The sequence below is a fragment of the Podarcis erhardii genome, assembly GCF_964252035.2.
Source record: "Podarcis erhardii genome assembly, chromosome: 9".
NCBI lineage: Eukaryota > Metazoa > Chordata > Lepidosauria > Squamata > Lacertidae > Podarcis > Podarcis erhardii.
In genome coordinates this window covers 49,689,506-49,833,684 of record NC_138512.1, presented here as the reverse complement: position 1 = coordinate 49,833,684, position 144,179 = coordinate 49,689,506, and the positions used below count along the sequence as shown (strand labels likewise).

General features: G+C 41.3%; 1 long non-coding RNA gene across 1 annotated transcript; it reads right to left on the bottom strand.

The window, feature by feature from the left end:
* Window positions 1-36,457: 36,457 nt before the first annotated feature.
* Window positions 36,458-129,642, bottom strand: LOC309350503. The gene is made up of 3 exons (XR_014160444.1): window positions 129,505-129,642; window positions 120,330-120,425; window positions 36,458-36,535 (listed from the first exon to the last, which is right to left on the bottom strand). It is a non-coding gene; the product is annotated as an uncharacterized lncRNA (long non-coding RNA).
* Between the last annotated feature and the right edge of the window lie 14,537 nt (window positions 129,643-144,179).

Sequence of the window (144,179 nt, the reverse complement as noted above, 5' to 3'; positions counted from 1 at the left end):
TGGTTGTGAGGAAGGTGCAGGGGAGGTTGTATTTCCTGAGAATGCTCAGAGGATTGAATCTATCTCAGCACCTACTTCTGTCCTATTATCATAGTACCATTGAGAGTGTCTTAACCTATAGTATATTATCGTGGTATGGGAGCAGCTCTGGAATGGATAAAAAAGCTTTACAGAGAATAATTAAAATTGCCCAGAATGTTATTGGGCTCCAACTACCAACCCTGGATGAGATCTTCATGTCTCGCAGCTTGAAGAAGTCACACAATATCCTGAGAGATCCCACCCATCCTGCTCACAACCTCTTTGAACTGTTTCCTTCGGGCAGAAGATACAGGACAATGAAAACACGAATCACACGCCTTCTGAATAGTTTCTATCCAAGAGCTCTGATTGCACTAAATAATGATCTCAGGGCCAGTTGTAAGAAATAGCAAGCAGTGAGTAGTAAGGAATGAGATAGGTTTTAGGTTATGCTATGCTTCTAATAGGTTGTGTTATATTCTGGATTATGTATGTTTTAATAGATTATGTCTGAATAGGATGAGAGTGTTGGAGATACGTGCAAATGTGTATGTGAATCCGGTCTTGGGTGTTTGATTTTCGTTGTTGTGTATACTGTGTATATACGGACAATGACAATAAATTTATCTAATCTAATAGACAAACAAGTGTGCTTGTCATGTGGAATGTCATTAAGGAAAAGTGCTCCTCCTGCATGCTCCTCCCTGCCCCTTTTTATGTTCAGTCTATTCCCATGTTCCATGTTCAGAGAGATTATATGTCTTAGACTAAGAGGTACCCTTCTTCTCTCATGATTAAGTTCGTGAGATTTTCTGAACTTCTTTTAACAGGCTCAGAATCAAGACTCACAATGGCATTGCTGCTTCAAGAAACTGAAGCACCTTCTTTAAGTATGAAATCAGAAACAGATTAGGAAAATAAGAAGCTACCTTTTACCAAGGCAGACCACATTTAGCACAGTATTGTCTACACTGACTGGCAGTAGTTCTTCATGATTTACAACAGGAGTCATTCCCAACCCTACCTGGAAAGGCCAGGAATTGAACCTGGAAGCTTCTGCTTGCAAGGCAAATGCTCTACTACTGAGCTATAGCCCTTCTCAAATGCCCTTCCTTTGATCATTTGATCAAAGTGATAAAATGACACCCCATTCTTTAAAAATGGGAGCTGGTCTTTGATGGCTGCTGTTCTTGTTGTTGTTGATCCCATGGCCAAACTAGAATGTACACTATAGCTTGTCTCACAAGAGAGCTGAAACCATGGTAATGGCTCCCCCAATGTATGGGCAAAGTGTTAGCTGCATCATCAGTATGTCTGTTAAGGTTGGTTCCAGACTGCCACGATTTTGGGGTAGGATTCAATCAAATATCAGAAAATTCAGGTTGTGCAATCCAAGATGATTTAGTGCTCCTGCACACCAATTCTGCTTCCCCTCCCCGCAAAACCCCCCTGGACCTTTTGTGATAAGGAAGTGATTGGGAAATGCACCGTAAAGTGTTGGATAACAATTGCTGGATGTAACATTGTACAATCTCCCTTCAAACAAAATCAGAATCAACGCTCAGTTAAATAGCCAACATCATCTAACCTCCCTGCAAACTTTGTGCAAGGAAATTCAACAAGAAGGCTCAATGAAAGATGAGATTCAACAAGATGGCTCAACAAAAAAGCCATCTGTAAGTGACCTATGAAACAAATATGAAAGGTGAAATGTAAAAGTAACCTTAATTGTGGCATTTCTAGCATTTTAGGTAAAGGTTTCCATTGTAAATCTCTAAAGTGCATAAAGCACAACTTTATGTTTCCTCCAACCAACTACATTGGATGAGCCATGTCTTGAAATCAATGGAAGTACTACCTTGGAGTTCCTTGATGTCTATCAGTTTTATGACAGTTTTACTCCCAACACAGTGTTCCAGACAAAAACCTGGAAGTGCACATAGAGCAGCTTTCCCCCTTAAAAGAGAAATCTGTTTTGTTTTAATTTTTTTACCTTCAGGTCTTGCTAGCTTCCCACTCTATGATGGGAGGCTGCTCAGATTTCAGTGTCCATCAAACTGAACTTTGTGCACTGTACCTCTATGAACAATTCAGGTCTGCAAATCGTTTTCCTTTGGAGAGGTTATGAGAAATGTACCTACTGTAGAATTTGCAGCCCTTGTTACATTCTTGGAGTTTTGACCCCCATACTCCGCCTTCCTCCTCCCTTCTCCACACACTTACTCCCTAGCCACAGATAGATATCTAAACACAGGGAAGGCTGGCTGTTTTCACAGCTGCTGTTACAGTGTTGTACCTATGTTCTGCAGGCCACACAAGGGGAATGCAGTTGTGGAGCTATTAAAATAATGAGATGCCATTTGAGTCAGTAGTATTTAATTGTATGCTTCTTTACATTCAGTTTGGTACGTAGAAAAAAGCAGCCATGAAATAAAAGTATCTCTAGATATCACTGGGGATTAGCAAGAGAGCAGAAATGATTGCAGTTTTATGAAACCACCAACACTGTGCTGCTCTGTGTGATCAAATGACTGCATATATGTGATGAATAACCTGTTCGGAGCTTCAGAAAATGTTCCTGCTGCTATAAATCTAAATTTATAGTAATCCAAAATGAAACCTTATAAACTCAAGAGCAATACTTTCCCCTCAAATGATCATATTATTTACCAGTTTGAAGCCAAAAGTTAAGGGAATACAGAAGGGTTTGAATACAATCTCTAGCGTAGAATTTTAAGGCTTCCCATAAAGGGAGGGGAAAGGCCAGTACAAGATGGATTGGGCTAGATCCAAAGAACCATGATAGCCACACAGGGCTAGCCCTACCATTAGGCAAAGTGTGGAGATTGCCTTGGGCGACACTCGCTGGAGAACAGCAACAACAGGCCCTTGGGCTGACTCATGTGTGCTAAGCAACCTGTCTTGCCCTCCCCTGCCCCAAGCGACTTAGCTGGCAGTCAAATCAGCTTCTGTATATGGAATGGAACAGGAGGGCATCTTGTCCTTTATCCTTGGCAACAAAACATATTGGATCATCCCTGTAACCAGTACTGTGGAAGCACAAGTAAAATGATGTGTGCATTGCTATAGTAGCTCAATTTTATAGCCAGTTTCATGCTTCTGGAAGAACATGTGCAAGCAGAAGAACATCTGCAGGTTTATTTTTCTTGTATAATACTCTAGCATGAGGTGTAAAACAGCCCTTCTGAGAGTGTAACAGTCCATCGACATGCAGCAACCCCACTGTCTTCATTGGAAGTTTGCCCAATTTAGGTTTCATTACAAAGCAACATTTCCTATGACTGTGGGTTTTGGCAGCAATCAACATTCAAAGCATGGCAGTTCCATAAGATTTGATTCCCCCCAAATCTAAGACAGAGGAAAAGTTTTCTGCTCCTGGCATTCATCCATTCATGGGAAATAAACAGAGATACACAGCAGTTTGGAATGGGACCATGTTTTCCCATTTTACAATCCCATGGTTCTAAATTAAACCATAGGCTGAAGAAAAATTAAGGTTCAATCAAATTCTGAATTAGACTAGATTATTTTTCGAGTGATGTAGAGTACATTGGTAATAGATCTACCATGCTGCACAGAAAACCCATGGCCCAGTTGTATGGGAAATTTGGATTACTGACATTCTGATTAGTGTATATAATAATTTTGAGCCGTTCATGTACTTATTCCTCTTGGATGGCACTAATCCATTTGCAAATAATGAGTGCTAAACTTGAACTATATTGCACTATAGTTTCACTACAGTCCTGGAAGTAGCTTTTACATTAGCTGCATCCACATGACAGTTTACTCCATTTTCATGATGTTTCCCTAACTGTTAATTTCCACCTTATATTTAAGCTTTCACACAATGTAAAAGCTGCTTCTGGAACACCTGTTTCCATATTATTGCCTTTTTTCTGGAAGCAAATAACAGGAGATTCAGCACTAATCTACACTATATTCTACAAATTGGCTTTTACATAATTTGAAAGCCTTATATTTCAGCTTTCAAATGACATAAGAGCCACTTTTTGGAAATTAATAGTTAGGAAAACATCATAAAAATAGAATAAACTCCCATGTGAATGCAGCCTAGGTGAGGATGTTATTTTGGGTTAAAGATTTCGCTATGCCTTTCCGTAGCCCAATTTTAAAGGATCTGGTCCAGAGTAATTCATAACTGTGCTTGGTCACCTTTTTTACTGTTTTGGACTTGTTTTTTTCCTTGTCTCCCAACTGGCTTCAACAATGCAAGCCCACAGCTTAAATAAGTCTGCCAGTTGTTATTCCAGAAGAGGTGGTTTATTAGAAAAACAGGCAAAACCATGTCTCAGATTCAGAGACGGCACATTTTTTTCCAAGAGTCAACAAAAAAAAGAAGATAAATTCTCATACTTGGCACTTCAAAAATATCATGGTTGTTAGACCAAAGTCTCATTATAAAAGGATACAGCAGCAGTTTCAATAAATCCAGAGCTGCCATCTATTTGACTTTGAATTGCAGTTGTCACAGGTCTTATTTCACTGACTGCCTTCCTCCATTCCCATGGAAAGCATGCAGTCGTGGCATTAAGGAGGTGAGTCACAGCACAGAATGCTTCTGCTTTTTGCAGACACATTGGCTCTTCACTAGTTTGAGGGGCAGACTCTGCATTTTGATGTGGTAAAATAGCAGCACTGACATTTGGGGAACATTTCTTCTCACTCAAGTAGCAACATATGCATATGGTCTGACATGCCACTCCCCCACTATGGAAGCGTGAATATATCAGTTATGGATCCTCTGTGCTCGTTTTTTCAGTCCTCTACATCAGTTTATGAATGGTCTCTTTTTTTAATCATCAAAAGCATGAATTTATCCTAATATACAATGCTTGTCCTCTTCGTGGATCACTGCCTTGTCGTGGCAAAGGCTTGAATAACTCCAAGAAGCTTTGAGCTATGCCATGCAAGGCCACCCAAGACAGACAGGTCATAGCCGAGAGTTTAGACTAAATGTGATCCACCTGGAGAAGGAACTGGCAAACCACTCCAGTATTTTGCCAAGAAAACTCCATGGACATAAAAAAAAAGGTTTGAGAAGAAAGTGAGAGTTTCCAAGGCATGCTCTGGTTCATGGGGTCACGGAGAGTCGAACACGACTAAGACGACTAAACAACAACAGTTGTATGCAATTTTGCCTAATGTTCACTTTTTTGCAAAGCAGTTTTCCCTAATGCAACACATTTTTCAATGCTGTTTTCACTAATACAGGACTTTGTGGTGCACTGAAAAATTCAGAGACGTGTCAATTTCAAAGCATAGTCTTTTCAGTTCACGTATTGTTTCAGAAAGTGCAAATTATGTAGGTTCTTCTGTAAATGAATTGATTTTCTTCAAATGGATTAAAGTTTCGTCACATCTCTATGCCCACTTAGGGTGAGATGTGTGTTAAGGCATAAATCTTATGACAAGTACATTTTAGGTGATATGCAGATGTGAGAAGCCCTATAAGTCTCTGAAATATGATAAAATAGTGTCTGAAATTCTAACCCTTTAAAAAGACTTTCACTCATTTTGAACAGCATATGCATATTAATAAGGAAAGGCTTTGCTGCCTGTTTAAATAGCTTTAAATATTACAGTGTACTCTTAAACCAATCTGTGCACCATTAATGTAAATCAAACAGCGCTTAATTGCAATCTGTGTCTGCATTAGTGATGCAATAGTGACCAAAGACAAATACTCTTTATATCATGTTGTCTCTACAAATTAACACAGCATGAAAGCAATAAAACAACAGACCTCTTAATTAGCATTGTTCTGCGGGGCACACATTATTGTGTCCACAAAGTTGGAAACACTGAGAGTTTCTTTTGTCTGCTATAGCTTTAAGGCAATTTCCCCTCTTCTTTCCATTCATGGTCCAGTTCCTCTTTCTTCTAGATTCATTGCATGTGCAAAGCTCCCACTGATGTCAGTGGGGCTCCAGGTGTGGAACAGGTGCAGTTAACATAACGCAACAGTGCACATCCCTACAGTACAGGGGGCAGGGTACGTTCTGGAGCAGTTTTAGCATTTGGTTGGAAATTGCTTTGACATCTGTTCTTCTACATTCTTAACCACTAATGTCTGCTATACAATGGATGCATCAGAAAGCAAAGAGTATTTGAAAGAGCAAAAAGAGGCTATAGATGCTTTTACTTGAGAAACAAACATGTTGTGTGAAAGTGGGTGAATTATTATAATCTCATGAAGCAGAGAGTGACATTATCATGTTAAACTCGCTTATTGGTTTAATACGAGGGATCCCATAGCTACTGCTTACTGAATCTTATTTGTTTCTGTGGTTTAAATGATGCTTTCCTGACATATGGTTGTGCTTTACTATTGTGCTATTTGCTGAATTGCATGCCACACTGGAGAAAGGGCGCGATATTAAAACGTTAAAAGAAATACTAGAAACAAAGAATGTTGCCAGCATCTGTTTTCGGATCATTGACACTCGCAGGTGAGTTTTGCTGTTCATTCTCTGCAGCTGAGTCCTATGTATGCCTACTCAGAAGTAAGTTCCACTGTGTTTAATCAGACTTACTATCCTCTATGTTGGACTGCAGTCTTAAGCTACAAATTACAACTTATTACTATACTGAAAACTATGGAGAGACCTGGTCTGAATATAGATATTGGATTCTTGTCTCATCTCATTACATATGCTAAAGCAATTTTTGGTCATCTGCATACTATCCCTTGCTTTTTCCTGAAGGACTAATTGCAGTCGTTAAAAGTCGTCAACAGGTTTATCTTACCCATTGAGTCAATCACCCATCTCCCACTACCCTTCTGAGAAAAACCCCACTCCACCCTCCCACTATATATATGGGTCTGGTGACTTCTGCTTCAGTGTATCTGAAGAAGTGTGCATGCACACAAAAGCTTATACCAGAACAAACTTAGTTGGTCTATAAGGTGCTACTGGAAGGGACGTGGGGGGCACTGTGGTCTAAACCACTGAGCCTCTTGGACTTGCCAATCAGAAGGTCGGTGGTTCGAATCCCTGCAACGGCGTGAGTTCCCGTTGTTCGGTCCCTGCTCCTGCCAACCTAGTAGTTCGAAAGCACGTCAAAGTGCAAGTAGATATATAGGTACCGCTCCGGCAGGAAGGTAAACGGCATTTCCGTGCGCTGCTCTGGTTGGCCAGAAGCGGCTTAGTCATGCTGGCCACATGACCCGGAAGCTGTACGTCGGCTCACTCGGCCAATAAAGCGAGATGAGCACCGCAACCCCAGAGTCGTCTACGACTGGACCAAACTGTCAAGGGTCCCTTTAACTTTACCTTTAAGGTGCTACTGGCTACTGGACAACCTGAATCTACCTACCTGAATCTTATGCACACTTAGCTATAACTAAGTCCCTTTGGGTACCAAGACAAAAGTTTGGATGAGTATTTATTTATTAAATTTGTGGACTGCCAAAGTTCTCAGGACAGTTCACAACATAAAAATACAAAATAAAGCCACAAAGTGCATAATAAAAACAAGAACAGAACAGAACCAATAATCCCAATTTCAGAATAATAGATAGTTTACGTGATCCATCATCTTTGCTATTGTTCCATATTTTGAAGTAGTTCTTGAAGGTAGATACATTATGGTGCATAAAATAAAGCAGGAGCTATAAGACACAAAAGGGATAAGCAACTTGGAAAAACAACAACAGAACAGCAACAACAATGCACCCATAAATTCTGGTAAGAAAACACAAGCAGAAAAGATGTTCAGTGTTGCTGTGTCTCCATAGTTTACTGTATTTCAAATGCAAAAGAACAAAAACAAAAAACAGAAGAACTGTCTTCTTTCTAATGGCATGATCATAAAGTTTTAATTAGCTAAGTTTCGAAAACATGACAATCACATTGACGAAAATCAACCACAGTTTTGATTAACAAGCCTGCAAAAGATTACTTGGTAGCAATCAAGAAGAATCTCAGTGCTTATGCCCAGAGCTTTCTCATGTCATATAAACACAAACAAATGGTGTGGTTATTGTCCTTGATTGCAAGAGCACTTTTATACAGACAACCCAAAGGAGCTGACATTTATCAGCAACACTGTTATATAAGAAGCAAGAAGCCATTGCTAAATTCCTGTTTTCCTTGCATTTTACTACTTTGACAATGAAGAAGAAGAAAAAGAAGAGTGTCATTTATGTGCAGGATACCTTACAGAGTACAAGAGTCCCTACCCCAAGGATCTTACAATCTGAAATTCAGCATGGGGAAACAACAGAGGAAGGGGAAGCAAGGGTGAAGAAAGGAAGAATGAGCTATTATTTTCATTACAATTACTTGGCTTAGTTTCCATGTTTTAAACATGTTTGCTATGATACTCTGAGGATGGATCGAGGACACAATTTGCTAGAGGGCTGGCTTTCACACAAACCAAATTATCAATACAAGACTTCAACATCAAGTGTTTTGTTGTTGTCATTGTTGGAAGTGCCATAGCGGGGATCATTTTGTTTGCAACTTAAGGGTTACAATGCCCTTTTTAAATATGTTGGGGAGTGAGGTTATCAGGTTGTCTTTCTTTTTATTCTTTCTGGGCTTCTGTGGCCCCATCTTAAATTATCATACCACTTTAAACAAACTAGCTAAGGGTTCAGAAAGTTGCTTGGAACCCCCTTTCCCACTCACAGAGCTACAGTTCCCAGAGTTCCCTGAAAAGAGAGATTGGCTTAACAATCAATCAATCTCTCAAAGGAATTATGGAAACTGGAGCTCTGTGAGGGGAAAGGAGGTTCCTAACAACTCTCAGCCTCCTTAAGAAACTACTTCCCAAGATTCTTTGGAGGAAAAACCATGACTGCTTAAAGTGGTATGATACTGCTTTATTTTTTATTTTGTTTTGATTTGATTTACAGTAGACTCTCGGGTTGCGAACGTGATCCATGCGGGAGGCACGTTTGCAACCTGCAGCATTCGCAATCCGCAGCGCCTCGTCTGTGCACGCGTGGGTTGCGATTCAGCACTTCTATGCATGCGCAAAGCGCAATTTAGTGGTTCTGCGCATGCTCCAAAACCCAGAAGTAACCCGTTCCGGTACTTCCAGGTTTGGCGCGGTATGCAACCCAAAAATGCGCATGAAGCATCTGTAACCCAAGGTATGACTGTATAACTTTTTTATTTTTCAAGATTGTAAAGAAATTAAAACAAAAATAAACTTTTTTAAAAAATTAAAATATCTATGTATACTCTTGATATTAATTCCATATTTTGGGATTTCTCTAATCGCCTGACTTCCCTTCCCTCCCTCCCCTGGTTCTTTTGTATTATTTGCATTTAGGCATGTCAACAACAACAAAACTTTATCTCTGATTACTTCCATATTTAAACATTACCCATAACAAATGTTGTTGTTGTTGTTTTTAAAAAAATCCTGCTAATGTATTGACTTCCTTACATTGCTTTTGTATATATATAATAAACATTTCCCATTCTTTTTTATATTTGTTGTCATCTTGATTTATGGGTTTTCTAGTTAATTTAGCCATCTCCACATATTCCATTAACTTTGTTTGCCATTCTTCTTTAGTTGGGACTTCTTTCCAATGATGGGCAAGCAGTATTTGCACGGCCTTTGTTGAGTCCACAATGTGGCTGCTTCCCATGCTAATGTTTCCCAAAGTTGAAGATGCAGTTTATTTAACACTGATCAAAGTGATTCTTCATGAGAAAGGAGAGGCATGGTTATTAATGGTGATGAATGATGTGGCGTACATATTAAGAGGCAATGCTTCATTTGCACATACTGTATATGCATTATAGCACTTAGCAGATAGATGTCTGTGAACATATGATTTGTGTAAATAAATGCGTAATTCTCCCACATTCCTCTCAATGTACATAGACACAGTCCTTTCAGTTATCCGTTGCATATATACTAATAGCAAGCTCATTATCCAAGCATGGATCCTTATTAAGCCAAAACAGCGCCATCAAAGCCCAAGAGGGAAGTATCAACTTGGAAGTATCCTAAAGTGTGCTAAATGAGTGGATGAGCCCAATCAATACTGAACATGTTCAGAGGATGTGGAAAGTTGCCCGAGTCTTGTGGGGCTGGAAGCAGAAGGCTAGGAGGAGAGGGAGCATGGAAAGTCAGATGAATAAGAAGAAGACATGGATGAAACCCTGAATAGATGCTCTCATCATCTCTGCAACATTTTGTTGCAGGTCCCACTTGTGTAAATGAATAAATAACTTCCTGGAGGCAAGTAAGTTCCATGTATGAATTTGAGCTCTTGCACCAGTAAGAATATTGGGCAATAAATTATTTTGGGCAATAAATTATTGGGCAATAAATTATTTTCTCTGTGAACGAATCATTTGGTTTTTATAATATTTCCCCCAGACAAAAGTAGAAAAGGACCAGGGTCTTTCTATAAATGATGGCTTCATATATGGATGCCATAGAAACATGGGCTATATTACTTCTTAACGATATGTATACTATTTATGGACACTTCTTCCATTATTTGCTCAGTGCAAGGAATGTCATTTAACATGTCCATCTGAGCCTCGGCTGCGCACCAAATGAAAAAGGGAAAATGAGAGAGGATGCACGTCTTTAAAACTCCTCTTGTGTTCTTCCAGTGTAATTTAGAACAGTCACATCTGTCAAAGCAAAGACACAAGTTTGCAGAGAGCTCATTTCCCCTGCGGCAAAGCATTCCTGTATATAATTAAGCACATTCATTACAGTTTTAAATGACTTGAAGTACTAATATGAAAACATAATAAAACTAATATATTTTATACGTGATATTTAAGGGTAGGATTATGTGGATTTTTACATAGCATGGGGTGTTGCTGAGAAAAAACACATAAATGAGACTTTTAGTGCAATGACTCCAGTCTATTTTACATTGCAGTATTAGCTCAGGAATTATTGCTAAGGGGACCGTGGTGGATTAGCTGATTCACAAAGCCTTGATCATTAGGAGTTGTTTCAGATTACTTCATTTCTAATACTAAAATGAAGCACTGAATATATTCAGAGGTTTTGTTTTTCAGCCATAATCTAAGAGTCTATAATCAGATATGACTGAATAAGTACACCAATCAAGGACAAAGTAGAACCTAAAAAATTGGAATGTGGATATTTTCCTTCCTTCTCATTGATAATCAATGCCCACTGATGCCACGTTCTGGACTCAGAGGAATGGTGGGAGCTGGGGAGCAACCAAGGGGAGCAGGCTCAGAGCCCAGGAAATGGGCATGGGTTAATGAGTGGTGAGAGGGGGAAGAGGGGGAAGACTGGGAAGAGGAGGTATTGGAAGCCGAAGAGATAACAGGGCTTAGTGAGCTGGGAGATTGTTGGTAGAAAGAAGTCCAGAATCAGAGGCAGAGGCTGAAGCAGGAGAGTGGGGTGAGCAAAGTCAAGAGGTAGATATGAGTTTGGCTGGTGAAGAGTCATAGGTGTCTCCCCCTCCTGCTGCAAGTTCCCCTCCCCGCTTTCCTCCCAGAACCAGCAACGTCATGAAAAGGACAGATGAGAGGTTGGCTTCACATAGGCACAGTCTCCAATTGCTGGGGGAAAGCCCTGGAGAGGAGGGGACTTAAACAGCTGAGAGGAAGCAGGGACTTTCAGTCTTGGCAACTGATTTGCATGGAGGAAGACCACTGGGAATGAGCTGCTGTGCTCATTAGGCCTGACAATCAACCAAGTCTGAGGAGATCATGTTTTAGCTAATGAATAGTTTACTCCAACTTTGAACTGTGTGATCACTGACCAGCACGCTCCTGTGATAACCATCAAGTGGTGGCTGGTGCCCCTTAGTAACAGTAAGACACAAGGCAAGACCAACAATAGGTGGAGCCAGAGTGATGACAGGCAGAGCCAACTAATTCTACTTATCTCGCCTTTCTCTTCCTTGCTTTGTTTAGCTAGGGCAAGACTGTTTGTTTATCTTCCTTTGTATACGTGGATCAGGGTCCATTGAGGATCTTGTACACTGTATTTTATATTGCCCATTGTATGATTCACCCAGAGCTAAATTTATATCCCATTTTCAGATCACCTTAGGTCAGCAAGATGATTTGAAAATTAAATGGTTGTTGGCAGAAGTTGATAAGTGCATCAACTACAGTGGTACCTCGGGTTAAGTACTTAATTCGTTCCGGAGGTCCATTCTTAACCTGAAACTATTCTTAACCTGAAGCACCACTTTAGCTAATGGGGCCTCCCGCTGCTGCCGCACCGTCGGAGCACGATTTCTGTTCTCATCCTGAAGCAAAGTTCTTAACGCGAGGTACTATTTCTGGGTTAGCAGAGTCTGTAACCTGAAGTGTATGTAACCCGAGGTACCACTGTATAGAGTGGCACTATTTTCACTAGCAGCAAGATAGATAAGTACAACCTTTCTGGATGGTGCAAGCACCAAACCATAGAGATGCTGACTAGAAGGAAAGTTCCTAAATTTTGGACAGTGTAGATTTGTCCTGGTCTGGTGCATGAAATGTCTTTTGTTTTGTAGCTGTGTGATTTGTGTTCATACTGTATTGTCATGGCCATGGACTATAAACAATAACATTTATTGATAACTTGTAGGAAACTTTGTTGAAAAATATGCACAACAGAAGTTTTATTATCCATGCTCCTCTGTGTGCATGTTAGTCTTCTATCACAAAAGTTGTAAGGTTCTAACATATTTCCAGCCATTTTCTTTCTGGGCCATTATCCAACAACCCCTTCAATAAATGGTTAAAGGGCTTCAGGAACTGACCCATGGCTTTAAATCTTCTCTTCCTTTGATTCTGTTAATCCAGCAATCTTTTTCTTTGGGGAAAACAACATTTGTACTGCATTTTAACAGTGTTGAATGCCATTCAAGACAGGGAGCTGCAGACAATCACTTTCCCCCCCACATTGAAGAAGTCTAGCTTTGTTTGTCTTGCGGTTCTGAAGAATTCGCTTAGAAACTGGCTAACCATTTGGGAAGGGCTACTCAATGGAAACACTCAACATCTCGACACATGTTTGCTTTCAAATTTGTCTCTCTTAGGACTAACACAACTGCAAATGATAGAAAAGGAATAGCTTAATTATAACCTAGCCAAAATAAATAAATAATTGCATCCCCCCTCCTTAAACACTATCATTATATTTACTTTCTTCCTTATTCTTTTTTATTTTAAGCCATTTGCAGATGTTCATGGGGGTAGAATGAACAACAGAAGGAGCAACAACAATGTGGTTCCATGTTCTGCCTCTAACCTATAGACAGCTACAAAATTATCTATAGAGAGTAGGGATAAGGAATAAATTCACAGCTTTACCTATAGACAGCTACATTCGGAACCAAACTGCGTACCAAAACACAACCACGCTTTGAAATTCACAGGGTAAAATGTGCATATATTAGTGAAAACAACAGAACAATGCATTTTAGGATTTGGCAAACTTCCTGTTTCCCCATACCCAGTTCATAATCTGAGGTCTTTCCAAGAGAGACTATGAAAGTTATGTGTGAGTGAGTCATAGAACTGTAGCATTGGAAGGATCCACCTGGGTCATCTAGTTCAACCCCCTGCAATGCAGGAATCATTTGTCCAACGTGGGGCTCAAACCCATGACCCAGTATACAGTCTCATGCTGTACCAACTGAGCTATCCATGAGCTATCCATGGTTGTTTCAGTTATGGTACCCCTTTATGGAATGTTCTCCCTAAGCAGACTTACTTGGTGCCCAATTGAAATACATTTTGATGCCAGGCAAAACCCAGTTTCTTTATCCAGCTTTCCAAAACATGACACTACTACCCCACTGTTTTCAACAGCTGCTTTTATTATGTACCTGCCCTGCTGTTTCAGTACTGACCTTGTACTTTTCCACTGTTTTGCTATTTTGAACTCCTGCCTTGGATGTTTTTTTTTAAAAAAAGAAAGAATAAATGTATTTGGAATAAATGATAATGAAATCAATACTGTACATATTGTCTCTACAGCAAAGCTCCACATCTGTTGGACCCATGCTCCCTTCCTCCTGTTCTTATTGAGGCAGGGCTGCAAAGATGCCCTTTCATCAATTCCTTCCTATACCTTCATCATCACTTTTTAAGCCCCCTTCTGCCTTGTCAAAAGGAAAGTCTGTCTCATTCATTTCCTTTTGCAGGAGCATATTATAACCAAAATAGCCACTAAAAATAAACAAGTGGGCCTTAACTCCCTAGCATAACAATCACCAATTAAAGTTTGCCCTCACCAATTAAATTGCCACCAACTAATTACTCAACTAAAGCTTTCACTGATTCGTCTACAGATTAATCTGATTAGAAGTTGCAGTCTTCCTAATACACATATTGCCTGCTAGGGTTCAATGAAATGAAAATAAGACCTGTTCATTTCCTATTTTCTCTCTTTCATCAAGTAACAAAAGTATATTTAGGATCATCCATCGAATGCCCTTTTGTTTATGGTTCAGTTCTGCTTGTATAAAATTTTAGGAGAGATCTAATTGATGTAATGAATATCATTTCCAGCTGCAGCAGGCCACATTTCTATGACTTTGCATTTTCTGTGTCATGAAGCATATCTAGCTGAAAAAATAATGGGTTGTTTCAAGGAATGATTAGTTAGTAAGGGTAAAGAGACAGAAGTTAAAGACCATCAGATCCAGCAAAAACACAAGGGAAATTTAGGGTGGGTGTGTTTGTGTTAAAGTGGTTCACTGCTGGAAAGGGGCCGTTCATTTTGCAATAGGAACAGCTCTCAGTTTGTGAGACTTTGTGACTTTGTGTTTCACATGCATATGAATGGAAGAGAGTGCCAGTGTGTCGGTGGTGATTAGAGTTAGACTAGGACCATAGAGGGCAGGGCTAAAATCACCACCTCCCTGCCTAACCTACCTCACAGGACTGTTGTGAAGATAAAATGGGAAGTGGAGAGAGCCATGTAGACCTTCTGGGAGAAAAGGGGAGTGAATGTATATAATAATAAATAAATTATAATGGCACTCCCAGATTGTGAAAAAACAAAGTACATGAAAACATGCTGCTTGCATATTCATTATTTGGAAAAATGCATAGATAAATCAATTTATCTATGCAAACACCCCTTTGCCATTCTGTGCAGATTAGAATTTCTAACGCTTGATTTACAAGTGTGCAAGTCGAGCACAGATGAAGGCTGATTCAACACAGCAGGTAGTTTAGGATCTGATGCTGCTTGTGTAAGGAAGTTTTCCCAACCTATGTGATGTCATCTTCACGCCAAGCCATATTATTTTACTATTAAATCCAGATTTGCGCTTTCCATTGACAATCCAGTCAAAGAATATGGTGGAGCAGTAAATCGGGATTAAATGTGTGTGGAATATGGGATGGATTTTTCACAAGGTTGTCGTATGAGAGCTGTGATAAATTTGCATGCATAAAGAGCACTAAACCCACAGTAAACTGCTCTGAGGAAGCCCCTGGAGGAATGCTGTTTACTCACTCTTACCAGGCTGGCTGGTCTACATTCTCACCTCAAAACTTTAGAGGGAGGCACACTGCATCCCTCTAAACTCCTAGCAATCTTTTACCCGCCCCCCCCCCGCCTTTCTGTCTATTCCAGTACTACAGCCCCCCCCCCCCGCATAAACAGTTAATCCAAGAAACTTTTCTCAGTAAAAATGTTCAAGGCAAACACCGAGTTGTTTCCTATTTGCTCTCAATCAGAAAACATCAACCATCCATCTCATGCATCAGCCAGCAATCTCCTCATTATATTGTTATGGCTCCATAGCAATAACAATATAATAATAAACCACTAGTAGCCAACATGGTAGCTTTTGATGTTGCTGTAGCCCCCATCATCCCTGATCATCAGCCATAGTGGCCGGGGCTGATAGGAGGTCTAGTCCAACAATACCTGGAGGGCCACAGGTTCTCCCTCCCTACCAATTATTTAATAAAAATAATACAATAAAACAAATAACAAATTCTAAAGAAAACAAAATCTCTTTTCCCAGCACTGGTGACAACTGATGGTTGGCCTCTGAAGATGATCTCAGGCTCTAAAGATATATGGATACGCTCATGTGAAGAAAACTGAATGTACAGGCGCCCTAGTGCAAAACCCTAAACATCTTTAAAAGAAAGCATTGGTACTTTGAACTGGGCTCAGACATGCCTGAACAGAAACTCTGGAGCACCTGATGCTCTGCTAACTGAAATATGCCACTCTGTCCAATTTCCTGTAACCTGTTGCTTCAAATTACAGACAAATACCTGTCCTGCTCTAACTCTTAAGGTCGTGAGCCTGACATCTGATTGGTCAATTTATAAATCATGATATCAATCTTGTTTTGCATGTTGATTTCTGATTATATCCATAGATTATAGTCTTGACTTTCAACATTGCTTTTCTCTGTGACTCTAATAGGGCTGTAAGTGGGTGGTAGAACAGCTGCTTTGCAGTAGTTCCCAGGTTCAAACCTTGGCATCTCCAGGTAGGGCTGGGAGCAAACTCTGTCTGACATCCTGGAGAGCCCCTGCCAGTCAATATCAACCATACTGAGCAATAGTCTGACTCCGTGTAAGACAGAGTCCCATGTTCCTTCTTTTCTAGTGTTGGTTCTAACATGGATTCCTGGGGATGAGCACTTTGCCACCCCTGCGGAGGTTTCTCTACCCATTGATCTGTTGTGGATTTCATGGGGATAAATGCCACCTTCCATCTTCAACCACTGACATATTTCAGCGTGTTGTTTCCATTTCCATCCTCATGGCAACCCAGAAACAGTAATAAAAATGAGGCAATTTAAAGGAACGCCATGCCTAATTGCTCTGCATCTCTTGATGTAATGGCCTTGCCTAAAGAAGTGGGTGGAGAAGGAGAAGAAGGATGAGAGCAGGACACCGGTTTTCATTGCTGTTTTATGCGGCTGGGAAGTATTTGCCTGGAAGGTTTATATGCATCTGCAACTATAGGTACATCACTTCCTTCTATTCCCCCCAAGACTCAAATATGTCTGCCTCAAAATAGCTTTAATCAAGTCCTTGGCTCCAATTAAAGCTAACATGCAAAGGACTATTTTATTCCTTTCACAGTAAGTGTTACGTCTGCACAGAAAAAAACCAGGATTAACAGCTGCTGTTATTTCTTAACTGTGGAAATGCTACATAAATCCTCCGAGTTTGTAAAGTTCCTGTGAAGACCTCCAAATTTAAGGAATAAAGATCTGGATTTGACGTCTTGTGTTTAAGCCCAGTCATTCTTTATTATAATGAGAATAGCAGTATTCTCATACCTTCCTGTGACTTATCCTAATTTTATTGGTGGTCTGGTTTACTGTCTATGCAGTAGGGTCACATCTGGTCAAATGTGTAGTTGGTCGGGCCAGGCCTTCTGCTCCCAAGTATGTATTGAAAAATTCAGTTACTTTTTGTCTAATCAATAGATGCTGGAAAGAAATGTAAAATTAAACAGCATATATTCATATCCTTGTAGCTGGTTCTTTGTCTTGGGTTTTCGGGCTACATCATGACACATAAAACCATGATATCTTGAAAGGAAAAAACTATTTCCATTTAGTATCCCTCATCAACTACTGTCAGAGTTAAACAGTTCACAATCAGCTGTGTTTAGTTTATTGTACAGACTGTATTAATGGATTCAATAGACATGGAGAATTAAAAAAAAATGTTTATCTTCAAATCATGGTTAAAAATATATTAAAATATGCATTTATAGTCTATTGTTTCACAAGAATTTTCCTTGATTTTGTTTGTACCAAATGTTGCTGAAGGGTGGCTCCTAATGTTTATCGCAAAATGTCACACGTATTAACATTCTTATGTGAATATTGTAGATCTCAGATACATTTCTGACATACACAAGTGAATCCTAGCAATCGCTTTTATGTGACTATTGATGTTCAATTGTATTACCCAGGTGCCAGTGTGGATTCGTAGTTTAGCATCTCAACTTAGCCATGAAGGAAGTGGGTTTGGTGAATGGTTCAGGCATTATATATAGTAGATTGCTACAGGTTCACTTTCTCAGAAACCATCCAGTAATATCTCTAGTGATTCCAAAACACTTGGGGGGGGGGGAATCTGATGAAAGGGAAACACATAACAGTAGATAGCGGTGGAAAAGCAGTGGGCCTCAAGGCTGAAGTTTTGGCTATACTTGTTTAAAGCCAGCGGCTAAGGTTATATAATATGCCTGAAGCATTATGTTTTCTCTATTAAGTTATGTGTTTTAAAAGAATCCAAAAAACATGAAATGTCATTGACTGCCATTTGCAGGCCTAATATTAATGCTGCCTTATAACTCCTTCCAAAATCTTGCATCCAAGATAATCAGGTTTTATTAACAATGAAAGCTGATTTCATGATCAAAGATAATTTAGTCACTGAGAGTAGCTTTTGGTGCAACGGTTCAAAAGTAAAAATATTGTCCCTGCTTAGAAAAAAACTACAGTACTGAGACCAGTAGGGGGTTAATTTAAAATCTGCCTTTTTGGTATGAGCTCATTTCTATATAGCCATTAGCTATTAGAAAATATATTGCATAATAAAGTAATCATACCTAGTTTTTATTAAAAGGCACCCATTCCATAGACTCCAGCCACTACAATTTACCAGGGGCAGGCCCTATATTATTACACTTGCTCATTGTAAATATCCATTCCTCTTTTATCCCTATACTGTATTGCCTTATTAGAACTTGCTTAGCAAAATGTACTGGAGTTGTTACGTATTTTAGGATTTAGCCCAAGGCTGCTCACTGTGTGAGGAGACTTTGCAATGGGTCTGCCCTAATACGAAGAAACAGCAGAAGTCAGAAATACTTCAATAGCTGCATTTATTTGCAAACAACAGATCAACAACTCAGCATAGGCGCAAAGTCTTGTTACATATGGTAGTGAAGACTAAAGTTCCAACTAGTTCCCACAGAACTATGGAGGGAAGCTGTTGCGTTTGCCTCCTAGGTGGGTCATAAGGAAAGGGTTAAATGAGTGTGATGTGATTGGCCAGTGGGAATGCAAGGGAGGAGTAAAAGTTAAAGTGGGAGGTTTTGAAAGTGAGTTGAGGTTTGGGAGTTGAAGAAGGAAGAGGGAGGATTACATGTGGGTTGGTAGAGTTGTACTGTGAGAGAGTGAGAGGACTTGTTAGGTGGAGTCAGGTAGATAGTTGGGGATAATCAGTTTGAAGTTGTTAGGAACTAAGATTAAGAAACTGTCAAAAAAACCTAACTGTAACCATAAGCTTGTTCCTGCATTTAAAAATAAACTTAATTATTTGTTAATGTTAACAACCATGAGATACGGGGTGGTGGCAGCGGAAAAAGCAATCGCAGTGGTGGCACAGGGTCAATAGACCGTCAAACATCCGGGGGCCCTGTGTGATCGCCACAGAAGCACACCCAGGGAGGAGAGAATCTATCACAGACCAAGCATGTCTCCTAAAGAGACAGTCCACAGTCACTACAAAGGCTAGGCTTAGCCCTCTATCCTGCAATTAGCTGTTACATCTCTGAGGAAGCAATACATTAGGACATGCCCAGTTGCTCTCTTCCTTTCCAGCCCACACTCAGCCATTCACTTGCTCTCTTGCCAGACAGCCAAGCCCCCAAAAGTCAATTTCAGTTCAAAGAACTTCTTTCCAAAAATGAAAAAAAGGGAAATGCGGGGGGGGGGGATACATTAAAATAGATAAATCCATTTAGTATCAAATATATATGAACTATTGATGGAATATTATAAAATAGAACAAATGAAAAAGAAAACCCATCAGGATCACTTAGGCACAAGACTTAGGTCATCCTATAAAGTTTATAATTATAAACCCTGGTGTCTGGGAAAACATCTGGAAATACAGTATTAATTTCTCATATTGAATTAATTTAACAAAGGGTTGTTATAAAATTATGATGGTACATAACTCCTTAAAGATTACATAGAACTACAGACAGCTATAATAGTCAGTGCTGGAAATGCAAAAGAGAAACAGGAACCTGACTCCATTTATGGTTGGATTGGCCCCATGCTAAGATTTTTGTGTGTGTCAAATATTAACAAGACTTTCAAAGGAGTTACTGGAACAGAAATACCTCTTGACCTTCTAATACTTTACTGACATATAAAAGCAATAAATAACAGTCATTGAAAATTGTTGTGCTTTGTGATAACTACAACTAGAATACGCCAAAGTTCTGAGGGATCAGGAGACTCCTACAATTGCAGAAAGAGAATCCAGGGCAGGAAGAATCATAATCTTTTAAACGGCAAGACACACCTTCAATTAGGGTTGCCATATTTGGAAGATCAAAAAAGAGGACAGGTGGGGTGCGGGCGGGCAATCAGTGGCGGTAGTAGGCAGTGGTGAAGGAAGGGGGTGCGGTGGAGGCAGCCTGGGACGCTCACTGTGGGTGGCCCTCCTGGGATACTCACCACTTGCCATGGGCAGCACCCCCCGGGATGCTCGCTGTAGGCGGTCAGCCCCACCCCCAGGTGTACAGCATGTGCCAGAGCAGCTAGCTCCGTCTTTGGCGGCAGGGCAAGCAGGCAATCAACAGTGGCTGGGGATTGGTAGCCAGGGGCAGGTGGTGAGCAGGCCAGTGGCGATCTTGGAGAGGGGGGTTGGGTTAGGCTTTGCCCCTGGGGGCCACCATTTTGCACCCGGACTACTTCTCCACTCTCTCAGCCTTGGCCTTGCCTGCCTCCCTGGGAGCCTCCTGCTCCTCTTCCGGCGAGTGGCTCCATGGCAGCGGTGGGGCCTGCAGGGGCTCCAGCCAGGCCTGGACCCGGAGGCCACTAAGGGGAGGAGTAGGAGGAGGGAGGCCTGGCGCGGCTCTTAACTGAGCAAGGGGGAGAGGTGGGACCCGCTCAGCCGGCCAGCCAGCCAGCAGCCCACCTGCCTGGCTGACAGACAGACTGCTCACCCGCTTCCTCAGCATGCACAAAAGAAAGAAAACCTGGATATTCTTCAAAATTTTAAAAATCTGCCCCAATGGTGATTTCACCTTTAGAATCTCAGGGAAATCCAGACGTATGGCAACCCTACCTTCAGTGTGTAGCTTTTTGTCATATGCCAAAGATATAACTCTTCACTGTATCCTTTCACGTATGTTTTTCAGACCCACTCTATTCTTCTGCTTGTAAATTATATATTATTATTATTACTATTATTATTATTATTATTATTATTATTATTATTATTATTATTTCTACCCCACCCATCTGCCTGGGTTTCCCCAGCCACTCTGGGCGGCTTTCAACAGAACATTAAAAACAGAATAAAACTTCAAACATTAAAAACTTCCCTAAATAAATAAATAAAATATTGCTGGGGGAAAACCCTGTTATCTTATAATTAAGGGTGCATAAGACATATGATTAATAATAAAAATCATCATCATCATCTGTTCTGGAACTACCTATGCCCAGGGAAGTTGAGATTATGAAATGCTGACATGCAATTTTTGCTAAATATCTCAGTATCATTTCAACTTTTTTTTTAATTGGTTATAGTTTACACAAAATAAAAAAATTCCTTCCAGTAGCACCTTAAAGACCAACTGAGTTAGTTCTAGGTATGAGCTTTCGTGTGCATGCACACTTCTTCGAAAGCTCATACCTAGAACTAACTCAGTTGGTCTTTAAGGTGCTACTGGAAGGAATTTTTTTATTATAGTTTACACAGAAGAAGAAGAAGCCAACCTAGAAGACTAGTAGTGGGATGTACTTGCTGATTTCCATTTCTAAGTATGATAGAGATACTGTGTGAATACTATGATCCAATATTCACTTGCATGAGAGTAAGCCCCTTTGAACTCGGGGAAGCTTATTAAAAAACCTGAATAATAAACAGATGTTTCCTTGACCCTAACATACCATAAATCAAGTTTGAACATTGACACCAAATATGAATGGCTTTAATCACAAAATAATTCAATTATTAGTAACACTCTCAGGCTGCATAGTGAATCCTTAGATGGGAAATACTTAAAGAAATGCTTTGTGGTGAGGATACTTAGGGGCTGTCACTCTTCTCTATTTTTATCTGCAAAAGTTATTATTGGTACACGTGTTGTAATGTCTCAAATACCCACTGGGTCCTATAGTAAATTCGTATTTCACTTGTTGAAAAATTTAGATAGTAGTACTGTCTAGCTAGCAGTTATAGAAGAACAAAGATATTTTTTTTAAAAAAAAAACACAAATCAGTTCAAGCAGAAAGAAATGAACAGCTGTGAGTGAATGTAAATAAAATCTTGGTTTTCTAATGACTCCGTCCCTGGAATCCCACATAGACTCCTTCTCATGCTGAAATTAGGCTCGAAAGAAGCATTCTGTAGTAGCCCAGAGAATAGGTTGTGGTGTGTGTTTTGCCTACAGCACTTTCCCAGGTTTGCAAATGTGCCCGCAGGTCTGAAAAAGTGAGTGGTCTCTTCTTTATAAGCTACTTCTGAATAGATGGTTTGATAGATTCATATAGCTACTGCCCATGATTTTCCCTATCCAAATATAGATTCGCCAGCTATGATATGTTTCTCTATTCAAACTGGTTCTCATCAGTTCCCCATTTAAGGCACAGTCTAGCTACTGTAAAATTATTCTACAACCGTTACCAGCATCACCACTTTCAACCCTAGTTTCTATTTTCATTTGGCAGGAGCACATTGCCATGGGGGGGGGGGGGACTTAATGAAAACTCAAATTAGTAGATAAATCTGAAGCTTTGCAGTTATGCAGTTTCTTTAAAAAGAAAAGGTATGTCTGTATTGGGTTTTTATCAACCCCCAGCCTTGCGTTACACAGTACGTTTTACTGCTGAGTCTGAAGCCTTGGAATGTAATGATATCATCAACTAGGGACTCTGGAGAATTCTGTGGTCTGTCAATCTCTCCAGTTAAACATTTCTCTTCATGCTAGCATTTCTTTATAGCAATATCATTTTCTCCCTCATGCAGGGTATGACAGTTCCCAATTGTTCAGACACATAAATAAAACACCAGATTAGAACAATATAATCACCAGCCCCTTCCATTACACAGACATGGTCTAGGGAAAAAGAGGCCACCATGCTGGGATAAACAAAAGTACATAAATGTCTTTATCCCTTAGCCTGGCCTGCATTTTGGGGTGTAGATGTCTGTAGAAATGAAAATATGGACCAGATTCCTCCCCCACACCCAAATCCTCACTTTTTGTGGTGGTAGACCTCAAGGCAAACTGGATTCCACTTTGCATCAAAGAAGGCATACAGAAGTTCAAATTTAATGTCACACGGAAGCTGCAGTGTCAAGGTGTGTGTGTGTTAGGTTTGAACTGACAGGACAGAAGACTTACTATTTGCAAGTTTTCTTAGGAAATTATTAGGGCATCTGCAGCCTTTCAATATAGGGCGGAAGGGATTGAAGCGCATGATGGGAAATTTAGGGTTACGCAATTAAAGTCTATTTAAATACTTTGTTGTGCTACTGAAAGTGATGGGGAAATGCATTCAAAAACACGGGATGGAGGAAAAAAGATTAGTGAAAAGAGGCATAAACTGCCTGCAAGCAAATAAAGATGAATGATCAGTGTCATATAACATCACTGCAAACAAATCAGAATGGACTCTCAATGAAGACAATCTAACCTTTGTGTAAGCTTTATGCAAGCAAATCAGGTTGAATGATTTCCTTGCACAAAGCTTACACAGAGGTTAGATTGTCTTCATTGAGCATGGATTTTGATTTGTTTGGTCCATATTTTGCTTTCTACAGACATCTCCACCCTAGCTTGAGGTGTCGGTGTTTTAGCTAAGCAGGAATCACAACATTTATGTATTTTTCTTTATCCCCAATTTCTACTTTCATTTGGAAGAAGCACATTACCCCAAAAAGAAAGAAAAAACATGGGACAATTCAATGATCATTGGTAAATTTCTACTCCTGTTTCCATTTCTAATAGAATTCTACATTATCACTATTTGCCATTTATTTGTGTGCTGTTTTGCAGATCCATGATAGCTGTTTGCAAACCTGCTGCAAGATTCAGAACATTTAGGAAGACATAGTAAAGGGGTAGTCTCTACAATATATAAAATACTGCTCCAAGACACTACAAACCCCCTTACCATGATTAAAAACAAATGGGAGCATGACATAGGATACAAATTAAACCCTACCCAATAGTCTACACTAGGGGTAGTCAACCTTTTTACACCTGCCGCCTACTAATGCATCTTTCTTGATGGTAAAATTTCCTTAACACCCACCAGTGCTCGACAGAAGGAGGATTCAGCTTGTGCCGTAGAATCCCCTACCACCCACCTAGAATCCTGAAACAGCCACTTGTGGGCAGTAGGGACCAGGTTGACAACCCCTGGTCTAGACTGTGGTCTAAACCACCATTTAAATTCATCTCAGCCAAAAGAAGAGAACTCGCCCTAAAACTTATATATCTGTCAGGGAACTGCCATCAGAGCCAGAGGAACCCCTAGAACCATTACAATATTGATGGTACCTAACTCCATGGAAGCTGTCATTGACATACCCAGGAGCTTCATCTAAATGCTAGGGGGCGCTGCACATCCATAGGCACATAGCTCCACAAGTGATGGGAATGCCCATACTACAATCCTTCTGAGTATCAGTGCTGCAGGAAATTTCCAAAATAACAAAACAGGTGATAGAAGCAACTCCAGAACTAGCCCTCTTAAATCTCTTCCAGGACAACAACACACACACATATGGCAAAGATTTACCACAGATTTCAGTAATTTCCCAGCCCAATAACCTTCACCCCTAGATCTGCTCTGGAGGGTCCTCTCTAAAGCAGATTTGGGGGTGCAGACTACATGGAGCAGGGTGAACAAATGAAAATTACTTCCTTCCCTGTTTCACAGAAGTTCAGATGATAATCACCACTGGATACAACCCAATCTTTTCAGTCCGTATTCTCTCCTGACCCATGCAGGCACACTGGGAAGAAATAAGGTTTGCCTTCCTCCCACACCTTCACTTCCAAATCTCTTCCAACTCATAATTTTCCAATCTTTCAGCTCCAGCTGATTTCTCCATAACTAAGAACATAGCATATTGTTTCACTGAACACAATTTACCATTCCTTCAATGCTAATGCCAATGATACTTTAGATAATGAAACAGAGTTCAGCTTTACAGGAGCCTATGGCTCCTTTCAAGATGTTTTGCTGTTTCTCGATACCTGTGGTTAAAAATAAATCTTTGCCTGTAGAACAATACCAGCTACCAATCAAATCTTCATATGAAGGGTACTCTCTTTTTAAAAAACGTTCATTAGAAACAGCAGTGCTGGGCCAGCTGGTGTTCAGTTCTTCAATAAATATTTCTTTTAAAGCCATATCATGTTACCTTCTGGGTTTGCTAATTATGACCTTTTGAGCTAATTACTCTGAGTAGTACATCTGGTGATCACATGATTTTAATTCCCCTTTATTCAAATAAAGCTAAAAGTATGCCGTGAATTGTACCAAGTTTGTTGTAACATAGAAAACAGGATGTTACCTGATTTCACATGAGGCAGCCATTACTTCCTTTTGTCCTAAGTAGACAAACATTCTTCTCCAACTTCCTACACTTTCTGTTGACTCTATAACATTGAACAATAGTTTAGGCCCTGGTTTTGTACTGTGGAATATAGACCTTCATTGAATTTGTAACATAGCATGGGTTGTCAGGTAGTTCATCCATTGGTCATGCTGACTTGGGCTGATGGAAATTTATACCCAACAAGTTCTGGGAAGCACGTCGGCTACCTTTGTTCTGTCCATCACCCTGTTTCACGACAGTGTCCAGGCAGATGCTGCTGGGAAGCCCATAAATAGGGTACGGAGACGATAGCCTTTCCCCATTGTTGTCATGATTGCTGATATTGCCTATGAACCATGGAAGCTCCACTTAGCCATCCATAACATTTAGGGATTTATAAACTATGCCATGATCCCTTGGCCATATAGTTTTGTTTTGTTTTGTTTTGTTTTGTTTTTAACCAAAAAGACCTAGATGCTTAATTTATGCCTCATAAGGACAACACACTTGGTTGTGTTGCTCTTTTATGTATTCTGTTAGAGATATCCAAAGTGTTTCCCTCCAACATCAGGAGTTCAACAACATCTAGCTCATTTATTCTGCCAGTACTAGATTGTTCAGTACAATTAAAATCCTGTAGAGATTGCATTACCTTTCTCAAAGAACAATTTTGCATTCTTAATTATTCTGCTGTTGTGTAACTGGTCACAAAGCTCACTTTTTCTCCCATTACTATTAATTTGAATATAACTTTAACTGGTTTTAGTTAAATAATTAAACAGCCACTTTGATGGCATCTGTTCTGAAGGCACTGACTTGCAATTTCTCAAAATTTAGAAGAAATTTAGTCTTGTCTTGTTACTTTGGTCTTTTGTTCCCCACCCCCTCCAAGTGGCCGAACAAAAGAAGCAGCAGTATTTTCATGACCTGCAGTAAAAGAATAAAGCTTATGAGCTGGCAATGACTTTCCCCCATAGGAATATCTGCCATTCGTTCTTAACCAGAAACATCTCTTTAGAAAGGAATGAAAGAATTAAGAGGTCATAGCCCATTGGGTTATGTATAGAAAAAGAGCCTTTAGACATCGGATTAAGTCATTTTCCAGTAACAATTTGCAGACCTGGGACAACTTCTCTTGTGTTTTTCCATTGTAAAAACATTGCTCTGTGTCAGTGTTTTGAATATATTATGAACCATTGTAAACAACAGTTGTAACAATAGCCCACTCTTAATGAACACATGGATTCCTTGGCTCTGAAGGTACAAACTGAGATCTGCCAACAACATTTTTCTTAAAGTGAAATTCAAAAATAAAATTGGAGGTTTTTATCTGAGCAAAATAACTGAGGAGCTTTGAGGGAATTTGGCAGTGAAATAACAAAATGGTCTGTCCCAAACATGCTTACAAGAGCATTCCAGAGATGAGGTGCCACAACACAGAAGGTCCTTTCTCTCATTACCACACAACAGGTGGTCAATACTGGCATGCTAAGAGGAGTCTCCAATAAAAGTTTTGAGTACAGGCAAGATGATAGAGCAAGAGATAGCCCTTCAGGTATTTGGGTGTCAATCTAAGGGTGCAATCCTAATCCTGGCTGCTGCTCAATGGGATTAACAAAGTGCTTATGCAGTCCTTATGTGGACCATGTTGCAGGTAGGGCAGGCAAATTTCTGTACCAGTTTGGAGCCAGGGCAGCAATCAGACCCAAATTGGGTCCAATATCATCATGTGACAGCAATGGGATTGGCTCAAATCTTCCTTCCCACCCCTGGAATGCCTGGCTTGGGGGCTTTCCATGATTGCCACCAGCAGAGAGCTTTCTAGTGGCACTTCTACTTGCCACACTGAGTGGGTGAAATGTGGAGCTCTCCACCAGTAGAATGATAGTGGTGTCATCTTGCAAGTAGAGGCTGGCAATGAGGTAAAGCGGGGTTGGATTGCACCCTAAATAAAATAAAGTTTTAATGCGGTTAACTAATTTTTTTCTAAGGAGTTCCTCACATCCATGTTCCCAAATTCCATCTAATAAAACATTCAAGGTGACTTGGGAGGTTATTGCTCAAGCACGACATTTGAGGAATTTTGAGAAAAGCTGTAAAAAGTGTTGCTAAGAGCAGCTGGGTTTCTCAAAGGAGGTTTGCATATCCCTGTTTAAAATTATATCATTTACTGGGCCAGCTTTGGTTGGTAAACTATACAAACATTCATATTTTATGCCTTCTCTCCTAATAAAGCAATAGACTGAATTGTTCTGACACTTTTTGACATCATTCTTTGGTCTCTCTGCACCAAACCCCTCACACATTTTCTGTGGATCAGAGTGCTGTTGCACTCAGACCTCCTTGTTGGCTTGTCACAGGAATCTGGTTCGGCCACTGTAAGAACAGGATGCTGGATGAGATGGGCATTTGAGAATTCATCCAGGATGCATTGTCATGCATTTTAAAATCTTAGTAGTTTTCACTATTGATCAAAATGCATGATACTATTCCTCCAAAGGCCGGTATGCTACGTAATATTAGCAATAGGTCAGTACATTTCAGAGTGTGCATCTTGTTTGCAATATAATATAAATGCAAGTGTTCGTATTATATTAGAAACAGATGCAATTTCATGTAATCCATACTGATCAGGCCTTTCAATTACTTTTTGCTTTAGCCTTCCCAGAATTACTTCTGACATTTTATTCACTGGCATAGTAATCACAGGTCATTTTAAGTGACCCATAACTAGCCCTTTGCCAAAGAGGCTTAGAATATATTTTCTTTCTTTCTTTCTTCGTCTGTGGAACTGGAAGTTTTGGAGTAAAGGTTATCCAGGAAAGGGTGAGTTAAAATTCCACAGAGCAAATTGCATGGACAGATTTCCATACAATCATATGCACAATAGAAGACAAAATAAAAAACGTGATTGAGAGCAATGAATAGCAGGCTCCCCAGCAGAATGTTGCCCTTTTTTTGAAACTTCTTGTTCCTTTATTTTTGAATTGGAAGTGGCAAACTTTTAGAGAGGGACCATAACACCCACTGCTGAGAGCCCAGTGCCAGTCCAGTACTTACTGCTGCCTGAAGCAGAGCCCAGATGGTATCCTCAAACCTGCAGCTGAGCAGATCAAATCCAACCACCTGCCTTTTGCTTCAGGCAAATTTACTGCACAAAGAGCTAAAACTGCTCTATACAAACAGGTGTAAACCACCGATCTGGGCCCACATTCTGTATCCAAGTCATTAAGCACATTTGGAAAAGGTGAGACACACAGGCTATTCACTGGAACATTATTGCCCTCTCATAAAAACCTACAATGCTTCGGTGACTTTAACAGAAGAAGCGACTGTGCATTGCTACCTGGAAAAAGTAACGGTTCCAAGTCTGTATCGGTTGCTTTTTCTCAAAAATTAGGACACAGTATTGTTCCTAATATTGGTTAACTTTCTATCGTCGTGGCATAGAACTTACTTAAAATTTTATGTTGGTTTATAGTTCAGGCCTGATCCTGAATCTGAGCAATTATGCCTGCTGAAGAGTTGCACGTCTACTTTAAAGGAATGTTAATGTCTATACACAGTGACTTCAAATTCACCTTGATGCAGCTAGGTTTAGGATCAAGTATTATAAGCAGGCACAATATGATAAGGAATGGTAAGGGGATATTGTTAAACTGTATTCAAGGGGAGAACTTTTAGGAAGCACATATTTGTCCATAGCTGCTCTCCTCCTGCCCAATCAATGCATGCCCCCTCTTTATGAATCTTTGACAGATAAACTTTTTTACCAACTTTTTTACAGTGCCTAGTATGATTCGCTAACATTACACAACATGTTGTAGCTCCATGATAAAGAGCATATGCTTTGCACACAAAAGCACCATGCATCTCTGGGTATTAGATATCTACCTATCATTTGCAATAAAAAATAAAAAATTATAAACCCCAAAATTCGAAAAATACTGTATCATGGTGGTGAACAACAAAACTGAAAAAAAAAAATACAGAATGCATCCTAAAACAACAGATGAGTTTACTGCATAAGCAAAGCTAGATCACCCTGCAGGAAAAACCCCTGGGTGAAAAACAGGGTTGGGAAAAATTCATTTCCTGTTTAAAATAGCCATTGGCAGCTGCATATGGCTGCTTGACCACTGTGCTACAGTCTTTTCCCTACCTGCTACACCAGTGGTGGCTTAATCTATGACTCTCCAGATGTTGACAACATGGACATACTGGCCAAACCAATCCAGTGAGGCTGCCTGTGGCCAACCCAGCCCCACTACCAGTGGCAGATCTTGGGGTCTCAAATTTCAACAGTGCCCAGTGTAATGCCAGAATTTGGTGCACACCCCTAGCTCTTGTCTTCTAATCTACATAATAGTTATGGTGCCCCTGAAACCCCATGCACAGTGTGACCAAACTGGTTGCACTTCCCCATATCTGCCTCTGCCACTACCCTGCTCTGCCCCAGCTCTGCCCAGGTAGGCTGCATCAACGCCAGAGATGGGAGGGTAGCTCCACAGCCCTGCCCCACCACACTGGCCGCTACTGTTTGGATACTACAGCTCCCATCATCTCTGACCATTGGCCATACTGGCTGAGGGCAGCCCTGAGGGCACAAGTGAGCCACCCTTGTTCAGAACTATCTGATAGTATAGAAAATAGGCTAACTTGGCAGATGAATCACAGAAGCTAGATACTTTCTGAAGTACAGCTTTTCATCAAATGCACCAAGAGATAGCATTGCAATGGCAAACTCTCACCTGTTCCAAGCCTACTCCAGCTGAGGAATCACAACCTCCTCCCAGAGCTAGTGAGCCCCACCTGGCCAGCTAGGGAGCTGGGCTGCGGGCCCCTTCAGCCTCCTGTAGCGCCCCTCCTGCTGTTTTCTATGCCTCAGAACCCGCTGTAGACAGGGGCCCCTCTGGCTCTTGTGGTGGGTCCTGCAGTTCTGGTTCCTGTGCACTGACCCCCATCCCCTTGCCATCCTCCATCACCCTTTGAATACTCCCTTCTCCATTTCCTGCTTGCCACAATATTTCCAAGACCCAGATACACCCCTCACCAGGATCATCATCTTCTTCTTCCTCTTCCTCCTCCCTGTCATCCTGCCAGTTCACTACACAGACTTTCTCCTCCACACTATGTGGCTTTCAGTGTGAGCTTGTAATGTACTGTACGCACATAGGCACATTGCATAAGCACACTGCAGATGTGGGGGGGGGAATTGGGCAAAGTGAGTCATAGCTATCATAGCTGGGGCTTGACATTTGCAGGAATAAGTGGATAGTACCACAACCTAATGGCAAGCAACATGTGACTAATAATGAATAATAATAATAATAATAATAATAATAATAATAATAATACATTACTGCTTCTAACAATAAGCCTCACCAGCAGTGTAGGTAGGCACAGTCAAAATTTCTGCACATTTGAGTGCTGAACCCATATTTGTCTTGGGCATCTGGCAATGTCATTTATTATGTTCACATGGCCTTGCATGCAGTTAAGCATGCACTGTGTATTATTTTATGATGTTTGAATTGGAATCACACTTTCTGGGTTCAAGTATTCATGCTTTTGCAGATTCTTATGTAAAGCCGAAGAGGGCCTGTTTCCAATTTCATTACCGTTTATCGCTAATCCAAAATGACTGCAGCGTTACCTACAGTCAGGAAGCTGGATAGGGGCTTGTGTGTTTTGGAGATGTCAGGCTCTTCCCAGGAAGTACTATGAAACTAGTGATTTGGTTACATGAAGGGAAGGCATAAGTCAATTCGTGGACATGACAGCTGCCTAATCTGCATTTACTTTGCAAACATTTAAGGGGTATCATAGATACTAGTTGCGTAACGATTCCTCGTCCATTTAAGGTCAGCTCTTCCATTCACATCTTTATAAAATGTTGCTCAAATTTCAACAAAGCTAAGAACATATGATTTCTCTCTCTCTTTCCCCATCCCTGTTACATTTTGCTATGACTGAGTGGGATTAGACTTCAAAATATTATATGAGCCAGTTATTGTCATGCAAACAAATTAGAATGACTCCGGAGCTCTTGGTGTAAGACTCCTAGAATGTGAAGCAACAGATCTTCTGTGACTGAGGGATCTACTTTGATAATGGCATAGAAGTATGGGGTGTTAGGGGAGGGGTAGGATCTCTGATGGGGAACACCTGGCAAATGGCCATCTAATCTCTGTTTAAAAAAATCCAGTGAAGGCAAGTCCACCACCTTCTGAAGAAGAGAAGAAGAAGAAGAGTTTGGATTTGATATCCCACCTTTCACTCCCTTTAAGGAGTCTCAAAGCGGCTAACATTCTCCTTTCCCTTCCTCCCCCACAACAAACACTCTGTGAGGTGAGTGGGGCTGAGAGACTTCAAAGAAGTGTGACTGGCCCAAGGTCACCCAGCAGCTGCATGTGGAGGAGTGGAGACACGAACCCGGTTCCCCAGATTACGAGACTACCGCTCTTAACCACTACACCACACCGGCTCTCTGAAGGAGTCCATTCCACTGTCAAACAGCTATTACCAACAGAAAGCTTATGCTTTCTATCAGAATCTCCTCTTGCTATGAATGTTTTTTTCTTCTTATTTATCTACAACAAGGTGTTTTTTTACAAAGCATTTGGACAGAACACATTATGAGCTGCAGTTTATTGCTGAGATTTGTTAGGACCTCCCAGACCTATAATTCTCAGAAGGATTATTGTTAAATAACTTTAGTTCAGTGAGGGGAATAGAGGTGTCCTAACAACTCTCAGCTTCTAGTGTTTATTTTTTAGGGGGCATGACTGTTAAAAGTGGTATCATAGTGCTCTAAATGTATGAATGTGGCCTGTGTGTTGCTGATATTACGGTAATTGCTTTTATAGTTTTAATAATGTTTTTGATATGCTGTACTTTATTGATTACATCTGTATACTCACCCACCTCTGGGTTGAAGAGTGGTTTAAAAATAATTAGTGAAATATAACATTAGTTATATTCAGAATAGACTCATTTAAATCAATAGGCTTAAGTAAGTCCATTAATTTCAATAGGCCTACTCGCAGTCCCTAACCTAAAATTGTATTATGAAGCCGCCTGCCTATGTTGGGTTAAGGATTGGATAACATTGGAAGATTCTGACCTATTGGACTTGGAAGGGGCAGACAATAGGTTTGGCTGGCATGCCTACCTATGGTCAAACAAGGAGAAAGCCCACAAGGGGTTCTCAAATCATATTATCAGGGGTCCACTATATGAAGCCTGGGAAAAAAACAAAAAGTTGCTGGAATGGAGAACACCTTGGTGGTTGTCCCCAACAAACATCCTAATAATTAAAAAAATTAACATGGAAGAGCTAAAACTAACATATGAAGATTTATTGGTAAGATCGGAAGACAGTTGGAAACTAAGACCATATGAGGAGCTGAAGGGGAAGTTGACAAGCTGGCTACAGTATCATCAAATCAACGCAATATGGACAGAAGACAAAAAAATTGGAATGAATGATAAGAAATCGAAATTTCAGACAGAAATAATAGAAAGTAAATCTAAGTTACTATCCAAAATGTATAATATATTATTAGATTGGGATACAAAAGACGAAGAAATTAAGGAAGTTATGGTGAAGTGGGCGATAGACCTGGGGCACAACATAGAATATGAGAAATGGTCAAAGCTGTGGAATGAGGGAATAAAATTTACGGCGAGTGTTGCAATCAGAGAAAACTTAGAGAAGATGATATACAGATGGTATATAACACCAGAGAAACTAAATAGGATGTACAAGACTGGTAATAAGGCCTGCTGGAAATGCAAAATAAAAGAAGGTAATTTTATACACATGTGGTGGACATGTGGGGAAATAAAAAAATTTTGGGACATGATATATAATGAGTTAAAAAAAATATTTAGATACACGTTCCCTAAAAAACCAGAGGCCTTTTTATTAGGTATGATTGGGGAGGAAATTAGGAAAGAAGATAAAACTTTATTCCAATATTCTACAGCAGCGGCCAGAATGTTAATCGCTCAAAATTGGAAAACTACGCATATACCAACCGTAAGGGAGTGGCAAACAAAACTATATGATTTCGTCGAATTGGCAAAAATGACGCAGAGAATTAGAGAACAAAAGAATACAAAGTTGAATAACGATTGGTTTAAATTCATGGCATATATAGAAACTAACTTTAAAAACCTACCAACTATAGCAGGTCTAATATAAAACTTCCGATGTGCAAACTAATAATCAATATCAGCGGTAAAAGTGACATTTTAAAAAAATTAGAAATCCGAAATCAATAGGGAAGGAAGTCAGATAGTGTGTGATTTGTATTGGTCTAATGTTTATTTTTTATTTTATTTTTATTTTTTTCTTCTTTTTTTCTTTTTGTATTTTTTCCTTTTTTGACCTGTCCCCCCCTTTTTTTTTTTCCTTTTTGTGATGGTGCCCTTATATCTTTTATTTAATGTTTTGTGTTTTACTTTTTTGTGAGAACGTGAAGAATGAAACCTAATAAAGAGAATTAAAAAAAAAATAATAATAATAATTTCAATAGGCCTACTCTGAGTATTTCTAATGTTGGATGATGATATAAGAAGAAAAATAATAACAATGTATATATCCTGAACGCAAGTCAGCTTTGAAACATTTTATAATATTATGCATCAAGAGATATTTTAAATGTATACAATATTTTTAAGCAAGTGTCTAAAAACACAGAAATCCATATAGGATTTCCATATGGGAATGAATTGCCCCCTTTGTACCCATTTTATTGTTCGCTGCAGATAGTTAAATGACACAGATTGCATTCATTTTATTTTTCTCCTAAAAACTTAGAGGCATTTTTACAGATCCCAAGCATACAGTTCACCCAATAACTGAACCCTGTCACAGATGTACTGTAACCACAGCAGAAATGTTTCTCCAGAGTATTTCTGACTACTCCATGTTTTAACACAAGGTCTATGAAAGCTAAAGAAAAATTATCCCCAGCTTTTCATGACCTTGATCTTCAGGAATCAATGTCTCTTTATACTTCATTCTGACATCTTTCAGAAGGCTTAGCACAATGATATCACACATTTTAGCTTACTCAAAAAACCTCAAAGGCTAAAATCATATGCACACTTACGTTGTTTCAAAACTGTCACTATTTTGTGGATGGGGTTCAGTCAGTAAGTTGAACAATTAAAGTGGATTTGCTGCTTTTGTACAACAAACTAGGTAACTTCCTCTCTTATTCTGGGCCTTCTGAACACATTTCAAAGGCAGACTCATATACAGTGCGTGTCAGGTGTTTCTTCGTGTATAGAAAATTGTGGCCAGATCATTTCTCCTGGAAGATGCATCAACTGAAGTTGATGAAAAGTACTATGAGGTTTGGGTGTCACTTGAGCCAATCAACAATGTGGAATCTTATTTTTAAGTGAAAACATTCCCATAAATGACAGAACTTCCATTTTTTGATAAACCACCATAATCCAACAGTACTTCTGTTTGTTCTACTCAGTTTCAGTTTATCACCAAAGATATTTTATTTCTTGAAGCCAGACTAAAACAGAATTAAAAAAACATATATCCAGGAATGCCAGGAAGTCAACCACCATCTTGTGTTTTTTATAGAGAGATTTCTCACTGAACATTACAAAAATCAGAAGAACCCAAGGGATGTTTTTTAAGAGCCTTGCTTTCATTCTCAGCTGTGACAGCACTAATGTCTACAAACAGAAATTGTGTCTGTAGTAGGTAAATAAGAGGCAAGACAAAAGTAAGTGGGCATGAATTAGGGCCACATATTATTCAGTTATGATGTCAGTGGAAGGTAAATGCTATGGAAGTAACCCAATTCAATTTGAGCAAGCCACCTTGCTCAGGATAAGGGAGTGACAAGATCATAAACGCTTACCTGAGCCCCACTCTTAAGATGAGTCCCAGCCCTGGAACATACAACTCCTGGTGGGTAAGACTGGTTAGTCCCAAAGGCATTCCATATTCAGCCCCACAGATCACACAGTCCAGAGGGGCTTCCATCTAAATACACTTCTAACCTCCCAAGGTCTACAGATAATGATGTCATGACTCCCATTCTACTACAGGAAAGCCCCATCTGTCCATTCCAATTGCTAATCACAGCTAACGGACACAGAGAATGCTAAACAGGCTAAATGTTATGTAAGAATTGGTGTAGTACTCTTTTGTAATGTGCTACTGAGTTTTTAAATAATATTTTACGGAGAAGCTACAACCCTGCTGAGGAGTCTAAGGAATAGTCTCATCATGCATAGCTTTGCAGATCATATTCTACATGGATGAAAAGTGAGTAAGAGACTTTGGACACACACAATCAGAATCCAACACTGTTAGAGCTCCATTAGAAAGACATGTACCTCACAGCTTATAACACTAGTATTTGTAGCATATGTGCTATTTTAAATATTTCAGTAGCAGCCAATTCCTGTTATTTCCAAGATCTGGGAAATGATGAACACTGGTAGGGCTGACAAGTAGATGTATTGTCCTGCATCTAAGCAACCCACTGCAAAGTCTTTACAAAAATGGTGGAAAGCTCTCCATTATTTGAATGCACCTACCATCTTAAGGAAAATGAAGAGGCAGCACAAGCCCCCAAAATGTCCTTAACATGCAGCAAATTCACAGCTGGCTGTACAGCAAAGCTGTTTTTGGTTTGGTTTGGTTTTTACATTTTGCAGCCAGAACCATTTCCCCCCTTTTTATGTTTGAGCAATTATCATCGTTTTCAAAGTAATGGAAATTGATTTGGCCATGGAATGTAGTTGTTATGTCATGTGATTGTCAGCTATGAGAAGATCCACAGTACCAATTTGACTGAAGACTCTTAAGAGACAACAGAGAAAGCATTTCAGTTTACCTTAATAGATGATCCGGTATGGCCCTTGGGATGCATTGGTAGCACATGTGACTCCAGATGGAAGTCTTTGTGTTGAAATCACACCAGGGTCATGCATCTGCCTTTGGGGAGAGAGCGTAGATCAGGAGTAAAGTACACATTTAGGCTATGGAGGAAACACCTCTGTGTAAAAACCTGGAAAATTGTTGCCTGTCAAAGTAGACAATATTGGACTAGATGGATCTGATAGACAGCAACTTCCTATGTTCCCAATCATCTGGATTAGGTCTGAATAAAGGTCAAGAACAGCATATTACTTTTTAGGATTATCTTCTACAGGCTCTAAGTTATAGAAGTACACAAATCATTCTGGAAACAATTTCATTTTAAAAGTTACATTGAAACTGGCTGTGCAAAGTGCATATATAGGAATGAAATTTTATTTGTATGCAAATAGCAGTATTGGCACATGAATCTATGTATTGCATTTCTAAAATGAATACATATGTTCCAAATGCAAGTGTATAGGCAGCCATTTTAGGCACAGACATGACCTAGCACAGAAATGGCTTCAGAAAAATTGATCGTAAAGTCTGCTAAAGTGCAAATAATTTTGGTTTATGGCTTCCTCTGCTCATCTCTGAGGAAGAAGAACTCTGAAAATCTGGTGTCCAGGTATGTAAAAGAGAACAGGAAATGATTATTTATATTCTTTCCTAGGCCTCCTTCTTTCCTTTTTTTTTCCCCATTTTCACCCTCATCCCTTGGATATTTTATTCACCATTCATCCTCAGGCATTCTCCTTTAATGCAGAGTATCTAATCAAGAAATGGAAAGCCATGAATACACTTTACACTTCAACTCAAAACACATTTGCTCAGATGTATGCTCTTTCAATTTTGAATTAGTTCTATTATGCTCACAGTCTGTACCACCTTAAATCCAAGAATTACACTTGACTTGCACATTATTATTATTATTATTATCATCATCATCATCATCATCATCATCATCATCATCATCATCATTAGCATTTATATACCGCCCTACACCGGAGGTCTCAGAGAGAACAAAATCTGTTACTAGCTGTTTCCCTCACCTCCCTGCATTCCTGCTGCAAAGTTTAATTTTCTCTTGGTGTTTGTGGGGGGGATGACTTCTCATTGGGTCCCAGTTCAATATAGGGAAAAGGTCCAACAGTTCTCAAAGAGATGGCAGTGTATGGCAACCCCACCTGCAGGGAAAACAGCAGCCACCAGGACAAGTGCTGGTGGTGTGGATCAATGAGGAGCCTGAGTTCTAGCTGTGGCTAAAATAAAACAGATATAGGGTGGAATAGTAAAACCTTAAATGCAACCTTAAATCAAACTCAACAAATTGACAACAGTGATCTTAACAATTGATGCTAACACAGAGAGAGTGGTGACACCACCAAGCAAACACGGCACAAGGCTCTCCTCCCAATCTGTTGGAATTAATCTAAAGAAAGCCCGTAAAACCATCAAAAAGATCACTGAAAATTAAATACGTTCATCTGGTGTGAAACAAGAGCACACAGGGAGTGAAATAGGTTACGTTCTCAACTACCTTGCCTTCACTATGAGCTATGGAATTTTGACAGCAGGCAATGACACCTGTAAAAATAATATTTTACAAAATGGGTCAGATGCTAGTTGATAAAGAAAGTCTCTCTCTCTCATATATATATGTGTGTTTACAAAAATATGGGCATTGTCTCTTTTTTCAAGTTGCGTTTTCTATGAATCAGTTTCATTTGTTGTGAGACGTTAGTGTTATGTACAGTGTTAGGTTAGGGAGGAAAGAGGGGGGAATGGTAAGTGGGGTGAGGTTGGGTGGCAATGCTTCTATTCTTCTACTAAGTGTATGTGTGGGATTTTGTGGCAGCGTCACTTGTGTGGGTTCTCTTACTATTCACTTGTTGTATTTCCTTGGTGGTGAGAGAGGTTGGGGGTAGCCTAGGGTGTGGTTGGTTGCCTTTGGTTGGCTGTAGTGAGGTTTGTTTTTGTGGGTGAGTGGGGTATGTCTGAGTGTTTTTGGATCAGGTTAGCCAGACTGATTTGTATGCTGCTGGAAGATGGAAGTATGTAGGAGACAACATGCTCTCTGATTTAAGGGCAATCATTAAAAAAAAGGGGGGGGAATTATAATTCTCAAGGAGGGTAAGATAATGCCAGAATCATAAAAATTCTACTTTGATAATAATGAAGAAATTTGGCAAAGCCTTCTCATGTAAGAAGCACACATGTGGCATAAGACCAAGCTGTGCTGGCAGAACACTGTGACTATGTTCCCTGGAAAATTCTCTTAACACGTTTTCACCAAGACTGCCGATTAAGCAGATAATTCTTGAAGCCACAAAACTCTGATTCCCAGAACACTCACAGATTCTCCTCTGCTAACAGTGGAAGACATGCTGGAGAGTGTTGGCTATTTGCAGTATGGTAGCGCTGCAGAGAGCTTGCTGGGGAGACCATGCATTAAAAAGAAAGGGACTCAAAAATAACTTAAACAAGGTTTTAATTACAAAAAACAAAAACTCCTAATACACTAAATACATTAACAACAAACCAGACCCAACCACCAACCCAACCCCCAGGGTAATGGGAGAGCTAGGTGCTGCTCCTTATATACTACATGCAAATGCTGACACACCTTTAATCAATGCAACTCAGCAGCACCTGCTATGTTTCACAGCTGTAAAGCTGGGTCTCGTTATCTTGCTCTGGCCCTTGCTCTGGCCCCTTAAAGACATACACATTAGGTGGAACAATGATGAACCTTTACATTTAAAGAAACCATTCAACAGAGAGAAGTCAACAACAGAAAGTTGCTAGGTGTTTGATATTTTAAAAATAAAACAAAACATGTTTATTCTTTTCTATACAGAATTGTTGTAGGTCTATCTCAGGGGTAGGCAACCTAAGGCCCGGGGGCCAGATGCGGCCCAATCACCTTCTCAATCTGGCCCGCAGACGGTCTGGGAATCAGCATGTTTTTACAAGAGTAGAATGTGTGCTTTTATTTAAAATGCATCTCTGGGTTATTTGTGGAGCATATGAATTCATTCATTTCCCCCCCCCCCAATATAGTCCAGCCCACCACATGGTCTGAGGGACGGTGGACCAGCCCACAGCTGAAAAAGGTTGCTGAGTCCTAGTCTATCTCGAGAGACAATGGAGTGCACCTCTGGGGATGAAGTCGAACTGCTGCATTAGCAGCACCGAAGTGACTTACCCAGGGCACAAGCCTGGACAGTTTGTCTGGAGGTCCTAGGCTGCCCAGACGAGAAGACCCTATTCTCAGCCTCACTAATGTGGTTCAAAGGAAAGCAGAGCAATATGTTTGGCACAAGCTTAGCAACAGGAGTTGTCAGAAGGAGATGTACAGCTTGCCAACCATCCATCTTAGGAATTCCACTCTATATTTGTGTAGCCTTTTCTTCTCCCAAATATATCCCACAAGGCAGCAGAGGTTTAGCCTCAGAGTTTTCCTTCTCTTATGTGGGCTACCTTCCCAGGTAGACTAGACCCATCTGCCCCTCACTTCTCTCTAAAGCACATACAGAAGCTACCGAAGTGACTGTTGGACCCAGGGGCGCCAACTTTAATAAAATATGGGGGGGCTAGGCATAACCGATCACATGACATAGTGCACACACACCACTTGAATAGCAAATGCCTATCAACTTTGGGGGGCTTTGCCCCCTCAAATATTTTATTGGGGGGCACAGACCCCTTGGGCTCTAGGAGCTGGCTCCTATGCTTGGACCCACTATTGGTCTCACCCACTCAATCCACTGGAGCCTGTCTTTGCATGCAGAGAAAATCCCTAGCTCTTTGAGGGTTTGAGACCCATCAGCTACCCTGACCTGGTTTAGCAGGCCAGTTGTTATTGTTCCCAGGTGTGGCCACTGTTGCATGCTGACAGCTTCTAGGAGCCACAGGAGAGAGCTGAGTGCAGGGTGGGGACCAAAGGTGGACAAACTATTCCAGAAGGAACATGATGTGTCCCACACCAGAGGTACTACTCTTCCCCTAACACCAAGTACACCCAGTACTAAATATCACAAGAATATTCCACTGGATGGTGTTGTTGTTGTTGTTTAGTCATGTAGTCATGTCCGACTCTTCATGACCCCATGGACCAGAGCATGCCAGGCACTCCTGTCTTCCACTGCCTCCCGCAGTTTGGTCAGACTCATGTTTGTAGCTTCAAGAACACTGTCCAACCATCTCGTCCTCTGTCGTCCCCTTCTCCTTGTGCCCTCCATCTTTCCCAACATCAGGGTCTTTTCCAGGGAGTCTTCTCGTCTCATGAGGTGGCCAAAGTATTGGAGCCTCAGCTTCAGGATCTGTCCTTCCAGTGAGCACTCAGGGCTGATTTCCTTCAGAATGGATAGGTTTGATCTTCTTGCAGTCCATGGGACTCTCAAGAGTCTCCTCCAGCACCAGCCTTCTTTATGGTCCAGCTCTCACTTCCATACATCACTACTGGGAAAACCATAGCTTTTACTATACGGACCTTTGTCGGCAAGGTGATGTCTCTACTTTTTAAGATGCTGTTCTACCACTGGATGGTAGAACATTGAAATATACTTGGAGTGATTTCATGCTCTTTATTGCAGCTTGTAAAACAGTAATTGAATTTCCCCCAAAACCTCAGGTTTTTATATACATTATTTACACAATGAGTCCTGCCTGATTGGCTGATTCTGCTTCCCTCCTGGAGCATGATTGGTCTTTTCCTGCAGGCCAATCAGTTGTTGCATTCTATGATCCTACCAGCCTAATAGGCTGATTAACTTCCTCTTGGAGCCTGATTGGTCTTCTCCTGCAAGCCAATCAGTTGTTGCATTCTAGGATCTTACCTGCCTATTGTTCTAGGATCCAAGCTTAATATATAACAAACATACACTCCACTAAACGAAGATACAAAATGGAAGGCCAAGTTCTACCACTATGTAGTTGCTGTAACACCTGGTAGTGCCGGATTTAGGGCGGTGGAGTTGGTTCCCCTGTACAGTGGTACCTCGGGTTAAGTACTTCATTCGTTCCGGAGGTCCGTACTTAACCTGAAACTGTTCTTAACCTGAAGCACCACTTTAGCTAATGGCGCCTCCTGCTGCTGCCGCACTACCGTAGCATGATTTCTGTTTTCATCCTGAAGCAAAGTTCTTAACCTGAGGTACTATTTCTGGGTTAGCGGAGTCTGTAACCTGAAGTGTAAGTAACCTGAAGCGTATGTAACCCGAGGTACCACTGTACAAGATGCCAAGCCACAGGACTGCAAATCATCATCATCATTCCTATATTTATATGGGTACCTATTGAAAGTACCAAAACATGAAATATTTGGGGGGCACCGAATTTTGTACTTGCTCAAGGTGCCATATTACCAAAGTCCACCCCTCCATCTGGTAAAAGGCGCTTCTAGCCACTGAGCCTATCTGGGACTCCAGTGACAAAGTGAGATGCAAAAACAGCCCCAGACTGCATACCTGTTGCCTCACAGGGAGCACAACCCCACCCAAGGCAGGCAACTGACCAATTTCTTGGACACAGGAAACACTTTCAGTGCCTCCACTGATGTGCAGCTTAGTTTCCCTCACCCGTCCCACCACTGTTCCAGTGCCTGTACATCCTTTCCTGATTTAGATGTTATGGAGAAATAAAAGCTGAGTGCCATCTGCATACTGTTGGCATCTTGACCCCAAACCCCTAGTGACCATTCCCAGAGGCTTCAAATAGATGTTAAATAGCATTGGGTATAAAATAGTGCCTTCAGCAGCCCATAACATAACATGTCTACTCAGAAGCATCCCATAACATAACTGCTACGCCCAAAAGTATTCTCCCAATGCCACTCTCTGAACTCAGTCCATTAGGTAGGACCAGAATCACTGTAAATAGTGCCCATAGTAAAATGATAGAACCATCTCACACAGGAAGCAGTGATAGCTACCAATTTGGATGGGTTTAAAAGAGAATTAGCCATTATTGCTATGTTCTACCGCCTTTTTCAGATGTGCCATGGAATTGCAAGTGGGCAGAGTGCTATTGCATTCATGTTCAAATTGGAGGCCACTGTGAGAACAGGATACTGGACTAGATGGGCCATTGGCCTGATCCTGCAGGCTCATCTTATGTTTGGAGGGTTGCTCTGCAGACCCTGTTCCATCCAAGAACAAATGTAAAGCCTGGGACTCCTTCTCCCCCCCCCCCCCGTATTCAATACAATTCTGTTCTTTTCCATCTCTAAATCAAAGAACATTTTCATAATTTATATAATCTGATTCATTTGGCCTGTTCAGGGTTAAGTCTGCAGAATGTAGCCTTACCAGATTCCTAATAGTGACTTGCAGTAAATTAAGCTATTTTGGCACTTCCACTTTTTGTGATCTCTTTATTGCAATCAGCTGCTCCTTTGCTCAGGATGGTGTCACTTAGGAGGATTCCAAAACTGAAATTAATTCATCATTTGCAATGATTCTGGGTATGAATGTCATTCACGGTTTGGCTGCTAATAAGACATTATACGTGATGGGGTCAATATAAAGAACTCATTCCTTCTGTTGATTACGTTTTCCTTCTTCAGATTTGCCTCGATGCTGCTCACGCTCTCACAACCACCAATTTACATGATGTGCTGTCTGTGGAATGTTGTGGTCATTTCATTTCATTTTCTATCCTTTCTTTCTTTGTAATATTCTCTAATTGGTGATTCACTTGTCTGTCATTTCAACATCTTGAATTGTATTATTCTCATTTTTTCGCTTGTGCACATTATTTTTTTTGCATTTAATTATGTCTTCTTTCTGATGCAAAGTTAAAATGGGGTGTATTATTTGGTCTGGTTTTATTTTTCTGACAGTATTCACTCTGCAGCAGTTTAAGGGGTTTCTATCAGGGCATTACAGAACTGGATCTACCTTAGGTTTTATGTCTCGGATTTCATTATTTGCCCAGATGCTCACTAGTGCAAAAAAATAAAATAAACTTCTTTTAAAAGTTGTGCTAATTTTTACCAGCTAAGAATTCTGTCTTCTGAGTATCGACTTCCATCCCTCATCAACCTTTTCTTTCAGTTACCTATTCCCAAATTCCAACATATCTTATTTCATTGGTCTCAGGACAGGCAGAACTACAGAAAGGATTATTTGTTATCCACATTTATTCAGAAGCGACTATGTGGGCCAATAATTTCTCCTCTAATGGTAAACACCACCAACACTTATTCACAGACAAATATCTGAAAAAGAATGGTGGGTTAACTCAGGAAATAACATGATTCTAAACTAAACTAGACAAATAGAGATATAAACTAGACAAAATCACTATAAACTGCTTGGTCAATAGTATGTGACTGCATAATGACTGAGTAAAATTTACACTACTTGTGATGGAACGCGTTTGGAGATGTGGGCATTCAAAGGCTGATATGAAAGATATTTGGTGGACTCATTCAATAATTAAAATCTTTTGTGGAGATGTGATGAGGACAGTATCTTTAATGACACCTTATACTTTGTCATTAGACCCCCTGATAATTTCATTAGGATATTTAGATCAACAAATATACCATAAGGAGTTAATATAGAATCTAACAGTAGCTGCTCATCTGGATTTTGCACAGAAATGGAAAACTGGGTCCCCATCATAAGTGAAAGAATAGTCAGCAATTTAAGTCAGCAATATAAACTTACGGAATTGATTAGTGTGACAGATGGTAGACAAGAGGAGAACATCTTAACGATAAATGGATTCCACCAATTGAAGAGTAAATAAAATATATATGTTCATGAATGTAATCACTTTTCTGTATGGTAAAATACTAATTATTTGTTGTAATTAATGTATGTTCTTGAGATTTAATAAAGTTTGATAAGAAAGACATTGTACCTTTTTGATTTTTTTTAATGTTGTCTCAATTATTCTGCTAAGAGATCAAGTTCCATAGCTTAACTATGTGTTGTGTGAAGTACTTCCTTTTATCTGTTCTTCCAACATTCCACATCATTGGATGTCTGCACATTCAAGTGTTATGAAAGAAACTCTGTAAAAAAACTCTTTTAAAAAGAGATCACTTTAATAATGCCCAGATGATGAGTTCTGTCCTCAGAAACAAGTCTGCCATTAAATAAATAGTGGGGTTTGTTTGTTTTTTGCTCAACAGTTTTGAAATGTACTTATTTTGATATGGGCATTGTGATGGTTCTAGGGGTTGCTCGTGCATAAACCGGCGCCACACCTGGCTGGGTTGCCTGAGTGAACCTTTTCTGTCCGGACAGCCACTCGCCCGTGGCTGTCTCAATCACTGGCAGAATCCGTCAGCGGGCGTTTCTTGAACTTCTTCCAGCAAAGAAGCTCTTTGACGCCTAGTCTCCGCCTACTCTCCCTGCGCGGAAGCCTTCTGCACAAGGAGGGTGTGGGCAGCGGTGGACCCGTGCTCTCCCCGCTGGTCCCCGGCGAGGAGTCATGGGACCGCCTCGCCGATTCCCCCATCTGCCCCCCTTCTCCACTGGTGCTACACTGATTTCCTTCCCCAGAAGATGGGCTGCTTCTCCTCATCCCGGGACACTCTCCGGAATCCCTCTGGAGCCCTCTCTCTTCTTCTGGCTCCAATGGCAGTTCCCGGACAGGCATGTTCCTTTTTTTATTAACATGTTGAGATTTTCCAATGTAAAACAGAATACAGTTCTTTCCTAAAAGGTTAGGCTGCAAGCCTAATGTTTCAATATTGATGGCAGATGGAGAGGCACTAGAAGGCAACACAATTGCCTCTCTACCCAATCCTGTCCTTGGAAATGATCGCCGCTGATGGAGAGGGAGAGGCAGGAAGTTACAGCCTGCAGATATTCTTCTGGCAGAAGCCAATGTTGCTGATATCACGTGATCCACTTTCAATACTTTTTGTGCCTGAAAAAGACTTTGGGTGGAGGAAGACATATTGCTTTGTTCCAATTGGTGCATATCCCAGAACTTCCTGCTGTAATCCTGTAACTTTTTATACTACGAATGTTCCATTATTATTTTTTGTCCAACTTTTGTAGCATTATAACACAGGAGTGCTCCTCCAGCTGGCAATAATGAATAAATGCTGAGGTAGCACTGGAGAACAAAATGGAAGGGTGGGTGAGAAGTTCAGCATAACTGCTAACACAGTATTATTGCATCAGTAATATATTGCAGAATACACTTGCAAAAACAAACAAAGCCCAAACCCACCAGTTTGGAGGGATCCTAAGTCAAGTGTGAAAATGTGAAAGTGAGTCCCATGTTGCAGGCTGGGAGTCTGAGCACTGGATGAAAGCAGCACTCTTCCATCTTCATTTTGCTTGTTGTTGTTGTTTAGTCGTTTAGTCGTGTCTGACTCTTCGTGACCCCATGGACCAGAGCACGCCAGACACTTCTGTCTCCCACTGCCTCCCGTAGTTTGGTCAAACTCATGCTGGTAGCTTCGAGAACACTGTCCAACCATCTCATCCTCTGTCGTCCCCTTCTCCTTGTGCCCTCCATCTTTCCCAACATCAGGTTCTTTTCCAGGGAGTCTTCTCTTCTCATGAGGTGGCCAAAGTATTGGAGTCTCAGCTTCAGGATCTGTCCTTCCAGTAAGCACTCAGGGCTGTTTTCCTTAAGAATGGATAGGTTTGATCGTCTTGCAGTCCATGGGACTCTCAAGAGTCTTCTCCAGCACCATAATTCAAAAGCGTCAATTCTTCGGCGATCAGCCTTCTTTATGGTCCAGCTCTCACTTCCATACACCACTACTGGGAAAACCATAAATTTAACTATACGGACCTTTGTTGGCAAGGATAGCAATCTGGAGTGACCCTGTGTCTTTGCTCCTTGCCCCCCCCCCTTCTCTCTCTCTCTCTCTGTGTGTGTGTGATTTGCAGACTGGTACACCCACATCAAGAAACTTACTGTCAAACAAATCTTTATTTTCCAAACATCAGCACCGCTATGTTACTACTAGCAGCTGCTTTTCAACTAAGAGAAGGAGACTTCAGGATCCACAGTCTCTTAAAACCTGTGGGTTGCTATGCTATTTTCATTCTTCTTTTATGAGCATAAAAGGAGTGGGGTGGGGGATACAGCTGGTAAGTTGGGATGAATTCTTTTTTCATTAACTTCCCTGTATTTGAGGCAAGGCATCCCATTTCAGGCTAACTCAGCAAAGGGAACTCTGCTGGTTACAGGAATGTATCAGTCATCATAACCGGCATCACTGCATTTTCCATTGCAAGGCAGATAAGTTCATGCCAAACAACGGTTATATAAAGCCAAAATAATGTTCTTGTAAACAAGTCTACGTAAACACAGGGTTAGCAGTCAGGCACATTTCTCCAAAATTACATATCTAAGAATATAAGAATTGACTTCTTGTATTTGACCAATATTTATTTAGTCCAGTAGGCTCTTCCCAGCAGTGACCAGCTAGTTGCCTATGGAAGCTTACAGGAAGGTCAACAGGTAAAGGTCATCTCCTGGGTTTGTTTGGGTTTTTTGTTTTGGTCCCCAGAAAAGAGCAGGCAAGTGAAGAATGTTGAGGTATCATGAAGGGATTTGGAATTTGTAGCCCTCCATATGTTGTTTAATGCCAAGTCCCATAAACTGCCAGCCAATATTGCCAATGGTCAGGTGTGATGGGAGTTGTAGTCCAAACACATCTGAAGGGCCACATTTTCTCCTGTTGGTAGATATCACTCTTCCTTGAATTTTTTATAACCATAACTATAATACTTCAAATAGCTGGCAGAAGGGTCACGCAGTCTTTGTCGGTCATTGAGAAACTCTTTGGCTGGCTATACCTCAGGGCAGGACTGCCCACAAAAATCCTGAATTCAAACAGGTCAGTTAGAGGCCCACTACTGAGCAAAGCCTTACTTGTGGACAGTGAGTTGGCTGCTCCCGCTCCAGTCCACCAGCAACACATAAAAGCCTGACATGTTCCCTTTTGGCCCTACCAGTGTGGGATCTCCAACGGTGGTATGCTCATAGACATGGAAATTGTGTAGCACTGTGGAGTGTTACTTCACTTTGTATGTGGTGAACCAGCTTCACTTTGCCACTGCTGATTCAAGTATACAGAGAGGTTCCTATTTTACTCCCATAATCGTACATATATTTCAGAAACATTCTAACCACTGACACCATATTTCTACGCTATGCTGTTTGCCAATGAATCAAGCTATCACCCAGTAACTGTGTAACTTTAGATATGGTACAATATCATCCATACTTTAAAATTAACAAGATATCCTCTATTTATTGTTAACTATAAAGTCGTATTGGGGTAAATGTTGTTATCCTTAAATTGGTTTCCATTTCCTTAAGGGTTTTGTTGGTTTTTGCTTTTGTAGGGTTATTATTATTACTAGGAGCTGCAACCTCTGCCTATCTGCCAACTCCAACTTCATATCTGAGCCTCCATAGCTTCTTGCCTATCTTCCACCTGTCTCAGCTCTAACATTCAGACTTCAGTCTTCAATCTTCAATCAGTCTTCAAGCTTCTGTAGCTGCTGCTGCTGCTGCTTCTGGTCAGCACTCAAACAGTCACCATGCTAGAACAGGACTATTTATGTTCCAGCCAGCCTACCATTCAACCAATCAGATTTGAGAGGCATAGAATTCTCTCCGTTCATTAGACCACTTTCCCATCCAATGAGTGACCAAGAATTTCTACCCAGCAAGTCAACCAGAAGTGAAATTGGTTTCTTTAAATGTAAAGGTTCATCATTGTTCCACCCAATGTGTATGTCTTTAAGGGGCCAGAGAAAGGGCCAGAGCAAAATAACGAGACCCAGCTTTACAGCTGTGAAACATAGCAGGTGCTGCTGAGTTGTACTGATTGAGGTGTGTCAGCATTTGGGTGTAGTATATAAGGAGCAGCACCTAGCTCTCCCATTACCCTGGGGGATGGGTTGGTGGTTGGGTCTGGTTTGTTGTTGATGTATTTAGTGTATAACGAGTTTTTGTTTTTTGTTTTTGTAATTAAAACCTTGTTTAAGTTATTTTTGAGTCCCTTTTTAATGCATGGTCTCCCCAGCAAGCTCTCTGCAGCGCTACCATACTGCAAATAGCCAACATCCTTAGTTATGGGCCCAGCTGCTGAGTGGATGACTGCATATTTTTGGACTCTGAGAAAGGTTTGAACACTCCTTCTCCTGTTAGCATAGTTCTGTGGGTCTGGAAGAGTTCCAGAATGGTTGACCGGGTTCCAGAAGCTGAGAAGGCTCTGGTCTTTCCACAGCTAACAGATGAGAACTATAGTTTATGGTCTTTTCGGGTGGAGGCACTTTTGACCTCTAGAGAAGTATGGACCTATGTAACTGATGACCCTCCTGACCCTGTAACAAATGCTTGGTCGAAAGGAGATGCGAAAGCCAGAGCGATAATTAATTTGGCAGTCAGCGACCAGCAAGTAGTCTACATAAGGAATAAGAAAACTGCCAAAGAAATGTGGGACAGTCTTGCAGCAGTGCATGTTAGAAAAGAGTCAGTGTCTGCATGGACGTTTTTCAAGCAGTTGTACCAGACTAAGTTGCAGCCTGGTGGTGATTTGGCAGCACACTTGAGACGTCTGGAGGCAATACGCGGCGAATTAATTCAAAGGGACATGGACATACCTGATATTCAGGATGTTTTTATCATTCTTTGTTCCCTTAACGAGGACTTTGATGGTATAGCTAGCCAGATATCTGCCGTTCCACCAGCGCAATTAACTGTGGAAGGGGTAACGGCAAGATTAATGGGCGAGTTGGATAGAAGGGAGGCTTGTGCCATAAGCACTCCTATTTCCAGAAAGAATGAGGAACACCATATGCAAACTTGTGGTGATACAACTGCATTTAAAGCTGCCAAGCATTGTTGGTTCTGCAATAAGCAAGGACATTTTGGAAAGGACTGCAGATCCAAAAGAAAGCAAAGTACTCCTAAGCCTGTTTCTGTTTGTCAGTCACGGTTGTCAGCCCAGCAGTCGACATCGTACCGTAAAGACAGAAACGAGCCGCGAGCTTTTCACGCTCGGACTGCAGATCATAAAAGAATTAATTGTGCCAAGTGGAAGTCTTTTATTGTGGACTCAGGAGCATCTCAGCATATTTGCAACGATCGAAGCTTGTTTATTTCTTTCGAAGAGGAAATTGGTAATGTACATTTAGCCAATTCACATGTCTTGCAGTCACTTGGCAGGGGTACTGTTAAACTTGACTCTTTAAACATTACAATAGCAAACTGCATATACTGCCCATCAGTGGACAATTTATTATCAGTAAGGTGTTTTGCTCGTCAAGGCATAAGTGTGCGTTTCTTAAATTCAATGTGTGAGTTTTTTGAGGGGAACAAATGTCTATTGTATGCCCGGGACTCTGATGGTTTATATAGACTGTATTTTCGCACCTACTCCCAATCGCCTATAAATTGCAGAGCAGCACAGTCAAGCCATGGGTTGAGGAATGTAAGGCCTCATTCCGGGTGTGTCCACGAGGCGCACAGAATTCTAGGACACCTGAATTTCGCTGATGTAATTAAGACAAAGAATATTGTTAATGGCCTCAACTTAAAACCATGTAAATTCTTTATGCAATGTCTATCTTGTTGCAAGAATAAGATTAAGGTTGCACGCAAGGGTAGGTGCTCAGATAGGAAAGTAACTGAGCCATTTGAGCGTGTACATTGTGACTTAGTTGGGCCACTCCCACCATCATTAGGATGTTCAAAGTACTGGCTCACCCTCATAGACCAGTATAGTAGATATTGTTGGACTTATGCAATAGCTGAGAAGTCCCAAGCATTTGAGAAGTACAAAGTTTTTTGCAACTGGGTAAAAATGCACTTTAACAAACCAATTAAGAACCTGTTTTCTGACCGGGGCGGAGAATTTGTTTCTGAGGATTTTGAGAAATTCCTGGAAGCGCAGGGGACTACTCATGAGTTATCTTGCCCCCGAAGTCCCTGGCAAAATGGGCTTGTTGAAGTTGTGCAGCGTGACTTGCAGGCAGGGGTTAAAACGTATCTGCACGATGCTAATCTGCCCAAAGACTTTTGGGCTGAAGCGCTTAATGCGTTTTGTTATGTTAGAAATCGCAGTTATCATTCTGGTTTAGATGTCACCCCCTATGAGAAGCTGTTTAAAAAATGCCCTAATCTGAAATACCTACACATTTGGGGTTCAGATGTAATTATGCATTATCCCGCTAAGCAAAAATTGGGTGAGCGTAGTGTTCAGGGAAAATTAATGGGCTACCAGCAGGGGGCGTACAGAATTTACATACCAGCAACTGGCAAATTTCATATTACCAGAAGCATGATACAAACTGTAAATTGGAATGGAGTTGCTGTTTTCCAAGATACTGACGGTATAGATAGTACTGAGGAAGAAGAGGAAGCAGCAGCAGCAGCAGGAAATGGTGCTTCTGAATTAATGGAAAAAGACAAAAAGCCTGTTGAATCTGATAATTTGCTTGATGATTTAAAGTCACAGGCACTCAAGGGGAGGTTAGATTCTCTTGATTTTTCTGACCGTGAGCTTAGCCTACAGGCACCTCTTCAGTCTGACAATGATGATTTACAACCTGAAACTAGTAGTTCACTTAGTCCCATTAAGTCTGAGGAGTCTGACTCTCCTTCCGGACTGAGACGTTCAGATAGAAAGAGGCAGAAGCCACAACGTTTTGCAGATGAACATTTTAATACTGTGTATGCCAATAAGGCGGTTTTTGAGCCAAAAAGCTACAATGATGTTCAGAATTTACCTAAGCACCAAGCTGTAAATTGGTATAAAGCTATGAACTCCGAGATCGCTTCTTTAAAACAGCATAACACTTGGTCTCTTGACCACAAACCCCAGATATGAGACTTATTGATTCAAAATGGGTTTATAGAGTTAAAATGAATGACAAAAATGAAGTTGTAAGGTACAAAGCAAGATTAGTTGCTAAGGGTTTTCAACAAATTCCAGGTGAAGATTATGATTTGTGTTATTCACCAAGTGTAAAATATGAAACAGTTAAGCTCTTGTTAAAAGATGCATCACAACGTGGACATTCTGTTTATCACCTAGATATAAAAACTGCATATTTGTTTGCAGATTTAAAAGAACAAATTTTTATGCATGTCCCTGAAGGCATAGACGCCGCTGAAGGTTTGGTATGCAAATTAAATAAATCCCTTTATGGTCTGCACCAAAGTGGAAGGAATTGGCACCAAACTTTAGCAAAGGAATTGCTGGATATTGGTTTTTCACAAGGAAAGGCAGACAACTGTGTGTTTATAAAGGAAAGGGCAAACTCTGTAACAAAGATATGTGTGTATTTAGATGACGTGTTAATTTCTACAAAAACTAAACAGGAATATGAAGAGGTAGCTTCACAGTTACAGAAGAAATTTGATGTGGTGGAATTAGGCATAGCTAAAAATTACTTATCCATGCAAATTGAGAAAGGCAAAAATGGATCTTTTCTGGTTCATCAAACTGCAAAAATTGATGACCTTGTTGAAATGCTACATTTAGAAAATGCAAACGGGAAGGAAACGCCTATGGTGTGTGGTTTCACCTTTACAGGTGAAGATAAGCCATTCCCTAACAAAACTTTGTATCGTTCTGCTATAGGCAAGCTAAATTTCATTCAAAGAATCTCAAGACCAGATATAACTTATGCTTTTCACTTTCTGGCAAAATTTGTGGAAAAGCCCACTACACAATGTTTCTCTGCTCTTAAGAGAGTGGTAATGTACCTTAAACATACCAAACATTATAGGTTGCAGTTTACATCAAGTATTGACAAAGGTTTTGAAATTTTCTGCGATGCATCTCATGCAGTGAAACAAAATAATTGCAGGGGTGTGTCTGGTATGGTGTTTTGTTATAATGGTTGTCCGTTTGAATGGAAGTCCCAGACACAGACCATTATTTGTCTCTCCACAACAGAGAGTGAATTATGTGCATGCGTTCAGGCCACTCGTGATGTGGAATGGTATCTGCAAGTATTTGCAGACCTACAGATGCAAGTAACACTACCAGTAAAAGTTTACCTTGATTCCCAGAGCGGACTCGCTATCCTGTGTTCAGAGACCAATACGCAGCGCACTAGAGTCTTGAGATTACGTTTGCAGTTTGTAAAGAAACTAATTGCTGATGAAATGATTATATTTGAATATGTTCCAGGTAACAATCAAATTGCGGACATTTTTACAAAAGCACTTCCAAAGGTTACACATGAAAGACATGTACAAAATATGCTTTATGTTTTCGTTTCACAATGATGAACCGCAGGGGAAATGTTGAATGGTTTCTTTAAATGTAAAGGTTCATCATTGTTCCACCCGATGTGTATGTCTTTAAGGGGCCAGAGAAAGGGCCAGAGCAAAATAACGAGACCCAGCTTTACAGCTGTGAAACATAGCAGGTGCTGCTGAGTTGTACTGATTGAGGTGTGTCAGCATTTGGGTGTAGTATATAAGGAGCAGCACCTAGCTCTCCCATTACCCTGGGGGATGGGTTGGTGGTTGGGTCTGGTTTGTTGTTGATGTATTTAGTGTATAAGGAGTTTTTGTTTTTGTAATTAAAACCTTGTTTAAGTTATTTTTGAGTCCCTTTTTAATGCATGGTCTCCCCAGCAAGCTCTCTGCAGCGCTACCATACTGCAAATAGCCCAACACCGTAACTCAGTATAGAAAGAACCCAGATTTTCCCAGACCAGTCTTATGCAACTATGTAAAAATCAACTGACCAACCACCAATGAATACTATTTGAAACTTAACCCTTCATATAACTCTACATAGCACCCACACATGCAGTAAACTCTTACACATTGTGAAAAAAAACATTGTCTTAGTAAATTAAACCCCTTTAAAAAGGTGCTTTTCCCATAGACACAAAGGAGAAATGTATCTGTCAATGAATCTGATCTCAACTTCTGTAGATCGTAGGACACCATCCCAGGAAATATAGGACTGCAGCATTCAACACCTAAAATGTATCAATAAAAAAACCTACTGCTGCCATTATGGGTATGCCAAAGAACTCCAAGGGGAAATATAGAAGTCTTTTATTGTTTGATTGGTAAATCCTGTCTATACTTGGAGTGATTTGCTTTATTTGTCAAAGAAGGACAATGAGCTGAATAGCCTATGGTAGCTGGAAAATTGTAAAACACTCATATTTCTCAATTCCTGGACTTAAAGTGCTGTTTCATAAATTCATTTACAACCTTTCTGATCAGTTGATGATTGACAGCTGAATTTATGAATTATCTCCATTGAAAGATATTGCCTTTGACATGATATGAGGTGCTATGAAAATACAACCTCTAGCAGGTTTCCACATACAAGTTTAATTTGACCTATCAGTGAATGTACATATTATTTATTCGGTCCTATTGAGTTCTATGGCCTTTTAAAGCTGTTTTTGAGTGGATTTGAAGACTTTGTATTATATAGTGCTACCCATGGTGGTCATTTTGTACACTGCCTTATAAAAAGCAGTTTAAAAATAATTAATTAAATAAGTAAATATTGAACAACAGAAAAGCACAACAGAAGGCTCTCAGTCAGAAACAAAAATGAAGCAAGCAACAAAATGGAAAATGGAGGGCACTATTTCCTACAAATAGTGGAATAAAACAGTTTATAGACAGCTGGAGAACATTGTGGAAGATTCTTAGGAGGAACTGTGAATTTTTAGGCATTAGACTATTTTGTTCCATGCTCCCTTACAGAACTGAAATGTGTTTATAAATAAACAAAGTACATAGCCTAAGAGAAACTTGTAGGATATCTGAAACTACATTGCAAATGCAGGCAGTTCCAAGAGGAGGAAAAATAAATGGTGAGATAAAATGTTCTTTAATGCATGTGGAGACAACTCCTTAAGCTATCCTGAATAATTGGCATTTCAGAGGAACTTCATATCCATTTCAAGGCTTCTGGCCAATGAAAAGTATGTCAGAACAATTTTTTTAAGAAGAGTTCATAAATTTTGTTTATATTATAAACATGTTGTAGAAATGACTGATGTGTACTATAAATGGTTTTAAGTACATTATTTATAAAGGGTCATTTATGAGGATTATAAGTTGTAAGTATTTGTCAGCTCCTGCTGGACCAGAACTGTGTGTTGTAGATGGCAGTTTTATCATGGGTTTATGCCTTCTAATAGACTATGGAGCACTGTGTAAGAATCCAGTAATAGCCATTTATTTGATGGATCGTCACTTAAACAATCCTCTCACACACTTTTATTGTTATTATACACTTTATATCACTTGTATTTGTGGTTTTAATAATTGATTTATTGATCTTATGATGTAAAAACACCTGAATATGACAGGTATTGTTTAAAACCGATGTCCAATGAAGTACAATGTATTAATATTCTACAATGCACAATATGCAGAACAGGGTGTTACAAAGGATAAATGACACACATACTGACTTGACTTTTCAGGAAATTAAAATGAAGGATCAGTTTAGCCAGAAGGCTATACTTTCCTAAATATCATTTGTCCTAGTTTGATTTGCAGCTGAATCTGTGAATTGACTCAGTTTAAAAGTACTAGATTTGAAGTGGTGCCAGTAGGAATAGAGTAATTGTCAGGTAGAACTATGGTCTTATTCTTTCATAAAAGTAAAATCAGGACAAGTGGAAGAGTTGAGCCATGATTCAGCTAATAGCTCTGGCCTCCCTCCATTCACACAGCTGAGGAAGGCCTGAAGGGGTGAATCTTCTCGTAGAATTATTTCCCCCACGACTGTGAACTTTGATCATGTTGAGTTGGGATACTAAATTTGAATGGATGTCTATAGAAATAATTCATGGGGAGAGTGGCAAGGTCTATGACTTGTAAATCAAGATTGTTTAGATTATCGGCAGTCTATGTTGGTTGGGACGGGGGTGGCACTGTGGTTTAAACCACGGAGCCTCTTGGGCTTGCCAATCAGAAGGTTGGCGGTTTGAATCCCTGTGAGCTCCTGTTGCTTGGTCCCAGCTCTGCCAACCTAGCAGTTCGAAAGCGCGTCAAAGTGCAAGTAGATAAATAGGTACCACTCCGGCGGGAAGGTAAACGGCATTTCTGTGCGCTGCTCTGGTTTCAGTGTTCCGTTGCACCAGAACACCATGCTGGCCACATGACCCGGAAAAACTGTCTGCGGACAAACGCCGGCTCCCTTGGCCTGTAAAGTGAGATGAGCACCGGAACCCCAGAGTCATCTGCAACTGGACTTAATTTTCAGGGGACCTTTACCTTTACCTTTATGTTGGTAGCAGGGAACAGTTTGGTGAGATCCAATAGTTCAGAAAGGCTTATGCTACATAATCAGTGTTTAGTTGTCTTGTCTTGGTTTTTTTAAGAAAAAAAGTTGCCTGTACTCACCATGAAGTTGTCACACTTTTAACCGGGGTGTGTGTGTGCTGATACTGCATACCCTTGAGTACCCCCCCCCCAAAAGCACTGCACATAATTATCAATGTATTTATTAGGGCTGTACACCAGATCCAGCCAAGTCCTGAGCTAAATCAGGCGTTTTGGGGAAAACTTGGTTGCCAGATGAACTGGGCTGAGATAGCCACATTTCAGTATGTGTCAGTTTCAATAGTCCAGAGTGATTTGTGGCTTTCAAGGGGCAACACAGGAAGCAGGAGGGAGAGGCAGGTAAGGTGGGAAAACCTTCTTTGCTGCCAGATGCCTCCTCAGCCCCAGGATCATTCTATCCGTCAGCAGTTGTTGAGTGGAGGGGGTGAGCTTGCAGGATACAGGTGATGCTTCATATGCAGCTTTCTTTTACACTTGCAGAGCATCACCCTCCTCCCCTATACCCAACAGCCTTTAAATGTAATGCTGGAATAGGGTTTTGAAGTATGCCCAGCAAGAGCTGAAGGCAAAGGGCTCAGGTGAAGAAATTCTGGCACTCTAGCTGCCCTGTCCGTTGCTGATTAAAATGGAGTTTGTTAGGCACAGTGGAGAGGCTAGTTGCCAGCAATTGCCCTTGTTCTTTTCACTTACTTCTGGGACAGGGTTGCCATATTTTGAAGAACAAATAAGAGGACACATTTGCCAACTTCTACTTTTAACTATAAATCTCTATGACAACTCTCATTTTACGTACCCATGAAAAAGAGGACTTGTCCTGGAAAAAGAGGACACGTGGCAACTCTAAACAGAAGCACTCAGTGTGGAGCTGCCTTCACTCGGGAGTCCTGGAACAAGCTTTGTGCAGGTTAGGACTTCCAGCCAGACTCCCTTTTCAGGGATGGAAACTGGAATTCTGCCTGAACTGTCAGCTGTTGGCATCTAGCCTGCTTGGACATGACAGGTATGGAGGACCGTAAAAACTGAATTATAAAGGAATGGTCATACTGCCTTCTAAGTAGCTTTGTTTTTACTGCTAGAAGATTCAGCAGCAGCAAAAAGCAGATGCTTGTTTGGTGACAGAGGAGTATAAACTTTGACAATGCCTATCAAGAAGACTTTATTCATTCAGCTCTGCCCAACCCAATCAAGGTCATCTATATTCTGTTTCTTTCTCTAATAGACATATGCAAAGCCCACAGGTGGGATTCAAATTTAAACTCTTTCTGGTTTTCCCATTGCCCAGAGCAGATTTCTGAAGAAAAGCTGTGTACCAATTCAAACCCCATTCAGTTCGGTTTGCAACCTTTAGTGCTGCAGATATAACTTCAGCTAAAGGCTGCTAGTGTTTTGCTTGCAATCACATTGAATAGTGAGTTGTCTCATCTTAAGTCAGCAGAAACCAGCTTTTGTTAGCATGTGCTCATGAGAAAGAAGATTGCTTTGTCCAAGTGGGTTTAAATATTGCCCTCAGTGAAGTTTGGTCCATTAAGTCAAATGGGACACTGCCCCAGTGACCTTAGTCTGTTTTCAACCATTCCCCACTTGCTGACTTTCTTACTTACAGCTAGACACCTGGCTCCTCCCCGCCCCTTCTCATTTTTGCCCTTGTAAGGCACAACAGTGAGGACAAGCAGGACAAAACTAGATTGAGTTTGCTCCTGCTCTCACCGCCTCTGACTCCACTTTCCTGTGACTCAGACTCCACCTGCTGTTGCCCTCCCTTACTTCCAGTAAGTTGATGGGCTCCAGTAAGTTGATGGGCGTTGATGGGCTCCAGCCTCCTCAAATTGCCAGAATTCAGATGAAAGACATCTTGCAAGTGCCATTGTAGACAAGTACCTGAACTGTCAATGACTGCTTGTCTCCTTTTTAAAACAAAATAAAAAAATTCCTTCCAGTAGCACCTTAAAGACCAACTAAGTTAGTTCTTGGTATGAGCTTTCGTGTGCATGCACACTTCTTCAGATACACTGAAACAGAAGTCACCAGACCCTTCTATATAGTGAGACAGCCATTTTTCACCTTCTCACCCCTTGCTTTTTCCTGTAAGACCTATTGCAGTCGTTAAGAGTCATCAACAGGCTCATCACAGCTATCTGCCAATCACCCATTCCCACCACCCTTCTGAGTAATACCCCTCCCCACCTTCTCACTATATAGAAGGATCTGGTGACTTCTGTTTCAGTGTATCTGAAGGTGCTACTGGAAGGAATTTTTTTATTTTGTTTTGACTATGGCAGACCAACACGGCTACCTATCTGTAACTCTCCTTTTAAAAAAATTATTGTTCCTTCCAATATCTTCAAGGACTTTTTTCTGTTCTCTCAGACTACTGAAATTCCTTACTGAGGCTCAGCAAACATCATTCTTTCATTCATTGCACTTTGTGGCACAATAAAATAGGTTTGGTTAAAATAGAGGACAAATCCTATAAAAACAGCAATAGCAATCTAGTGCTTGAAATATGGCTTCCTTGAGTAAATGAAAAAAGTTCAACATGATAGTAAGACAGACAATGGCACAACCCTATTTAGTTGAAATATCCAGCAATATAAATGTAATGATCACAACGCAGCACCAGGTCAAGCCTATTTATTTCAGAATATGTGTTGGATAATGCCATGATACACAAAAAATGTCTGACAGAAAAATCCTGGCATTAAAGGCTGCCATGTGACCCTTTTAGCAAATGGGTTCAATCAATCTGCATTTGTAAAGCAAGACTCTATTGTAAAGCAATTGTAAAGCAAGACTCTCTGAGCAATGCACTTCAAGGTGAGATTGGCTGATCGTGTTTTGCTCTTCCACAACTAACTTTAACCTGTGCGATTATCCTTGGCTCACCAACATGGTAACATGGGCACTAGTGTGCCCTCCTGTACCTCCTAGGGCACTCATGAAAGTTATTGGTAAATGTTCTCTCAAAAATCCACAATACATGAAAAACTGTGATTCCTATTTGCACTGGCTCAGCCTCTCCCACACCAACACACACACCCTTGAACATGCCACATTTCATGAGATGCGTGGAGTGGACACCCACCTGTTCTAACCAAAGAAGAGGTGCAAAGAGTTTCTCTCATTCTGAGAAAATGTGTCAGTAGCTGAGGTGTATATTTTTTTCCGGTTGAAGGTAGGGGCATGTTCACACCATTTTGTGTTATGCCACCTCCCCGTGACAGTATTTTTGTGATGGTTGCCCTATCACATTCTTAAAATTCCAAAATTGCCCCTGAAAAGTTGGCAACCCATGTATTATCAACTTGTCTTTAAATGCTTTTCATGTTCTACACTTCACATGAAAATGACATCTCACTTCCAATAACAAACTATCATGTTTGCAGCATCCTCATGCAAGCACAATATTGGGAATGTGGGATGCTGTTGTGACTCACTTTGGTTTAGGCTGCAAATTAGTAGTGGCTTCCAAGCTACCATTTGGAGACCAATGTCCTAGAACACTCATAAAAGTGTTCAGGATATACTTGCATGACAGAGCTCTGAAGAACATAAGTTTGTATGATTCAGAAATTTAATTAGGAAGTTCAAAGGAATAGAAAAGAAGTCCACAAGGTTTGTTTAAAAAACTTTACATTTTCACAAAAATAGTATGTTGTGTTTCAGAAGTATACACCCAAGCGCAGAGAGTGGAGAGTGCGAACTGTTCCAAAGCGGTATGAAACAACTTTTGCAACTCCACAGAGTTTGTGTTTTTCTTGAGCAGCAGTTCCCGATGCCACATGCCAAACTTCTTTTGAAACTGAGCAAAGTCTCAAATGCAATTTGCAATATTGCATGGAAGAGAGAGTGAGAGTCAGAGTCAGAGTCAGAGTCAGAGTCAGAGTCAGAGTCAGAGTCAGAGACAGAGAGACAGAGAGACAGAGAGACAGAGAGACAGAGAGACAGAGAGACAGAGAGACAGAGAGAGAAAGCAAAACCCATAGGCTAGCTCAAGTTTGCTATGTGATCCTGGGCTCTATGCAGTGAAAAAGCCATGCATGTACACAACCAATGTGAACCCTTTGTCTCCATTTTCTTCCTTTGTGTTGTTTCTCTTAGTATCCTAAATGACAAACATAGAATGGAGGTTTAACAGAAGCAACCAAATGAATACAGAGGATGATTAGGAAATAAAAACTGTGTGTGTGTGTGTGTGTGTATTCTGTTTAAAAAAGGAACTCTAAACTTGTGCATTTCTGGCCAAAAGTCTGCTATAAAAAGGATACCGAAATCAACAGAGCCAATTTGCTCCAAGAGTGGCAGTTGGTGCCCTGAAATCAGATAGGATGCAGAGACTGTGCTACAAGCCACACACAAAACCACTGACCACAGTCAAATCAAGCTGAAAATACACACCCAGTATCCAGTGCAAGAACACATAATGAGTGAGTCATACACACAAAGAGATTCATTAGAGACACATTCACAGAGTTAGCTGGCTTTGCCACCTCCCATTCTGAGATGACAATGATGGTGATCATAGAATGATATGCAATTGCATTAATCTCATTTAAGAATGGCATTTTTGAAAATCATTTCACAAAATCATTTTCAGAAAATCACCTCCCATGGATTTAAGTTCCCATTTCACTCCTCAATCTACGATAAATCAAAAACGATAAGAGGGTTGTGTATTGTTGTTGTTTTACTGTTGCACTAAGAATACAAACACTTCTCACATATTGTACACATATATACACCCCAGGTTCCCTGAATGAACTGGTGCATAAGCTGATATATATAGCAATATATAAAACTGTATGAAAATACTCATTACAAAACTATGCTGCAGAAATATAGTAGTTTGGGACTTGACTTTTAATATGTATTATAACTTTTTAAATATAATTAAATAATATATTGCCCTGCTTGGCAATTTCTCATCTCTCTTACCTCAGTTGTCTGGCCCAGAGCACTACCTTAGGCCTAGCATTCTGTTTTTCTAGATTATCAATTTAGCATCCCAGGCCTAAGTCACGTCACCCCAGGAAGGTTCCAGAGAGCAGGCATGCTAACTGAGACAACCCCTTCTTACCACATAGGTAAAGGTAATGGACCCCTGAATGGTCCAGTCAAAGGCGACTATGGGGTTGTGGCACTCATCTCACTTTCAGGCTGAGGGAGCCAGCATTTGTCCACAGACAGCTTTCTGGGTCATGTGTCCAGCATGACTAAACCGCTTCTGGTGCAACAGAAGACAGAAGTCAGAGCGCACAGAAACACCGTTTACCTTCCCACCACAGCGGTACCTATTTATCTATTTACACTGGTATGCTTTTGAACTGCTAGGTTGGCAGAAGCTGGGACAGAGCAATGGGAGCTCAACCACATACAACCAACCAGACACATCCACTGGCTTTCATGCCCAACTAACTTGGATGGACCTGATCTAACAGGCTTCCTTTTAATATAAAAGTTACCATGCACTCTTATAGTAAACACCATTGAATAAGTAAATACTATTGAGTCAGTGGGACTTACTCCCTGGCAAGTGTGTGTTATGATTACAACTTTCTACTCCCATATTAGGGATTGCCCAAGTTCATGCTACCATGAGACACCATGAATTCTTATATAAAAAATTCTATTAAGTGGACACCTTGTGGACCGGCTCACTACAATGTACCTGAGGGTTGTCTCATGGCAACACTGTCGCCTCAGTATATCTGGCTTTAGCTTTAGAGGATCAGGTCCTGACAGAAACAATACACTTGGGTTATTTAGGGAATATTTGAGCAACAGCAAAGTTTCCTTGGAAGTGCTGTATACATATTTCCTCCCACTCACCCCCCCCCCAAAAAAAACACTTTAAACTGGTAACCAGTCAACAGTGGGTGATGAATTTTTCCTTGCAGGAATGTGTTCATACACTAGTCAAAACAAATAAAGACAAGAGTGGAGTACTACAATGGTTCCAATTTAAAATCTATCATTTTGTCTTAAGCACCAATCCACTTACATTGTTGAGGTTTTGAAAACTTTTAGAGACACAAAGTACAGACAGGTACAGACAGCAGAACAGGCTTCCCTGTATGTTACTGCCATCTAGTGGTCCTATATGTCTTCAGAGTCTGATAATATCCATTGCAAAAGAGAAAAAATAAGACTGAGGATAAATATTATATTATGTTATTATAAAAAGTGCTACCTGCCCTTCACAGTCAAAGGAATAGCACATTATACAGGGTTCTCATCAGTAATATTCAAAGTAATACCCTAATGAACATTTCCCACCTTCTCATCTTTTAAAAAATATATAGACAGCAATCATATATATTCACTAGGGATAAAAGTCTTATAGGAAATAACTTTTAACAGATATACATAGGGAAGTGCTGTAAGTTGGTTTTACTCTTTACTCTGTGTCATATTAATTTCTTGTGTCCTGAGCATTAAAATTTGAAAGAATGTAAACATGGAAGCAAATTCAAGACAGGGTAACATTGCTGTCAACCTTCTGTTCTATCCCAAAGCATTGCATTAGCCAGGAGATCCTACCCATCTGTCACCAAGCAGAAAAATAATGTGATAGCAAATCTATATATTAATAGACTCTTGGCCCAGTTCATGCAATTTCCTCCTCCCTTTTGTTGTTGAGGTGGCAATCCAGCACATTAGCAGGTCTACCTATCTGGTACACCCACGAGCAATTACATCTGTTCTGAGCATGTTCAGTGCTGTTTTTTGAAGACCATCCCTCCAGAATAGCAAAGCTCAGGGTCAGCCGTGTTTGATTCTTTATTACTTATTTCAGAAATTTGTGTGCATGAGCGCCACTGGACAAACTTTGAGTATCTTGTTCATAAAACAAATGGGGTTGTCTTTTTTTTATTCATACCATATTTATTAATGGATAATTGGGATGACAAATTGTTTGCTAAAATGTTCTTGACACATTTCCTGCAGCAGCTAACTCTCATTAAAGGCTGATGGAACTAATTATGCTAAGAGGAGATGGAAGGAAAGGAAAGGAAAGAGAAAAGAAGGGAGTCAGTTTTTCTTTATATCTTTTGTCAAAGACATGCTGGGTCATAAAAAATGTAGGAAGAGCCTACTGGATCAAGCCAGTGGCCCATCTAGTCCAACATCCTGTTCTCACAGTGCCCAACCAGATGCTGACAGGAAACTCTCATGCAGGACCCAAGCTCAACAGCACTCTGCCCATTCCTGGTTTCCAGCAACTAGTATTCAGAAGCATTAATGCCTCCAACCATTGCTAATAGAATTTGCCTTTTTCTCAGCTGCCACAATGACCCTGAACAATATATCACGGTCAGAAACCTTCACCTCACTGCTCACACCTAAATCTAGATTGTTTATGAATAAATAATAAAACACATGTTCCAATAACAGTCCTTGTGGGACTTCCTACATCTCTCCATGAAGAGACCTGTCCATTTATTCCTACGCTCTGCTCCCTGTTACTTAACAAATTCTTAATCTGCAAGAGGATCTGTCCTCTTATTCCCTGACTTCTAAGGTTACTCATGAATTGTTGGTGAGTTACCGTGTTGAAAGCAATTTAAAAGAGCAAGTACACTATGATTCACCTTTAGAAATATGCTTGCCTACACTCTCAAAGCACTTTTAATAATAGGTTCATTAAATAGGACTTGCCCTTGCAGAAGTCATAATTGCTCTGCTTCAGCCTGGCTTGTTCTTCTTTATGTTTGGTTATTTTATCTTAACAATACTTTCCACCAGTTTATCCAGGACAGCAGTAAAGCTAACAGGATTGCAATTTTCAGGATTGCCCCGGATCCCTTTTTAAAAATTGGTGTTACATTGGCTTTCCAGTATTACTTCCCATTCATCAGGTACAGGGGGTGATCTGAGCGATATGTTTTATATATTTGTTTAAAGACCAGCAATTTCACATTTGACTTCTGTCATATGATTTCTAGTGAATTAGTTGTACAACTGGAAAAAAAGAAACCCCACAAAATCAATTTTGGATTTATTCCAGGTGCTTTTTGTAAAGACTATTGATGAGGAGAAGAAAGATGACAACTTCCAAACATTGCTGGATATGTATTCAGAGAACATTGATTCTGTTGTTTGTGAAGACAAATTACAACACTTCCTGCATTGTGTCAACAATGAGGACTTTGAATCATCAAAATCTCTTACTGCCTTTTACAAGGTCATTATTAGTGGTTTGAGTGTCTCATTTCCAAATGCAGAAACAACTCTTCAAAAGTTTTAAACCTTACCCATATTAAATGTAGCTGGTGAAAGATAGTTCAACACCCTTACAAGAGTCAAAGTATATGTGTTCTACTATCTTGAGAATATTTAACTAGTTCAGTGATTTTAGTGATTGAACATTCTGCATTTTAAGATGTAAATATTAACAAGTTGATTGTTTATTTTGTGTGAAGCAAATGTAAAAAACACACACACCACACACTATAAAGCTGATGGCTATCTATTTAGCTCCATCATATTTTCAGACACATTACATATTTTTGGGTAGACTAATAATCATTGTCCTGAAGGTCAGTTCAAGAGCCCTGCAAACCATAAATCTGCCACTGTCCTCATAGAGGACCAGCTGTGAACCTTCTGCAGGTACATCAATGGACACTTCCAATGCTGGATCTCTCTTTCCCAACCTCTTCTGCAAAGACGTGTCTGTATCTCACTCTAATGGGTTTGCTTTGTGAGGCATCCAACCAACTCAGATCCCCATTCTGCATCTTTCTTGCGTCATGAGATGAACCACTTACCATTGTCTGGTGGTGATTGGTGATTGTGGCCTAGTGCAGCCATGGAAGAGTCAGGGGAGGACTTCTGGCTCCCAGTACGTTTCCGAGCACAATTCAAAGTGTTGGTGCTGACCTTTAAAGCCCTAAACGGCCTCGGTCCAGTATACCTGAAGGAGCGTCTCCACCCCCATCGTTCTACCCGGACACTGAGGTCCAGCACCGAGGGCCTTCTGGCGGTTCCCTCACTGCGAGAAGTCAAGTTACAGGGAACCAGGCAGAGGGCCTTCTCGGTAGTGGCGCCCTCCCTGTGGAATGCCCTCCCACCAGATGTCAAAGAGAACAACAACTACCAGACTTTTAGAAGACATCTGAAGGCAGCCCTGTTTAGGGATGCTTTTAATGTTTGATGTATCATAGTATTTTAATATTCTTTTGGAAGCCGCCCAGAGTGGCTGGGGAGGCCCAGCCAGATGGGCGGGGTATAAATAATAAATTATTATTATTATTATTATTATTCTGGTGGCTCCTTAGTCTAGGTAGAGGGGAAAGGCTGGAGCCCAACCTCTTCCCCACTCCAAGGAATTGTGGTAAAGGGTTAAGAGGGGTGCTTCTGTTTGGATGCTCAGACAGGGGTTGATAGGCCAGGAAGCACACACACACCCCATGGTGCTCCTGGAGGCATCACCCCAATTTGATGTATGTCATAGGACAATCCTTAACACAGGATTGACCCTGGAAATAATTTGCCAGCAGATGGGTTGGCTGATTCAGGATACACACCCAATGTCTTTGCCAAAGGCTACTGACGTCTATAATCAAAGCTTTGGCCAATTTGATCCAAAGAAGCTGTCCTGTTTTCACTACTTCTTCCCATCCCTTGACTCCCAGTGAATATGGGCTCACTGCACAGTAGGATGCCCAATAATATCTAAACCAAGGGATGTAAACAGTACAGTGAATACCTCTGTCCCACTTTCTTTCTTAAAGAATCAACTGTTTAAATTCTGATAAAGTTTTGATATGTTCACACCTTACTCAATATTAAAAATTCCCATACCTAACCATATCGAAGCTGACAGTTCATGCCCTGCTGCAGCTGGAGATCAGGAGAGAGGTTAAGTGACTCTCAGCTCCTTATTTTTTACCTTTTAAAAAATGAGAGAGAAATATTTTATGGTCCCATGGAATGGTCTGAGAGCACATAACGCAGTCACCACACTAAAACTGAGCAGGTGTGAGTCTGATCAGTGGCTGGATGTAAAATTTCTGGGAAACTTCTTAGAGTTCTGAGATGAAGGAAAGGCTTGATATTAAAGTACAAAATAAACAGGTACCTCAGTCCACAGCAGCGTAGTTTGGGATATTAGGAAGGGAAGAGGAAATGGGTGTGCTGAACAAATGATTCCAACCCTCAAAACAAACTCCATTCAAACAGTATTCTAGGAAAGACTGGTGTGAATGCTTTTGCTTCTGTTCAGATGCCATTATGAGGATTGGGACATGGAATTTTGCAAAATAGATTTTTGTTAGTTATGATAATAGAAATATTATATGGAATTTCGAGGGAATATTTGGGTCAATGAAAGAAGCTGATAATATAAAGAACAGGTGAAGCTTGTAATCACAATACCTCAGCAATCACCTTTGTCTTCATAGCTTTATTCTCTGACCTTCTGGGAGGTATTGCACCTTTCGGTGTGTCACAGAAAGTAATTTATAAGTTTGTAGTAAGGGCCAAAGTAAAGTATCTGAGCTACACAGTTCCTAACAGAGAGCCTCATAAAAGATAAATTGGGAAAAACAACCCACTCAGTGCTTTAAAGAGCCCATTCTCTCAAGAGGTCATTGAAGACAAATAAATTTCGTAGGTCTTTCCTAAGCAATATTTTAGGTGTAGTTAATATGTCCCTGAATACCAGTAACAAGTAGATGCAAAGGTCAATTTATTAATATATTTTCAATGGAGTCTTTATTAAGCAGCAGACTCCTTGTTCAGGATCCAACTCATTGAAGGGGGGTTGGGTGGGAATCAGAGCATCAGTTCTAGGGAGGAACCTGTCCCGCCGATTCATACATTTCAGACACCTGGCTAAGCAATATTCAGTTAGCCAAATGTCCTTGGAAGCTATTTTACTTCTAACTCCAATGCAGGCCAAAAATAACTTTTCGACCTGGTGGGAAGCAGGAAAGTCCCACACCCCAGCTAACAGTCAGATGAAGTATGACCTCACAATCTATGGTTCAGTTCAATTTAAAACTCACTTTTTCCATACCTTTATCTGTTGTTCTTTTGTTTGGCCTAGCCATCCCCCAACCTAAGGAATGCAACAAAACCTCAGAAACAGATTTGTGATGGAGACATGTCACCTACTACCAGCTGATAATAAGTTGCTTGACTTTGATGTGAAAAAGATGCAAAATAGATGATTGTTTAGAATACGTTTCTAGTTTGTTCTCTGCTCTTATACCCCTTTAAAAAGAAACTTCTGTGGCATGCATCTAGCAACAACCTAACCAATGTGGGTTTTCACCACCCAGCCAGTAATTTCTGTTCCAAGTGCTTCTTTAGGTAGATATTACCATTAGGCGGGAAGAATTTAGTTCACATGTGCTCACCCCAGTGTATAAGGGAGTCTATAGCCTTAGTCATGCATGTATGGGAGCCTATAGCCTCTGTCATGTGTTACTCGGGTGTAATGAATTGCCACATTTATTTGGAGCTGGGTTGCTCCTTCCTTAAGCAACTATTCATTGCCTGCCTTTCTCTAAAGAGAAAGCCCAGCAAAAGAGCTGTTACATGCATTGAAGGGCTTTATGTGATTGGATGGCTTTACATCTGGGACTTTATATCCAATCATGTGGAGCAACACACAGTTATTTGAGGATGAATTTGCAATACTGAGGTGGGGAGAAATCACCCCCAGTAAACTATCAAAAATGTATAGAACCAACTCAAATTTATGCTGGAGGTGCAGAGAGTTAGAGGGAACATTATATCACATGTGGTGGGGTTGCAAGAAGATAAAAAGCTTTTGGGACCTCATATATAATGAATTTTAAAAATTGTTCAAGATAACATTTAGCAAAAGACCAGAAGCCTTCCTCTTAGGCAGACATCCCCAACCTGCGGCCCTCCAGATATTTTGGCCTATAACTCCCATGATCCCTAGCTAACAGGACTAGTGGTCATAGAATCATAGAATCATAGAATCATAGAGTTGGAAGAGACCACAAGGGCCATCGAGTCCAACCCCCTGCCAAGCAGGAAACACCATCAGAGCACTCCTGACATATAGTTGTCAAGCCTCTGCTTAAAGACCTCCAAAGAAGGAGACTCCACCACACTCCTTGGCAGCAAATTCCACTGTCGAACAGCTCTTACTGTCAGGAAGTTCTTCCTAATGTTTAGGTGGAATCTTTTTTCTTGTAGTTTGGAACCATTGCTCCGTGTCCGTTTCTCTGGAGCAGCAGAAAACAACCTTTCTCCCTCCTCTATGTGACATCCTTTTATATATTTGAACATGGCTATCATATCACCCCTTAACCTCCTCTTCTCCAGGCTAAACATGCCCAGCTCCCTTAGCCGTTCCTCATAAGGCATCATTTCCAGGCCTTTGACCATTTTGGTTGCCCTCCTCTGGACACGTTCTAGTTTGTCAGTGTCCTTCTTGAACTGTGGTGCCCAGAACTGGACACAGTACTCCAGGTGAGGTCTGACCAGAGCAGAATACAGTGGCACTATTACTTCCCTTGATCTAGATGCTATACTCCTTTTGATGCAGCCCAGAATTGCATTGGCTTTTTTAGCTGCCGCGTCACACTGTTGGCTCATGTCAAGTTTGTGGTCAACCAAGACTCCTAGATCCTTTTCACATGTACTACTCTCAAGCCAGGAGTCACCCATCTTGTATTTGTGCCTCTCATTTTTTTGCCCAAGTGCAATACTTTACAGGGATGGTGGGAGTTGTAGTCCAAAACATCTGGAGGGCCGAAGGTTGGGGATGCCTGCTCTTAGGTATAATGGCACCAGACATCCCAAGAAAGAAAAGAAGAATCTTTTTATATGCTACAATGGCAGCAAGGATGCTGGTTGTCAAGGGGTGGAAGGGAGATAAAATTTCATCAAAAGAGGAGTGGCAAGTAAAACTGTTAGAGTATATGGAATTAGCATATATAATGGGGGGAAAATAGAGATTGATTGACACAAACGTTTAAAGAGGAGTGGGAAATGTATAAACAATATCTAAAAGAACAGTGTCCTCATATAAAAACTTTAGAATGCTTCAAATAACTCTCAAATTGAAATAAGGTAAAAAGAATATAAACAAGACTTAGTACAGATCAAATTTATTGGACTATCAGAGGCAAGGAATCGAGGAAACAAGGACCCATATCAAGGAAGTCGGAAGTTGAAATATTTCTGTGCATTGGTAAAGCAATGTTACATATTTTTATTTGTTTGTAAAAGATGTATATTTTTTCTTATGTATAATTTTGCTATGTCTTTGTTTTGTTTTTTGTTTCTTCTTTGACCTTTTTTCTAAATGTTCTTTGTGTGTATGTGTTGATTTTAAACGAATAAAGAGTAATATTAAAAAATTGCCCTGCTCCAAAGTAATCACAGTAACACTCTACACATGAATAATGAAGGGCTGGTGTGTATTTAGATATGTGTATATAGGGTCTGTGCATTGGTTTGCTAAAAGTGTGGAGGAAAGGGCTGGGATCAGAAGGCATGTCATTGATCTCTCTCTCACACGCAACCATTCTATCTGAATACATACTTGAACATGGCTCCTGTGATAGGGAAAAATGAAGAAGGTGGTGTAGAAGTTAGTAAGTCATTTTTGAAAGATGAAATACAAAGCACCCATCAAGAAAATGGCTATCAATTAGTCTTTGGTGACACTTTCTTTGTGGGGGGTGGGGGAAATCACCACCTGGACTATGTAGCTCTATGTATGTCCTCACACCACCAACCCAGCACCCTATTTTTCAGTGCTGTCTGTGATAAAGAGGACAGAGCAAAGTCTAATTAACAGTTATGTCCATATACCAGTGGGAAGGACACCTAAAGAGACATGCTTGATGACCAAAGTCTACCAAACTGGATAATGTGGCTGCATAGTTTCAGAGCAGCCAATGGGAACCTCAAGAGTTTAATTGACACTAAAGGTCTAACATTAAATTTTATTTTTTTTTGCACATAAAGCTGCTATCTGTTTCAAATAAATATATTTCCTGTGGGTATGTCCTGGAAGCAGACTTTCTAATGATCCAGCACGAGAAACTCAGTAGCCTGTCAGCTTGGAAAATTATTGTTATTGTCACATTTTTGTAGAGATGTTTGTACAAACAGCTGTTTGTCTTTGGTAAACCACGCCAAGTAGCTGATATTTTAATAGAGGCTTTTTTTATTGTCGTCGTTGCTTTCTCAGGAAAGTCGGGCTTATTTGTGAAACCTCAACTGAAGCAACTCGGGGATGCAAATTTGCAGCATGTGATGTGGGAGCCCTTCAAAGGGAGCCTTTCTCCACAGGGTAGGTGGTTAGAGTCCTTTTGCCAGATACGTACTTCAAAAAGTGCAGAGAGCTGTGAATCAATAAAATGCTTGTGTAGTTTACAAACTTGGAAGTATTGCTCTTCTTCATCAGAATTTACAACTCTTTCCTAAAACAAAACCCAACCATTATGAGAAACTATTCTCAGCTCACCACCTGATGTTTTACAACTCACTCTGTAATTGTTCCAAGGCAGCAGCCATGTGTGGAGGACTGAGAGAGACAAACATATTGAGCAGGTTGTGACTGTCGTGTGGTAATAAAATTTGAAAACCTAAGAGGGGAAACTCACTTCACTGCAGGGCAGAGGGCCACAAGTGGAAGCTGCATTCCCCAGTTGGATGCGTCCTCAGCCCACAATATCCAGTTAATTGATTTTCCACATAACAGGAACACAGTAGGAACATAAGTATCTAATATTAATTTATTATTAAAAGTATTTTTAGTCTTATCTATTTCTTGCTTATTGAGAATATTTTCCATCATGCAAGTGCGATGAGTGCGATGCAACACAATCAAAACATGGACAAATTTCAATAGCATTAAAATAGAACTAATTACAATAGAACTAAGAACAGGTAAAAAATCAACACGTTCATTCACAGAGCCACCCACAGCAGCCTTGTTGTAGTGACAGACTATGGCTACACTGAAATGCCAAAATAATTGCTGTGTGACATAATGTACATCAGGAGATAGGCCACTTCAGAACTGTGGTGCCACCACAAGGAAGGTATTATCTCACATCACCACACAATGTACTTCTCCCAATAATGGGACAATGAGAAGGGCCTTTCGCTATGCTGGTGAATATGTGACCATGTAGTTGGACCACAAATCCCATCATTTCTAACCAACCATTGACCATGCTGGTTAGCTCCTTGATAGGCTCAAAAATAAGCTCTAGGAGACACCAGGGGAGGGCTGCTGCCTTAATGCCCTGCTTTTGCTTTTCACAGAAACCACTGATGGAAGGTGATGTTGAACTAGGTGAACCCTTGATCTGATTCAATGGGGTCTTCTAACATTTTTTCATCTAGATATATTAAGAGAGATCTGTAAAACATGTTGTGTAAAATGTAATTCATATAAAACAACTGTAATGCCCTCCTTCCTACTACAAAATTTAAGAAAGGATAGCAACATTTATTTAGTGTTGCTAATCCATTCTACATCCTAAAAAACAACAGACAATTCACTCTTTAGCACAGTTCAGTAGGACAGTTCAAGCCAAGCAGAGAATGCTATCATTCTAGTGAAATCACACTGCATTTTCCATAAGGAAATCTTTACGAATAATATGTCTTTCTTTCTGCTAATGATTTGGGTGAGGAAGGTAGGCAGCCAAGTCTCTCTTATTTGCTTTGGAAGGTCAGCTCTGTCATTTAGCATCTACAGTTTTCCCCCATTATAATTATGAGGCATGTCTGAATCCTTCAATGGTGGGTGGACAATTTCACATGTCAAAACTTTCCTTTCAGGTAATAACAAAACGGCATGAATGGCAAAGGTGTTCCATGAACCTTCAAATTAAATAGCCCTACATCATATTGGTTGTTCAGCTGAAATAACCAGCTAGGCGGTAGTGCTTATGGAAAGACCCCAGGAAGAGAGAGAGTGATTAAACGGGACTAGTATTTAGTCTTTCAAGCATGGAAACCTTACTTTGGCACCCCCAAAAATAGAGGGGAAAGAGAACCATTTGTGCAATATTAATATAATAATAACTGTTATGTGAAAGTATTAATGATGCTTAAAGAAAGAGATGGAAGTAGGGGGGTGGAATCTCCTGATTCCCACCACATCTTCAAAAGGCCATTCATTGTGTGCTTTGACTTTTGTTCTAAGAAGAAATTGTGTGGTCTGTAGAAGTCAACGTGAAATAACACTGGAGCCTTGACTGGAGCCAAGGATTGTTTTTTGTGCCAAGACTCAGTCTCCCACAGTTGTACAGTAAGACAAAAAGCATTTGATTAGGTATTTCATTCCTAAGAAAGAAGCCACGCTAACACCTTTTACAGACACTGTTGTAGAGCTACATCACAATGTAGCGCTGAACTTAACTGTCCGTCAAGACAAGTTGAAGATTGCTTTCACAGCTGCAGATAGGCCTTTTCTGAGCTGCCACTGGGTCCAGAGTCTTTTTAGAGGAGAAGTGATTCTTCTCTTGCAGGCCTTAGCAAGGCAGCATTTTTGTTTTCACAGAGGAGTTGGCCAGATTAAAAAAGGACAATACAGCCAAAATGAATTTACTCCTAAATAAGGTGTACCTCTTTCCCCTGCCCTTGGATCCACTCTGACCACAAATTGCTTTAACTGGTTTTATCGTATTTTTACATTTCTGCAACCCACCCTTGGAATTCCTTGGTGAAGGGGTGGGTAAGAAATCTAACAACAACAATAATCTAACAACAACAATAAAGATTCTCGTCAGCATTTTTATCTGGGAATTTACTGTATTCTGATAATCCCTGAATACCCAAAACTGAGAGACCTCTTTGGCAACCTAGAGGAGGAAGCTTCAGCCTGTGAAGGGCTTTGACATATAGCTGCTTCAGCAGCAGTTTCTGGGGAAGGTCCAATACTCCCAGGGCCTATTAAAGCTCAGAAACACAGCCAGAGAGTAGCAACTGGAGCAGCTGAGAGCAGAGCGGCCTTGTAAACATCTTTTGTCACCTCCACCTATCAGTGACTTTTGCACTTGCCTCCATGAGCCAGGAACCGCAAGAAACATCATCAGCAACTTAGGCAAGGAAACCCCACCTGCAATTAATATGAATCACAGAATGAGGACTGGTACAATCAGTTCTCAAATGAGAATTTATATTGCAGGCTTCCTTTGCTTCAAACAGCTACATGTGACCTGGAGGTGTGTCCACAAATTACCAGTTCCAATCCTAAGGAAAGTTTGCTAGTTCCCAAATTATTGTTGTGGTCGGTGATCAGCACGCAAGGAAACAAAACAGAAAGCAAAGCCCATAAAACACATTGTTCAAATGTGTACAAAAGAGTAAAAGAGAATAAAGTAAGGTAGATAAAAAGCAACAGAGTAAAATAAGATGGGCATCAACAACAAGAGAATGCCTATAAACTATTACTCTACCACCCAGTGAAGAATTTCAACAGTCTCATTTTTATTGCCCTCAAATTGTAGTCGTGAACTTCAGCTAGAAGGAAAGTAATAAATGTTTTAAATAAAAATGTTTGTGAGATAGTACCTGAGTATTTGACAGCCAAATATATTTTATTTCAATATGCAACAGTATTTTAAAAATGAATATATTCAGTGATTGACAGTACTGTTGGCAATAAATGGAATGAGGAATCTGACAGCATACACATGATACTATGTAATATTTTTGACATAACTCAGAGCTCAGGAGATGAAAAGCAGAAAACTGAAGTGCACTTAAATTTCATGGTAAATTTCAAAGTCAAAATCTGACTTGGATTTTGAAATTCCACATTCAAAATGTAAATGACATAATTGGATTCATTGGTGGACGCTATATAAGATAGGATTGTAGACCTGAGGGGCCACTAGGGGCGCATCAGAAGAAGGCTGACAATAACATCTCTCCGACCTGCACAAGGTAATTAGGAGGCTGTGATGGGAGTAAATAGCCTCCCTACCCCCCAAGTTTGTGGGGGGGCTGCCCTTGCCTGCTGTGCCCTATACCACCCCCGAATTTGTGGGGGTGGGGGCACTAGGCAGAATGTCCTTGTGCGGATTTCGGCGCTCCTGGACGCTGTCTCTGATCTGCGCCTCTAGCTGCAATAACTTCAAAGGAAACATTTAGGAGGAAGCGAATGCACATATTTCAAGGAAGGAGGGGGAGTAAAGACTGCTAACTGAAGAGATCTCTGAAAAACAAGATGAGTCGGAGGAACAAGAATAAATCATGAGAAGATTCACCAAGGCTCGGTATGGCAAAGGGACTGGATGGGGGAGGGGAAAAACTTTCCTTTCTTTTCTCTATGTGATTAATCAAGAATCCCCCCCCCCACACACACACAAGTCAGAAATGCCATTTTAAGGACTTAAACTGTGGATTTATGACTGTGTGGAGATAACTTTCTAACCAAAGCATGTTTTAAGAAGAGCGTGGAAAGTATAAGAGCTTTGGAATGACGCAGTAAAAAATACCGTCGCCATGTTGGCAAGTTCTGTCGGAGGACTTAAGTCTGGGAGGAGGAATAGAGCTGTTTTTATATTGTGGGTGAGACTCCTCAGAGGGACTTAAGAGCGACAGATCTGCGAGATGGAAAGAGCGATGTTATTTATGAAAGCGATGATATATGGAAATCATCTTGATATGAGGATTGGATGAACGGAAAAATTCACACAGGATTATAATTGGTGTTTATCAGCTTAAGGAGATTATCAGAAGAGTTCATAAAGAAAAAAATAAAATATATATACGAACAAGATGAGATGTGGAAATAGCAAGATAAGACTGGATAGAATTATGAACATTATTTGGACTGATTTGGATATTAACGCAGTAGCAAGAAGATGATCGGAATCCCCCTTCGGAACTTAAAAAAAAAAATTAAAATTCGGCTTTGTAATTCGGAATTTATGTGATGTGATGTGATTTGATTTGATTTGATTTGATTTGATTGGTCGGTTAATAAAAATTATTTTTTAAAAAAAGAAAGATAGGATTGTAGACCTGGAAGGGACCACAAGGGTCATCTAGCCCAAGGCCCTGCAAAGCAGGAATCACAAGAGGATCAAATGGTTCAGACATCAATTGAACTGCTTGGGTGTGTGGAGGAAGGGTGGGCAGGAGATACGATACAATACAATACGATACGATACGATACGATACAATACAATACAATACAATACAATACAATACAATACAATACAATACAATACAATACGATAATCTTTCATTGTCCCATACAGAACAATGAAATTGAAAATCTACATCAAACATTCAGAAACCAACAAGCCTGCTATCCCAGCCTGGTTAGCCCCCTAAAAACTCTGATACCCCATAATTAAATACAATATACTCCCATAGAAACTACCTTACACTGCATTTAAAACCAAAATCGCATTTGGGTAGAAACTGTTTCTCAGGCAGCTAGTCCTAGTCTTTATAACCCTGTACCTTCTTCCAGAAGGCAGAAGCTGAAAGAGATAATTTCCGGGGTGTGCACTATCCTGCACTATCTCTGCAAGCTTTCTTATGGCACCTGGAAGCATAGATTTGATCCAAGGTAGGGAGAGTGCAGTCAATTATTCTCTCCGCAGTCTTTACAACCCTGGACAACATTGTTGTTAATACATAAGTTAATACACTCTCAACAGTACAATGGTAAAATGCCATCAACTTTGCACCTGCCGGACGCCCCAGTCCAAAGTTCCTGGTGGGTGACAGATCAGTGGAAGACTGTATTACATGGCTGGTCTGGTTTTCTTGGAAGATTCAGGTCAGATAAAAGACAGTACTTCTTTATGAAGCACAGAGCTTGCTTCCACAGGAGACAGCAATGACTACCATCCTAGATGGCTTTAGAAGAGATTAGACATATTGATGGAGGAGAGGGCTATCAATAGCTGCTAGTCATGATGGCTATGCTCTACCAGCACAACATAGCTTTAAAATTGATTTCAGCATTAATCTTTGCCTTAGCACTGAATCAATACTATCTGCCACTATGCATAACTTTGCTAAATATTAAATTATTGGGTTAGATTTTGCTATTCTGGTGGCCCCTGATGTAAAGATGACTTAAAACAGATGTTAAAATGAGGCTGCATTTTAAATTGCATTTTAACTGTATTTTAAATTGGGGGTTTTTTTCTTTTTATGTTTTTACTGAAATTTTATTGGTGTTAGCTGCCCTGAGCCTGGCTCTGTCTGGGCATGGTGGGGTATAAATAAAATTTATTTTTATTTTTATTATTATTATTATTATTATTATTATTATTAAAACTTCTCTGTGTGGTGTCTGATTGGTGAGAGCCATGTCACTCATGGAAGTATTGGCTTAAATATTTTAGGTCAGATCAATAAGTTATTACAACTGTGAAGTTGGTGCTAAAGTCCTGCTTATTTTCTCACCTCTCTTATAGCATTGATTGTTAAGCAAAGGGGATGGGGGAAATATTGAGCATGGTGACCATAGGACACAGGGCAAGTTTCACGTCCTGTTACATGTTCCACATGTTACAAGTTATATGTTTCACAAAGGGATGGGAAGACTTCTAAATGGGGCTGCCATTTCAACCATAAGTAGGGAAGATGGACATGAATGTCTGAACTCACCCTTAGGGATGTCTTACTAAGGAACTACCCTAGAATATTAATGTGAATGAAATGTATTGAACTGATACTGATTTCTTATTATTACATGTAGAAAAACCAGCAGAAAGTCAAGCATACTTGCATTTCCTTGGTTTTACTGCAATTTTACTTGGCACTCAAGAGTACTTTAAGAAATCTACATACTTCTAGATTTGTAGAGTATGACATGTACATATTGGGCTGTATCCAGAGCATGCTAGTCATGCTTTATTCCCACTGAAACCAATGAGAAAAATTAGTATTGACTATCTGAACGTGACTAACCTATTCTGGATCCAACCCATTGAGATGGAGGCATTCAAAAATCTGTCCAAGTGATTGCCAGCAACCAGAATCTGTAGTAGTCATTTGCTCATTTCACTTGTTCTCTGTTTTAGTATGAGAAACTCACATACTGTAAAATGAGTGCATATATTTTCATCTGACAAATGCTGGAAGGTATATTATTGGCCAGAGACCTGGATTTTGAAGAAATTGATTAGAGTTTTCAGTCCATGGTGCTTGCATTATCAAGATACAAAAGGCTTGTGTTTATTCAAGATTAATACAGAAATTAATGGAGAAACAAGAAGTCTACATTTGTGCCACTGACAAGAAAATTGAGCTTTAAATTGAGCTGTCCTGCACTGTTAATGTGTTTTTCATAATATGGGGATGGTGGAATTAAATCAACCAAGTGAGTATTTCTTCTTCAGAAGGAAATTGGGGTTAGTTTGCCATTGTAAAAACACTGGAAAATGAATGAATATTAAGAAAGGAAAGGAAATAAAAGATAGCCAAAGGCTATAAGGAATTCTGTGTTCCATACAAGGTGATTAAACACACACAGTTGCAATACAATGTATTTAGCATTCACCTAAATCAGGCATAGGCAAACTCGGTCCTCCAGATGTTTTGAGACTACAGTTCCCATCATCCCTGACCACTGGTCCTGTTAGCTAGGGATGATGGGAGTTGTAGTCCCAAAACATCTGGAGGGCCAAGTTTGCCTATGCCTGACCTAAATGCACTGCATTGTACTAGAATCTAAAACAACAACATTTTTTTCATTTGTTTCTACAGCACACTGAAGTAGTTTTTGCTGTTTCCTCTATGCGTCCTACAGTAAGGCCCCACGCTCTTGCAGGTATGCCTGTCAACTTTCTTCCTCTGAATCTCATTTGCAAAAGTGGAAGAGGTTCATCTGAGAACTGAGGGATAGGGGAAAGTGGAAAACTTCCATTGGTAAACCCTCAACCTTTCACCTGCAAAAGAAAAGGCCCCATCAAACAATGCCCCTTCCCTGGAAGAAGTGCAGAAGGAAATGTTCCATCTTGCATTTCTCCCTAATCCCGAAATACAATGATAACCTGTTCCTGCATGGCCATTTTAAGCCAAATCTATACAAATTTTGAAAGAGCTCTGAATACAAAATAGCTAGTTTGATTATTCTGTGTGAGTATATATCTGTATGGCATATATTAGCTGCTCGTGGTACATTCATATCTTAAAATCTTAATACGAAAAGGAAACCCAGGCTGTGATCCAATGCATGTTTTCCTGGGAAGTGAGCACTATAGGACCCTGATACTATACTATGTTTTCTTTGCAGCCCCTAAAGCAGGTCATACGTTAGATAAATATTCATTTTCTTTCTTTCTTTCATCTTAAGGGGGATGGAGAATCCTTTTCAATAGAAAGTCTGAGAAGTCTTCAGGTTTATTTCAAGTCTTGCATATCAAGCTACTGCAGACTTAAAAAACAAAGCATTTTTAAATCGTTTTGCCTTCAGATCTCGCTAAGCATTATTCAGGTGTAACGTTTGATTATTATAGAAGCAGATATTTCAAAACGTGTTTAGCAGTGTTGTTAAATTAAGAGAATCATAGGCGAAACAATAATTCTGTCCTCCCTCTGTACCTTTTAAACTAGGGGAAAAACTTGTATGGACACCAAATTAGATCCTACCCTTTCCAGTGGGATTACTTTATTTAAAATTCAGATCCTGTCTTCTCTTCTCTCCCCTTCTCCAAGCCCCATGTCACCACTAATCAAAATTATTCTTTCTTATTTTTATATCAAAGTCTCCTACATTATTATTTTTTATTTTGCCAAGTCAGAATTCTTGACACACTGTGTGGCCCGTGTTGAAAATGAAATAAACTAAAGTTCTGGGGGGTTTGTACAGTTCTAAGAAGACAAATATGTATTGGCAACATTCCAGAACTTCTCATTGAGGAGGCTGCATTTTGAATTCATAATTCCTCTCTCCCAAACTTTGAAAGCTTTCTAGACCTTATTATTATTATTGCCTAGGACCTCTTTGGGATGCATAGGCAGCTATATTAATGATGAGATGCTCTGTGTGTGTGTGGGTGTGTGTGTTTAATGCCTTTTCTATACACCATTCAGAAAATTCGTCTCACTATTTGACAAGGGGGTGATTGACTATACCCACTGTAACCAGCAAGCTAATGCAAGTCAAAAGAGTTCCATCCTAGAATAATTCCCTTATATCCTGATGCTGTTCGTTTATTCAAAGCATTTTTACTCTGCTCTTCAGCCAAAAAGAGTGGCTTACATAAGGTAATAAAAACAAGATGGTCCCTGCCCACAGGCTTGTGGTCTGAATGACACAACCCATAAAGAAAGTAGGATGAAGGAATCCAAAAGCAAGCAAGCCTGCAGTACAATCCTTAAATTGAATTCAGCAGAACTTGCTCCTAGGTAACTGTGTATAGGACTGCAGTTTCAGAGACTAATTCTGAAAGTTACAAAGTTTATTAAAGTGGAAGTTGAGTGGATTTAAATTGCAATTATGTCACAATTAACTGCCTCCTTCTCGTACCCCGGGGTGAGTTTCTGGGCCTGAGAGCAGGTGAGAATTGTTTCCAGGGAAGAGGAAGTTGATAGTTAAGCTCTTCTGAAAATTGTAGCTCTTTGATGGAGTCTCCTAACAACTCTCAGCACATTTAACAAACTACAGTTCCCATAATTCTTTGGGGAAAGCCATGACTGGTTGAAGTGGTATGATACTGCTTCAAATGTATACCACAAATGAGACCTAGTTCACTTAAGACAGAGTCTGAGAAGAGTTAGCAGACAATTAAATTTGAGTCTACCGTGTTCTGTGCATGTTTTGGGTTTCACCTAGGACTATGACTTTAAATGTACAGTGCTGATGCAGCCTTACCTGTGAGTAAGCCCAACTGTACACCGTAGGAGGACTTCTGGGTAAACATATGTAGCACTGAGCTATTAAAAGTTTAATCTCTGCTATCCAGGTGCCATTCTATTACATGGGAGTAGGGATAGTCAAATCTGTCAATTTCAATTTCTCTCACTTTTCTCATTTTTCCAATCTTAATTTCAGTTTATTTATTTATACTGATGATTTATAATGTATGCATTTTAATGCAATTTTGCCCAATATATACATTTTGCAAGTGTTTTCCCATAATACAATGCATTTAAGTATTTCTTTTCATTAATATATGCATGTTTTTGCATCCTTTACCCTAGTATATGCATTTCGGTGTATAACCTAGCTGGCGAACTGCACTGAAAAATTCAGTGATGTGTAAATTTAAAGGATTTGTGTGTTTTAGTTCACATATCGTTTCAGGAAGTGCAATTTAGACAGGTTTGCCTTTAAATGCTAATTTAATGGGATTTCTCCCTCACCCCTGCTTGGGAATAAGCTGCATTGAACAAAGTGAGACTTGTTTTCAAGTAAACATGCAAAAGATTGCACTGGAAATAATGCTGCAGACACAATAATGAAAAGCATGTATTTGCAACAAACCCACATTTTAAATAAAATTGTGACAGTGCAAGAGGGAAAAAGATGTGTTTTTGTTTTCCCTAAAGCACCATCACAACCATCTACCATCTGCAGAGTTGTAGAAATTCACTCTACAACATCAGAAGCTTTTGTCTGTGACCTTTCTAAAGTCTTCCCAGTTTTAACTTGTGGAGTAATGCTACAGCTGACGAGTCAGAAGGGATTATAAGTGAAATCCCATGTCTCTTACTACGGTATCATGAACCGCGCTGCTATAATATTATTGCTGTAGGTTAATGTGATCCTTTATACACGCCCCCGCCTTTCCTTCCACAGTAGCCTTTTTTCCAAGAAGCAAAATGGTGTCATTTGAATTGCAAATCCCATCGCATATATAGTTTTATTCTTTCAACTCAGGATGAGTGACAGTGCTATATTAGATTTAACAAACCTTACCCAGTTTTAAATACATTTCTGGTATTGAAAGCTAATAGAGCTGAAAACTGAATGGGCAAAGGCTCTGTTCTGGTATTCATTCCTTTATTGGGGCCCATGAAAGGACCGTATGGAGGGAACCTGATAGAAAGTTTGTGGCATCGCTAAATAGAACTCAGTCCAAGGTAGTAAAATAAAAGGTTAGCTCAGCGGTCTTTTATGCCATTTCATTAGTGGTCGCCAACTCTTTCAAAACCAGGGCCAGGGGCTGTACAGACTGTTTGATTCAGCTGGGCCCAGAACTTAATGGAGTACAGGCCTCAAAGAATCACTGAACCAAGCCTTTTGAAAGGTTCTGTGTTTCAAGAGCGCAGCTCCTTTGCAGCACATGGCAGATGAAACAGAGTCATAAGAATGTGTGGCATGCACCGTGTAATACTTGCTCAGGCAGCCTCGTACAAATGTCTGTTGTGGCGGAAGATTCCCAAACACGTCTGCCTCTTTCTATTATTTTAATCTCATTGACTTTTTTTTTTTTTTAAAAAAAAAAGCTTCATTATTATAGAAACTCATTTTCATGTACAGCATGTGGAAAGAATATATTTTTAATGCTACCGCCTCCATAGTTCATATATGGTGAGAGCAATTCATTCTCAACACTCTTTTTTTTGCCATAAAAGAGTACAGTGGTACCTCGGGTTAAGTACTTAATTTGTTCCAGAGGTCCGTTCTTAACCTGAAACTGTTCTTAACCTGAAGCACCACTTTAGCTAATGGGGCCCCCCACTGCCACTGCGCCACCGGAGCACGATTTCTGTTCTCATCATGAAGCAAAGTTCTTAACCTGAGGTACTATTTCCGGGTTAGCGGAGTCTGTAACCTGAAGTGTATGTAACCCGAGGTACCACTGTATCCTTTCATTTTCTATAGTATAGCATTTCCTCTGCCCCAGGACAGGATGGGTTTGTCTTGGTCTCTTTCGTGCTGGAAAGGGACACATGAGAAGAGCATCCAGGCATCTTGGTGCAAGGGTGATGTCTGACCAGTGTGTGTGTGTGTGTATGTGTGTGTGTGTGTGTGTGTGTGAGAGAGAGAGAGAGAGAGAGAGAGAGAGAGAGAGAGAGAGAGAGAGATCTATTGTCTTCATAAGGTGGTGGCCCCACTTCTCAACTTCAAACAAAGTGTAGTAACCCACCCACTTGCCCCACTCTAGGAGTTTGGGATCACTTAAGTCACCTTTTAGAATGGGGAATGGATGGTGTTTTTCCTGATTAGCTATGGGGGGTGTCACCCTTTTTCACCTACACTGTACTGCCTAGATACACAATGGTGGGACCTTCATTTTATTTGTCTAATTGGTTACTGTTTCCTTTCCTTGGTCATAATTTGCAGGAACTACAGGCAGGGATGAAGGTAAGAGACATTGCCCTGTTAGCACCCTAAGGTATCTGGGGGGGGGGTGAAGTCCTGTGCTATCTCTCATTGCCGTCCAGCTAGAAAGGGAATTGTTGTTGTGCCAATGTTGGTTTCAGCCCACTGAAAGCCACCATCAGGAGTGGGGTACAGCAGTCAAGTCTGCCTCTCATTTAGCCCTTTCCATGTTCAAGTGATGGATCAGTGAGCTTTCTGAAGTAGCCAGGTTGATATTTCTCAACAGGGAAAATAGGTGGCTTCTCAAGTTATAGGAAGACCACAGCTGAGGTGAGTGTGTCAGCTACTTGTTTGACCATTATATTGAATAAAGTATGGTGTAGTGGTCAGTGTTGAACTACAACCTTGGAGAAGCCTGTTGGGTGACTTTAAGCTAGTCACTATCTCTCAACCTAACTTACCTTACAGGTAAGTTGTGAGGATAAAATGGAGCAGGAGAGACGTATATGCACCACCTGGAGCTCCTTGGAGAAAAGAGGGGGTATAAATGTAATAATAAATAAATAAAAGTTGTGGCCTTATGTGATGGGATAATGAGCTGCTTGTGCGTAAAAGCTTGATCCCTCTGGGGTTTGGCTGGTCATCCAAACCGATGCACTAACGGAGCCCCCAAAGCATGACTCCGTCAGTCGCTGGTAGAATCTGAGAGTGGGCGTCTACGGAATTTACGCCAACATAAAAGCTGTTTGACGGACATGCGCCTTCGTGACTCTCTGCGTGACAGTTTCCGGCGAAGGGTGGGAGTTCCCAACGGGGGTCCTGTTACCTCTCCACTACTCTCACTGGAAGCATCCCAGAGCCTCCCCTCCGCTGTGACTCCTGCACTCCCCCTGCTGGTTCCCTCTTCTGCTGCAGATTCTCTCCTATTCTCCTGGAGCCTGTCCACCACCTGTCTCTCCGATGGCAGTTCCCTGACATCCACCTCCCCCCCAGGGCCCCCTTCACCCCCTCCCGCCTCCTCTCCCACTGGCGGTGAGGGCGGAAAGCCCCTGAAGGAACTCTCCTCGTCGTCCGAGGATTCTAACACTTCTAGCCACGGCGTACCGTCTCTCTCCCCGTCTTCCTCTTCTTCGTCAGAGTCGGCTTCTTCACCCACCCCTGACTCTGGGAACCCTTCAAACTCTCCTTCCTCATCGGTGGTCCCAAAGTGTTCCCTTCTAAATCGTGCCACGGGTTGCGGTTTTCTTGGGAAACGCTGATGAAATGTTTCTATTAAAACCTCGTCATTGACTACCTCTGCTGGTACCCAAGTGTTTTCCGACTCTACTTCCCCCTCCCATTCTACCAGATATTCCACCTGATTCCCCTTCCACCTGGAATCAATGATTCCTGCCACGTTCATGTCGCGCTCTCTCTCTTCTATCACGGGCGTTTGGGTGGCCTCTCTCTCACGCTCCCCCCACTCACGTCCCTCTCAGTACGGCGACAGTAATGACCTGTGAAATACTGGGTGTAATTTCATGTGACTGGGCAGCCTGAGTTTGAATGCCACTGGGTTGACCTGCTGTATGACCTCAAAGGGTCCCAATCTTTTGGGCCTCAATTTCTTACTCCCACCCTTGAACGGTAGCCCTTGGGTGGACAACCACACCCGGTCCCCCACCCTTATAGTTTCACCTTCCCTCCTATTTCTGTCTGCTTGCTTCTTATATTCTTCCTTGAAGCTGATGGTGGATCGCCTCCATCTCTTCAAAAAAATATTCCGCCGCCGGCACGCTCCACCTCTCCCCTCCCTCTCCTGGGAATGCCCGGGGGTGACACCCATAATTTGCCAGAAAGGGACTCATCCCTGTGGACACGTTCTCCGCGTTGTTGTAGGCAAATTCTGCTAGAGGTAACTTATCCACCCAATCATTTTCTCTGTCTTTTACATAACACCTCAGGTATTGTTGTAAAATCCCATTTGCCCTTTCCGCTTGCCCATTGGTTTCTGGGTGCCGGGCAGTTGAGAAATTGAGTTCTACGTGCAGTAAGCTCATAAGTTTCCTCCAGAACCTGGAAGTAAATTGTTTCCCTCTGTCGCTCAAAACCCTCAAGGGGGCGCCATGCAACTTAAAAATATGTTCTACAAACAACTTGGCGGTTTCCTCCGCTGTGACTGCATGTGAACAAGCTATAAAATGACACATCTTGGTTAATTGATCTACCACCACCATGACAGCTGTTTTGCCTTTGGATTTTGGCAGGTCCGTCATAAAATCTATGGATACTGCCTCCCATGGCCTTTCGGGCGTGGGTAAGGGTTGCAATAGCCCCGCTGGCGCCACCCTCTCTCCTTTCGCTCGCTGGCACCTGTCGCAACCCCTGACATATTCCCGTACGTCCTCCCTCACCTTGGGCCACCAAAACTCCCTGGTAACCAACCACATGGTTTTGTGCTGTCCAAAATGTCCCGCTGTGGGGCTGTCATGCAACTGCTTGAGTACTCTGCCCCTCAGTTCCCCGTCGGGTATGTACAGTGCCCCTTTGTAATACAACGCCCCGTTCTTTTCTTCGAACCCCCCTGTGTTCTCCTCTGTCCTCCGGAGCTCTCTGAGTTTCTCTTGGGCGTATTCATCGTTCTCAGTACCCTCTATCAGTTCCCTCTGCCCCACCAATGCCGCCCCACACACCCAGCGGTCTTCAGGGATTACATGCCTTGCCTCAGGCGCTCCCTCCCCCTCTAAGTACTCAGGTTTCCTGGAAAGAGCGTCCGCCCTCACGTTCTCGGAGCCGGGCACGTAACGAATCTCAAAGTGGAATTTGGAGAACTCCTGAGCCCATCGCACTTGTCTCTGGTTCAGCACTCGGGCTGTTCTCCAGTATTCCAGATTTTTGTGGTCAGTTCGGACTTGAACCTTGTGCTGCGCCCCAATCAGCAAGTGCCGCCATTTCCGGAATGCTTCATGAATGGCGAGCAGTTCTCGGTCGTACACTGTGTAGTTCCTCTCGGATTTGTTCAACTTCCGCGAGAAGAATGCACACGGTCTCCATTCAGACGTATCTTTTCCCGGCTGGAGAAGAACGGCCCCCACCGCTCGGTCTGACGCGTCAGTCTCCACTCTCATTGGTTGTTGTAGATCCACGTGCAAAAGTTGCTCTTCCGACGCAAACGCCTGCTTTAAGCGTTCGAACGCCCTCTGCGCTTCTCCCGTCCAAACAAATTTCTTTTTGCTACTAAGACAATCCGTGATGGGCGCTGTTAAATGGGCAAAGTTTTTGATGAACTTCCTATAGAAGTTTCCGAAGCCCAGGAACCTTTGCACGTCCTTCTTGGTCTTTGGTGTTTTCCATTCCAGTACCGCTTGAACCTTGCTGGGATCCATGGCCAATCCCTTGTCAGACAACCGGTACCCCAGGAATTCCACCTCCTTGGTATGAAACTGACACTTCTCCAGTTTCACCCACAGCCGGTTTTCTCGCAGCTTGCTCAGTACCTCTCTTACATCTCGCACATGCTGCTCCTCATTGTCTGAGTACACCAGGACGTCATCTAAGAACGCTACGCAGTTCTTGTAGAGCAGTGGCCCCAGGACGTGATTCATGAATGATTGAAAGCAGGCGGAGCCCGCTTGTAATCCGAAAGGCATAACGAGGTACTCAAAGGCCCCCAAGGGGGTGAACATAGTGGTCTTCCACTCATCCCCCTTTCTCACACGTATCAAGTTATATGCCCCCCTAAGGTCCAGCTTGGTAAAAATTTTCCCTTTTCTCACCTGTGTTAGAATGTCATCAATTCTAGGCATAGGGAAAGTCACTGGTTCTGACACTGCATTTAGGGCCCTGAAATCACATACAAGCCTGGGCTTGCCTGTGTTTTTTTTGTCCACAAAGAACACTGGGCTGCCCCCCACCGCTCGTGACTCTCTGATGAAACCTCGCTTGAGATTCTTGTCAATGAACTCCCTTAACTCCTGCATCTCACTGTCTGACATTGCATACAGCTTGCCCACTGGCAATTGTGCTCCTGGGAGTAAGGTAATTTGACAATCAAAGGGTCTGTGCGGGGGCAGTTTATCTGCTTCTTTTTCGCTGAATACGTCAATCAAGTCAGCGTATTGTGGTGGCACCCTCCCCTTGTCCATCACTTCCATCCCTGCTAGAGTGGCCCTGGCGCCTGCCTGAGCCTCTCCCTCCTTGCAGTGTTCTAGGCAATGTGCTGATCCAAAGGAAACCACTCTCTGATGCCAGCCTACTAGCGGATCGTGTAGCGCCAGCCAGCTCATACCCAAGATAATAGGAGCTCCTCCCAAGGTGGCTACATTAAACGCTATCAGTTCGGTGTGTCGTGCCACCCTCATTATCATTGGTACAGTCTGTTGGCTCACTTCTCCTTCCAACAGCTCCCTCCCATCAATCGTGGTAACCTGCAAAGGCTTACTCAATGGGATAGTCTGTATCTGGTGTTCAGCTGCAAACTCTTTGCTCATGAAATTACATGAGCTACCTGAATCCAATAGCGCTTTTATCTTCAGTGGGTGTCCGTTTGCCAGTTCCAGCAACACCTCTATCACAAGCGCTGGTCTTGGAGGTTCCGGCGTGGGCACATTCATTACTCCCTGGCCTGGCTGCTGTGCCCTGATGTTGGCAACCAGGCGTTGGCTTTTACTTGCTCCGTCATTTCTTCTTCCTCCTTCCCCCCAACAGTTCCCGCCATCCCTTGCCATTCCTTCCTTTGCGGACAGACTCTGGCAAAGTGACCTGGCTGTTGGCAGAGATAGCATCTCTTGCCGCTCTTTCCCTCCTTCTTCCACCCTTCACTGGTGTTTGAAACTGCGCGCGCGCGCGCTGTTCCAAGTTCCATCGGCTCTGCTGGCGGGAAAGGCTGCTCCGGAATCTCTGGAATGCGGAAGTCCTTCCAACGTTCCCCCTTTCCTTCCCGCTTTTCCATAGCTCTAGCTTCCTGGCGTGCTCCTATGGACAGCGCTGATTTAGTCAGCTGATCCATAGACTCCGCCCTAGGCGCCCGGGAAAGTTCATCTTTCACTGCCGGAGAGAGACCTTCTTCAAACAGCATTTGAATAGGTTCACTAGCAAGGTCCCACCCAAGTCTATGAATCAGCATGGTGAACTCAGTCCAGTACTCACGTACAGATCGGCTCCCCTGTTTACACGCCATTAACTGCCTGCGCACCACTCCCTGCTCGATCTCGCTGGAAAACATCAAGTCCATGGCGCGGAAAAACTTCATTGTGTCCTTTAAGATTTCATTATTGGCTGCCATCAGGGGCCGAATCCAGTCCCTCGCCCCTCCCTCTAGATGGCCAATCACGTACGCCACTCTAGAGTTCTCGTCGGGGAAGTCATCAAACAGTAGATTGAGAGCATATTGCATCTCTGTCCTAAAGGCTTGATAGTTCCGAGGATCCCCCCCAAATTTCTGCACCAGTCCAGGCACCCGTCTGGCAAGTGGGGTGGTCTTCCCCTTATCTGCATCTTGAGCCCTCCTCTCCTCGAGCCTCGCCGTTTGCAGCGCCAGCTGGACCTCCAACGCCCTGTACCTTTCTTCCAGGCTTGGACCTGCTCCAGCTCCAGCTCCTGCTCCTCCGGTTCCGGCTGGTTCGCTCATGATGCCTTCTGCTTGCACAAGCTGCTTTCAAAGACTGTCAGATTGCTGTGATGGGATAATGAGCTGCTTGTGCGTAAAAGCTTGATCCCTCTGGGGTTTGGCTGGTCATCCAAACCGATGCACTAACGGAGCCCCCAAAGCATGACTCCGTCAGTCGCTGGTAGAATCTGACAGTGGGCGTCTACGGAATTTACGCCAACATAAAAGCTGTTTGACGGACATGCGCCTTCGTGACTCTCTGCGTGACAGTTTCCGGCGAAGGGTGGGAGTTCCCAACGGGGGTCCCGTTACCTCTCCACTACTCTCACTGGAAGCATCCCAGAGCCTCCCCTCCGCTGTGACTCCTGCACTCCCCCTGCTGGTTCCCTCTTCTGCTGCAGATTCTCTCCTATTCTCCTGGAGCCTGTCCACCACCTGTCTCTCTGATGGCAGTTCCCTGACACCTTACAAATATTCTCCTATGCCTTCATTCTAGTTCCAACTTGTTCAAATGTTCTTCTGTTGCAGAACTGCATAAGGTGAAAGTAAGGTCAGACATTGGAGGAAGTTTGAAGCAGGAAGTCTGCTGCACCCATGTAGGGTTGCCAAAAAAAAAAAAAGAGCAAAAAAGAGGACACAGTTTCCAACTTCTACTTTTAACTATGGATCACTATGATGACTCTACCCATGAGAAAGAGGGCATGTCCTGGAAAAAGAGGACACGATTTAGGATCTAGAAACGATCAATGTCATGTTTGCTTTGACAAGCTTTTCCAGCTGAGTGAAAATATCTCTGCTGTAGATATTTATTCTGCACTGTTTTTAACCTAGCTTTAGTTGTCATTTTTTGCATTGTTTTTAAAAGCTATTTCAGTTCTCTTTATGTACATCACATTGAGACCCATGTGGAAGGTGATTCATAAACTAAGTAAATGATAGAGCGCAGGCTACCCTCACATTCCTTATTAGATCAGTGATTCTAAAAATGTGTTTTCTGCAGAATGCATAATCAGTTATTTTTTACCTTCAGGGCAAAATGTTCATTCAAAGGAATATTGACTCTATGTGTAGTCCACCCAGTTCTGCTGCAACACAAATATCCAGTAATTTCAGAGAGATTTGTTAGCTCCCTCTCTTTGTTTTAGGGGAATACTGTTACCTAGCCTGTTATATACTAAGCTTGCAGTCCTAACATTTATAAGGGAGTGTGGCCCATTGAATACAGCAGTACTTACTTCCAAGTAAAAAATGGATAGGATTGCACTGCAAATTGCATACAATTTATGATGTGGTAGTTCAATGGCTGTAATCAATTAACTATTAAATATAAACAGACTTGGGAAGGAGATTGAATACAAAAAAAATAGAGCTCATCAAAGCTTTGACAGTAATTAGTGTATTTTTTTCTTTGTTTTCATCTTAAAATTTATCTGAGAAAAACAATTGTACAGCAAGGAGTCTCAAGCAGCATTCAATATCGTACCAAAGAAAAAACAAGAATATCATTTATTTATTTTTTGCATATTTCATCTATTGAAAAGAAGTAAGAACACTTTACTAAGAGTAAATTAAGAGTCTGCTTAACTATGAGTTGGCTTCCAACTTAATTCCATCACAATTTATTTATTTTTAAAATGGCTTCAAAAGAACAACTATTCTGGGCTTCTTTACAACAGAGGTGAAGAACCTGTAGCCCTTCAGTTGTTATTGAACTCCATCTTTCATCAATCCCAGCCAGCATGCCCAAAGGTTAGAGATCATGGGGGAACTGAGAAATAGATATTGCTGCTTTACTAGATCAGTTATCAAGAGATAATTATTGTGGATGCTTCATAAATGTCCCTCAAAAGATTTTATCCCCAGATTTTGGAGTTCCCGGTTACCAAGTCTTGTTTCTAAGTTAAACAAGAATTTAACTGTAAATTTTAATAACACACAGTTGTCCATTGATAAAACACTGCAAAAAATGACCTGGTGTAGGTATCATTCCATCATGATTGCTTTTGTGTGCACTTTTAGCTATGTGCATTTGTACCAGTGCACCACAACTGCCCACCCCCCAACATCAGTTTTATGTGATTCCATGTAATGCTGTCTCAGGGTTATTTTTGTGAAGTGTTCTATGAAAAACTGCAGGAACCTTGGAGCTACTTCCTGAAAGCATTCCTATGGCATCTGCCAGTTGTAAAGCATCATTTGTTGCCCCGCTGTTTGGCATCAAGCTAAATTCAAGAGATTGCTCATTAAGGTGCCTGGAAGAGGGGAGGTCAATATTAGGTATTTTATTGGTCTATTTTATTAACCAAATGTATTGACTATCCTTCACTGCCTAGTAATCAGGGGACAGTTTCCAACACAGTAACTAAAAGCATAATACAAATAAATCAAATCATACAAAACTAATAAGATAAAATCCAGTGTAACACAATTATAGGTAAACAGCAGCAAATCAGGACGAGTTATTACACAGCAATCCATATCACTGATCCACCATGCTGAAAGGGGAGTCAGATCATGTGGAGCTGTTCTTCAGTGTGGCCCTGCCCACTTCCACTAGCCTCTGCCAGCAATGGAAATGGGGGAACAAAACTGATGAAGAGCATCCCAATGCACTCGCCCTGAAAGCAGGAAGACTGCTGATAGTAACCATGCCATTAGTAGTCACTGGAAGCCCCTGCAAATGGGATGTTTAGGGTGGGTAAGAGGCTTTCTTAGCACATGATCGACTTGACCCTAAGCCTCCACTGTTGTCATCACATGATGAAAATGGACTCTATCCGGGCCTTTTCAGTGTGCCAGCCAGGGAGCTGGTGCAGCAAAATGAGTTTTTAACCCGCCTCCACATGAGAAGAGGGTGCTGTGGATGTGGCAGCGGCTACCCTGACCCATTTCGTCCCATTGCTGCCATACAGTGGTTTTGATTGCCACCTAAGACCTCAGGCACAAATTAAAGTCAAAGTACCTTAAATGCGTCCAAAGGTCTGAAACCATAGGTGTGTTTTAAGCAGGCTTCAGAAGCTTAATTGTAGCTATCTCTGCTTCTAGGGAGAGCGAGTTCTACAGCCAGGATGCCACTACAGAGAAGACCTTGTCTCCATACTACAGATCATTACCCTTGTCAATTGCAGATTATTGGAGAAATAAAAATTTAATTCATGGTGAGCTGTATTGTATTGTTGAGGACTGATAAAAATTCAAAATCAGGCCAGGGGGAAAAGACACAGAGATTTAACAACGAGGGCTGTAATGTGTCATACTTTCCGGACATGCCAAGCAGATCTACAATCTTCATCCTCTAAGCAGAAATGAAACAATGCAGACATTTGGACCTCTCTTGGCTGAGATTTGCCTTCACGCTTCTGAGGCTTTTCGCTACCATGCAGAGCAGTCATAAACCAAGGCTAGTTAAGCAGGCTGGTTTCTGTTTTGCTTTGTCAGAGCAGCAGAGTATAATCCAAAGCAGCCCAAGCATCATGAAGAAACTACTCTGAAACAATGAAAATCAGACTATGGTTTCAAGTCATCCTTTCCAAACTGGGCCACATCTAAGCTGGAGCTCCAGATAAGGGGACAAATAACTATCATCTATCATCTATCTATCTATCTATCTATCTATCTATCTATCTATCTATCATCTATCTATCTATCTATCATCTATCTATCTATCTATCTATCTATCTATCTATCTATCTCTATCTAGCTATCCAATCTAATCTATCTAATCTATCTCTTGTTAACAGTTGAAACAGTTTAGTCACTCTTTTTATATGTATTAAAGCCATATAACCTTAATGGAAACTTAGTAATGATCAGTCACAAAGAGTTGATAACAGCAGTTTTGATTTATGAAGGAATCATAGTTTCTGCATTAACTATGGACTTGCAATGACATTTCTGAAAATCAGGAGTTTGATTTGGCATATCTCCTAGCTCTGGGAGTTATCTGAGGCTGTTACCTGAGAGGGTCACATCACCAGAAAAGAGGAAATGCATCACCAAGAAAGAAAGAGGGCACTCTCTGCTGAGTTCTACAAGGGTAAGACAGACTGAGGAGGAGAAAGCCATAAGCCATGACTTCCCCCTGGATTCACTGTAAGAAGTCAAGTGGGCTTGGAAGAATCAAGACTGAAGTTGGTTGAATAGTGCCCTGTTAGTGCTAAATAACTTCTGCTGTTTGTGGAATTACTCTGATGCCATCCAAAGACTTGGCTCTAGAGGGCATGGGTTTAGTACAAGTCAATGGATAGTATCAGACTAATCATACTTCGAACAGACCTATTGAAATCAATGTACTCATGTTAGCCATATAGATTTAAAGGGGTCTTTTCTGAGTATGTCTTAGACATATATCACCCGATAAAAACGTATCTCAAATATAACTCATATGTGACACATATACTTGACCAAGAATTTAGCTGATGGAATTAAGACTCTTGCAGTGCCTAGTTTCTTGAGATATGAGCCTAGATCACACTGATAGAAAGAGTCCTGATGAAGAAATCATTGGTCAGATTGGTCAACAGAGCTATTTAGCTGAATGGAAATCAGGCTATTATAAGGTTCTGGTACTAACATGTCCCTTCTCTTGGAGATGAGAACTTAGAACATAGCTGCCCATTCGATTTGACACATTCACAATTGTCCTCTTACATTGTTATGCTGCTGATGACCAGAAATGACCTGCTTTTGGTGTGTCACTGATTTGGATAGCAATGACAGAGGTGCATTTGGTTGCAGAGAAGATTAGGAGTGTCTACTGTTCAGAAAAGTTGTTAACTGAAGTGTCATGACTTTTTTATTTCCCTCATGCAAGTCAATTGTGCTAAGCTTTTCATTAAGGGACTACTTATAACCCTGATTGCTCCTGCAAATTCCATTTCACCAAACACTTCTCTCAGACTTGTCTAAGCTCCAGTACTCCAAAACATGTTTTCTGCCATTGCAAACTGCAGTGGTGTTTTGCTTATTATCTACTTGATGGATGATGCACTTTTTAGAATCAAGATGTGGTTCTTTTTCTCCCTTTGATGTTCCAGGAATGGCAAGACTTGTTCCAATGTGGTCTGCCATGATTAATGTGCTCATAAATCCTAAATCTGGAAAGAACAGAAATATACTAAATAATCTGTGAATCTTGCTTTTGTGCCCCAATAGCAAACATCAGAGCAGAGCAACTGCCGTCATTTTCAAAACTTATGCCTGCAAATCTCTGCTAACCCAATCTTCTTGTCCTAGTGATTTTTTAAAAAAATCTATGGTTGGACACATGGATTCTGTATCTAAGTTATCCAGGAGGGAAGATACATACCGATATAGTGTAAATGGAATCATGCTAAAATACGGCAACTTCCTGGGTTCCATATAGCAATCAGGGAAGTCTATCCTTTTTCTTTCTGTTTTTTCACATTCATTCTTTATGATACAAGTGGTTAAATATCTATGTCTTTTGTTATGAGGGCCTATGTGAAAGGCAGAGTTATTGGTAGATTTGCCATTTGTTTTATATTTTATATTTGTATTTATTGATTTAAACAGTCACCTGCTCTGTGCCTTCGGGAACAGAACAGACTCATAAGAAATCTTGAGCTGAAGCCAATTTATGTTCCTAAAAACAGAACTTAGCCACTCTTTTTACTTTTAAAAACCAAAGCAATCTGGTTCCAAAATTATGTGAAAAGGAAAGTTATTTGCTGTGGCCATACTCCCTGTCTCTTCTTACATAGCTACTATGGACACTGCTTCCTCTCAATAGCAAGTGATCTCTATGAAAGGCAGGCACTGCGTACGATTTTAAAAATAACACTCTCCTCCCCCTTAATGAGCTCCAATCACTTTGCTCTGTGAAAAGGCAAGTGAAAACTTTCCCCAACTTTTCATTCTTTTTCCTGAACTTAACATTTTACCTCTCCCAGTTGACCTGCCACATGTACAAACTTATGAATGACTGTGCTTGAATGAAAGTGGCCTCCTTGTAATAGAGGAACATGAAGCTTGCCTTTATTTAGTGAAGAGAAATTGCTAGTTTCCTGTATGGAAAAATGAAAAGAAAAAGAAAGGGATATGGGGAAAGGGAAATTTAAAACTGGGGACAGAAAAACCTGAAGAGTTTTATTTGAGATAAAGTGGTTCCACCCACCCACCTACCCCAATAAATAAGTAGAAGACGGTAGGAATGAACTACACTGGCCTAAAAATAGTCAAAAGTTCCAGAGTGAAAAGCAGACTCTGCATAGATATCTTTATTTGGAAAGCTGTGCTTGGATTTACAAAGAATGCAACTAACACCAGGTATAAGCGTTCAATGCATTTCACACACATAATCTCAGTACTCATTACAACTGCCACGTAAAAGGAGGCCAGCAATATTTTTCCTATATTATTGCTGGGGAAACTGAGGTTGAAAGAGTGGCTTGCTTATGGAACCAAGTGAGTTCTGCACTGAGCTTCAGATGTAACAGTCACAGTCCAATAAACCATTACTTTTCAGTCTAGCATTGTGTGCCTGTATACTACACCTCTTTGTTCCATCCTTCCATCAGGTATCCATCTTTATCAAAGTTATCTTGGTTTCTTAAACCCATCAGGACATGAAACCGGGATCAGAGCTTGATTTAATACCATGGCATTGAGGCAGCTCTTCAATTTGGACATCCTGTGAAACTGACTTAGCTTCACTGAAGCCAGGTGCAAGAGGAGGAGAAGGAAAGTGGGGGAGTGTGCAAGCACACAGCGTGTACCAGCTTTATTAACTGAGATTGTTATGCTGCCATCTCTCTCACGTACACATACAGAGAATGAGAGGGAGAATCTTCATAAATTTCCATGTATAGTATAATAAAAGTATGTTAAGTCATTGAATAGTTTTAAGAATACAAAGTATCTCCTGGAAAAATATTTGGAGGGAATCAGAAATACCCTCAGGAAGTTACGCTGACACTCCTGGAATGTAAAGTTCAAAAGTCTGCTTTCAGTATTTTCACTGTAAACGAAAGAGCTAAATGCCACTGCAGTGGTAATATGAAGTGAGTGGAACAAAAGTGGAACACTGAAGAGGAACTACAGGTGAAACCTGGTAGCTTTGATTTGATTCTGCCTTTTCCCACTTAACATCTCCCTGATGTGCTACTTCTAAACTAGAAGCTTTTAAAATCTCTTTGTGAATCTCATGAATCTCTTTGTGTGACAAAAACAAGCTAGCCACTTTGTGTTATAAATTTCAGAAGCACCACCCTTATTTGGCACCTCGATTATGTGGAAAAGACGCAAGCTTCTTCTTCTTTACATATCCATTAAGAGTTCCCAAGAGCTGCAAGAAATAGTTCATTTGGTTTCGGTCCTCCTCTAGGACTTACTTACTAACACAAGGTTATTTATGTTCCAGGAGAAAAAGTCAAAATGCATACTTGTCTCCTCAAAGGGCTGATAGCACAAGAGCAGCCATCAAGCCCACAATGCCGGCTCTTTCAGAACGTTCCATGAAGTGATTTCGCCAAGACCATCAGCTACGGCAAGGAAGTGAAGCAATTTTGCATGCTCCTTCAGACCTAACCCCTTTCCCATATCTCTCAATCTGACATGGGGCAAATGAGAGACAAAGGTACTAAGTGTAGGACGCAAGCTCTGAGCGGCACAGGCATCTTGAGAAGTCACAAGGTTAATGTCTTTTGCACACAGGGCATTGTCAGGATTCATGGTGTAGGGTTTCAGACAAACAATTTGCTGTACTAAAAGCGGAGGGAAGAGTGTTTCTAAAGAAAGAAAATACATTGGGATGTAAAATGAGGCCTATGCTAAATAAGCCCTTTGGAATAATGATGAACCTTTGTTTTTATTCTTCAGAAAGGGTTCAGTAAAGAACTGGATAGTGGGGGAAGGGGAGAAAAGATGTTTCCTTAGTACTTTAATAAAGTAAAGCTATCCTGCAACTACAGCCTACAAAAAGCAAGTCAAACCCAATAGGACTACGCCAAAGAAGGTCTGACTTTTTCAAACTAGTTGCAAATAAAGCTCATCTCAAGATTTGCTTTATTCAACATCTTAGTCATCTGAAAAGTTGTTTCAGTTATTCCCTACAGTTCTAATAACAGGATTTAAGTGCTTAAGACATTATGAAGAACACATGTCTTCTTACTTAGTATGTTTATATTGTCCCTGGATCTGCCTGGACTCCAACGACCCTCTGTTTCAACCAGCATGGCTAAAAGTCAGGGGTGATGAGAGCTGTATTCTAATAACAGCCTGCAGGTTTCCCCAAATTATCAGTGCATACAACTTTGACTTAAGACATGGAACTTCATGTCAGCTCTTGGTTCCAAGACTTCACCTGCTGTTTGCCTTCTTTCCAGGTGAAACCTGTAACAAGATGTTGCAGTATGCTGTTCAGGATTCCAGCCACTCCATTCCTTCATCTTTCCCTCTGGTTTTCCATCTCTCCTCCACCCAGCATGGCCAATGGGCACCTTCAATCCTCATTCAGCTATTTTCAAGGTTTTCTCCCTAAGGATCTTTTAAATCTGAGGGTTTTTGTAATTCAGCAAATCTCAGGATCCTTCCCATGGCAGATGATACTGCCCTCCTGCAAATGGATTTTGGATAGGAAAGCAATTGCTCTCACAACCTAAACTACAGTTGCATGCAATTGATGGCACCGGTGAATTTCTTATCAATATTAATGCATGCTCTTCATCTGTTTGAATGACTTTGCAAGGCTGGAATGCATTTTTTCCATTCTAATTTTTTTAAAATACAATCTAAAAAGAAAAATATTAAAAAGGAAAAAAAAACCCCACTATATATATGTGGCCCTCATCAGACATTAAAAGTGTTTTCTTTCTGAGCTGGTTTGCAGGTATTCAAGAATGGTATAAATTAAAGAAAAAGCATCTTACAATTACATTGCAGTTCTGAACCTCAAGAACCATTAAACATTCCAAATACCACCATATCTTGTTGGAACAATCTGAGTATTATTTACCTCATTTATATCTAAAATAAAAAATAAATATTCTTTTTTTTTACTTGTCCCGAACTTAATTTTAACTTTTGTATTATTTTTTCCATTGCAACTAGAAAGCAAACCTGGCTATACCATGCTACTTAACAGAATAGGTATACCCTCAAACTGCTTCCAGTTTGTAATAATGATCTTCCATGGTGCTATTAACAACTACTGTATTAGACAAATTCCTCATTTGGTCCATCTTTGAATTGTGTTCATGTCTCTTGCTTGCCTGCACGGAGGGCAGAGAGTGGTATATATTTGTGTTATGGATGGGGGGGGGTGTCGGACCTCCATCTTCCCTGGCAGGGATGCAGCCTACTGTACAAAGTTAAGAGTCGCACCCATTGTTCCTCCCAATTTTGCCTCTTGCCCTGCCAATCACTGGTACGTGGTCCTCAGAATGTTGCCCACATGGGAACATGGCTCATGTGCTGAAAACTCTCAGCAATGAAAGAATTTCAACCAATGCATCATTCAGATAACTACTTTGAAATAATTACTGGCACTAAATCAAATAGCTACACAAGGAAGACAAAGGAGATCTTTGTATTATACACACAGACATACACTCCAGAATGAATTCTATTATAATAGATGATACCCATCACAGTTATTATTTTATATCATTCTGAGCTGAGAATCATGGTTAAAATTATGGTTTCCTATTTTACAACCTTTTTCTTCTTTTAAATATGTTCTTGGATTAACTTAAAAGAAAATCAAAGCATATGGTCCATTGGAACACAAGCACTGGAAAAAAAGACATCTATGACCAAAAAACACAATTTATATGTTTGATTTTTGTATTGGCTCTACACACTGGATTCTAATTGGTGGATAGGAACGCTACAGTTTTACTGTCAGTAAGGGATGGATTGTCAGGGATTACTGTAATTGTATCTCTCCCTGTAATGTATATGCTTTTGAAACATCAGTTGTTTCACTTGTTATTTTAAGTATCCTTATTTCAGTTATAATGCATTGTGTTTTCAGGATGTAAACTGGGATGTAACAAACCACATTTAAAACAGTAATTATTAATTCCCAGCTACATTTCAAGAAGAAAGCATTTAATTCATGCCCTCCAGCAATCCCTACTTACAAGGTAGAGACCCAGGTTTTTGGTACCTGGCCCTCCCTCCTCACTTTGTCCCTAGGCAAATGCTTTCTTAGTATTTTGTCTCTGCAGATTTTTGAAAATGCCATTCCTTCGGGTTCAGTTCCTTCCCCCCAAATCAGTGGAAGATGGATGGGTCTGGGAAGAAAAATGGCAGCTGACTGGTGACTGTGAAGTGGTACTTTGTCACTATTGGCAGCAAATTTAATCCCACTCTCAAAATTTCTCTTCCTCACAACTTTGCCTCCTCCCATGTTACTGCTCACAAATGAGGAAGCAAGGTATTTCTTTTTTTGCCCTATAAGGCATTTTAGCCTGGCATTATTTTTTCCAAGTATATCTTAAATTACCCTGTTTTCTCTAGTTAATGGGCACATAAACAGGCCGTGAAGGGAATTCACCAATACGCAATGATGGTGAGGTGAATGGGTTGGGTCTCTGATATCCTCGATTGACAAGCTTTTCCAGCTGGGTCTCTGCCACATTTATTCATTTCGTATTGTTTTAAAATAGAGCTCCAGTTATTTTCTGTATTGTTTTTTAAACTATTTTAGCTTTTTTATTATATGTTTACAGATCTTGAAACACATACAGAAGGTGATTCATACATTCACAAAATAAAATTAATAAAATATGAGAGTAGGAATGTTACAACTAGTTCCTGGTTTCCTCAGTGGAATGTTGGAAGGTAACTATGGTCTCTTAAACAATGTCCACCTACTGTCAGCTAAGCAGTGCATAGGCAAGCAGAAGGTAGGTCTTGATCTACTGGTCAATTTACTGTAGATTCAGTTGGATTTCTGGCATTTCGATGTAACAACAGAGTAGCAAAATGAGTCTCTCTCACATACTGAAATGGGGGGAAAGTGGTAGTCAGTATTGGATTTTATGTGTCTGCAAGGACTGTGAACTCTATTCAGTTCTGGCACTCACTGTAAGTTCATAGGCTCAGTGCCTGTCTTTAGCACCAGATTCTGGTTGGTAGGTCTCAGGATTCCAGTAAAAAAATTAAAAGTAGAACCCACAAGCCTGAAGTCTGCCCACCCTGGGCCACATGTACTCATTCATCTTACTTGGTGAGTTCCATATTCCAGTATCTGCAGTCCTTAAATTCTTTAAAAGCCATTTGCCATGCTAGACAGGAAGAAAAACAACTTAAACCTGTGGAGGGAGGGGAAGGTCCTTACTTTCTCTATAGAAACCGTAATTTCAGGAAGTGCCTTTGTCAGTCCCAGTAAATTTTTGACAGTGACGCGTAACCTCTGCCATTGACCCAATAAGTCTCAACTGCATTTTAATTGTCCCATCTGCAGAGCTATGAAGAATTTCTCTGTGTATACTGTAAAATAAAATATATACATTTCACGCAGCTGAGAAACAGAATATCTCCAATATCCAGAACTGCTGGCAGCACAATAGCACTTTTTACTCATGAAAAACACCAAAGCCATCCCACCTTCGCAAGCCCCAAATTCAGGTGTACTCGAAAAGCCAAAAGTGTAAAAGTAAACATTTAGAGAGAAGAGCATAATCACGGGAAAGATTGAAAGGGCATAAATCATTCTGAGTAGAAGTGCAAAGTTGAGTGAAAATACTGCTGGCTTGACAGGTTTCCTTTTCTCTCTCAAAGCAGGCATTGACTAATATGACAGAATGTAAAGCTCAGATATCAGCAACTAAAGTCATTAAAAACAGAATAAAATATTGTTTTACAGAATTATCATAATATTTCTGTTCTCTGTGTTGGTAATTAAAAATCACAGCAAGGGATTGAAACAGGAATAGCCAACATGGTGCCCTGCAGATGTTGTGGCCTACAACTCCCATTATTCTTAAGCACTGGCCATGGTGACCGAGGCTGATGGGAGTCCAAAATATCTGGAAGGCTCCACATTGGCTACCAATGAATTAAAGAAGCTCCCAGAGTTAGTTCAGCACTACTAAAAGCTCATTTTTCATGAGCAATAATTTATCAAAAGTACACCAAACATTGTGGTAAAATTGTTTTTAAAAACACACTGACACTCTGATATAATTTACCAAACCACTTGTTACCTGAGGTAACAAGCATTTCATTTATTCAGTCAAAACTCCCCCAAACAGACCTTTGTGTTGCAAAACATTGAAATGTGTCCATGAAATAAATAGTATTTATGTCAAAAACAAAACATTGAACAGTGAAAAGAAACAAGCATTGCCAGTGGGTATTTGTCTATTTACAGTTGGATGCAGGATTTCTGAGTTCTTGATAGGGTTGGGCGGCCCTATTGAGATAGGTGCCTTCCTTATATGTACTGTCATTGAGATTTAATGGGAACTTGGACCCCATACAAATGGGGGAAAGCTGATAACAGGTCTATCAAATCTATGTGAGTATGTATGTATATATTTGTGTGTGTGCTGAAGGTATGTGTATGAATGCACCTGAACACACTGAGAATCCCCCTTCAGACCTTCTAGTGAAAATATCTTATAAAATACATATTAGAGGAAAATTGTTTTGCAAAAAAGTGCTTATTAGGCAAAATTGTCCCAGGAAACTGCTGATAAATTTTCAAGAAGAGGTAGTTTATTAAACAAAATAATAATTGCAAAATGATGAGGAAATGTGGACAACTGAGTTTAAAATTGGGAAAATGAAAATCTGAGAGAAACCGAGATGTATGGATTCACTACCACCAACCTTGTGGATGAGATTTGAGGAGTATCTGGGGAGTTCAAAGGGGAGACTAAATCCCACTGTGTGAGCAAAAGTAACCTGCTCTCAGGTGGACCCGATTTGATGTGTCTCTGTGTTTCCACCAAAATCTTTTTGTTTAGTGATATAAGAAATCTCAGCAGCAGCAACAACTTAAGCAGAAATTTCTAAGATCATTTGTGACTTGCAGGACAATCTCCTTGTGGGTTGTTTGCCTTTTATTGATCAGACAGGCATGGAGTAGCAACTGCCCTTGGGGGGGGGAATCATCTTCAGTTTCCTGGATCATAAACACATACAGAACTCAAACTGTAAATATAGTTTTATAGTGAGCATGGAACAGGTGATAATAACACCACGATGCTACTTGCTGGGATTCATTTTCTGCTGTCAAGCACACAGGTGTAAGTCATTTATTGCTATCTACTGCTTTCTGGTAATTGAGAAAGGAAATAAATTCTTCAATTTCTCAATGATGGCATGATATTAATTGGATAAAGGGTTCAAAAGTGAACCTGAAAATGAGTTTCATAAGGGGGGGGGAGTCTCCCAAACTACCTGGAAGTATTTTATCGCATTTACTTTGTTGTATCAATTTACAAAGCCAGCTGTTGTGACCAGATGTCAAGGAATTGTTTTACATAAGCCACATTTTACAATTATGTATTCTCCCTTTATCACCTCAGATGGGAACACTTAATTTGACTATGAGTGTTTTGGTTATTAGCCAGTTCTAGCATTAGCACTTGGTTTGAAGATCAGATGTTTGACAAAACAGCCTACAGTGAGAAAGCTGTGATTTACTTCTACACCTTAGAACTTACAAGGCCTCCACACATGCTGCAGGCTTCCATGAATACATTTCATACATATGGTCTAGGGAGGGAGGGGGAGATAAATATGTTTTAATGTACTTCCATGATAGAAAGTTGAACTTTGGAACATGCCGAGCCAAGCACTCCCCAATTGTTTCAAGTCTAAAAATGGAAATGCTTTAACCTCCTTCCCTTGAACCTTGGAACCTGACATCTGTTTGGTAACTGTGATCAGCGCAAAACAAACTAAGCCACACGTGGGATGGAGTGTTAGATTAAGGGAATTCTTGCTTCACACTTCTGAGGCAGCTGTAGACTGGGAGAAATAGGAAATGCAGTGGCGGGCAAAAAGATAGAATAAATATATATATAAAAAGTAAATAACGTAAAATTGAAAACGAGGTATGCCACACTATCTTTGGAATGTTGTTGTTGTTTAGTCATTTAGTCGTGTCCGACTCTTCGTGACCCCATGGACCAGAGCACGCCAGACACTTCTGTCTCCCACTGTCTCCCGTAGTTTGGTCAAACTCATGCTGGTAGCTTTGAGAACACTGTCCGACCATCTCGTCCTCTGTCGTCCCCTTCTCCTTGTGCCCTCTATCTTTCCCAACATCAGGGTCTTTTCCAGGGAGTCTTCTCTTCTCATGAGGTGGCCAAAGTATTGGAGCCTCAGCTTCACGATCTGTGCTTCCAGTGAGCACTCAGGGCTGATTTCCTTCAGAATGGATAGGTTTGATCTTCTTGCAGTCCATGGGACTCTCAAGAGTCTCCTCCAGCACCATAATTCAAAAGCATCAATTCTTCTGCGATCAGCCTTCTTTATGGTCCAGCCTTCTTTATGGAATGGAAGATGGCAATTGGAAATGGCAAGCAAGAATGTATCCCTGTAGGGAGAAAGTGATTTTGCATGCAGAATGCAATCAATATTTATTAGTGTGTTATATCACATGGTATGTGATATGCATATTGCTATATAGCCAGATTATTCTACAAGCATGGGGGCGGGGAGCATCTTGGCTTCAGTTAAGGTTATGGATGTAAGAAGGCAGCAATTTCTGTTCTGACCTGTACTTGTCACCATCAGCACTGTTTCCATGCTGCTGCATAATCTTTTCCATCCTCCACCTCCTCCTATTGCTTTTGGGGCTGCCAAATCATGTCAAATCCTGATGAAGCCAAAAAGTCAATGGCATGAGGGACAATTCAAAAGGTGTATATCCAGTATTTTTATTTTTATTTTTGCAATGGTACTCACTAATATGGAGTACTGGCATTTCTCTCTCTCTCCTCTATGATGTGCCAACACTTTGATCAGAATATGAGTACCAGCGGCTCATTTTTTACCAGCGGACTCTGTTTATCTACCACCACCTTCAGTCCAAAGCGGTGCATTCCATTCTACTACTTCAGAACGCCTCCCTCTCATTTTGCTGCATCATGCTTGCATCTTTCAGTCCAGCAAGGTGATCAGCACCAGAGACACAGGTAAGCTTCCTGGCAAATTCTAAAAATTTATATGGCAATGGGACCTAGATGACCGTTTGCTGTTGCTCCTGCTTACAACAAATAGCAAAGCAGAGAACATTGCCAAGACTTCAGCAATTGTATTATATTTCTGCAAGCAGTTCAATGGAGTTTGTAATGCAAAAGATGCGGGAGGCAAAGTGTCATTTCTGCAAATCCACACTGAATTGCTGCAGAAAATTTCATTGTATAAATTACCCCCAGTTCCTTGTAAATTGCACATGGTTATTTTTGGGTCATGGATTAGCATTGTCCTTCATCTCATTGGTTTCACAGCCCAGGGAAGCTAAGTATCACACCACTGTCATTTCATTTCCACATCATGAGGAATGTGTAAATTTTATGCAGAGAGAATGAGGCAATCACAATTCTCAAGGGTGTAGAGGCATTTGAGGCAAGGTATTTCCAGACCTACTAGTTCATGGGCAGATATTAAATATACCATCCTTCCAAAAAATGTGTGTGCATATATAAGACCCTCTGAGGCTATTGAAGAAAAGGGGCAAAATGAATTATATGCTGTAGGCAGTGGCTGTGACATTGTCAGGCAAGGTTGTGTTACAGAAGGACATTTGGAATTCTTCCAAACTAAATTTACATTATATTACCCCATTTAAGTAGACCTGGGAACCCCTTCATTAAAATGGGACTTATTAGTGTCTGGGCTGCCTTTTACAAACTAAAATATCTGCCAGAGACTTTCATAAAGGCAAAGGAATTTTAAGTAGGTAAATGAATGTTACCATGAGGGGTTCCCAGAGTTTGTTTATTGGAAGCATTCAAAACATATTTCTGTGATTAACACAATTATTTCTTCTTCTTATTGCAATTGACTTTCTATAGACTGAAAGCAAGACATATGATGTCATGTTTTCTCCATAAACTATTTATGCAGCATTTATAGAGTGGCAGCTGTATTTAAAATGTAGAAAGAAAATATTCACCTTAAATATAGCACTGAAGTGGAAATCAAGTTTAGATTATTGTCCAACTCATCTGAATTTTAATGCAATTCTTACACACACACACACAGAGAGAGAGAGAGAGAGAGAGAGAGAGAGAGAGATTATGCATTAGATGTTCAGAACCTCTTAAGAAATTCCAACAGTATTATTGAACTTATTTTTTCCACCGAAATTTCTTCACAATTTCTTGCACATGCACACACACATACCCGACTGTACCGCCAAACATTAATCTCAAAATTTCATTTTGGGTGCAATTTAGTATCAACAGTGCAAATTGTTGTTGTTTAGTCATTTAGTTGTGTCTGACTCTTCGTGACCCCATGGACCAGAGCACGCCAGGCACTGGTCTTCCACTACCTCCCGCAGTTTGGTCAAACTCATGCTGGTAGCTTCGAGAACACTGTCCAACCATTTCGTCCTCTGTCGTCCCCTTCTCCTTGTGCCCTCTATCTTTCCCAACATCAGGGTCTTTTCCAGGGAGTCTTCTCTTCTCATGAGGTGGCCAAAGTATTGGAGCCTCAGCTTCAGGATCTGTCCCTCCAGTGAGCATTCAGGTCTGATTTCCTTCAGAATGGATAGGTTTGATCTTCTTGCAGTCCATGGGACTCTCAAGAGTCTCCTCTGGCACCATAATTCAAAAGCATCAATTCTTCAGCCTTCTTTATGGTCCAGGTCTCACTTCCATACATCACTACTAGGAAAACAGTGCAATACCAGGAGCTAATAAGATGAAGAGTGACCAGGGTCTTGAAGACAGTTCTCTACTCCAGAGCAACTGCATTAATGCAACCTTCCATTTCTTTATTTGTATTTAAAAAATTTATATCCCACCTCCCATTACAGAGGGGGAAATAAAAAGAGCTAAAAGCCATTCTGAAATGCATACAAAGATAAAAATCAATAGCAGTAAACAAAATGTAGATTTCCCAGCTGCAAAAGTTCAAAGGTCACAATATACTGGCAAACACTTATCCCAATTAAACTGATTTTGTTTGTATTCGTTTTGGGTTTTTGCTTCAGTGTTTTCTGTGCTGGGCTCTAGCAGGTGTTTTCAGGAGGTAGTTTCAAATAATTTTACATTTGAAAGGGCCTAAGTGGTGCAAAAAATGTGTAACTGGTTTGCAAAAGACAGTCACAAGCTTGCTGAGTGCTATCTTTTAATTGAGCAAGTTCAGTTCTTGTACAGGTTAATTGCCAATAGCATTACTTAAGAAACTTTAGTGAATGTGAAACTGACCAGAATGAAAGCAACATTGGGTTAGATTTCAAAGTGGAAGGGAGATCAGCCCTACAATCATTCTCTTTCACTAATAGCAACATGGTTTGTCTGTAAGTGATCTAGCCACTCCAAAGTTACATATAAAATGAAGCACACATTTTTCTCGGACTCCATTAATAAAGGAAACAATAAGCCTAATGTGTCCATACTAGAAAGTACTTGAGCTGTGCATAATTTTAAACATGTGGAGTTATCAGAATGACATCAGTGGGAACATTCACTGGTTGGACTCCACCTCCCACTGAAATCAATGAGGGGACCCTCCTAAAGATAATCATGAGTGCATATTTTAGACTTAGTGCATTATTTTGCTAGCTTGTGCCCTAATAATATTTTGTGATAGTATAATACAGGATTGCAATATTGTGAACAGAAGTTAAAAAAGGGGAATAATGCAACTTTTAATATCAAATTGTGCTACTTAATAGCACTCAACAAGGAGAAAATATTTATTTTAGTAATAAGAATCCCAAGAACTTTGTAATTCGGGGGGGGGGGGATTATCCACCACAATACAAATGAAAAGTCTGTAACAAAAAATTTCTCCTCTTTTTTCCTTTTATTTCCATGGCAGACAGATTTATAGATGTTTGTACAGTTGCCAGAGAAAAGACTGGAAATCTCTACTTTACTATCAGGCCCAGAACAAAAATTAGCTCTGATTACATGCAGAAAAGAGTAATCAAAAAAGATAAAAGCTGCTTTTTTAATATTAACCTAACTTCAAAAACAAATCTATGTCAAATGCATCAGACATCCGCTAGTTTATGAAACATTTTCCCAGCCACATGGTACATTAAACCATAAAAACGTCTAGTTATCATAGCTCTTCCCTTGCAGTATGTTATAGCAGGACTAGTTCCTTACAGCACTATAGAAAGCTACAAAATGCATGGGAGTAAAATATAGAATTGTTTGAGATATTTTCAGCTTTTCAAAGCTAAATTTGAATGCCTTTGGTTTTATAGGGCCTTGTTATAATAGCCATTCTCTTTCATCATGCAGTGTACTTCCATGATTCACTCCGGCTAAGGCCAGATACATTAACAGAGCAGGCTCTTCTCACGCATAACGTTAGTTGAATGAGGACTTGTGCACACAAATAGTCCTGTACATGTCCGATTTCCCCTGACCAATCTGCCAACTAAAGCTATGCTGATAAACAAGATGAGTCATCAGTAGCAGCTGGTGGGGCTGCATTGGTCTCCTGGCTTCTCAACACCATGAGTCTCCACCAGTTACTGAGTGGGAGAGCCAGGGCAGCAGGGAGTTCACCAAAGTGCAGACAGGAGAGAATTCAGGAGAGCAATGGAGCCATCTGCATAGCCCCTCTGGTTGCTACTGCGACTTATGATAGTGTGCACTAGCAGCTTCCTGCATTGGAACAGGAGTTTTCAGGTCATCGGAACACATAATAGAATTCCCAGCTTGACCCCTCTCAGTCATTCCCAATTCTGCAACAAAAGGCGATTCCCTGCTCCCAGGGACACAGTTCTTAAGAAAGTTTTGGATCTGCCAACATAGTTTGGATTTGATATCCCGCTTTATCACTACCCGAAGGAGTCTCAAAGCGGCTAACATTCTCCTTTCCCTTCCTCCCCCACAACAAACACTCAGTGAGGTGAGTGGGGCTGAGAGAGAGAAGTGTGACTAGCCCAAGGTCACCCAGCACCTGCATGTGGAGGAGCGGAGACGCGAACCCGGTTCACCAGATTACGAATCTACCGCTCTTAACCACTACACCACACTGGCTTCTCATCTCATCTCACTGAGAAAAACAACCCCCATAAGAATGTGATGCAACCCTATACATGACGTTTTGCTTGCCTAAATCAACTTTGCTCTTGGAAACAAACATATTAGCAATTTTCAAACTGCATCGGGGCCATCTGCAACCTTTTAATTGATGCTAAGTTGAACTAGCTCTGCTACAATCTGCTGTTCGCTTTGTAGCTCTTTTAACACTTTTGAGGTGAATGTTAGCGTCTGTTGGATATCCATACTGTCTTGTGCTTGCTAATAAATTTCGCATCTGTCAGTGACATGCAGCAGCTTAGGGAGAGGGAAATGAATTAATATCCAGTAACACTATAAAGTATTACATGCTCCATCTGGAACTTCCGTTTGGAATGAATGGGGGGTTATGCAAAAGCACCTAAAATGCTTTCTTGCACACCTCCCATTCACTTCAGTGGGGCTTGCCTGGAAGAAAATTGTAAAGAATGGTGTCCAAGAGAGTAGCAAATGCAATCCAAATTCCCCAAGTGGCCATTACACAAGTCTGCTTCTTTCCCCTTTTGGGGTGGGGGAAGGTTAGGTGTAGGTGTACCCTAGAACAAGATCTATTCTGCTTATTTTTATCATATTTTCTCCTCTGGCCATTCATATCCAAAGCCTGGACAGGGAAATGAATAGCAGAAGGGTACTGGGAGTAGAGGACAGAGACCATATTGTACTTGGCAGAGATTTCATCTCTTTAGTACATAGAGATTGCGGTAGGATGCATTAACTTGAAGATCTGAGGATCTGTATGCTTAAAAAAAAGCCATCTTCTGAAAAGACATTACCTCACAAGAATAAAATGTTGCACTGCATTAATGCTCCAGGCTTGAATTAAAGCTCTCTGGAATGAATGCAAAGTATCAGCAGTTTTGAAACTTAGATCTGATGCATATGGTACTTTTTATTGTTTGAGAGGTGCAATGATTGGATATTTGAAATCTTTCTGCTGGCAACAGAAGTCAATGGTGAGGTTTCCTGATGATTTATCAAAAGGATTGAATGGGTTCAGCACTCCATATTGCCTCCTGCTCCTGGCTGATGGAGTAATTTTGCAGTTGTTCTACCTGTGATATCCTCTACCAGGCTGACTTCCGAGGGTTGACAATAAGAACAAAGCTCAGCAAGGCTTTCTTGAGGCCTGCACGCTTCACAGAGTTACTCCTGCCCTGTTTCAAAGTAGTTGCAGGGAACTGATGGAAAGAGATAGGGAGCCTTAGGCATGGAAACCACATGCAACCCTCCAGAACCCCTATCCAGCCCCCTGAGCTGCCCTTTACCCCACATCTCCTCTCCCCAGGACACTCCTCACTAACCCTGTTCCAGTCTGCCTTCAGTTGCTTTGCTCTGTCTGGAATGTGTCCTTTACTGTGATATTGCTTCTTGGAAGCCTACATGGGGGACTTAGGCTGCATTCAAAAGTAGAGGCTTAGTTTGTTACTAGTGCTTCTGTCTCATTCTCTAATGTTCCTCTCACACTGCAGTACCTATATACCACCATGCCATGCTAAATTTCATCCACACCAGTAATCTGTACTGCAATGTCAAACCAAGTTTAGAAATCAGGATCCCCACCTCTGCTTAGTAGGCTCAACCTTCTCCCCCTTCTTATGTGTGATTCAAAAAAGCATGTAACATTCTGCAGGCTTTGTTGGAATTGATCAATGTTACTTTTCTACAGATTTAATAAAATCTTCTATTTTAAAAATCTGCACTTCTTCACATTTTGTGCTTATCCAACCCCAAAGGGCATGCCAAAAGCATATATTAGGCGCAAGTGTGTCCAAAATGCATATTAGGGGAAATGGCTTGCAAATATGTGCATATTGGGTTAAATGCATCCAAATCATATTATGAATTTTCATGCATTTTTTAAATAAAAAAATGATAGCAGATGTGAAAATGGGAACAATTAAATGTAAGATTGAAAAGATGAGAAACAGAGAGCCTAAATGGATAAATGTGTCCATTCCTACCAGCACAGCATCCAAAAGAATCTTATTTAAATGTCTGCTACTTCTTCCCTGATTCCAAGTTAAGACTGTCACCAGATGCAGACTCCATGGCTTCAACATCAACACCCACCACTCAAAAATAATTCCTCCGTCACTCTGCTAGATACAGAGTTCTGGAGAACTTAAAAGCTTGCAGACTGCTTTGTGATATTTTGGTTGACCTCATAAAAGTATTGACCATACGTTGGTCCCTGAATGGCTTGGTCCCTGAATGGCTTGATTCCCAAACAAATCAGCTCCTGAATGCCACAAACCCAGAATTAAGTGTTCCAGGTTGGCGAATGTCTTTCAGAAGCCGAACGTACACTGCTGCTTCTGCTTGAGTGCAGGAAGCTGTTGCAGCCAATCGGAAGCCGCACCTTGGCTTTTGGACAGTTTCAAAATCCATTATATGGATTGGGGGGGGGGGTTCCTCTCATAGGACAACATGACTACCTTTGCTTCTTTTTTTCTTCTTTTTTTACATTCTATGTGGCCCTACAAAACAACCAAAGCAAGCCTGGTTTCTCAGTCTGAACAACTTGCTACTTGGGCATAGCTTGAAGCACCTGAGTGACCCACCCAACAACAAGCCATCACACAGAAGCAAGGAAGTTGGGGCTAAGTCCCATGCTGCTCTCTAGCAATCCTTACATACAGTCACAACCTTGTGGCTGCACCTGTACATTAAGGGTGGGGAGCCCAAAGTGTGGAAGAGGCAGGAATAGAAAAGAAGGGAAATTCTTCAGTCGTGGCAATCCTGAGAAGCTGCACTTTTTCAGTGTAGCTTGGAGATAAATGTAGGCTAGGGACACCAAGTCCCACCTACCTGAACCAGAGTCCAACACCACCTGGGTGTCATTTTTGCTACCCCAGCAGGAACTGGTGAAGAAGCAAGTGTGGTTTGTCTCAGCCATGATCCTAAGTGTGCAGGGTGTGTGTGTGTGCTTCCTTCCTTTCATGTTTCTCTGCCTCGTTCAAAATCAATATTGCACATTTCCCCAATGGTATGATGAGCAAGCTATTCCTGCAATAGGATAACTTGCATATCTTCCTGCCAAGAGCTACATTTAAAAAATAATATTGATATCTGTTGTTCCTGATACTCGGATATTTTTATGCTAGCTGAACTGAAAATGCTTTTTAAAAAACTAAAAACAATAAAACATGCAAAGAAAAAGCTAAAGTACATCAAATGTGGAAACTTAGTCAAACACTTAGAAAGCTTCCTTATAACTGAGTCAGACCATTGGGTCCCTCTTGATCAGTATCATTTACACTGTATGGCATTGACTCTCAGGTATTTCAGACAGAAGTACCTCTAATTCCTACCTGGAGATGCCAGGGACTCAACCTAGGACCTTCTGTAAGCAAAGCAGATGCTCTATCATTGAGCTGCAGCCCTTCCCCAATGGAGGACCACAGGTGATTCTTTTCTGGGATGTTTCAATTCCTACTTATCCTAATTTCCTTAAAGAGATGAGAAGCAGTATACCAGTTGCCTATTTCATGTAAGTGCTGACATTAGTTATTTCCAGCTACGTTGAGCTGCTTTTGCTGCTGCAGAGAGGTGAATGTGGCTCTCTCCAGACTTTAATAATGTTAAAGTTAGTGCTAATGAATATTGCAAACATGTAATTATAGAACCAGAAAAGCACAAAAAAGGAATGTGGAAAATCAAAGGATGAAATAATAACAACATAATTCTGCCACTTCTTTTACCTTGCAATCGCAAAATGTGCTTTGGGAATAACACAGTTTGAATGTTGTAGCATTCATTATTTCGCTTTGGTTCAGCAGACTGGGAAGACAAAACATTTTATATTTGCCTTGTAATTCTGCACTGCAGGATTCTTTAAGTTTGTAAATTTGATTTGGTATTGTTCTGTTTACTATTTCCTATTTATAGTTCAAATGAAAAACAATGTATTGGGAATTAGGACATGGTTTCCATTATCTGCCTGTTATCGGTAATGATGTATGAAAGCAGAAAACATCTTGGATTTTAAAAGGCCAGTTGTTCATGCAAGGTTGATGACATTAAAAACGGGGTTTTGACTAGAAGTTGGATGACATAAAATTCACCGGGCTAATAAATAATCATGTGTGCTCTATATATTGGAATGAAATGGTCCCCCCATGCTTTTGCCTAATATATAGTTTTAATACTATACTCTCTTTAAAGCAAGATACATACATGAATGCAAACAGACTAACTAACTATAAACTGATGGTTTGTTTTATCTATCACATGTGAAATTCACATTAAACCAAACTGATGATTTGGCTTTGGGAGGTTGCCTTTCTGCCAAGGGATTTCAGACAGTCTACCTGCTCTGCCCCACGCCCTAGGAGTCTGTATTATAAGTTGCTGCCTTGTTGGTGACTGCCATTATGTGGTTGCCCAAAGATTGCCAACATAGGGTCAGAGAACATAAGGTAGAACCCCAAGCCAAGATCAGAGACTCGAGAACCATTATGGTAATAAGCCCTTGGTTCAGACTACAAGTCAAGAACCTTTGTACAACTCACTCCTTTGTACAACTCACACATTGAGTCGTTTTAGCAGTCAAGGAGATTGCAAAGAGCTGCCGCCAGAATTAACAAGGGGAACCTTTTGATATGTATCTCCCATTATCCTTGATTATTGGCCATGCTGTCTGGGGAAGATGGGAAGTTTAGTCCAACAACATCTGGAGGCCCCAGGTTCCCATCTTTCTAAGAAGATACTGTATCTCATCATTCCCTGTACTGGCTCCACCAGTCCTTTGATCTGTTTCCATTAGTTTCTTTTAACAATCAGTAAAATAGTATTATAACTGATTGATACAATGTACCATTGACACAGACACTAATATGATGCGCTAGTACACCACTGACTTTCCCAGTGCAAGTTTGTGTTGCTCTCTCCCAAGTGCAATGTGGCCAGTTCTCCAGACACCATCTTACACCCTGCGCCTTCCTGTTCTGCTATCCAATAGTATCACTTCAGACAAAAGTGGGAAAAGTCAGTTTAGGAAGAGAATGTGGCCAGAGAGAGAGAGAGAGAGAGATCCCAAACATGTGGGTCAGTATTATTTATGGTTGTTTGAAATACAACCTGCTCAAACTAGCCAAACTTGGTCTGCATTATGTTGACCTGCTAAACAATGCTTAAATTCTCTGTTGTCAAAATGTGACAAGCCAAATGCTTCTCTGGATGATGCCAAGCAGACACACATGAGCATGGTGGGTGGGTGTTTAAAGTAGTCCTTCAAAGATACTCCAAGACATTCATAATGCTACAATCTGGACCATTTTTTCTCCCTTTTGCTCTGAGGACTTTTGGAAGAATTGTTTGCATGTCTGCAACAGAGACTTTCCTCATCAGCAGCCCTTTTCAAGAACAATAGAATCCAGACAGGATTAAGATCAGTGAAAGCAAGAGGGTGACATTTTATTCTATGGTAGCTGGAATTCATCTTTGGGCGTACTTTCTCCAGAGATCGCAGTATCTTTAAATCCTTCTGCCAGTAGTTCTAACCAGAAGATCCATCTCTTCTTGAAACAATGAGGGCCTCCCACCCAAAACCATAAATGATTGGTTCAAGCTGATATATTTCATGTTTCACTCCCAACTACTCCAAAGAGTGATTATGGACAAAATTTTCTTCACAACAGCATGTATAAATAAGAAGAGAATTTGTCATTTTGTGTTTCAAGTGACATATCTGGAAGCCATTTCAAACATGAACCCATATTGTTCCAGTAAATGATAATGTAACATCCTGTTTCAGGCACTCAGAATGCAGCAGAATGCATGAATGTTTGGTTCCATAAACAGAACAAAAATGAAGCAGTTGCTGGTTGACATGGATCAGAGCCTCTTGCTTGGGTCAGAGAGCTGACCAACTATGTCTGTTCACCACAAATGCATTTTGTGTTTATGTTTCTTGAACAGCAGTCCTGGCAAACATATTTTGAAACTGAAGAGAATATCACAAGCAGGTTATACTAGGGCATGGAGATTATATTTTTACCATCTTTACTTTGAAAGGCAATCTCTCAGGAAACATCCAAGCCCCTGAACTCAGCATGTGTGTTGCAGCATCTTCCAACAATGATTGAAAGACTGTAGTCAAGCACACAATGAGAGACTACCTTGATTAACTGTCAACATAAGTTGATAACTTGTCTGCTTAAAAGCTCCAAACTTAAAGCTGTACTTTCTTCATTCCAAGATCAGAAGATTTGGGGGTACCATCATCATCATCATCATCATCATCATCATCATTATTATTACTGTTGTTTTTGACATTTTAAAACCACCATTCAACCAAAAGGTTCCTAGGGTGGTGTACAAATACTACCATCAAATACAGTATATCAAACATCAATATTCAAATCATATATATATAATCAGAAAACTCAGCAAGTGAGAGAGCCCTTCTTGAGTAATTAGAGTTATAAGAAAGGTCCTGCTTTTCTCTTTCACTCCTTCATTCACACATACACACAAAGTCTGCACAGATTGAAAGCTTGCACATTTTTTGTGTTATTTTGCTGGCCCGATAAAGGTCATACCATAATATGCATGATAGTTTCCTGATTCCTGCCCGTGCTTCCTGTCATGTTCCCCATTTAAGAACTTAAGAAGAGCCTGCTGGTTCGGGTCCAATGGCCCATCTGGTTCAACATCCTGATCTCACACTGGCCAACCAGATGCCAGTAGGAAACCAGCAAGCAGGACCCAGCCACTGATATTCAGAAGCATTATTGCCTCAGATGGTGGAAGCAGAGAATTTGTGGCACTGAAGCACAGCAGAGAGTAGCCCAGCAGTGGTACAAAGAAGAAAGCAGTTGGGCCCCACTACCAGAGTCCTCAGTTTGCCATCCCGCTATTGTGAAAACCTTGATTCTTAGGCATGTATGTGTTACATGACAGATACACAGTGGCTGTACATTACATTTTCAGTATGCAACTTGGATGAGTGCAGAATTGGCTAAAGCTTTATATTGCAAAGAAATCTTCATGGTTTTCTATAAAAACATAGAATCCATAAACTTCATTTTTCCTTCTGTTGTGGTTTATGGCAAAACCTTGCATACCTCCTGTTCCAATGAAATGATTTTACCTGCTTTATTTCTTTGTCAGGGTTGATTCACAAAAGGGCAGTTCTAGTTAATGTAACTTTGGTGCTGAGTGTTATTCATAGGTGCGCAGCACACTGAGAGTTATCTAATAGATAGCCATCTATTAGATAACTCTCAGTGTGCTGCGCACCTATGAATAACACTCAGCACCAAAGTTACATTAACTAGATTGCTCCATGATCTTGCCAAAACAAGCCTACCATTTCTGTCATATGTATGGAATTGGACATGGAACCTGAAGGTTTTTTTATAAATTTTTGGACTAGTAGCCCTTGATAACCTTAACCTTTATAACTACCGTATATAGGTTAAGATATAACACATGAAGTTTTTTGTTCTAAAAGTTAGCCATGGAAAATGTATCCTTCGAGCTTCTTAAAAATGCAGACTTCATTTCACCCAAGTTAATGAGAGTATTATCACAATGTCAAAAGAACACAGAGTACTTAATAATGGTCATTGTGTCTATGTTTTAGATATCTGTTAAAGCTCTAATACTCCTACACAAAATCTAATAATTACAAAAAAGCACATTAGTTCAAGTTAATATAACCATGGATAATTCATCTTTAATTAACAACATTAAACAAATGTGAAGTTAGAGAAGAATCTCAATGCAGCATATTGAGGAAAATTGATTCATTGCTCAAAAATAAGTCTGAAACATTAGAAGGCTGCATCTGATTTAAAGGGAGAGAGAAAGGTTTGAGTGACATATAAAATGCATGCATCCCTAATTATTCACCTTAACAGAGCCAACACAAGATATCAGCTCATACCCATGACCCTGGGGAAATACAGATTCTGAATTTTGAACATCATTGTTCTTCAGCATGCCTGGTTCTGGTATTTTGGTGCAAATCTCACTGCAAACAGGACAGATGAAACATTTAGATCCAGTTTCAAATTCCAATTCTCTTTGGTGTTAGAGTATTGAGGGTTTGATGAAGCCACACACAATATAAAATCAATAACTAAGGGGGGAAATAAGCTATTTTTAAACTAAAGGGATCATGTGTGTTTCACCACAGCAGTAAAGCTGTATTCCAGTATTGTCTTTTAAACACTGGATTTTTTTTTAATTCAATGTATCAATAATCATAGGATGGTTTTCCCTTTGTCATCCTATGTCTACCCATTCATCTCCCTTTTCTGTTTCATATCTTTCCCCTGCTTAGCTTCTGCCAAGTTGAAATTTATGTATGAATTTGCTCAATGGCACTTTCAGATTTTCTTTTCAATTCACAGACAACAATCCACGCATGGAAGCATGCTTTCTTCATTTACCGTGTTGCAGTGAATGCAAAAAAATGAAGCAAACTACCTTTCCTCCACTAGCTTCAGTACATTACCCTGCACTGTCAGGGTAAGGAAATGCTATTTTCACCAGAACTCATATACAGTCTATGGGGGGAGGGTTGAGGGAGCAGGAATGCAGCTGGATTGTATCTATGCATCTCCTGCCAATCTGTTGATTATCCACAGGTAAGAACCTTAGAAGAGCCTTAGTGAATTGTACCAAAGGTCCAACTAAGCACAGCATCCACTTCACAAAGCAGCCAAACAGATGCCTCTGGAAGCCCGTAAACAAGACAGTATCCCACTCCCCAACAACTGCATAGCTATCATGACTAGTAACCACTGATTAACTTATCCTCCACAAAGTTGAACACCATCCTAGCATGCATACACATACTGTAGGTCCATGTGAATGTGTGATTAAGGTGGCAAATAGAAGCATCACTGGTGTGTCTATGGGAGTTGCATGACAGAAAGCAACTGCTGATGATTTTCTCACCAGTGGTAACAAACACTAGCCTGGAGCCGGCATGGAGCTGAGGACTTTCTACACTGGTCAGCATGAACTAACTCACTCAACCTTAGATTGCTTTCCCTCTATTTCTATGTGATGTCAGTAATTTGTTGCAATTCCTCACTGTCTGTGGAAACCCTAAATGTTCCCTGTGTGGAATAGTTGTTAGACACTGCATCTCTTGTTATGCCTTTCCTTTGCCAGTATTCTCTCAGTATGTTTTTGATCAAGCCCTGCTCTTGACACTTTTATGATTTCCCCCCAAGTTGGTTTATTTTCACCATAATCTATCTTTCTTTTCTTGGAGGTTCCAAGACTCCCACCATTCAGTAAAATTGATGGCGTCCTCCATTTCCAAGTTGATATTGATCTCAAGGATTCTCCATTTACTTGCCAGCTGTTTTCCACCAAAATTGCTACCTAATCAGGCTTGTGTGTTGTTGTTTTAAAAAAATCCAGCCAAAGTCTTTTTATTAAAGAGTCATTTTAGCAGGAGACATTGGCAGGTAACATTGAAATTTCTGTTTTTTTCTACATAATCCTTGTCAGATGGAGATGCTGTGTAGTCAAAATAAGAAGACAATCACTCTAGTATAGGCAATGAGTCGGCAAGCTTGGGCCTCAAGGGCACATTTTACAAGCAATTTATTCTTTATTTCACACCAGAGGTTACACATAAGGAGTTGGTGGCATTAGAGTGCCAATTCCTACAATTTTAAATCCAAGGCAGAGCTATTTATTCCTTCTGCTATCAGAGGAGCTTATCAAGAGCAAGGTGCCAGAAGGAATGGGCTGTCTTTTGAGGAAAGATACAGATGATTTAGGAAGACAGGAATCTGCTTTACACTGAATCAGACCAGTATGGTCTAATCTGCTAGTGGCTCTTTGGGGATAAAAATGGGGGGGGGGAGACCCACTAGGTGCATCCAGACATCAAAGCTGAGACATTCGGGACAAAACAGCACATGACACTGACTGCTTGAAGGAAATTGATGTACCTATTTTGTTGTATTGCTGGCTGCAAAGTGGAGTCTAAAGGATTCTGCAGGGGCATATAGGTAGGGAAGGTAAAGTTTTCTTCTTTCTGCCACGGTCCCAACAAAAAGCCTCACCAAAATACAAGTAAAAACATCTACCTATCAGCCTGATCCACATGCTTATTAACTTGAAATGTGTTGTGGGATATTACTTCCACACACCATGAAACCATTCTGTCAGGGGACTGCCATCGGAACAGGGGAGAAAGCCAGGGGGATACAGAGAGCCTCCAGCACTCCTGAGGAGCAGCACCTCATCCAGTGGTGGAGAAAGCCGCGCCTCCAGTGGAGCAGAGTGGGAAGGGGGCAGCCAAGCGAGGGGAGGGCTCAAAGATGCTACTGAGAGCCCAAGCACCTCACCTAGCCCAGCTGGCCAGGAGGCAGGCATGCCGTTTCCATAGCCCAGCTTACACAGAGGGATGAAACGTAAGGAGAGGAGGTGGAGATTTGGGGTGTCTAAGTTCTTATGTTGTGGGAGAAACTGGAAGGGGCCACTCCCAGAATCTGCAAGTGACTGAGATGGACATGAACTTTCTGGTTCTGCACTATAAATACTTTGCACAAATAAAAACCTGCTAAAGACAGGTCGGAGTCCTGCCTGGTTACTCGTGAGCAACCACCTCACCACCTGACACATTTGTCCTCTTTTTCCTCTTCCATTCTCCTCTCTCTAACCAGGCCCAATGGGACACTCCTGCCATTCTTCTGTCTTTCTCCATGAAAAAAAAAAACACCAAAGAGCCAAAACCCCATACTAATCACTGGGACATGAACAATGTCCGTCTGGAATACTGGGTTTCTAAGAGGACAGATTTGGAATCCAGATGCAATTGGTCTATAACCTTAAAATAGCTGTCAATGACAATAAAACATACCCAGCCAGTCTAATACCATGTCTAGTTTGGCCCCTAAGAAGCTGACATGTCTTGAAAAAAATATGTTCAAGTCTCTACAAAGTACTCAACTTGGCTTGTTGAACTATCCAATATATATTCTACCAAGGCAAATGATCAATGTACTTAAATGCCTAGGGCATGACCCAACCCAAGTTAAGCATTTTAAAGGGTAAATTCTGTTCAGAGTTAGGGATTCTTAAGCCCATTAATTTCAATGGGCTTTTGCATGTCTAACCCTGGATAGGGTCAGGTTGCATGGCTATTGACTTCACTAAAGGGTGTTTTAAATACACACACTTAACCCTCAAAATTAAATCCATGGGATTTGCAAGAGCTCAGCTTCATCTGCATTGTGCCCCTAATTCAATTACGAATGGCATGCTTTTATTTTGAATTTTTCAAATAATTTAAAGCTAATTGTTCATGCTTTAAAGTTTTCAACATGTTGAACTATACTGATTGTCCAGAAACTGTAGAGGTTAGGACATTTTAATGTCCTGCCATGTCTGTAATGAAGTGTAATAAAAAATTACAAGGCACTTTTTGTTGATGCTTGGAAGTTGAATAAGCAGTCAGGAGAGAATTTCCTTTTTTCTTTCAACCAAGACTTAGAAGTCTGAGGCCCTCCAGCTAGTTAATAAAAAATGTTTATCTCCTACCTTTTTATTCCCATAACCATTCTGATGTTGCATGCATAAAATTTCAGCTTCCTAGTGGCATAGTTCGCTTTAGCATGCTTGGTTGTGGGGCCTTAAGAGCAAATGGAAATCAATCATGCAGGGCCTCTCTGGTTTAAAGGCAACATGGCTGGAGTTCTTATATTATAAATCATTCATGTTGAAAGGTGGGTCTAGAGTCATAATCAAAATGAGTGGGTCTGGGAACAATCTTGGCTGTGTACAAAAAAAATCATGTGAACCTTTCACACAGAAGTTTGAGCACTGATTCATTACAATGAGGCACACATTTGTCCTGACTTAATCTGAGCAGAAATGCCACACAACTTTCCAACGTTGAGCCTTTAAGAGCAAAACCACTTGATGCTAAATCCATGCGTAATATTGTTGTTTAGGAGCCAAACAGTCTACTACGAGATAGTAGTCAGTGGGTTGCATAACTGATTAACAATTATTCTAGGGCTTCTGATGAATCAGAGGGATCAGACTAAAAAGCCCAGCATGCTATTATGGTGGACCGTAGACATCCTTGAGCCCTGTTTTTCAACCTTAGGTTCCCAGATTTTGGACTACAGCTCCCATCATTCATTTTCAGTGAAGCGAATGTTCAGGGACAGCGGGAATTGTAGTCCAAAAGTATAGGTTGCACACCAACCTAGAGAGCAGACAAGATATAGAGCAGGAAGTATGCATCCCTGGGACCAGCAAGCCAATGACAAACAGTTATGTATAGATCATGGATATTTCTGCCCATGCAAAGCCTAATTTCATGTTCCCCAGAAGCTTATATGGTCCTACAATGTCGTGGGGAACCCATGAGCTGCCTAATGTGCCTAGTCCCTGCCCACTGCTATATAACAACAGTGGATGATGGGCTGTTCAGGATCAGGACTGGTTCATGGGAAGCATGCAGAGTTAAAACCTTCCTCCACTTTAGTCCTGGTGACCTCCCCAAGCTGCTTTCAAATGAGTCAGGACAGACACTTCCACTGGAACCAATATGGAGATATAGGAGAAGGAAATAAGATATAGCAAAGATGGACTGGTAAAGAATTTTTACGTGTAAGAAGGAATTGTAGGCATGTATCCAGAGCACAGTTAAAAGCAAAATTGCCATGGATGCTTTAGTTGAGATTCCTGCATTACAGGAATGACCATTGGAGTCCCTTCCAACTCTGTGATTCTATGTTTCTTCACGCAACACACCCCAATCCAGATTTTGTTAAGGTTTAGTTTTAAATTACATTTTGCTTCTTTTGCCCCAAGTGTTAAAAAGGCAAGCAACCACATGAACTGTAAACATAACTTGAAATGCCTGTTGAAACATCCATGTAACAACATTCTAATATTACATTACAGTATTTGACAAGATTCAAGATCGCGTTCAGATTTTCTGCTATTATATCAATTTACTAGTATGTTTCACTGGAATATCAATATTGATTTATTGATTTATTGCAGCAAAACAAGCCTCAAGAAACTTTTCATTACTTTGGAATGCCATGAAAGTAAAGTAGCATTAGCCATGCACAAAGCAGCCTGACAATATTCTTCCAACAAGCTTGTGGTATCAAATAAATACAGCCAAGACATCTTCTCTTTAATCCAGAAGTGACCAAAGAGTCCACTTTATCCCACAATGCTCTGTGAAATAAGCCTGACAGATCTGAGAGCCAATATACACACTCCAGAGGAAACCACCAAGGCTTCTTATTATTAAATGGAATAAGCAGGCAATGAGACTGTCTCAGTTTCAGCTTTTTTGAGGAAGAAATTCATATTCATTCATCATATCTTAAGTCTTTCATCAGCTTAGATAACAAAGCATGTCCTCTACTCCAAATGTTTAAATGGTGCAAAGAGAATGGGAAGAATGGGAAGTAAGGGAGGGAGTATCATTCTCTTATAAAACTACAATTTTCAGGATTATCTGGGTGAAGTATGACAATTTAACCAGTTCATTTTTTATATGCAAATATTAGGTTTGCAGCACCAGGCTTGGAGATTGTGCTTCTACCAACATACCACAGGATACAAGTGCTATGCTTCCTATCTACCTACCTTCCTGTCTTCTGTGGGGCAAATTCTCAACAGGAAGCTGATGTATATTAAGTCAACCCACTGGGGGAAAAGATGGATTTTTCTGGAGGGGGTGTTCTAGAAAAAAACCACAGATTTTTAAGTTGCTTTTAAGTACTTTTTACATATTGAAAGTCACTTTGTTACTTTAAGAACATGAAATGCATCATGTATAACTTGGTTTATAGTCATAGAATTCTTACATATGACATATTTAATGTACAGTTTATTCAGACAATAATTGCAAACTGAAATTTATTTTAAATTTTTGTTACGAATGAAGTTACATGCTGGCAAACCTAGCGTCACTTTGGTTTTGTAGTTTACAAGCAGATGAAAACAAACGATCAGCATTATATTAAACAAATTATTTATTCTGAAAGTATTGTGTTTTCTACAGTCCTCAATATCATCAAGCAAACAAAGAGGCGAAAAAGAGAAGGGGAACAAAACTCAACGAACACGACCTGAAATTGAATCAGTCTCTTTTCCTAAGCTATCACTATCCATTTCTGTTTCTTCATATTTGTCATCAAATTTATCATGGGCTTCTAGAAACTGAAAAGTTGCCCAGATTGAAACAAGCTTCTACCCTTTCACGTGTCAGTTTTTTTTCACATCCTGCAGAAGATGGAGGAATATGAAGTTGGTAAGAAGCAAGAGCAGTTGGGGACTGGGTTGTGCAAAGGCCCAACCAATATGTTAAAGGATATGCTTGGCAGAATCCCAGGCTGCATTCCTTGGCCAAGTACCGTATTTTTCGCTCTATAGGACGCACCGGACAATAGGATGCACCTTGTTTTAGGGGGGGGGACAAGAAAAAAAATTCTCCCCCTCTCTGCCCAGCGCCCCTTCAGCGAAGTGTCAGGAGGCGCTGCGCAGAGAGGGGGAGAATTTTCCCCCTCTAAAACAAGGTGCCGTTTAAGGTGCATTCAGTCGCCTTCAGGCGGCTACCTTGGAAGCCTGGAGAGCGAAAGGGGTGGGTGCCCGCGTCACGCACTCCAGCAAGCCAATCCAGCTTGCTGTTGGGCGTGGTTTAGCTGTTTAAAATGGCCGTGGGCCCACAGGCTCCTCCTTCTTGTTCCAGGGTTCCTCGGATCACCCGCCCACCCTCCCTTTATGTTTTGCCTCAGCACCTGACCTTGCTATGGACCTCGGTTGGTCGCCTTGGTTGTCCAAGGCAGTTTGCCCCTGTCACAATTCTTGACCAAAAACTCTCAGTTTTAATGCATGCTGATGACCTAGTACTTGTATCTAGAACCCAGGTGGGCCTGAGACGGCTGCTTGCAAAATTAAGTTCCTATTGCACGGGGAATGCTTTATCTATAAACTATGATAAGACGCAGGTCATTGTATTTGGGAAGCATTCTAAAAAGCATGTTTGGCACCTGGATGAACACATCATAAACCAAGTAAATACGTTTAAATATCTGGGATTGATTTATTCAGAAACGGCATCTTGGAATACACAGCTATCCAATATTAAATTGCAGGCCTTTAAATCAGTAAAAGCTATTCTGAAATTCACTGCCTGTAAAGGTGGAAATTTGGTCAACCCAGCTCTATCTGTGTATAAAGCAAAAACAATGGCCCAGATTCTATATGGTGCAGAGGTTTGGGGTACCTCAAAGGTCTCTGGTTTGGAACCCCCACAGAATTATTTTTTAAGAGTTCTTTTAGATTTACCCAAAGACGTGGATCAATCAATCAAACCTTTATTGCATTAGCATACAGCCATAGCAGGATAAAAAAATAAAATAAAAATAAAAATAAAAATGCTAGAGACAAACAACCAAACAAAATTCAAAGTGATATTACTGCGAATGTATATAAAGCATATAATGGCCCCAAAATAGGCTCAGGACATTAGGTTAAAAGGGTAATAAAAGAATTAAGACAGGTCCAAAGACGTGGAATTTGCCATGGTCAGGTTGGAAACTCACATGTTGAGCATAGAGAGCCAAATAGATAAAAGAATTCTCTGTTACTGGTTTAGAGTTCAACAGATGGACAACACTAGGCTACCAAAAAAATGCCTGATTGAGCTCTCGAATGGATTACCCCTTAAAAACTGGGTACATCATGCTGCCCAACTGATGGGCAAATATGACCTCTCAGTGACTGAGATTAAAGAACTTCCCTTATATTCCCAGAAAAATATCTTTAAACGAACCATAAGGGCAGTGGCAACTAAAAATCATCTAAACTCTATGTGCACATCTACATGCACCCCACTGTATTTTAAACTTAGAGAGGCCAATGAACACATATCTTATTTTAATGAATTGACTTTTGCACAACTTCGAAAAGCTTTTACAGAGCTACGACTAAATACAATAAGCTCTGCTTATAAAGATGGGAGACACAGAGGCATACCAAAAAATGAACGTGTTTGCATTAGGGGATGTTCTGAAGTAGAGGACCTTATGCATTATATCTTGCACTGTCCTTTATATAATGATGCAAGAAAAAGATTTTTAGTACCTATAATGACAGGGTCCTCTGGCCAGAACCCCTTTGACATGATTTTATATCTCCTCGCAGACACAGATAAGTATGTGACCTGGCATGTAGCACTTTTTGCAACTGCTGCTAGGAAAATTAGAGCAAATTATATAGCCAAGGTAGCCATTAACTGTAGAGGAGATGAATTCATTTGATCCTATCTATCTACCTCAGGCTATGCCTTTGTCACCAAACTCTGAGTATAAATTGCACACTGTATTAATTGATATTGTTTTTAACATTAGTGACCATGTGATGATTTTAGCTTATGAATTTTATTGTTTAATATTTCTATTTGTACATTGGGGTACTTTTATAGAGTATGTAATGTTTTATTAATATAAATGTTTTAAGTCTTTTTTATCAATTCAGTATATATATTTTTAATTGTCAAATAATTCTGTGTACATTGCGGCAGCCTTTGGCTTTGTGCAATAAAACTGACTGAGACTGAGACTGGTTGTCCAAGGGGCCTGGTAGGAATTTTTTTTACTTGGCAGATTGGCTCCAGCCACTTGGTTTTTTCACCTCATAGCAAATCATCACAACTTTGTAAGGTTTGGCGGTTAGGCATTGGAAATGGCATTGTGTGTTGGAGGGGAGGTTGTGGCCATCACCTACCCCTCCCCTGGAAGGGTATTCCATTAAAGGAATCCGGCAATCATGGTTCATGTCCGATGCCCAGGTGGTGGCTAGGACCGTGGCACGACCCTCTGGTGACTCTAGGGGAAAGCTTCCAGTTGATTTGCATCAACAAGCTCTCCCTATAGGTTGTGAACCCTTGTGTGACTCCCTGCAGAGTAAGCAGGAGTCAAGTATAGTTGGTTCGGTTCCAATACCTAAGCCAATACCACTCACATTCTGTAACCAATAAAGTTGTGGCCTTTTTTAGCCCATTGACCTAAAATACTTGTGTCCATGTGTCTTATTTCATCACAAAGCAGGGAGCGGGGCTTCAACTCACAAACAGATCCACCAATAAAGGCCACACTGGATCCTCCTTCCTCCTGTGACAATGACTGTGCCCTTCAGAAGGCAGAATTGCATCTTGCGCTTGTGTTTGAGTGCAGCTGCTTGTCCTTGGTGTACAGAGTACCAGCACCACTTTTTTCTGCCCATGGCAGCCATTTTGTGGTGGCACCCACATGATTCCTCCCCCAATATCTATGTGTACCAGCACCTCCGTTTTCACCAAAAAGAAGCCTTTCATTTCAAGAATGGCAATACATGTACCCTACTGCACTAAAGCCCTTCTCAGGTGAATTTGACCTGAAACCAAGAGTAAATGAAATTTATTGTATGCTTGTCAGTTTCCATAGGTTAGCCCCATAGCTTAATGAAAAAGTGAAGACTTGAGAGGCATAATGGTGTGTGGAGTTGAAACATTAGCTTTATCACATACCCATGTACTTATTCACTCAACAAAAATAATGTAAGACCTTGTTGTGGGTATTAATGTATTCTCCCTCCAAATCCTTAAAAGCCATCACTGAGTTAATGTTGGTTTGTTTTTGCAGCTTGCCAGATAGACACTGGTGTGTTCATCTTTAGAAAATGATATATGATCTGAGGAGCAGGTTTGCAGAGGCACTGAAACTCATTTCAGTATCCAGCTACTTCCAAGAAGAAAATCATTTATCAACTCAATTAAAAAGAATGGACAGAATAATATCACAGACATTAAAATCCCAATATTGCTACACAGAGGAAATTTTACTATTTATTTTCTGTTACATTTCCAGGCCTAGTGCGCCACTTGATATTATACTTCCAAACTGAGAGAGAAAACCCTAAACAAACTTAGGATAGCCATAAAGCTTTATTCCTCAGCCAACAATATCATCAACGAAACTTCCAATTTCCTTTGTTTTCAAGTTCCATGTAAACCCCTTGTTGCCATTTAGCATGACTTTTTAAAGCACTGTTTCCATGCACTGGAATAGACAATATTATGATCTGTTGCAAAATTGCCTGACCACAAATTCACGTTTTGTGCTGTTAACATGCAATTCTAGTCAGACAAAATCTATCTTGCTTTATTATATCCTCCATTTTGACCTTTATCTCATTCTTATTTCCTTTAGGAAAAGAAATCAAATGTGTAGGCAAAAGTATTATTTTACCAATTAGTTCTTGAACTAATTCACTAAATCTCTACCCCGCACCCCACATCCCAGACTCACACACATTCCACAGACGAATACAAAACAGCTTTCCATGTTTATCCAAATATTAAGTGTGCCAGTTCAACCACCTGAACCTTGATAAAGAAAAACTACATTTCATAGATTGTATATCTCAAGTCACATACTTCAGTTCACATCCTAGCTGCTATAACCCACCAAGTCTCAAGCTGGGCTCAGGTGCAATGCACAAAGCTAACCAGGGAACAAAATAGCTCAGATAAGAGCATCATCCAGCCACTTGCTACAGAAGACAAATAGCAATCCTTGGAACTATATTTGGCCTAGGGCAATATACCGTCCCAAATCCAAAAGGGTAAGTTAACTGAACTCTTGACAATTTGCAAAACCTATCAGCAAAACAGAGTAAAGGGCTTTGCACAATTCCGTACTACCTACCAGCTTGGTAGGTAGTACCAATCCACAGAAAACTAATGATGCTTGGATTCTGTTGAAATTACTCAGACATTTTCTGTGGCACCCAGCCTCTTATTGTTGCAGGCCCTAATCTTATCCCATAGAATCCACTGCAGTGCAGAATCAACCTGTTCTGCATTGTACAGTGGTACCTCTGGTTATGAACTTCATTCGTTCTGGAGGTCCATTCTTAATCTGAAACCGTTCTTAACCTAAGGTACCATTTTAGCTAATGGCGCCTCTCACTGCCTCTGCACCACCGCATATAATTTCTGTTCTCATCCTGAGGCAAAGTTCTTAACCCGAGGTACTACTTCCAGGTTAGCGGAGTCTGTAACCCGAAGTATTTGTCACCTGAGGTGTTTGTAGCCCGAGGTGCCACTGTAGGTGCAAACTGAATTGTGCATCTTTGAAATTCAGAAATTTGCTAGGTTTCACTACAGCAGTGATTCAAAGAGTCAAAAATGCTCAGAAGTGAAATCTAAAATGTGAAAGGGATTATTTGCCTTTATAGTTGCATGAAAGCTAAGTTGTACTTCTCAGCAGTGCTTTGAACTTCATTGCCCGTCTCCTTTTTTTAATCCAAACAACCTCCACCCACTCACACCATTAAAATCCACTTTGGTTTATGTATCTTTGGCAAATGAAAATCTAACAACTGATGCCACATTTGTTATGAAAGGAAATGGCCACTTTGTGAACATAAAGGCTGCATTGTCACCCTAGCACAGCCTTCGTCATGTGAAATGTCATTAACCTGAGGTAATAAAACCCTCTATAAATGGCATTTTCCTCAGGAACAAGGGCCATGCCTGCCAAACCATCATGTGGTTCCCAGTTTTACATTTGCTCAGAGTAGTAATTCAGCAGCACGATTGCCTCTTTGTAAGAAGCATCTGCAATAAAATAATTTATGGCTTTAATTAGGTAGGGTGCTTATTTCTTTTGCATTGGAGGTCTTAAGGGGGTCACTTAGTGATGCTTCGTGACCAGATTCATTAGTACCACTTATTTTCATTTACCAAGGACATAATGAAATGGTAGGTTTAACTTCTTTTACCTGGTTAATTCTTCACACCAAGTGATGCAGAGTTTTTTCTGAGTGAGGTAGGACATTATCACCCTATTCTTAACTGAAAGTGCTGCTCCATAGGTAGCTTTCAGAGGGGAGCCAGGGGTTGTGCCAAGAGTCAGAAATGAAGGCCAGACCAGAGCTACAAAGTCCATTGCTGCCTAGGAAAATCTCAGCTGAAACAGGAATTATTTTATAGCCCTTCCCCTGGAGGAGATTCCAAAAACCACCATGGCAGGGCCAGTCCAGAGTCAGAAAATAGTTCACTGCCAGGAAGTTACTGGGACAAGCACACGTGGAAAACGAAAAAGATAAATGGAAGGTGTGTGAGACAAAAATATACATTTTAAGGCAAGAATGGGGGACGTTTGGATCTGCGGTTGAACTTCAACTCCCTTCAACCTAACCATTAACCACCATTAATGGTGAGGCTGAGGCTGATGGGCATTGTAGTTCAGCCAAAGATTCCCCCCCCAAAAAAAAAAAACCCACTCATTCTAAGGCATTGTTGAAGGTGTTTATAGAGGAAGCAATGTGGGATATAGGGCAGAAGGAAGTCACAGATGTCAGGAGCCACAATAGAAAATGATCTGAGATGGGAAAATAACAGATGGGAAATGTGGTTTAGCAAAAATGTGGATACTAACAGAGCAAATAGAGAATCAGGAATGTAGAAATAGAAAAGGGAAGAAAAGGTGGAGGTGGTAAGTTCTAATTATTGAATTCTAATTAGTGTGAATTGTGCAAGCCCTCACAAGGTAGCTGGCAAAAAAAAAAAAGTTAAAAGCAGAACAATTGAATACATAATATGTAAAAAAACAAACAAACCGTGTAATGAACAATGTGTTGAAAGTCAAAAATTATATTCGGTTGTATCTAAATCTTCTCTAGATGGTTGGTGGACAGGAGCAGATGGAATTATTTTTTAATGTCCTCTCCATTCCACTTATTGTCAGCTGAGCCTGAGAAACACCATTATTGACTTTAAAGTGCTGTGTTGTTTTTAAAAAGGCCAGTTCTAGGTTATTTGCTTTATCACAAATTGTCTCCACATAATTTAGCGGAATTTTACAGAATTATAATTCAAAGTAGCTATTGCTACTGAGTTTCTGTTACGTTTTAGCCCTTTTCCATTATAGGTTTTGTTTTAAACATTTTTGTACTTCTGAAACATTCTTAGTATTAGACGTACCATCAAGTGGCCAAAACCATAAGCCTTGTGAGATCTCTAAGCAATCTTACTCCAGCACTAGAAAATTTACTGTGAGGAGTATGGGGAGTAATCTGGTATTGGCAGAGAGTGTGACTAGATGACCTAATAATTTCTTCTTACTACTTTCGACGAGATGATGAATAAGGACCAGCCCTTTTAATAAATTGCTATGTGCACAGACAGGAAGCCATCCAACTGCTTCTCAACTGGCTCCAGTAAATTTAAAGTCAATTCCAAATATACCCAATGTATTCTCTGAGCATCAATCCTTTTGCAGCCCAAATGGTGCCATCAATGCACAAGAGGAAAGTTTCAGCAGGCTTGCGGGATCTCCAAGGTTTGCAGAAGTACAAAAGACCCAGGGGTGGGGGGGGGGAGGATTAACCCTAAAGAAAGGAATCCAAAAACAACTCCTTGAGGGCTGAGTATGCTCAGTGGCCATAGAATGTTACCTGACCATTGGGGAGGGGAGACGGGACACAGAAAAATGGAATAGGGAAGGGAAGGGAGAATCATGGAAGACGGTAAAGTTGGCTGGCTGGAACTCTCAACAGGAACAATCCACACTGCAATAGTTAGTTGAAGGTGCCACTTGTGACATCTCATTTGTTGTCACTGCTGCAATACTGTGTGTTTGTTAGTCAGAGTACATGAATATGCACATGTGTACGTGTGTACCTAATTCAACGTCATACAAATTAAAGTAAATTTGGACATTTCTGCATGGTGAGGTCACTTAGTCAAATATCAGAAATGGCCGCCAGCCAGAAAACTTTGGATTGAACTCAGCATGACTAGTGTGTGGCTTTTGAATTCTCTTTTGAATCAAACTTCCCCAACCCCACGTCCAATTCTGAAAGTTAAAGGAGGTTCCAACCAACTTTGTTCTGTGGTTTGGAGCCTGGACTTGGAGAGAAGAACAGTTGTGGGGAAACATTGAAGGGCAATGAAATCAACAGAAATAAATTAGTTGTCTTGTGACTAATTCGTCCCACTGATTTTGGTAGGGCTTAAGCGTAACTAATTTTGTCTGGATGTGGGCCCTTGAATGTTAAAAGATTTTTATTTTGGCCAGTGTTGTTTATGGATAAAAATGTGAAAGGGCGTTTTGTGATTTTTTTTTTTTTAAAGCACAGGGTTGAAATAGCTACAGTAGAGCTTTTTTAAAAAAATACCAGCATGGTTCAGCCAAAGTTTAGCATTATTAAGTCCTGCTGATTTCAAGGGCACAGTAAGACTAAACCGTGGTTTACTTTGGCTGAATTGTACTTTGTGGCTAAAATACAGCTGAAAATTCAAATCAATTTTAAAAATTATACAATCTCAAAACATCAAGTTTACTCAAAATACCAGTTTAAACCACTGGTATTGAACTCAAACATTTTAGTAGATTATATTTGCTGGTATATCCTGAGAAGTTTTGTAACTGTATATGTAAAACTACAAACAATAACCATCATAATACTGGTAATTTGCATTTATTTTGGCCCATTTTGAATAAAGTTAATGGGACATTAATTGCAACAGGTGGCATCCATCATTAGTCATAACCCAGAGGAAATTAATTGAAATCAATGGATGTAAGCCAAATAAGTCTACTCTGAGAATGATTTAGTTGGATAATGGTCATTCGTTTCTCAGTAATGCGTCCTATTGATTTCAATCGGAATAAAGCACAAATAACTTTATCGGGATTTGGGCATTAAAAAAATATTATGTCAATCCATCAAGAACAGGAGTAGTCAATATGTGTCCTGAACCCCTGACCTGTCAGCAAGTCAGCCCAAAGTTCCAAGTCTGAGGATCAATCCACCCTCAAGTGAAGTCCAAAGTCTGAAGTTCAGGAAATGAGGTTCAGGGTCAATCCAAGTAGCCTAGTCCAAAGTCTAGCAGTCAGGATACAGTCCAGAGTCAAACCTGAAACACAGTCCCATGGAGGTCCATACAGTATCCTAGTCAAGGTCCATCAACACGGGCAGTTAAGCAGACCCAGCACCTCGGCTCTGCTTCCCTTTTGCCCTTTGCATGCTGATTGCAGCATCTGGGCTTCATGAGGCATGGGACCCTCACCTGCTCCAAGCCTACTCCAGCTGAGGAATCACACACCTCCTCCCAGAACTAGCGAGCCCCACCTGGCCAGCTAGGGAGCTGGGCTGTAGGTGCTTGTCTGCCTCAGCCTCAGCCTCCTGTAGTACCCCTCCCACTGCTCCCTATGCCTCAGAGCCTGCCATGTTTGTAGAGACAGGGGCCCTTCTAGCTCAGGTGATGGGTCCTGCTGCTCTGGTTCCTGTGCACTGACTGCCATCCCCTCACCATCCTTCATCACCCCATGAGTACTTCCTATTTCAACCTTTCCTCCACCCTCAGCTTGCTCAGGTGTGTTCCAAGCCCAGCTACATCCCTTGCCAGGATCCTCTTCCTCCTCCCCATTACCCTGCCAGTTCATGACAATGTGATGGTCTTCTGCATGGTTTGGACTGCAACTCCCAATACCCCATGGTGACTGGGTTTGATGGTACTGATATTGAGGGCACTGACACTGGCTACCACTGATCTAGAAGATGTTGATACTTGTAGATGTTGATACTTGCTGGCAATGCTTGTTATAGAAATTAATTGCTCACCCACCATTTGGCATTAAAATTATAAGCATTCAGCACAAAGAGAATAACTTTCTTCCCCAGAACTTGTGGACAACAGAGAAGGGAGATTGAGTGGAACAAAATAACATTAAATTTAATGAAAAAGTAAAAGGGTGTAAGTAAAGTGAAAACTAGTTCATGAAAATCACAGCATATTTTGAAGCATGGCAGGCAGGGATATCTGAAATAAATGGATTGTCCATGGAAAGCTCACAAAACCACTAGTATTTAACATCTCTGTCCAACTTGGAATTGTCTTTCTCCATTAAGATGAGATTTCCTTAATAGTGTGTGTTACCTTCACACCCCATGCGTCAGCTAACCCACTTCCTGAAGGAAAGTAGCTTCCCTCAACCCGCACTCTTACCGATCCTACAGATTTACTGTGTTTAAGTCTAAAATTGTTTTGCTATTTTATTTGGAATAAGCCATCTTCTTCTTGACCCACTTGAGACTCAATATGGATTTCTGGCAGCCAAAGAAAGTTACCAACTTGTCTTTCACAAGCTGTTTTTGGTGGATCGGCTGTCCTGCCAAATGAATGGAACGAAGATTAATTTCAATAATAGAATTTAAAAGACATCCTTTTCCCAACTATCCAGTGATTATTACCTCTGTGGAAATCCCCCTGAAGATTGCAGGATGTGTGGCTAAAAGGTAGGGAGCTGTAGAAGAAAACCACATAACAGGGAGAGCTGGCTGATAGGAAGTTCTCTTTTGGATTCATGGTGCTTTGGAGCCAAAAAGCATCTGGAAAGGAGACAAAGAAAACTCTTTTCTGAGATAAACTTCAAACTATACTCACAGGTTTCCCCTTGATTTCCTTAACTGCTCTCTTTTCACACATAACTAAGGGGATGTTTTCATATTCTCACAACCAACAGGTAAGATAGTTGAATATAAGTAAAAAGTCATTAGGTAAAGGTAAAGGGACCCCTGACCATTAGGTCCAGTCGTGGCCGACTCTGGGGTTGCAGCACTCATCTCGCTTTATTGGCCAAGGGAGCCAGCGTACAGCTTCCGGGTCACGTGGCCAGCATGACTAAGCTGCTTCTGGTGAACCAGAGCAGCGCATGGAAACGCCGTTTACCTTCCCGCTGGAGCAGTACCTATTTATCTACTTGCACTTTGACGTGCTTTCGAACTGCTAGGTTGGCAGGAGCTGGGACCGAGCAACGGGAGCTCACCCCATCGTGGGGATTCAAACTGCCAACCTTCTGATCGGCAAGTCCTAGGCTCTGTGGTTTAACCCACAGCGCCACCCGTGTCCCCCTAAAAGTCATTAGGCATGCTTAAAACAAAGTGACTTAGGCAGCATACCAGGTTATTTTCTATGAATTAACATATTATATGTTGTCAGACATGAGTCCCCTATGCATCTTAGCTATCAACAGAAGGGCAGAGCAATCTTATTGCTTGGGACAGCAACCACTACATCCAAAATTCTGCTTTGGGTGTTCCTCTTCCATTCCTTACCTTATTCCACCCTCCCCCACTGACTGCAGTGGGATGAAATTAGCTGCCTAACAGAGGAAATAACCAGCAAGCAGCTTTAATAATGTGCATGATTCCCACAACTGAATGAAAGATTTTAACAAGGAAAAAGGAATAGGAGGGAGGAGAGGAAAGCAAACTCTAATTCAAGGTCTCAATCCAGCTCATGGGTTAATTTGGGCCCTCAAGACCATTTTTCCAAAATCATGCCCACTTGTGATATCATCTGATGGACAGATCAGCAGGGTTAAATCCTGCACTGGTTGAGTGTTCCTGTTCCCAGCAGAGCACAGGGGCACACTGCCCAATCAGTGGCGTAGCATGGCGGGTGCAGGGGGGGCCGGCCGCACCGGGCGCAACATCTGGGGGTTAGGGGTAGGGGTAGGGGGCGCAAATCCACGGGTTAGGGGGCGCAAATTACTTGCCTTGCCCCGGGTGCTGACAACCCACGCCACGCCACTGTGCCCAATTGCAGGATGCCATGAAAACCCCTTCCTGATTTGGGGGTGGGGGCTTTCATTTTAGCAGGGGATTCATTGCTGGTGTTCCATGCAAACCTCTTCCTAAAACAGGAGATTTGCGTCAGAACCCTCTGCTAAAGCAAATGAGAAGCGACCTTCATTTTAGCAGGGTTTGCATCAGAATAAAATTCTGAAAAAGACGGTGGGAAACTTCAGTTTAACAGTGCCTTGCAAAGTGCTTTCAAGCCCTAAATTGCACCTGATGTCATTAGGTTGGCAGCCACAACCACCAGTCAAATTTGGCTCAAGGAGCCGAAAAGGTTCACTAACCTTGTGTTAAAGTTATAACCAATGTCTGTGGTGGTTCTGGCTGTTTTGCCCATAAGGAGAGGCCCCACCTGCCCCGCAATCCATCTATCAGTCAGCTTGCTTGAGGACATTTAGAATCTTGGGGGGCGCTTGTCCAGCCCCCCTCAAAAATGTAAATGATAGCTCTTACTCGTTCTCAGTACAGAAACTAGATCAATATTAGAGAAATGAGTTTTATTAAACCTCACTTAAAACTTGCCCATTTCACAAGATAAGCCAAGTACTGATCTTTGGGGTGGGTGTGCAGTCAGAGAATTAAAAGTCAAATGTATAAATGTGCTGTGCTGTTCAGAATTTTCAGATCACTCAAGGTCATTTCCCATTGTCTGTAATATAAAGGTTATGGTGCGGTTCTCTTATTTTCCTTCATACCAGACTGCCATATGTCTATAAACTGCTTTCAAATTCACCCGTTTCTCATTTATTTGACCTGATTGTGTTGGAATTTTATTAAAAAGCAAGCATGTTACTTAAAATATACTACAATGCACAGATCTTGTCATTACTGTTGCTTTATGTCCACATGAGCTTTTGGTGCATGCTTTATATTAATATGGTGCATGATATGTGCACGTGCTGTTTTACAATATATGCGCCATAATAGGGGGCTTTTTTTTTTTTTTTTTTTTTTTTTGCTGAAGTTAAATCTTAGAATAAGATGGGAGCACTTCCAGGAAAATCTCCTCGTGAACAGTCGTCTTTTAAAAGATTTCTTTTTAAGCTTACCAGACAATTTATAAGCCAGCAAGGGCATGTTTCAACTCAATTAATAATGCAAAGGTGAGAGAAAACCAAACAAACAAAAAGAAAGGGAAAAACAGTTGTGACTTTTGGATGGTTTGGATATAGAAGCATCTTACAAAAGTTGTGCCATTTCTAAAACCTCCAGTTTCTTTTTAGTGACTGCTGGGTTATTTAGAACAGGGCTGGGGAACCTCAGGCACAAGACCAAATATGGCCCACCAGGAGTTCAGATTTGTCCCGTCCACACTACACTCACTTGCCTTACATTTATGCTGTGGGGTAGAGGTTAGGCTGAGAGGCAGTGATTGGCCCAAAGTCACCCAGTGAGTTTCAGGGCTCCATGGGGACTTGAACCCTGGTCCCCCAGGTCCTAGTCTAACACACTCTAGCCACTTCACCCTATGTGATAGGATGTCACGTGTGAAGCAAATAGAGACACAGCTAGCAACTCACAGATGGGAATCTTAAAGTGTGCTGCCAGTTGTGCACTGGCAATATAAAGCAGGCTTCAGCTCTACTGCCATTCAGCTGAGAATGGTAGAGCCAAAGCCAGTGGGATCAACTGCATCAGCAAGTTCCCCACAGGAATCAGGCTTTGAGAAAGCCAAATGGGAAGTTCTGGTGGACCTAATTAGGCCTGCAGTTCAGAGGTCTCCAAGTTAGTTTTCCTTATCAAAATTGCCCTCTCAACCTGCTTTTGTCCAGAGAAGCTTCAGCTACTATAGCTTTTACCACACAGGAGGAAGCAATTTAAACCTGGAAAACAACTTTTGGAGAAAGAGATGAGGCAGCCCCCACTATTCTCCCTCACCCGCCGCAATGTGATTTGCAGCTTTCTGCAGCTGCTTTGTGTTTTGAAAGCAACAACCCTACACTCTTTGAATAGGGGAAATCATGACCAAGTGACTGTCAGAGACTGTTGACTCTGCATATATAACTACTACCCAGAACTCTTCATAAATCTGGAGCTCATAAAGAAAACATTTGTTTAGCTACCAAATGCTGAAACCACTGAAATTGGCAACATTTTCCCCCACGGAGTTGAAGATATCTTGTAACTCCAAGCCATACAGCAAATATGGCCAAGATTATTAACATAATGAAACATTAGCACATAATATTAACATAATGAAACATTAGCAAACAAATATCTCAATAGACTAACACCAGGAATGTCACTGCCACCTTCTGCTACCTAGACACTTGATATCTTTTTTCTAACTTGTTGCCTAAACCTGGCCATTCTTGGTGGACGAGGATGATTGTATAGCAGTGTGCAGGTATTCCTGATCATTGGACATGACTCCAGCTTTTCAGAATGTGTCAATTCCCATTTTCACCCATTGTCAGCTCTTCAGAATCTAGCCACAGTCATGCAACCATGCTGAAAACATTCTTAAACAACAGTGGAAGTTGTTTAATAATAATAATAATAATAATAATAATAATAATAATTTATTTATTTATACCCCGCCCATCTGGCTGGGTTTCCCCAGCCACTCTGGGCAGCTCCCAACAGAACACCAATGTGATGGGATAATGAGCTGCTTGTGCGTAAAAGCTTGATCCCTCTGGGGTTTGGCTGGTCATCCAAACCGATGCACTAACGGAGCCCCCAAAGCATGACTCCGTCAGTCGCTGGTAGAATCTGACAGTGGGCGTCTACGGAATTTACGCCAACATAAAAGCTGTTTGACGGACGTGCGCCTTCGTGACTCTCTGCGTGACAGTTTCCGGCGAAGGGTGGGAGTTCCCAACGGGGGTCCCGTTACCTCTCCACTACTCTCACTGGAAGCATCCCAGAGCCTCCCCTCCGCTGTGACTCCTGCACTCCCCCTGCTGGTTCCCTCTTCTGCTGCAGATTCTCTCCTATTCTCCTGGAGCCTGTCCACCACCTGTCTCTCCGATGGCAGTTCCCTGACATCCACCTCCCCCCCAGGGCCCCCTTCACCCCCTCCCGCCTCCTCTCCCACTGGCGGTGAGGGCGGAAAGCCCCTGAAGGAACTCTCCTCGTCGTCCGAGGATTCTAACACTTCTAGCCACGGCGTACCGTCTCTCTCCCCGTCTTCCTCTTCTTCGTCGGAGTCGGCTTCTTCACCCACCCCTGACTCTGGGAACCCTTCAAACTCTCCTTCCTCATCGGTGGTCCCAAAGTGTTCCCTTCTAAATCGAGCCACGGGTTGCGGTTTTCTTGGGAAACGCTGATGAAATGTTTCTATTAAAACCTCGTCATTGACTACCTCTGCTGGTACCCAAGTGTTTTCCGACTCTGCTTCCCCCTCCCATTCTACCAGATATTCCACCTGATTCCCCTTCCACCTGGAATCAATGATTCCTGCCACGTTCATGTCGCGCTCTCTCTCTTCTATCACGGGCGTTTGGGTGGCCTCTCTCTCACGCTCCCCCCACTCACGTCCCTCTCGGTACGGCGACAGTAATGACCTGTGAAATACTGGGTGTAATTTCATGTGACTGGGCAGCCTGAGTTTGAATGCCACTGGGTTGACCTGCTGTATGACCTCAAAGGGTCCCAATCTTTTGGGCCTCAATTTCTTACTCCCGCCCTTGAACGGTAGCCCTTGGGTGGACAACCACACCCGGTCCCCCACCCTTATAGTTTCACCTTCCCTCCTATTTCTGTCTGCTTGCTTCTTATATTCTTCCTTGGCTTTCTCTAAGTTAAGTTGAAGCTGACGGTGGATCGCCTCCATCTCTTCAAAAAAAATATTCCGCCGCCGGCACGCTCCACCTCTCCCCTCCCTCTCCTGGGAATGCCCGGGGGTGACACCCATAATTTGCCAGGAAGGGACTCATCCCTGTGGACACGTTCTCCGCGTTGTTGTAGGCAAATTCTGCTAGAGGTAACTTATCCACCCAATCATTTTCTCTGTCTTTTACATAACACCTCAGGTATTGTTGTAAAACCCCATTTGCCCTTTCCACTTGCCCATTGGTTTCTGGGTGCCGGGCAGTTGAGAAATTGAGTTCTACGTGCAGTAAGCTCATAAGTTTCCTCCAGAACCTGGAAGTAAATTGTTTCCCTCTATCACTCAAAACCCTCAAGGGGGCGCCATGCAACTTAAAAATATGTTCTACAAACAACTTGGCGGTTTCCTCCGCTGTGACTGCATGTGAACAAGCTATAAAATGACACATCTTGGTTAATTGATCTACCACCACCATGACAGCTGTTTTGCCTTTGGATTTTGGCAGGTCCGTCATAAAATCTATGGATACTGCCTCCCATGGCCTTTTGGGCGTGGGTAAGGGTTGTAATAGCCCCGCTGGCGCCACCCTCTCTCCTTTCGCTCGCTGGCACCTGTCGCAACCCCTGACATATTCCCGTACATCCTCCCTCACCTTGGGCCACCAAAACTCCCTGGTAACCAACCACATGGTTTTGTGCTGTCCAAAATGTCCCGCTGTGGGGCTGTCATGCAACTGCTTGAGTACTCTGCCCCTCAGTTCCCCGTCGGGTATGTACAGTGCCCCTTTGTAATACAACGCCCCGTTCTTTTCTTCGAACCCCCCTGTGTTCTCCTCTGTCCTCCGGAGCTCTCTGAGTTTCTCTTGGGCGTATTCATCGTTCTCCGTACCCTCTATCAGTTCCCTCTGCCCCACCAATGCCGCCCCACACACCCAGCGGTCTTCAGGGATTACATGCCTTGCCTCAGGCGCTCCCTCCCCCTCTAAGTACTCAGGTTTCCTGGAAAGAGCGTCCGCCCTCACGTTCTCGGAGCCGGGCACGTAACGAATCTCAAAGTGGAATTTGGAGAACTCCTGGGCCCATCGCACTTGTCTCTGGTTCAGCACTCGGGCTGTTCTCCAGTATTCCAGATTTTTGTGGTCAGTTCGGACTTGAACCTTGTGCTGCGCCCCAATCAGCAAGTGCCGCCATTTCCTGAATGCTTCATGAATGGCGAGCAGTTCTCGGTCGTACACTGTGTAGTTCCTCTCGGATTTGTTCAACTTCCGCGAGAAGAATGCACACGGTCTCCATTCAGACGTATCTTTTCCCGGCTGGAGAAGAACGGCCCCCACCGCTCGGTCTGACGCGTCAGTCTCCACTCTCATTGGTTGTTGTAGATCCACGTGCAAAAGTTGCTCTTCTGACGCAAACGCCTGCTTTAAGCGTTCGAACGCCCTCTGCGCTTCTCCCGTCCAAACAAATTTCTTTTTGCTACTAAGACAATCCGTGATGGGCGCTGTTAAATGGGCAAAGTTTTTGATGAACTTCCTATAGAAGTTTCCGAAGCCCAGGAACCTTTGCACGTCCTTCTTGGTCTTTGGTGTTTTCCATTCCAGTACCGCTTGAACCTTGCTAGGATCCATGGCCAATCCCTTGTCAGACAACCGGTACCCCAGGAATACCACCTCCTTGGTATGAAACTGACACTTCTCCAGTTTCACCCACAGCCGGTTTTCTCGCAGCTTGCTCAGTACCTCTCTTACATCTCGCACATGCTGCTCCTCATTGTCTGAGTACACCAGGACGTCATCTAAGAACGCTACGCAGTTCTTGTAGAGCAGTGGCCCCAGGACGTGATTCATGAATGATTGAAAGCAGGCGGAGCCCGCTTGTAATCCGAAAGGCATAACGAGGTACTCAAAGGCCCCCAAGGGGGTGAACATAGTGGTCTTCCACTCATCCCCCTTTCTCACACGTATCAAGTTATATGCCCCCCTAAGGTCCAGCTTGGTAAAAATTTTCCCTTTTCTCACCTGTGTTAGAATGTCATCAATTCTAGGCATAGGGAAAGTCACTGGTTCTGACACTGCATTTAGGGCCCTGAAATCACATACAAGCCTGGGCTTGCCCGTGTTTTTTTTTGTCCACAAAGAACACTGGGCTGCCCCCCACCGCTCGTGACTCTCTGATGAAACCTCGCTTGAGATTCTTGTCAATGAACTCCCTTAACTCCTGCATCTCACTGTCTGACATTGCATACAGCTTGCCCACTGGCAATTGTGCTCCTGGGAGTAAGGTAATTTGACAATCAAAGGGTCTGTGCGGGGGCAGTTTATCTGCTTCTTTTTCGCTGAATACGTCAATCAAGTCAGCGTATTGTGGTGGCACCCTCCCCTTGTCCATCACTTCCATCCCTGCTAGAGTGGCCCTGGCGCCTGCCTGAGCCTCTCCCTCCTTGCAGTGTTCTAGGCAATGTGCTGATCCAAAGGAAACCACTCTCTGATGCCAGCCTACTAGCGGATCGTGTAGCGCCAGCCAGCTCATACCCAAGATAATAGGAGCTCCTCCCAAGGTGGCTACGTTAAACGCTATCAGTTCGGTGTGTCGTGCCACCCTCATTATCATTGGTACAGTCTGTTGGCTCACTTCTCCTCCCAACAGCTCCCTCCCATCAATCGTGGTAACCTGCAAAGGCTTACTCAATGGGATAGTCTGTATCTGGTGTTCAGCTGCAAACTCTTTGCTCATGAAATTACATGAGCTACCTGAATCCAATAGCGCTTTTATCTTCAGTGGGTGTCCGTTTGCCAGTTCCAGCAACACCTCTATCACAAGCGCTGGTCTTGGAGGTTCCGGCGTGGGCACATTCATTACTCCCTGGCCTGGCTGCTGTGCCCTGATGTTGGCAACCAGGCGTTGGCTTTTACTTGCTCCGTGATTTCTTCTTCCTCCTTCCCCCCAACAGTTCCCGCCATCCCTTTCCATTCCTTCCTTTGCGGACAGACTCTGGCAAAGTGACCTGGCTGTTGGCAGAGATAGCATCTCTTGCCGCTCTTTCCCTCCTTCTTCCGCCCTTCACTGGTGTTTGAAACTGCGCGCGTGCGCGCTGTTCCAAGTTCCATCGGCTCTGCTGGCGGGAAAGGCTGCTCCGGAATCTCTGGAATGCGGAAGTCCTTCCAACGTTCCCCCTTTCCTTCCCGCTTTTCCATAGCTCTAGCTTCCTGGCGTGCTCCTATGGACAGCGCTGATTTAGTCAGCTGATCCATAGACTCCGCCCTAGGCGCCCGGGAAAGTTCATCTTTCACTGCCAGAGAGAGACCTTCTTCAAACAGCATTTGAATAGGTTCACTAGCAAGGTCCCACCCAAGTCTATGAATCAGCATGGTGAACTCAGTCCAGTACTCACGTACAGATCGGCTCCCCTGTTTACACGCCATTAACTGCCTGCGCACCACTCCCTGCTCGATCTCGCTGGAAAACATCAAGTCCATGGCGCGGAAAAACTTCATTGTGTCCTTTAAGATTTCATTATTGGCTGCCATCAGGGGCCGAATCCAGTCCCTCGCCCCTCCCTCTAGATGGCCAATCACGTACGCCACTCTAGAGTTCTCGTCGGGGAAGTCATCAAACAGTAGATTGAGAGCATATTGCATCTCTGTCCTAAAGGCTTGATAGTTCCGGGGATCCCCCCCAAATTTCTGCACCAGTCCAGGCACCCGTCTGGCAAGTGGGGTGGTCTTCCCCTTATCTGCATCTTGAGCCCTCCTCTCCTCGAGCCTCGCTGTTTGCAGCGCCAGCTGGACCTCCAACGCCCTGTACCTTTCTTCCAGGCTTGGACCTGCTCCAGCTCCAGCTCCTGCTCCTCCGGTTCCGGCTGGTTCGCTCATGATGCCTTCTGCTTGCACAAGCTGCTTTCAAAGACTGTCAGATTGCTGTGATGGGATAATGAGCTGCTTGTGCGTAAAAGCTTGATCCCTCTGGGGTTTGGCTGGTCATCCAAACCGATGCACTAACGGAGCCCCCAAAGCATGACTCCGTCAGTCGCTGGTAGAATCTGACAGTGGGCATCTACGGAATTTACGCCAACATAAAAGCTGTTTGACGGACATGCGCCTTCGTGACTCTCTGCGTGACAGTTTCCGGCGAAGGGTGGGAGTTCCCAACGGGGGTCCCGTTACCTCTCCACTACTCTCACTGGAAGCATCCCAGAGCCTCCCCTCCGCTGTGACTCCTGCACTCCCCCTGCTGGTTCCCTCTTCTGCTGCAGATTTTCTCCTATTCTCCTGGAGCCTGTCCACCACCTGTCTCTCCGATGGCAGTTCCCTGACAACCAATAACAATAATAAAAAAGCAACAACATCAAACATTAAAACTTCCCTAAACAGGGCGGCCTTCAGATGTCTTAGAAGTCAGATAGTTGTTTATTTCCTTAACATCCACTACCGAGAAGGCCCTCTGCGTCGTTCCCTGTACCCTCACTACCGCCAGAAGGCCCTTGGTGCTGGACCTCAGTATCTGGGCGGATGATGGAGACGCTCCTTCAGGTATGGCCGTTTAGGGATTTAAAGCTCAGTACCAACACTTTGAATTGTGCTCGGAAACATACTGGGACCCAATGAAGGTCTTTCGGGACTGGTGTTATGTGGTCTTGGCGGCCACTCCCAGACACCAGTCTGGCTGCCACATTCTGGCATTATGAATGGTTGGAGGAAGCTATGCTTCTGAATATTAGTTGCTGGCAGCCCTTTTCTGGAAGCGGTATATGCCGGCTGTATCGCCACCTCTTTTTTCCTTCCCTGCTGCCGCCAATTCCCACAGCAGCAGGCACAGCCTCCCGGAGGCACTTTGGCAGAGCCCTTTTACGATTGCCAAAACACCTTCCAGGAAGGTGCCTGCCTATCATAAAAAGGTCACGCCAGAGCAGAGGTGATTTGGCATGACCCATTTACAATCATCAAGAAAGTTCCTGGAAGATGCCTTGGCAATCATAAAAGGGTCGCGCCAAAGCATCTCCAGGAGGCTGTGTCTACCACTGTGGAAAAGAACAGCGGGTGAGGGGGAGGAGGTGGTAGGCAAAGGTGCAAGGGAGTAAGGAGTGAAGTGGTGGGTGGGCAAGCGGCAGGGGCAGGGGGTGTGAGCAAGCAAATGGTGGCAGGATGGGTGGGAATGCGTACTGACACCTTTTTCAGATAAATAAAGCACTCATTGCTGGAAACTACAGGAGTGGAGAGTGTTAGATTTCTGTTATGCCACTGTGCAGTTTTTGGAGTCACAAGACTCTGTTGACATTCCAGACTGTTGGAAGTCTCACGGGAGATAGGAGACGGATGTTGATGTTACTGGTTTCCCGTTTCTTTGTTTCTTGTTGTTCTCTGTCTCTCGTAGAGAGCAGATGCATATTCTTTTCTATCCTGAGTAGTTAGAAATAAACGTAGCGATGTAGCTCATATATCTTACTCCTTCTGCTGTTGTCCGTGTACTCTGCGGAATGGGGAGTGTGCCTGAAGCCTCATTAAAGGCTTAGGTCATTAATCACCATCGGAGCAGAGGTCAGTGGATTCCAAAGATACGACAAGGAGGAGAGCCATTACAGCTCGGTAGTACAGAAGCTCCGACAGAGAGTGCTCTTGTGCTTTGGTGCTTCTTGCAGGTTTCCCACAGGTATACAACTGGCCACTGTGAGAATGACCCAGATGGGTCACTGGCTTGATCCAGCAGGATCTTCTTATGTTCTAAAATGAATGAAGAAGAAAATATGGGCCTTTGTGTCAGCAATCTCTGAGTTTGGCACAACCATATTTCTCTTTGCCCACAGGGATGAAAGTACTGCATGTACATAATCTACAACTCCACACAATGTAAAACTGAACAATAGATTTAAAATGTGTTGGTTTACACATTCTAATCTTACACTGCAGCTTTTGTCCAACAGTTGCCTTAAGATGAAGACGAGCTGACATCTTACATAAAATTCTAGTTTTTCTTAGCTTTCAGTGGCGTTTTTAAAAATGCATTTAAAAAAAGCATTTAAGGTATAAAGACATGAGCATGAGCCAAGAAGAAACCCAAGCTACCAGGAGGTAGGATCAGTTTGCTTATATCAGCTTGCCCAGCCAAATGGGCACTTTGCTCCCTCATGCTTCTGAATTATGGCAGGCAGGAATCTTAATAAGTTTGCCAACAACACGCTAACAAGATCTGAATATAGAAAATCATGCCTCAGTACACAGATATGTATTGGATGCTCCTGAGGTCCTATAACTCCATGTTTGCATGAAAAGAAAAAAGAAAAAGAAAAAAATGCAACATTTATTGTTTTCATTGCATGCGCCAGCTAAGACTTATTATAAAATCATGCTTTGCAGTCACACCTTCCCAGATGATGAGACTAGGGGTTATGGCAAAAAGAGTGAGCAAGATTTCCCAATAGCATTAAATTTGACTCATTGGACAAGGATGAGCAAAAGCTGCTTAGCTGTGTCTTCCAAATAAAACCCTTTTCTTTTTAAAACAACATGACAGTGTAATAGGTTCCTCCCCCCCCCCCCTTTGCAACTCTTCTACAAGAAATCTCATTGTTGAATAATAATTGATCCCAGCGTTCCATCACACAAGCAAGCCAAATTCTTTGGGCCTTCCCTGTTCAAAATTAACTGCAGACCAAGCAGAGCCAAAGTCCAGTTGTCCAGGATACTTTATTGCAAAAACATGCTGTAACTGGTTTTTTTCATATTCCTGCTTTTTGACTGGCTGGCCAAGCAGATGGAAACCTATCGTCATGTTTATCTGTTCCTGGATCTTTGTTACAAACCTTTGCAAAACGTAGACCAGCATGATCACACTAATCACCAGGAAGCCTATCTTTATTCTAGGGAAGCAATATATCTGTTGGAGTCTTCTGTGGAAAAAAAAGTTAAAGAGCTCCCCTAGAAAAGTCAGGGGTGTTTTTTTCTGTTAGTTCGTTTTAATGAACTGTTTAATTGAACAGCCGTTGCGGAAAAGCAACTTCAAATTAAGCTTAGTTGCTGAGGTTGACTTTTTTGGTTTTCTCTGCAGCTGAGAGAGAATTGAAAGTGTTTATGCATGCTCCAAATTATCTGAGCACATGCTTTGCAGTTACTGTGAGGAAGCGTCTCTTAAGGGTATTTGGAAAGGCAATGTAAATGAAGGCACCAAAAGCAGCAACTAGGAAAAATAGCAAAGGAAGCAAGCAAGAAAGGGACAATTCCCCTGAATATTATATCATGCAACATAAGGGATCCTGCCCAGTGCTGGAAGCTATGATCTTGTTCCAGAAAAGCACTTAAGAACATAATCAACTTTAATCATATGCCTTGTCCCATTTGGTACAATTTTCAAAAGCCATATGGCTCTGATCTTTAAAAGCATTCTTACAGCTTCCTTTCAATGGGGCCTGAACTGGAGCACTTTGAGGACTGGTTTGTTTGTGATGTAGGGAGTGCATGTGTGATTAATTGTTGATAGAATTTAGAATTCCTCTTAAATTGACTTCTGGGGGTGGGACTGAGTACCCAAGTCCTTTGCCCCTTCAGCTAGAAAGGAGCGTGACACCAGCTCTGATTGAAAACAAAAATGGTCATGAACCACTTCAAGGGGGGTGTCAGATGGGCAGACCAAGAGTCCCCTCAGACTCAAAGCGGAAAACAGTCAGGGCTATATACATGCAGCTTTAGTGGGTAATAGATACACATGCAGTTTAGAAAACATTCTGCAGCATATGTCACACCTTTGACAGCTAAAATTCCCTGTTCATTTGATGAAGTAAAGAATTAGTGTCTCTAATAAAGACATTTAGCACCTCACCCCACTCCACTCTCAGTCATGTGCCATCTATCTCTGAACTACAGCACTCTTGCCCATCTGCCCAACTCAGTTCAAAGCATTCACCCTTTCTGGATACTATTGTCATATTTTGACTATTCGTTATCCTTGCTTGCCCTTTCCCTCAACTTTACTCCTCCTTTGCCCATCGTTATTTCAGCTCTTTGCCTCCTCTATCTCCCTTCCATCTCAGTGGCTGCT